The 139,452-nt window shown below is 48.5% G+C and overlaps 2 protein-coding genes across 10 annotated transcripts; both read left to right on the forward strand.

The window, feature by feature from the left end:
• Nucleotides 1-28,097: 28,097 nt before the first annotated feature.
• jagn1a (jagunal homolog 1a) lies at nucleotides 28,098-36,050 on the forward strand. The gene is made up of 3 exons (XM_072513544.1): nucleotides 28,098-28,212; nucleotides 31,194-31,304; nucleotides 33,987-36,050. The coding sequence occupies exons 2-3, from the start codon at nucleotides 31,216-31,218 to the stop codon at nucleotides 34,447-34,449; spliced, it is 552 nt and encodes a 183-aa protein (XP_072369645.1). The 5' UTR covers nucleotides 28,098-28,212; nucleotides 31,194-31,215; the 3' UTR covers nucleotides 34,450-36,050.
• Nucleotides 36,051-41,690: 5,640 nt separating this feature from the next.
• Nucleotides 41,691-110,967, forward strand: adgrg7.1 (adhesion G protein-coupled receptor G7, tandem duplicate 1). 9 transcript variants are annotated; one of them, XR_011948640.1, is made up of 17 exons: nucleotides 41,691-41,822; nucleotides 56,303-56,422; nucleotides 56,649-56,765; nucleotides 57,313-57,422; nucleotides 59,811-59,975; nucleotides 64,959-65,056; nucleotides 80,215-80,351; nucleotides 80,567-80,674; nucleotides 82,592-82,752; nucleotides 87,400-87,555; nucleotides 94,158-94,270; nucleotides 100,364-100,701; nucleotides 101,916-101,997; nucleotides 103,879-104,040; nucleotides 105,023-105,179; nucleotides 109,225-109,293; nucleotides 110,391-110,525. XR_011948640.1 is itself a non-coding variant. In XM_072513545.1 (16 exons), the coding sequence occupies exons 1-16, from the start codon at nucleotides 41,711-41,713 to the stop codon at nucleotides 110,607-110,609; spliced, it is 2,355 nt and encodes a 784-aa protein (XP_072369646.1). In that variant the 5' UTR covers nucleotides 41,691-41,710; the 3' UTR covers nucleotides 110,610-110,967. The 9 variants fall into 9 exon arrangements, 3 of the variants coding, with proteins under 3 accessions (XP_072369646.1, XP_072369649.1, XP_072369647.1); XR_011948644.1 differs by having other exon boundaries at nucleotides 103,998-104,040; XR_011948639.1 differs by having other exon boundaries at nucleotides 109,225-109,400; nucleotides 110,391-110,524.
• Nucleotides 110,968-139,452: the final 28,485 nt, after the last annotated feature.

The raw sequence follows: 139,452 nt of genomic DNA on the forward strand, positions 1-139,452 counted from the left end.
ATTGCAGAGGTTAAAGTTAGGGCTGGATTCACTTGGGGATATGGGGGAGGGGAATATGGGGGAGGAGGGATATGGGGGAGGGGGGATATGGGGGAGGGGGGGATATGGGGGAGGGGGGGATATGGGGGAGGGGGGATATGGGGGAGGCTCACCCTGCCTGCTCTGACGAGGTCGTTCACCTTCTTGTGGCACTGGGTGCCTGTCCGTGGTGTCAGGGCCACAGCGGTGACGGCCTCTGCCACTTCCCTCCACAGACGCCGGCTGTGGCGTGGGGCAACTCTGCGGCCGTGCCCGGGATACAGGGCGTCCCTCCTCTGCTCCACCGCGTCCAGGAGCGCCTCCACATCGCGTGACCCGAACCTCGGGGCTGAGCGACGGCCAGCCATCCAGTCGGGTGTTGCGGTCAGGTGTTGCGGTCGGGTGGGGGGGGAGCAGCGCGGCCTTATGAGCCGTCACGCCGTGCAGCGCGTATGACGCTGCACGGCGTGAACCACTGCGCAAGCACAGATCCCGTTACGTCGCTGCTAGCCCATTTCGGGCCGGAGACTATCGACCCATTTTTCCGACGTGACGTAAGTCGGATTTGCGCCGTTTTTTGCGCCGATCGGCGGACTTTCCGCCGATAACGGAGAATTTCGCCCCTGGTTCATGAAAAGACATGTTCCCTTGCTCTTCTGCCGAGCTCTTTTCCAGTGTCACTTTCCGGGGTGTCGTATCACCCACAAGGGGGTTTCTGCTGTTGTGGCTCTACTGTCCAGGGTTTGGGGGTGGGGGGGGGGGGGGGGGGGGGGCTGATGGGGCAAGAGAATGGTGGGTTGATTTGGTTGCTGGTATCTTTATTGTATTGTAATGTTCATTGTCTGCTGTTGCTATTTGTCAGTGTAACTTTCCAGGGTGTCATTGCGTCACCCCCAAGAGGCTTTGTGCTGCTGTGAGGCTGTGAGGGGAGAGAGAGAGCGGCGGGTTGCTTTGAATGCGGGTACCTTCATTATGCTGTTGTCTGTTCACTGGTTTATGTTATTAGACTGTAGTTTGGTTTGTCTCTTTGCAAAGGTGACATGTTGGTCACTTCATTGTGTTTTTACCTGTTTACTGTTTTGTATTATCATCCTGTCTTTGCTTTGTCTTTCTTGTTCAAAGGAATTGTCAATAAACTAAAATATACCCTCAGGGAAATCAATGATTGTTTCCCCATGGTCCTCAGGGGGGTTACACAGCTTCATTAGACTTGACTGTACCCAACCCCCTCCCGCCCACACCACGAACACAGACATATACATGGTTTAATATTGTCACTGTGCCAATTTGTATTGAGCTTATGAATACAAATGTTGGAGATTAATTTGAATTATTGAGGGCTTCAGCACTTAATGAGCCAAACCTTCCCCTCTCTGGATTATCAGAGATTGAACATAGGACTGAAGATATGGGTTTGGACCAACGGATGTCCAGACACATGGACTTATGTAGGAATTCTCTGAGAAGTTTCGACTTCTGATGGGCAATTCCGCTGCTCTCCGCAATCTTCAGCAAATGTCTCTGACTCTGAGTTAGATTCGGAGACTTTGGATAGATCCACGGGACTTACATGGGTGGTTATGGTAGCACAGTGGTTAGCACGATTGATTCACAGCTCCAGGGTCCCAGGTTCGATTCGCGGCTTGGGTCACTGTCTGTGCAGAGTTTGCTCTTTCTCCCCGTGTCTGTGTGGGTTTCCTCCGGGTGCTCCGGTTTCCTCCCACAGTCCAAAGATATGCAGGTTAGGTGGATTGGCCACCTAAATTGTCCTTAGTGTCCAAAATTGCCCTTAGTGCTGTGTGGGGTTACTGGGTTATGGGGATAGGGTGGAGGTGTGGGCTTGGGTAGGGTGCTCTTTCAAACAGCCGGTGCAGACTCGATGGGCCGAATGGCCTCCTTCTGCACTGTAAATTCTATGATTCTATGAAATGTTAGACAGGTTAAAACCTAGTCTAATCCTGGACAACTACACAACCGACTCCCAAATCTGGCTACTCTCCCACTATCTCTCCTACCCAACTCCACCATCTTACACATGGGCCACCAGAATATCCCAAAGACCATTCGACTATCCCACAACTAGAACTGACTACTCCCCTGACCACCCAACTATGCTCCCAACCAGACCTGCCTACTTCCCCCCCACTGATCTGACTACAACCCACCTGACTACCCCTCCCAATGACTCAATTACCCACCCAGCCAGACCTAGCTACTCCCTGACTGAACTGACAACCCCTGTCCCCAATAACATCCCCAACTCCACTCCGGCTTCACGGCATCTGTTAATTAAATCCTCATCCATGCCTTTGTTTCTTTAAATCCTTTCCCCTTTAAATACTTTCTCAACACATCCTCCCATATGGGGCACTGCTCTGATTTATCAACTACTGCAACCTCGGATTGCTGCTGTGGGTTCATCAACTTCTCGATCATCTGCGCTGCCATCTCTTCTCTACCTAAAATTTGGAACAGGGGGTAATAAGGAGTCGATCAAAAAACAGGTACGGCTCACGGCTATATTCCGGTTCACAATCCCTCTAGATTTGCATGCAAGTCTGACGAGTTTACCTTACCCTTCCCTGTTAGTTACGCATGCGGTTAGTGCACACTTCCGAAATTCGGTCATTTGGCCGATATGAAACTTACTCTTGTGGTTCATTCTCTTTCCCAATTTAATTCAAAGTTGTGGGATCCCTCGGAGTAACAAAGTCACTTCTAATCGAGATCCCATCAGAGTCACAAATAAATGTTTCCTTCTTTACTTTGGGATGAACCACAAGCTGCGTCTTATATCGACCAAATGACCACACAACCAATATGTTAGCTCAAAAACACAGCTTATTAATAACACAAGACTTGTATCTCTATGCAATAACACACGAGGCTCCGTACTAAACTACACCCAACGACTAAGATGACCTTTATATAACTTCGAGCGACTGGCACTGTGCGGGATAAGGCCTTTATCCAGGTCCACGTGGTCGGTTTGGAAGTTGTTGGGTTCGTCTCAGCTGGGCTCATCCTTCAGGAACAGTCGCGGGTCCTTGAACTTGGTTGTTCTACTGCAGTTGGTCGCACACAGGCCGGCTCCAAAAGAGACAGATCCCTAGTGCACAGGGCTTTTTATCCTTCATCTCTTTCGCGCCCTTTTGGGCGGTCCTTACTCCGGGTCCAATGGATCGCTAGGGTTTTCAATTACCCTCATCGATCTCAGCAATTAGGGGGCGGATACCACGGTAGCTGGGTGGATCCCAGCTATCATTGTCCCAGGCACGTAGGCCTTTCCAAATAAGGGGGGGTGGCGCCGGTTAGTCTGCTACTGTTGTAACTCCTTGATTAAAACTCTATTGTCCTGGGGGAAATGGTGATCAACTCTTAATGGATACAAGTTTCAGCCACGTCCGGTTTCTTTGCACAATACACAGGCTGTGTACCTGTCTGTGTCCCAAATTGACCACAATTCCCATGGTCCTTTGCAGGTGGCCATTTTACATCGCTACACTAAACAATAAATGCCAGATGTGGCCAAGACAGAGTCCATGAATTTTGCCACACCACACATTACAGGACTGTGCGTGAACCAAGCTCACTGAAACATTGGGCGCGATTCTCCCAAAGGGAGACAAAGTCCCGACGCCGGAGTGAAAACCAGAGTGTTTCACTCTGGCGTCGAAGCCCGCTCCCAGCCCCCAATTCTCCCAGACCCCATCGGAGGCCCCCCCCCCTTCCACAGGCTGCCCCCCCCCCCCCCCAGCATTCACGCACAGTTCCCGCCGGCAGCGATCAGGTGTGGACGGCGCTGGCGGGAACCTGTCGTGTCGGAGCGGCCGCCAGGCCCATCCGGGCCGGAGAATAGCGGGGCTACCGGAGAATCGCCGTTGAGAGTGTCTCGGGCGATTCTCCGGCTGGCGTGGCGCAGAACACGACGGGGCCGTTCTCGCCGGTTGGGAGTATGGCGGGACGGTGTCGGACCGGCGTCGCGCGATATAATGGCACGGCCGGCGATTCTCCCAACCGGCACGGCCTCGGAGAATCGCGCCCATTGTGTCTCTCATGAGGGATTCCAGTCTTCACCTTTCCAGACCTCATTTTATAATTATGCTCCTCACGGTCCACTTCCTGTTTGAAGCCCGTTTCTCTGCCTTTTAAAAAACTGAACTGGGACCTTTTCAAATCCCTGTCCTCTCTTTGGACTCTTCTTTTGGGACTTCTCCCTGTCACCCCTTCCTTTTGGACCTATTTCTGCCCCCTCTTCCTGTCCCCTGTCTAGGAAAGTTGCTTTCTATGGTGCTCTGATCCTGGTCACCTGCCCTGGGTTTTCGTGCTGTTTTTACTTTTTGCACAGGTACACTGGGCCCCAAAAAAATAAAAATGAAGAAGTGAACATGTGCAGCCTACACCTAGTCCTATGCACCAAATCTTCAAGGTCCATTGGTAGTTGAAGTTCCCAACCTTCGCCCTCAACAACAAGGTAAGTTTAATTTTCATTACAAAGTTTGGAGGAGTACATTTGAATAGTCAAGACTGGAAGGAAGTATTTAAAGGGGAAAGGATGGCCTCTTTGGTCGAATTTTTGTGTAAACACCGAGACAAGTCCAGGAAAGATAGCACAGAATTGGCGGGAGAATCTTTGTGAGATATATAAGAAAAACAAAGCAAAGTTTAGAAAGCGAATGGCAATAGTGTGCTGCTTGGCACAGTTGCGAGACCCCGAGGAGATCGGCGAGACGCTCTGCAGACAGTTAGCAGAGAAGGAAGAAGAGAATGAGGGAAACAGTAAAGAAAGTGAGAACATTATTGAGGAACTCCAGAAGTTAGCCGCTAAAGACAGGGAAATCGCCGATGTTAAATGTGCTCACCAGTCTTGCATAGTACATCTTAGCAGCTTCCAGACCCAGTACGACAAGGCCTATCATGACACACAGCGTGCAGTCTTGACAAGACAGGAGACTAAACACCAGGTCACCCGGTGTGGTAGTATGCATTAGGGGTCATGTGGGACCGTGAAGCCGTGATGTCATTGTCTACAGATCCCGGGTCCTGGTTGGCTGTTGACCTCTAGCTCCGCCCTGAAGGCGGAGTATAAGAACCAGGAGTTCTCCCCCGCAGGCCAGTCTGCTACTGAACTGCGGGGAACAAGTCACGCTTAATAAAGCCTCATCGACTTCATCTCTATTCGTCTCTCGTGCGTCTTTGTGCGCTACACCCGGCTAACAAAGAAATGCACCGATTTCCAGGCAGCTTTAAGAGCGCTCCACCAGTCCACTAAAGAACAAAGACAGAGCACCGTTGACCACGTTAAATGCCAGCGGAACATAGGTAAGCTCCAGTCATTACTTCCAGTTCAGAATGGTTTTATGCGTACCTTCGGGACAGATGAGACAGATGAGGAAGAGATGGCAGACTGGGAAGAGTTAACTGAAATCGCGCAAATGTACGTTTAAGGAACGGAACGTCAAAAGCAGCCGCCACACATCTCAAAAAGAAAGGCATCGGCAGCACCGCCTGCACAGGTCACACCAACCCCCACCGCTGCCCCAACACCCATGAATCCGGTCACCACAGAAAGAAGGACAGCTCGGTAGCATTGTGGATAGCACAATTGCTTCACAGCTCCAGGGTCCCAGGTTCAATTCCGGCTTGAGTCACTGTCTGTGTGGAGTCTGCACATCCTCCCCGTGTGTGCGTGGGTTTCCTCTGGGTGCTCCGGTTTCCTCCCACAGTCCAAAGATGTGAAGGTTAGGTGGATTGGCCAGGATAAATTGCCCTTAGTGTTGGGTGGGGTTACTGGGTTATGGGGATAGGGTGGAGGTGTTGACCTTGGGTAGGGTGCTCTTTCCAAGAGCCAGTGCAGACTCGATGGGCCGAATGGCCTCCTTCTGCACTGTAAATTCTATAAAGGAGAAGGGATCAGGCAGGTCCAGACATCACCTACACCACCCCACTTTCGGTAACTCAGTTGAGGGACGCTTGCAGTAAAATTACTCCATTTCAGCCCACCGCAGACCCGCATCACTTCTTTGAGGAGGTGCACCAACAAAAGGTTATGTACGGATTAGATGAGAGGGAGGAAGGTAAATTGATAGTAATAAGCCTCAGCCAGTCGGTAAGGTCAGCTTTGTCAGACCCCCAAAACGTAGGAGGAGGAACCCTAGAGGAAATGAAGGCCGCAATATTAGTTGCTGTCGGATACAACAAAGGGGAACCGGTAGAGGGTTTGAACAGATGCAGGCAAAAGAAAGGGGACCATCCGACCGCCTCTGGATACATTTCACGGCAGTATACGGAAACTTAGACCGTGCTCACCTCGATGAGGAAGACACTACTAAATAGTCCCGTACCTTAGTTTCACATGCCACGGAACCAGGAAAAAGGGCTTGCGCGAATTATGACCCAGCAGATACCACACATAATGAGATTTGGGTACTTAGATGCCTATCCAGGGCATGGGAACAGTCACTTCAGGATCAGATGGACCAGAACGCAGTAGAAGCCACAATGTACCCAGTCAGAACTAGCCAGGAACCCACATGGATAAATGAGGGCAGAAGAGAGGAACATTTCCCCCGAGAACAGTACCCCAGAGCACAAGCCCCAGCCTACGCACCACGAGGTCCATGTTACACTTGTCGACAAGGAGGACATTTAGCCTGCGATTGCAGACAAAACCCCCTACACCACCAACAACCCAACAGCCCAACCCCCCACCCAGAAACAATAGGCCAGACCACAATCGCCAGCCGCGACAGCTAGAAGGCAACGCTCGCCCCATGCATAATGTAAACGCCCGTTCAGACAACCTCACTTATAACTTCTCAGATTGACGGTGTCCAGAGTCTCCAACATGGGTCTGTGACACACGCTGAGATAACATAGGAAGACCGGTAGTCACAGGCACAGTCCGGGGACAAGCAGTTGATTTTCTTTGGGACACAGGAGGATCCCGAACCACACTCCACTCCACAAACCTATTCCAAAAAACACCCTGGCCGAATCACACTCAGTGGATTCACAGACCACATGCAAGAGGGATACATCACAGCCCCTATATCTGTCCAAATAGGAAACGTAACCACTCCCCACCCCGTTGTTCTGATAGACCTACCCCCGACTGTCGAACACATCCTAGGCATAGACTTTATGAACTCACATAACCTCTCCTTCGACCCCTCGAGCCCCCGCCACGCTCTCAGTGGGAGATTACGAAAACAGGATTTGCTCAGTAGGGGACTATTGGTTTAACCCTTCGGCAATTAGCACAGACGACACCATTAGACGGGTATTAGCCACACAGAAAGGTGCGTTTGCCCAACACAAGCACGACTGCGGGCACATTCCAGGTACGATTATGATCTCAGGTCCTGACCCCAAACCACAGAAACAGTATGGATTTCCACAGCAAGCTGAGGGAGAAATTTTAAAGGTAATTAACAGTCTATTAAAACAAGAAGTGATTCGGCCCATAGCTTCTACTAATAATGCCCCGATTTGGCCCGTAAAGAAACCAGATGGTTCATGGCGACTCACCATTGACTACTGCGAACTAAACAAATTTACCCCTTTAACAGCACCCACAATTGCTACGAGTCCCACGACCATGCTTAAGCAGGGCGTGCCAGCAAAGTATTTCACCGTGCTGGATATCAGCAATGGTTTTTGGTCCATTCCCCTAGATCGAGCTTGTCAGTACAAATTCGCATTCACTTTTCAAGGACAACGGTACACGTGGACGTGTCTCCCCCAAGGCTTCCATAATTCCCCCTCCATTTTCCACAGACAGCTAGCTGCTGGTCTTTCCAAATTCTCCCGCCCCAAATGCCTAATTCAGTATGTAGACGACCTGCTCCTGCAAACCGACACCAGGGAAGAGCACGTGGCTCTATTGGCCGAATTACTAACCCTGCTCCAGTCCATCGGATGGAAGGTAAACCCCAAAAAGGTTCTAAGGCACAGATATTGAGGGAAAAGGTACTTTATTTAGGCACCACTATTACACACGGCAAACGTGAAATTGAACAAAAACGAATTGACTCCATTGTGAACTTGCCCTTACCCCATAATGTAAATGCACTCCGCTCATTTTTTGGTTTAGTGGGATACTGCAGAAATTATATACACGGTTTTGCCACAAAGGCCGCCCCGCTCTCAGAGCTTCTGAAAAAGAACACCCCATGGAATTGGCTTGCCCTCGGTACAGCTCCCGCTTTACAAGTCCCCGACTCCGGCTTTCCCCACGCCAGCAGGAACGCCACGACCGATTAAGACTGGTAGCCTATGCCCACTAAAGTTTTAGACCCCGTAGAACAAGGATTTTCTGCCTGTGAACGACACTTGCTTGCAGTCTTTTGGGCAGTTCAGTACTTTGCCTACATTACAGGCCTCAACCCAGTCACGATATTAACCAAGCACACCCCCACCCAACTGTTGTTAGACGGCAAATTAAAGGATGGTTCAGTTAGCCAGATCAGAGCAACTCGCTGACATTCTTATGACAAGGCAGGGATATTTCTGTGAAACGCACCAAGACCCACACGTTCTTAGTAGACAACTTACAATATGCAGGGACCCCACACAAATGCCAGATAATTGCAGCCACACACCCCACAGGACCCTTTGTTCCCAAATCGCTACAACCACGTGTAAACGGTGAGACACAAAGTTCCCAAGACACAGGGGACACAGTAAAGATCTATGTAGATGGCTCCTCCACTGTTGAGGATGGAGTAAGAATCACAGGATGCGGGATTTACAGTGAGGACTCACAGGGACGCCCACAAGAAGAGGTATCTTTAAAATTACCCGGCCACTTGGGTTTGCAGGCAGCCTAACTGGCAGCCATAGCTTATGTAATTGATCACCCAGACTCCTTTCCAATGCCTGCGGACATACACTCCGACGGCTTGTAAGTTTGCAACAGTCTCACAGAATTCCTTCCCCTATGGGTATCTCGGGTTTTGTATCCGCTGACGGAAAACCCCTACCCTCCGCCCCTCTCCTGAAACATATTCTTAAGAAAGCCACCAGCCGCACCTACGGCATCATTAAAGTAAAGAGCCATCACCCCCCCTGACTGTAGTAGGAGATGTTAGGTAGGACCTGCACTACAGGTTCGCCAGTAGCTCCTGCCGGCTGGCTCCGCCCACGGAGAACTGTATAAATATGCATGACCTCCAGTGCCCTGCCATTTCGCCAGCTGCAGCAGGAGGCCTCGCATCTGACTGTAATAAAGCTACAGTTGTACCCAACTTTAGTCTTTGTGCAATTGATCGTGCATCAATTTATTACAGTCAGTATTTTCCACAGAATAGATATCCGAATTAAGCCCGATCGCCTGCAGCTGGATCCGCACTTGCCCGACGCCAGAAAAGGCTTTACTCACTGGCTAGCATGTTTCGAGGCCTACATCAAGGTTGCGGACCCCGCGCCAACGGAGGCTCAGAAGATAAACGTCCTGTACTCCAGACTGAGCTCCAGCGTGTTCCCGTTGATCCAAGATGCCACAAATTACACAAAAGCAATGGAACTCCTTAAGGAACACTATGCTCAGAAGACGAACACGCTCTTCGCCAGGCATGTACTCGCCACCCGCTCACAACTACCTGGTGAGTCCATCGAAGACTTCTGGAGGGCCCTAATTCCACTTGTCCGGGACTGTGACTGTCAGGCCGTTACGGCCGCCGAACAGGCAAATCTCCTCATGCGCGATGCCTTCATGACGGGGATTGCGTCAGACCGCATCCGAGAACGATTACTGGAAGGGGCCATGCTCGATCTGGCGGAGACGTAAACCTTGGCGCTCTCCATGACGGTCGCATCCCGTAACGTACAATCGTACCTCTCCCGCCGCGCTGCCCACCCTTTTACCCCTTCCTACCCCTCCTGGACCCCGCCGACGACTTCCTCAGCCGGGACCCTGCCTTCTAATATGCCTGCGCGCACGCCGATCCGCGCACCCCGGGGGTCCCCGCTGCTACTTCTGCGGTCAGCAGAAGCACCCCCGCCAACACTGCCCGGCCCGCAAGGCAGTTTGTAAAGCCTGCAGTAAAAAGGTCCACTTCGCGGCTGTGTGCCAGGCCCGCGCAGTCGCTGCGATCGTGCCCGCAATCGCCCCCTCCCCCACGCCAGACGCACAATGAGAGCCGCCATCATCTCCTCCCGGGTCCATGTGCGACCAATGGGCGCCGCCATCTTGTCCCCCTTCGGCCATGTGTGTCCCATGGGCGCTGCCATCTTGTCCCGACCCCGCAATGTGCGCACCATGGGTGCCGCCATCTTGTCCCCCACAGGGTCTCCGGGCAACCTGACATCGGAACCGCACTCGCTCGCCACCCGAAGCATCCGATGGCTACACGCAGCTCGCTTCGATGACGCTGGACCAATCTCGCCCGCACAATCTGGCCACCGCGTCGACGACGGTTAAAATCAACGGCCACACGACCTCGTGCCTGCTGGACTCCGGGAGCACCGAAAGCTTAGTTCACCCAGAAACGGTAAGGCGCTGCTCCCTCGCGGTCCACCCTGCCAATCAAATGATCTCCCGAGCATCCGGATCCCACTCCGTCCCGATCCGAGGTTTTTGTACAGTCACCCTCACGGTCCAGAGCGTAGAATTTAGTAACTTACGCCTCTACGTCCTTCCTAATCTCTGCGCTGCACTCCTGTTGGGCCTGGACTTCCAGTGCAACCTCCAGAGCCTCACCCTCAAATTGGGCGGGCCCTTACCCTCCCCTTACTGTGTGCGGCCTCGCGACCCTCAAGGTCGATCCCCACTCCCTTTTTGCCAATCTAATTGCGGATTGCAAGCCCGTTGCCACTAGGAGCAGACGGTACAGCACCCAGGACAAGACCTTCATCAGGTCCGAAGTACAGCGGCTGCTTAAGAAGGGTATAATCGAGGCCAGCAACAGCCCCGGAGAGCCCAAGTGGTTGTGGTTAAACTGGGGAGAAACGCAGGATGGTCGTGGACTACAGTCAGACCAGTACAATACAATCGGTACACGCAGCTCGACGCATACCCCCTCCCACGCATATCTGATATGGTCAATCAGATTGCGCAGTACCGGGTCTTCTCAACAATTGACCTGAAATACGCCTACCACCAGCTCCCCATCCGGATGTCAGACCAGCCATATACTGCCTTCGAGACGGACGGTCGCCTCTACCACTTCCTTAGGGTCCCTTTCGGTGTCACAAATGGGGTCTCGGTCTTCCAAAGAGAGATGGACCGAATGGTCGACCAGTACGGTTTGCGGGCCACCTTTCGGTACTTAGATAATGTCACCATCTGCGGCCATGACCAGCAGGACCACGATGCCAACCTCGATAAATTCCTCCGCACTGCCACTCTTCTCAACCTGACCTACAACAAAGAGAAGTGTGTGTTCAACACGACCTGGTTAGCCATTCTCGGCTATATCGTCCAAAACGGACTTCTCGGGCCCGACCCCGATCGCATGCGCCCCCTCATGGATCCTCCCCTCCCCCACTGCCCCAAGGCCCTCAAATGCTGCCTGGTGTTCTTTTCCTACTACGCTCAGTGGGTCCCAAACTATGCGGACAAGGCCTGCCCACTCATTCAGTCCACCCAATTCCCCCTCGCGGCCGAGGCACAACACGCTTTCGCCCGCATCAGAGCAGACATCGCCAAGGCCGGGATGCGCGCAGTGTATGAGTCACTGCCTTTCCAAGTAGAAAACGACGCTTCAGACGTCGCCCTTGCCGCCACTCTAAACCAAGCAGGCAGACCTGTCGGTAAGAGATTCACTCTCCTTACGGACCAACGGTCGGTAGCCTTCATGTTCAATAACACACAGCGGGGCAAGATCAAAAATGATAAAATCTTGCGGTGGAGAATCGAGCTCTCCACCTATAATTACGATATCTTGTATCGCCCCGGTAAACTCAACGAGCCCCCAGACGCCCTCTCCCGAGGTACATGTGCCAGCGCACAAGTGGACCAACTCCGGGCCCTACACGACAGCCTTTGTCACCTGGGGGTCACTCGATTGTACCATCTGGTCAAAGCTCGCAATCTGCCCTACTCCGTCGAGGAAATAAGGACAGTCACCAGGGACTGCCAGGTCTGTGCAGAGTACAAGCTGCACTTCTACCGGCCGGACCGTGCGTGCCTGGTGAAGGCATCCCACCCCTTTGAACGCCTCAGCGTGGATTTCAAAGGGCCGCTCCCCTCCACCGACCGTAACACGTACATTCTCAGTGTGGTCGATGAGTACTCCAGATTCCCCTTCGCCATCCCATGCCCCGATATGATGTCTGCCACCGTCATCAAGGCCCTCAGCACCACCTTCGCTCTGTTCGGTTTCCCCACCTACATCCACAGTGACAGGGGATCCTCATTCATGAGCGATGAGCTGCATCAGTTCCTGCTCAGCAGGGGTATAGCCTCCAGCAGGACGACCAGCTACAACCCCCGGGGAAACGGGCAAGTAGAACGTGAGAATGGGATGATTTGGAGGGCCGTCCAGCTGGCCCTATGGTCCAGGTACCTCCCAGCCTCTCGCTGGCAGGAGTAGGGCATGGGAGCAATAGGTCAGAAGATGAGAGCATTGAGGGAGTAGGAGGGAATAGGGACAGTATGGCTCTGAGGCAGAGCAGACAAGGTGAAGTTGCTGAACACAGCGGGTCTGGTGGCCTGAAGTGCATATGTTTTAATGCAAGAAGTATTCTGGGTAAGGCAGATGAACATAGAGCTGGGATTAGTACTTGGAACTATGTTGTTGCCATTACAGAGACCTGGTTGAGGGAAGGGCAGGATTGGCAGCTAAACGTTCCAGGATTTAGATGTTTCAGGCGGGATAGAGGGGGATGTAAAAGGGGTGGCGGAGTTGCGCTACTGGTTAGGGAGAATATCACAGCTGTACTACGGGAGGACACCTCAGAGGGCAGTGAGGATATTTGGGTAGAGATCAGGAATAAGAAGGGTGCAGTCACAATGTTTGGGGTTTACTACAGGCCTCCCAACAGCCAGCGGGAGATTGAGGAGCAGATAGGTAGACAGATTTTGGAAAAGAGTAAAAACAGGGTTGTTGTGATGGGAGACTTCAACTTCCCCAATATTGACTGGGACTCACTTAGTGCCAGGGGCTTAGACGGGGCAGAGTTTGTACGAGCATCCAGGCAGGCTTCTTAAAACAATATGTAGACAGGCCAACTAGGGAAGGGGCTGTACTGGACCTGGTATTGGGGAATGAGCCCGGCCAGGTGGTAGAAGTTTCAGTAGGGGAGCATTTCGGTAACAGTGACCACAATTCAGTAAGTTTTAAAGTGCTGGTGGACAAGGATAAGAGTGGTCCTGGGGTGAATGTGCTAAATTGGGGGAAGGCTAATTATAACAATATTAGGCGGGAACTGAAGAACCTAGATTGGGGGCGGATGTTTGAGGGTAAATCAACATCTGACATGTGGGAGGCTTTCAAGTGTCAGTTGAAAGGAATTCAGGACCGGCATGTTCCTGTGAGGAAGAAGGATAAATACGGCAATTTTCGGGAACCTTGGATAACAAGAGATATTGTAGGCCTCGTCAAAAAGAAAAAGGAGGCATTTGTCAGGGCTAAAAGGCTGGGAACAGACGCAGCCTGTGTGGAATGTAAGGATTGACTCGCCAACACTAAGGGCATTCAAATGGTCATTGGATAGACATATGGATGATAAGTTAATAGTGTAGATGGGCTTTAGATTGGTTTCACAGGTCGGCGCAACATCGAGGGCTGAAGCGCCTGTACTGCACTGTAATGTTCTATGTTCTATGAAAGTAGGAAGGAACTTAAGCAAGGAGTCAGGAGGGCTAGAAGGGGTCATGAAAAGTCATTGGCAAATAGGGTTAAGGAAAATCCCAAGGCTTTTTACACGTACATAAAAAGCAAGAGGGTAGCCAGGGAAAGGGTTGGCCCACTGAAGGATAGGCAAGGGAGTCTCTGTGTGGAGCGAGAGGAAATGTGCGAGGTACTAAATGAATACTTTGCATCAGTATTCACCAAAGAGAAGGGATTGGTAGATGTTGAGTCTGGAGAAGGGTGTGTAGATAGCCTGGGTCACATTGAGATCCAAAAAGACGAGGTTTTGGGCGTCTTGAAAAATATTAAGGTAGATAAGTCCCCAGGGCCTGATGGGAACTACGGATAGCGATGAGGACTGTCAGAGGATACAGCAGGATTTAGATTGTTTGGAGACTTGGGTGGAGAGATGGCAGACGGAGTTTAATCCGGACAAATGTGAGGTAATGCATTTTGATAGGTCTAATGCAGGTAGGGAATATACAGTGAATGGTAGAACCCTCAAGAGTATTGAAAGTCAGAGGGATCTAGGTGCACAGGTCCACAGGTCACTGAGAGGGGCAACACAGGTGGAGAAGATAGTCAAGAAGGCATACGGCATGCTTGCCTTCATTGGCCGGGGCATTGACTATAAGAATTGGCAAGTCATGTTGCAGCTGTATAGAACCTTAGTTAAGCCACACTGGAGCATAGTGTTCAATTCTGGTCGCCACACTACCAGAAGGATGTGGAGGCTTTAGAGAGGGTGCAGAAGAGATTTACCAGAATGTTGCCTGGTATGGAGGGCATTAGCTATGAGGAGCGGTTGAATAAACTCAGTTTGCTCTCACTGGAACGACGGAGGTTGAGGGGCGACCTGATAGAGGTCGACAAAATTATGAGGGGCATAGACAGAGTGGATAGTCAGAGGCTTTTCCCCAGGGTAGAGGGGTCAATTACAAGGGGGCATAGGTTTAAGGTGCGAGGGTCAAGGTATAGAGTAGATGTACGAGGCAAGTTTTTTACACAGCGGATAGTGGGTGCCTGGAACTCGCTACTGGACGAGGTGGTGGAAGCAGGGACGATAGTGACATTTAAGGGGCATCTTGACAAATACATGAATAGGATGGGAATAGTGGGATACGGACCCAGGATGTGTAGAAGATTGGAGTTTAGTCGGGCAGCATGGTCTGCACAGGCTTGGAGGGCCGAAGGGCCTGTTCCTGTGCTGTACTTTTCTTTGTTCTTTGTTCTTTGTCCTCCCTGATGCTCTGCACTCCATCCGGTCACTATTGTGCACCGCCACTAATAACACACCCCATGAACGTGTTTTTACCTTCCCCAGGAAGTCCACATCCGGGGTGTCGTTCCCGACTTGGCTCGCTGCTCCAGGACCGGTCCTTCTCCGTAGACACATCCGACTCCACAAGGCGGACCCCCTGGTGGACAGGGTTCACCTGCTCCACGCCAACCCTCAATATGCCTACGTTGAGTTCCCCGACGGCTGTCAAAAATCTGTCTCACTCAGGGACCTGGCACCATCAGGTTCCACCCCAACACACCCCCCCACCAATTCGCCCCCCCCACCTCCCACCGCGCCGCCAATATTGACCTCACCAGACCCCCCCCCCCACCCTTTTCCGCACAAGAGGACGAAGAGGACTTCTGCACGCTCCTGGAGTTCCCCGATGACTGGCCAGCATCAGCACTGCCACCACAGCCATCGGTGCCACCTCCACCACCGCCAGCACCGACTTCGCCACCACCGTTACGCCGCTCCCAACGAAGCACCAAAGCACCGGACCGGCTGAGCGTTTGACGGACTCCGGACTGTCAACATGGACTTTTCTTTCCCTACCACTGTACATAATTGCACTAATTGTATATAGTTTCACGTCATCCCCGCCGGACTCATTTTAACAGGGGTGAATGTGGTGAACCACTGTAATAGGAGATTTAAGGTAGGACCTGCACTACAGGTTCGCCGGTAGCTCCTGCTGGCTGGCTCCGCCCACGGAGAACTTTATAAATATGCATGACCTCCAGTGCCCTGCCATTTCGCCAGCTGCAGCAGGAGGCCACGCATCTGACTGTAATAAAACCACAGTTGTACCAACTGTTATAACCTGCCTGCTTACCATTGGCTGGGGACTAATGACAATCCCACAATCCTGTGGGAGTATGAGCTTCCCCAATGAGGGGGCGGAGAAACCATTAGTAAACTCCAAGTATAAATAAAGCTGGCCCATTTGGAACCAGCAGGAAGGAGTGTGCAGCAAGGGAAGTTGCTGCTGCTGTTTTATCTTTATATATATATATATATATATATGTTATTGTAAATAAATGTTATTACTTTGTATCCTTAAAACTCGTGCTGGATTCTTCGTGGCCCTCACAAAACTGGCGACGAGGGTTAAAGTGAATAGCTGTCTACACTGCTGAAGCCACCTCCCTGGATTTTTGTTGGATGCAGGTTGGAAGTTTTTTTCTATTATACCATGCCTCTGTACGGACGTTTGGATGTTTTCGATGCTGCGCTGGAAAGCTGGAACCAGTATGCGCAATGGATGCGTTACTATTTCCGGGCAAACAATATCACCGAAAACGAGCGCCAGGTGGTCATATTGCTCACCGCCTGCGGCCCGCATACGTTTCGGGTGATTAGGAGCCTTATGTACCCAGCTGCGCAGGACGCCAAAACGTTTGATGAACTTGTGAATATAGTGGGGCAACATTTTAACCCAACCCCATCCACGATAGTCCAGCGTTACCGGTTTAATACCACTGAGAGGACACCTGGAGAATCCCTTGCCAATTTTTTTATCCAGGCTACGTAGGATTGCGGAGTACTGTGACTATGGTGAGACCTTGTCAGAAATGTTACGTGACCGTTTGGTTTGCGGTATTAACAATGCGGCCACCCAGAGAAAGTTGTTACCTGAGCCAACATTGACTTTTCAACAGGCCATTCAAATAGTATTGTCCCGAAAGAGCGCAGAACGAGGATTGCAGGAGCTACAGGAAATGGAAGTGCATGCCTTGGGGCGCAACCCCTTCCGTCCGAAAACGTCCCCAAGCACTCCTGCGGTACCTTGGGCGAGGCGACGTCCGGACCGACGCCAGTGGCTGTCGGACATTCCTCCCCGAAGGGAGCCTTCTCCAGAACCAATGGATGAGGAGCCATGTCCGTGTCAGACTTGTAGGCGCCAACCCCGTCGCGGACGCCGGTCCTGGGGGCACCGTCGTTCCGAGCAAAACTGGGACCAGCCCAGGGGCTGTACCTTCCATGTGGATGAACCTGCGGCGACTACTCCTGAGGACGTGGAGACGGAGGACGACTGCCTGCAGCTGCATTGTGTGGCAGCTCCCCGTGTGGCCCCCATTAAGGTGACAGTACGGGTCAATGGTCACCTGCTTGAGATGGAGTTGGACACTGGCGCAGCGGTCTCCGGGATCGCCCAGAGGACATTCGACCGTATCAAGCAGGGTATACAGACCCTTACTTTAACCGACTCACAGGCCAGGTTGGCCACCTACACGGGGGAACCACTGGACATTGCAGGAACTACAATGACCCCTGTTGTTTATGGATGCCAGGAGGGGTGTTTCCCACTTATCGTGGTGCGCGGCCATGGGCCCAGCCTGTTGGGTCGGGACTGGTTGCGCCATTTGCGGTTGCAATGGCAGCACATCCTCCAAACAGTTTCTAAAGGGTTGACTGAGGTGCTAGGATGATACCCAGATGTATTCCAACCTGGTTTGGGTAAAATAAAAGGGGCCGTAGCCCGTATCCAAGTTGAACCAGGAGCCACGCTGCGCTATTTCCGGGCTTGCCCAGTGCCTTACGTCTTGCTCAAGAAGGTAGAAGGGGAGCTCACTCATTTGGAAACTTTGGGTATTATCAGACACGTCCGATTCGCTGACTGGGCAGCACCAATTGTACCTGTAATGAAGCCAGATGCCACAGTTCGCTTGTGCGGCGACGATAAACTTACAGTGAATACGGTTTCCCGACTTGACCGATATCCAATGCCTCGCATAGAGGATCTCTACGCGAAGCTTGCAGGTGGACTCTCATTCACAAAATTAGATATGAGTCACGCCTACCTACAGTTGGAGCTGGACCCTGCCTCTCGACCATATGTAACGATTAATACACACCGGGGCATGTATGAATATACACGTTTGCCCTTTGGAGTATCCTCTGCCTGCGCTATTTTTCAACGCGTTATGGAGGGCATTTTGAGAGGATTACCGCGTGTCGCTGTCTACTTAGATGACGTTTGATCACAGGGACGTCGGAGCAGGAACATTTGGAAAATCTGGAGGCTGTCCTTAGACGCTTTTCGGAGGCTGGAGTCCGTTTACGTCGCACAAAGTGCATCTTTCATGCAAAGGAAGTAGTCTACCTAGGTTATCGGGTGGACTGCAAAGGTTTTCACCCCGTCGCAGAGAAGGTGCGTGCAATTCAACAGGCCCCCGCACCGACTGACACTTCACATCTTCGTTCTTTTCTCGGCCTCGTAAACTTTTACGGGAAGTTCCTCCCCAATCTGGCAACTACGCTGGCCCCCATTGCATCTTCTGCTAAAGAAAAATCACATCTGGGTTTGGGGTCAGCCGCAAGAAACCGCTTTCCGGTGGGTAAAACGACAATTGTCGTCGTCTGGGTTACTAACCCACTATGATCCTGGAAAGCCTTTGCTCGTCACATGTGATGCATCTCCGTATGGTATTGGGGCCGTCCTGTCCCACAAGATGGAGAACGGGGCCGAGCGGCCGATAGCTTTCGCCTCCCGCACATTGACTGCAGCGGAAAAAAAGTACGCGCAGATCGAGAAGAACGGCCTGGCAGTGGTCTTTGCGGTGAAACGTTTCCACCAGTACGCGTATGGCCGCCACTTCACTATCGTGACTGATCATAAGCCTCTGCTGGGACTTTTCAGAGAGGATAAGCCAATACCGCCCATTGCTTCCGCACGGATCCAGCGCTGGGCTTTGTTGCTCGCTGCATATGAGTATTCTCTGGAGCACAAACCAGGAACCCAGATAGCGAATGCCGACGCACTGAGCCGATTGCCTTTATCGACCGGCCCCATGTCGACCCCCACGACCGGTGAGGTGGTTGCAACCCTAAATTTTATGGACACCTTGCCTGTCACGGCATCACAGATCCGTGAGTGGACCCAGACGGAGCCAGTCCTGTCAAAGGTTTGACACATAGTCCTGTATGGTGGGCAGCATAGACAGCTCCCAGGCGAGTTGCGGGCATTTTCCAAGCTGTCAGAATTCAGCGTGGAAGACGGCATCCTCTTGTGGGGACGCGTGTGATTGTCCCGGAAAAAGGACAGGAGCTGATACTAAGAGACTTGCACAATGGGCATCCAGGTGTGACCAAAATGAAAATGTTGGCCCCGGAATTATGTTTGGTGGCCAGGCCTCGACGCCGATATTGAGAAGGTGGCCCAAAACTGCTCCATTTGTCAGGAACATTAGAAGCTTCCGCCGGCCGCGCCCCTACATCACTGGGAATGGCCAGGGCGGCCTTGGGCGCGCTTGCATGCGGATTTCGCCGGCCCTTTTCAAGGATCCATGTTCCTTTTTGTTAATCGACGCCCAGTCTAAATGGCTAGAGGTGCATAAGATGCTAGGCACAATGTCCTGCGCAACAATTGAGAAGATGTGTTTGTCTTTTAGTACACATGGCCTCCCCGAGGTGCTGGTCACGGATAACGGCACTCCATTCACCAGTGAGGAGTTTGCGCCCGGTGACCCAGTGTTCGTTCGCAATTTTGCTGGTGGTGCCCAGTGGTTCCCTGGCGTAATCTTTCGCCAAACGGGCCCTTTATCTTACCAGGTGCAAGCCCAGGGTCGTCTCCAGCGCAAACATGTAGACCACGTTCGGTCCAGAAGACTATCCCTTCCAAAGATTCCCCGCCCCCGGAGCTCATTTCTACAGCCGCAGAGACCAGAGACAATAGAAAGTAGTCCTCACAATCTTCCTCTGGTGCCTCACTCGGAGCCTGCGCAGGTCGTTACAGAACCACGCGGAGATAGAGACCCCGAGATGACAGAGGCAGCAGACTCTGACACCGAGATGGAGACACAGGACGCAGTAGAGGGGGAATCCTCGGGCCCACGGGCCGTGGATGGATAACCGTTACACCGTTCATCATGGAAGCGCCGGTCTCCGTCTCGTTACACGTCGCCCGATCCAGCGCCTTGTGCAAATGGTGTCCAGCCTGCGGCAAAACGAGTCCGGCGCCCTCCTTCGCCAGGGTCTTCAGTGGATTCCTTGGACTTTGGGGGGGGAGGGATGTTATAACCTGCCTGCTTACCATTGGCTGGGGACTAATGACAATCCCACAATCCTGTGGGAGTATGAGCTTCCCCAATGAGGGGGGCGGAGAAATCATTAGCAGACTCCCTGTATAAATAAAGCTGGCCAGTTTGGAACCAGCAGGAAGGGGTAAGCAGCAAGCGAGGTTGCTGCTGTGTGTATATATGTTATTGTAAATAAATGTTATTTCTTTGTATCCTTGAAACTCGTGCTGGATTCTTCGTGGCCCTCACAAAACTGTTGCAAACTGGCTTTCTACTTTTAAACTGCTCTCAGCAAAACCAGCCAGGCACTTTTTAGCTGCTCTCAGCAAAACCAAACTGCAAAACTTGCAGCTCTCTGGAAACACACAGACACTGCTTTTAAAACTAACTGCAAAACCTGCAAGATGGCTGACCTAAAGCCCAGCCCCACCCACTCTCTGACATCACTATTTTCTTAAAGGTACATTGCTTACACATCCATTTCTTAAAGGCACTCTTGCATGACAATGGGGTAAACTCTAAGTTCTTCACCCTGCAGCGTGGGATGAGACAGGTGTGCTCATGCTCTCCTTTGATCTCTTTGCCTTTGCGATTGAGCCATTGACGATGGCTCTCCAGTCGTCCAGGGAATTAAGTGGTATTGGACGGGGGCAGCGATTGGAACGTGGCCTCCCTATATGCGGTCAACCTCCTGCTGTCTCTTTCAAACCCTCCACGAAGTGCCTCGGTAAGATACTGGAGATTCTAAAAGAGCTTGGCACCTTCTCTGGTTATAAGCTCAACTTGACAAAAAGTGAGGTATTCCCAATTAGTACCGGACGGCAGGAGGGTATTTTGAGTGAGCTTCCATTTCACTTGGTAAGGTTGAACTTCCAATATCTGGTGATACATGTGGCACGGGATTGAGCTTAGCTCCATAAGCTAAATTTGGCAATAGTTGTGGAGGGGATGAAAGAGGACTTCAAGAGATAGGAGGTGTTGCCACTGTCCCTGGGTCGCAGGTAGATGCAGGGAGGGTCGTGCAGTGGTCGGTTGAGGTGTTCTCAATCACGGGAAGAAGTCCCCGATGGACATTTCAGGGTGCGGGGCGGCGCGAGGCTGGGTTAGTGTCTGGTTCACCACATGCAGGGGGGTGGGGACTGGGGCTGGCGGTCGTCCACACGGGCACGCAATGCTAACAGTGGTGGCCCCAGCTTGGAGCTCCGTTCTGGTGCTTGACATTTGCGCGTTTCTCAGATTGTAGTCCGTCACTGATCGACAGTGTGCGACCTGCAGCTCCGTTGTCAATATAATGAAAACAAACGTTTGTGGGTAAATGTAAGGATGCACATGTTCAACTGAAATTGTTTTAATTATCAGTAGTAAACAGTCATAAACCTGGGAGAATCAGTGTGGTAGTCTGTGTAGCGGTATTACGGTACCTGGTAATGCTGGAACACCATTGGTAGATATTGTATGTTTCCTATTGGTCAAGCTGTATGGTAGCTCCACCCTGCAAGGTGGGGTATAAGAGCCCATGCCACCCCAGCAGCCTTCTTTCTGTACCTGAGCTGCCGGGGGAAACATCTAGCTTATTAAAGCCTTCAGTTGGACTACGACCTCGCTTTAGTGGTCATTGATCGTGCATCAATTTAATAAGTTAGATTTAAAAGGATGGAGCTCTGAATCAAGCCGGATTGCCTGCAACTCAGTCCTCACGCAGCAAACTCAGCGGCAACTGTCAAGCACTGGCTGGCGTGTTTTAAAGGATATCCCGAAACGGCCGAAAACACACCCACGGGAGAACAGAAATTGCAAGTCCTGCACTCGAGGGTGAGCCTGGAAATTTACACCCTCATCGAGGACGCGGACGACTTTGATGCAGCAATGGAGCTGCTAAAAAGGACATTTATTCGCCCGGTAAACCAGGTCTACGCCCGACATCTGCTAGCAATGAGGCGACAAATCCCTGCGGAATCGGCGGAAGAATTCTACCCTGCGCTCCTGGTGTTGGGGAGAAACTGCAGCTGCCCGCAAGTTTCGACGAGCGACCACACACAACTCTTGATCCGGGACGCTTTCGTGGCAGGTATGCTGTCCTCCCAAATCCGCCAGCAATTGCTGGAAAAAGACACCCTAGGCCTCAAGGAGGCACGGGTCCTTGCAGGCTCCCTGGATGTGGCCTCCAGAAATGCCCGTGCTTACGTTCCCGACTGCGCGGCAGCCCCCGGGCAGCGTGGAATCCCTCCGCAGCCTACCCCGAGACATCTCCCATCCCCCCACAAGCTTGTGCTGCAAGGCAGCTTGGCTACCCCGGGGGGCCCCGCTGCTACTTTTACGGGCAGGTCAAGCACCTCCGGTAGCGCTGCCCGGCCCGCGCATCCACCTGCAAGGGATGCGGTAAAAAGGGCCACTTTGTGGGGGTATACCAGGCCCGTGCGGTCGCCGCGGTCTCCGGCGGCGAATGTGGACCGCCACCACAAACCTCTCCACGGTTCTCGGGCGGCCAGTGGGTGCCACCATCTTCCTCCTCCAGGGCCACGTGCGGCCCCCGGGTGCTGCCATCTTGTCCCGCGGACGCCACGTTCAATGGATGGGTGCCGCCACTTTGTGCACCCCCCAGCCATGTGCGACCAATGGAAGCTGCCATCTTGGATGAACTCCCAGGACCCCTGCTCGGCTGACTGCACACCGCCCGAAGAGAACACTCAACTGCTGCGATTAGCCTCGGTGACCCTGGACCAGTCCCGGCCTTGAACACTCTCAACTGCTACAACAACAGTACTAATCAACGGGCACAAGACGTCCTGCTTAATCGACTCTGGGAGCACGGAGAGCTTCATACACCACGACACGGTAAGGCGCTGTTCTCTCCTCCGGGAGATTCCTCCGTTTATCTCTCTGGGATAAAGGGGTTTTGTGTATCAAAAAAACCTCACAGTCCAGGGAAGGGAGTTTAAAAATTACCGGCTCTACGTCCTTCCCCACCTCTGTGCGGGCACACTCCTAGGTTTAGACTTCCAGTGTAATCTCCAAAGTCTAACTTTCAAATTCGGCGGCCCTATACCCCCCCCTCACTGTCTGCGGCCTCGTGACCCTCAAGGTCGATCAGCCTTCCCTGTTTGCGAACCTCACCCCAGATTGCAAACCCGTCGCCACCAGGAGCAGATGCTACAGTGCCCAGGATCGGATCTTTATTAGGTCAGATGTCCAAAGGCTGAGGGAAGGAGTCATTGAAGCTAGCAACAGTCCCTGGAGAGCTCAAGTAGTGGTGGTAAAGACCGGGGAGAAGCATAGAATGGTCGACTACAGTCAGACCATCAACAGGTTTACGCAGCTGGATGCGTACCCTCTCCCCCGCATCTCCGACCTGGTAAACAGCATCGCGCATTACAAGGTCTTCTCCACGCTGGATCTTAAGTCCGCCTACCACAAGCTCCCCATCCGCACTAGTGACCGCAAATACACTGCCTTCGAGGCAGATAGGTGGCTCTATCACTTCTTAAGGGTTCCCTTCGGTGTCACCAACGGGGTCTCGGTCTTCCAGCACGAGATGGACCGAATGGTTGACCGGTACGGTTTACGGGCAACATTCCCGTCTCTTGATAATGTCACCATCTGAGGCCACGACCAGCAGGACCACGACACCAACCTCTGAAAATTCCTCCAGACCGCAAAGATCCTTAACCTTACATATAACAAGGATAAATGCGTGTTTAGCACCGACCGCCAAGCTATCCTCGGCTACGTAGTGCGAAATGGAGTTATCGGCCCTGACCTTGAACGCATGCGCCCCCGTATGGAGTTCCTCCTCCCTCACTGCTCCAAGGCCCTGAAGCGCTGCCTCGAGTTTTTCTCTTACTATGCCCAGTGGGTCCCCAACTATGCGGACAAGGGCCGTCCCCTGATCCAATCCACAGTTTTTCCCCTGTCGATAGAGGCCCGCCAGGCCTTCAGCCGCATCAAAGCAGACATTTCAGAGGCCACGATGCACGCCATTGACGGGTCCCTCCCCTTCCAGGTCGAGAGCGACGCGTCCGACGTAGCTCTGGCGGCCACCCTCAACCAAGCGGGCAGACCCGTGGCCTTCTTCTCACGTACCCTCCATGCTTCGGAAATCTGTCACTCAGTCGAAATGGAGGCCCAGGCCAAAGTAGAAGCTGTGCGACATTGGAGGCATTACCTGGCCAGCAGGAGATTCACTCTCCTCACTGACCAGCGGTCGGTTGCTTTCATGTTCGATAATGCACAGCGGGGCAAGATAAAAAACGATAAGATCTTGCGGTGGGGGATCAAACTCTCCGCCTACAACTACGAGATCTTGTATCGTCCCAGGAAGCTAAACGAGCCTCCTGATGCCCTGTCCCGCGGCACATGTGCCAACGCACAATGGACCACCTACGATCTCGCCACGAGTACCTCTGCCACCTGGGGGTCACTCGCTTTTTCCACTTTATCAAGACCCGCAACCTGCCCTACTCCATCGAGGAGGTCAGAACAGCCACCAGGGACTGCCAAATCTGCGCGGAGTGCAAACCGCACATCTACTGGCCAGAGGAAGCGCACCTGATAAAGGCTTCCCGTCCCTTTGAACGCATCAGCATGGACTTCAAAGGCCCCCTCCCCTCCACCGACCGCAACACGTACTTCCTGAACTTGATTGATGAGTACTCCCGATTCCCATTCGCCATCCCCTGCCCCGACATGATCGCAACCACCGTCATCAAGGCCCTCCATAGCATCTTTACAGTGTTTGGGTTCCCCGCTTACATACATTGATAGGGGGTCCTCCTTTATGAGCGACGAACTGCTTCAATTCCTGCTCAGCAAGGGCATCGCCTCGAGCAGGACGACCAGTTTAAACCCCCAGGGTAACGGACAGGTAGAGAGGGAGAACAGAACGGTCTGGAAGACCATCCTACTGGCCCTACGGTCCAGGAATCTCCCAGTCTCCCACTGGCAGGAAGTCCTCCCGGATGCCCTCCACTCCATCCGGTCACTGCTTTGTACCACGACCAACCAAACACGTCACGAACGTCTCCTTATCTTCCCCAGGAAGTCCTCCTCTGGGACCTCGCTCCCGACCTGGCTGGCAGCTCCCGGACCCATCCTGCTCCGAAAACACGTGCGGGCGCATCTTCTCCACGCTAACCCCCAGTACGCCTACATGGCGTACCCCGACGGCCGACAAGATACGGTCTCCCTACGAGACCTGGCGCCCGCCGGATCCCCACGCACACCCCAGCCACCAGTCCCACCCTCCCTCCCACCAGTGCACCTGACAGTTGGATCGGTCCTTCCGCCGGCCCCGTCTAGGCCCCCCCACCCACCGACGCACCCCGCAGACGCGTCCTTCCCAGGTCAACCGTTTTCCCCACCAGCGCCGTCTAGGGGTGTTGAAGCTGCCAGAGAAATCGAGGCCACGCTCCCAGAGTCACAGACACCCGAGCCTCCACCGAGTCGCCACTGAAGCTTCGACGATCACAGAGGACGACCAGGGCCCCCGATCAACTGATTGCTTCACTTTAAAGTGTATAGTTAATTATGAATCTGTAAATAGTTACAAAACACTGTACGGAGGTATTACATTACCTCCATAACTATAATTTCTACCACGTTACTATGTTGTAATATCAAGCCACCACCCCCGCCGGACTCTTTTTTAACAGGGGGTGAATGTGGTAGTCTGTGTAGAGGTATTATGGTACCTAGTAATGCTGGAGCACCATTGGTAGATAGTGTATGTTTCCTATTGGTCAAGCTGTATTGTAGCTCTGCCCTGCAAGGCGGGGTATAAAAGCCCGTGCCGCCCTAGCAGCCTTCATTCTGTATCTGAACTGCTGGGGGAAACATCTAGCTTATTAAAGCCTTCAGTTGGACTACAACCTCGCTTTAGTGGTCATTGATCGTGCATCAATCAGGTATTGGAAATAAAGTCTCAAAGTAAAAAAAAGAATGCCAGCCACTACCGACCTTTAAATATGAACGATGGAGTCTTTCCGCCAGAGGCAGCAGAGAAGGTCACACACCTGTACGTCCATGCTCTGAACGTGAAATCATGGAGGAGAAATTCCTCCATTTTGTAGCTGCCAGCAAGCAATAGGACTGTGTAAAGAACTGAAGATGGATCATTTTGTAATAAGCAAGAGGGCCTAAGACACAAACAGGCCAGCATCTCACAATTGAATCTGTTGGAGAGAGCTCCTCAGGAAAGTCCACAGCAGTGCTGGTGCGAGCTGTGTCCAGAACTCCAGAGCCTCTGGTGAACAAACTGAAATCAGGAACAAAACAGTATAAAGCTGATTTCTTAATGTATGGCTTTATTAATTGTGCCAATGCAAATCAGGATGCAAAGCCCATGTGTGTTATATGCAGGGAAATACCAGCAAATGAAAGTTTTAAACCCTCAAAGCTTCAAAGGCATTTAAATCATCAGCTGAAGTTCTCAGCAGAAATGTAACAATGAATGATGAAGCAAGAGAGATCGTGAGGACCAAGCAGGCTCACCAGCTGCATTAAAGATAAGCAAGGTATCGCGAAGGTCAGCCAGCGTGCGTTGCAAATGTTGGCCAGCGTGGGTCACTAAAGTCCGCCATTGGTAAAAGTGGGTCCTGGGAAAACACTGAAAAATTGTTATCTTTTATTTGGGGTCTGGGGAGGGTTGAGGGTTATTTTGGTTAAAAAGCTCTCTGGGGGAGTGGCAGACGGGATTGTATATATGGTTGTTTTTTACCTTGTTGTTATTATAGTTGATGTGATAATACCACAATAGTGTTATACAATATGTTGCTGTATCACGGCTTGTTTGTTGTCGCTCTTTGATTGTTTTTGTTTCTGTACATTTTGGATATAACTTCGGTAAACTATCTTTACAAAAAAAGTTATGCCTCAGTGTTAAAATGATCAAACTGGCTTATAAAGGGACTTCCAAAGGTTAGAGTCTTGGCAGCTGAAGATACGGCTAATAGTGAAATAATTAATGACAGGGTTACTCAAGACGTTAGAATTAGAGGAGGTCAGATATCAAAGAGGGTTGTGGATCTGGAAGAAATTACAATGACAGAGGGTTAAAATCAAGATATTGCAGAATTGGGAACCACTGTAGGTCAGCGAATATAAGTGATAGTTGAAGAGGATTTGGTGTGAGTTAGGACATCAGAGTTTTAGATTATTTTATGTTTATGGAGGATGGAAGATAGGAGACAGCCAGGTGTGCATTGGAATAATCAACTCTGGAAGTAACAAAGGTAGTTTCAGTAATGAGCTGAGGCAAGGGTGGGTTCAGACAATATTATGGAGGTGAAATTAGGCTGTTGAGTGATGGTGCAGATGTGCAGTTAGAAGCTCATCTCAGGGTCAAAAATACCAAGGTTCAAACGATGGGCATCCGCCTCAGATAATGGTACGGCATGGGAGCTAGTTTATCGCTCGCGACTGGTATATCGTCTTTCCAATAGGGATGGCATTGGTCTTTACAATATTCATTTGGAGATTTCTGTGCATTCAGTACTGGTTTAACAGTGAATAAATGCTGAAAGAAGGCAACTCAACAGTTGTAAAAGTTCATTTCCAGTGGCAATAATTAAGGGGTATCATGTCATTCAAAAATTTAGGTACACTGGACGAGATCATTTTTGATGAGTATGTAACACAGGAACAGAGCAACCCCATACTTGTATATAACTGAAATGAAAACAGAATCTTGTGGAAATACTCAGCAGGTTTGGCAGCGAAGCTACTGGTGGTTCGGGACAATTCAGCCACTGTACGGCACAGTGGGTGCTGAAAGTTTCAGTTTGTTTGACACTGCACTAGCAGTGAGGACATCAATAACCCCCATGATCAGCGCGGAGGGTCAAAGAACACATCCGACACCACCTGTGCAGCTCAGAATGATACTCAGGAGGACAGGGATTGGCCCGCTGCACAAGGGGCACGCGCCAATCAGTGCAGCGGACCAGAAGCACGCGGGTGGCGGTGTGGCGCGGTGCAAGGTGGGAAGGGCCGCGGTGCAAGGTGGGAAGGGTGGCTTGCGCTGAGTCAGTTAGTGAGAGCGGGGCGCGGAGGGAGCGTGATTGTGGTCAGTCTGCAACTCGGAGAGTCGCCTCGCTACCCGGTAATAGCTGCTTCCGTCAACAGTCCCGGGGGGGAATTGCACCGGCTGCAGCTCTTGGACAGGAGTTCATTTGAACCCCGGAGGTGGGAGTGGGGCTGCGGGGAGTGGGGCTGAGGGGGCGGGGAGGGAGTGGGGCTGAGGGGGCGGGGAAGGGAGTGGGGCTGAGGGGGCGGGGAAGGGAGTGGGGCTGAGGGGGCGGGGAAGGGAGTGGGGCTGAGGGTGGGGAAGGGGGGGGGTGGGGAAGGGGGGGGGCGCTGAGGGTGGGGAAGGGGGGGGGGCGCTGAGGGTGGGGAAGGGGGGGGGGGCGCTGAGGGTGGGGAAGGGGGGGGGGCGCTGAGGGTGGGGAAGGGGGGGGGGGGGCGCTGAGGGTGGGGAAGGGGGGGGGGGCGCTGAGGGTGGGGAAGGGGGGGGGGCGCTGAGGGTGGGGAAGGGGGGGGGGCGCTGAGGGTGGGGAAGGGGGGGGGGCGCTGAGGGTGGGGAAGGGGGGGGGGCGCTGAGGGTGGGGAAGGGGGGGGGGCGCTGAGGGTGGGGAAGGGGGGGGGGCGCTGAGGGTGGGGAAGGGGGGGGGGCGCTGAGGGTGGGGAAGGGGGGGGGGCGCTGAGGGTGGGGAAGGGGGGGGGGGCGCTGAGGGTGGGGAAGGGGGGGGGGCGCTGAGGGTGGGGAAGGGGGGGGGGCGCTGAGGGTGGGGAAGGGGGGGGGGCGCTGAGGGTGGGGAAGGGGGGGGGGCGCTGAGGGTGGGGAAGGGGGGGGGGCGCTGAGGGTGGGGAAGGGGGGGGGGCGCTGAGGGTGGGGAAGGGGGGGGGGCGCTGAGGGTGGGGAAGGGGGGGGGGCGCTGAGGGTGGGGAAGGGGGGGGGGCGCTGAGGGTGGGGAAGGGGGGGGGGCGCTGAGGGTGGGGAAGGGGGGGGGGCGCTGAGGGTGGGGAAGGGGGGGGGGCGCTGAGGGTGGGGAAGGGGGGGGGGCGCTGAGGGTGGGGAAGGGGGGGGGGCGCTGAGGGTGGGGAAGGGGGGGGGGCGCTGAGGGTGGGGAAGGGGGGGGGGCGCTGAGGGTGGGGAAGGGGGGGGGCGCTGAGGGTGGGGGGAAGGGGGGGCGCTGAGGGTGGGGGGAAGGGGGGCGCGCTGAGGGTGGGGGGAAGGGGGGGGCCCTGAGGGTGGGGGGAAGGGGGGGGGGCTGAGGGGGTGGGGAAGGGGAAGGGAGTGGGGCTGAGGGTGGGGAAGGGGGGGGCTGAGGGTGGGGAAGGGGGGGGGCTGAGGGGGTGGGGAAGGGGCGGGGCTGAGGGTGGGGAAGGGGCTGAGGGTGGGGCGGGGCTGAGGTTGGGGAAGGGGCGGGGCTGAGGGTGGGGAAAGGGGGGGCTGAGGGTGGGGAAAGGGGGGGCTGAGGGTGGGGGAGGGGCTGAGGGGAAGGGCGGGGGGCTGAGGGGGTGGGGAAGGGCGGGGGGCTGAGGGGGTGGGGAAGGGTGGGGGGCTGAGGGGGTGGGGAAGGGTGGGGGGCTGAGGGGGTGGGGAGGGGAGTGGGGCTGAGGGGGTAGGGAGGGGAGTGGGGCTGAGGGGGTAGGGAGGGGAGTGGGGCTGAGGGGGCAGGGAGGGGAGTGGGGCTGGGGGAGGGTGTAAGGGAGGGGGGGTGGAAGGGAGTGGGGCTGGGGGAGGGTGGAAGGGAGTGGGGCTGGGAGGGTGGGTGGAAGGGAGTGGGGCTGAGGGGGGTGGAAGGGAGTGGGGCTGAGGGGGGAAGGGAGTCGGGTTGAGGGGGGGGAAGGGAGTGGGACTGAGGCGGGGTGGTGGAGGGGGGAGTGAGGGGAGGTGGAGAAGGAGTGAGTGGGGCTGAGGGGAGGTGGAGAAGGGGAGATGGAGAAGGAGTGAGTGGGGCTGAGGGGAGGTGGAGAAGGAGTGAGTGGGGCTGAGGGGAGGTGGAGAAGGAGTGAGTGGGGCTGAGGGGAGGTGGAGAAGGAGTGAGTGGGGCTGAGGGGAGGTGGAGAAGGGGAGATGGAGAAGGAGTGAGTGGGGCTGAGGGGAGGTGGAGAAGGAGTGAGTGGGGCTGAGGGGAGGTGGAGAAGGAGTGAGTGGGGCTGAGGGGAGGTGGAGAAGGAGTGAGTGGGGCTGAGGGGAGGTGGAGAAGGAGTGAGTGGGGCTGAGGGGAGGTGGAGAAGGAGTGAGTGGGGCTGAGGGGAGGTGGAGAAGGAGTGAGTGGGGCTGAGGGGAGGTGGAGAAGGAGTGAGTGGGGCTGAGGGGAGGTGGAGAGGGAGTGGGGCAGAGTGAAAGAGGAGGAGGGAAGTGGGAGATATTGTGGCCATTGAGTTAGGAGAGTGGAGGTAATTTGTGTGGGATGGGGAGTGAGGCTGTAGGGGGTAGGTGGTGAGAGTGGAGGGGAATGGGACTGCAGATGGAGGGAATGGAAGGTGAGAAAGGGACTGGATGGGGAGAATTGGGGCTGCGGCGGATGGCGAGAGTAGGAGAGCTGGGAGGGGCTTAGGGCCGCTGAGTGGAAGAGACGATGAGTCGGGGGGATTGGGTCAGCAGGAAAAGAGAGGGATGGGATTGGGGCCATGGGTGGACGTGAGAGGGATAGACGACGGAGAGAGGTGGTGATTCCACTGGGGAAGGAAGAGGGCGATTGGAGGGGACTGTGGCCCTGGGGTGAGTGGGTATTGGGATTGCGAGGTGAGGAGAGAGATGGTGGAGGAAAGGGGGGGGGGGAGATGGCCGCTGCTGTGGGAAGAGGGCAAGTGGAAGAGATTGGAACAGTGAGGGAGAGGAGGGGGCTGGGGTTTGGTCTGAGGGGTGGGTTTTCTTAATAAATATTTTTGATTTTGAACATTTTTACTCAATCTCCTTACCACCTTAATGTGCAGAGGATAATGAGTGAAATTTAGAGGAAATGGGAATTAGATTACCAGAAAAGAACTGGAATATTGAGGAGGTGAAGCTCAAACCATCCAAATTGACATCCGCCTACTCGGTCACTTATTTAATGTTCTAATTCCCCATAGGCCTAGAAGTTGCTTGTTCACCATGGCATCTCGTGCAGGTCCACGTGCAGCAGGAACAGATGGCAGTGACTTCCACCATAGAGAGAAAGTAGCTTCACACTATCAGATGAGGTATTTTTTTTTTACGGGATTATTTGAATCATTTGTACAGGACAGCAAAAGATTGTTGCTGTAGACTTAAAATCAAAATATTATTAATGCTGGGGATCTGCAAGCAATGTTTATGAAGAGAGAAGCAGCTTAACATTTCAGGTCAAAGACCTTTCATCAGAAATGGGAATAGTTTGAGATTTACAGTCTGTAAGCAAGAAAAAATCTGGGAAAGGAAAGAAGAAAAATGAAGCTCGTGACGTGCTGGGAAAAGGGGTGTTTTGAGGAACTAAATAATCTTTTATTATTGTCACATGTAGACTTACATTAACACTGCAGTGAAGTTACTGTGAAAATATCCTAGTTGCCACACTCCGGCGCCTGTTCGGGTACACCAGGAGAATTCAGAATGTCCAATTCACCGAACAAGCAAGTCTTTCAGGACACAAAGCAGTCATTCGGCAATGCCTGTATTTAAATACCCATCAAAGTTGCCTCTGCGAGACTGCTGTGTGCATTCAATCATGCTGTAATTCCTGTGATACTTTATACTTTTTTAGGCTAGGGCGGAGAAACCCAAGATTAACCATTGATCAAAGACACATTTTTAAATTAACTAAATAACTTTGCAACTCTTCAAGACCACGTCCATAAGAACTAGGAGCAGGAGTAGGCCATCTGGCCCCTCGAGCCTGCTTCACCATTCAATGAGATCATGGCTGTTCTTTTGTGGACTCAGCTCCACTTTCCGGCCCGAACACCATAACCCTTAATCCCTTTATTCTTCAAAAAACTATCTATCTTTATCTTAAAAACATTTAATGAAGGAGCCTCTACTGCTTCACTGGGCAAGGAATTCCATAGATTCACAACCCTTTGGGTGAAGAAGTTTCTCCTAAACTCAGTCCTAAATCTACTTCCCCTTATTTTGAGGCTATGCCCCCTAGTTCTGCTTTCACCCGCCAGTGGAAACAACCTGCCCGCATCTATCCTGTCTATTCCTTTCATAATCTTATGTTTCTATAAGATCCCCCCTCATCCTTCTAAATTCCAACGAGTACAGTCCCAGTCTACTCAACCGCCTCGTAATCCATGTTCTGTACACATGTAGGAAGAAGAGTGTTTTACTGGATAAGGTTGGAAAAACTCGCATTGTAGCTGGTTACTGCCATATTATTTTTTAGCCAGTACAATCGTAAGGTGTGAGGAACATAAGCTTGTACCTTAATTTGGAAGATCTTTGGATCTTCAAGCTCTGCTGCCGCTTGGAGTCCTCAACAAAATCATTTGTAAGATTTAATGACTGGGGTGCTGCAGTAAATTACAGGCTCTCTACTTGCCTTGAGTTACCTGATATACAATGTTTCAACTGAAGTTTTAGGGTTACACTAAATAGTCTATTCTAACTATAGAATTAGTAAGGTCTACAGATACTCGAGATAATGTAAGCTGTGCTGTCTTAGTCACTTTTATGCTGGTGTTTTAGGTTGGAATGTGGGAAGCCAGCATCCATGACCCAGCCCCAGAATTGTAGAATTGGGACGAGCTGAATTTAATGATGAAATGTTGGGAGCTAGTTTTCAGATGTTAAAATTGGAATCGGGTTTTTGAATAAGTTGCTAGAATCTTGAGGTCATGGTTTCTTGCCACCCTAAAATATGCACCTAAGACAGTTGTGCTCCTATCAGAATGTCCATTCAGCACCTCATTCGTTCAACTTGCGCAAAGTATATCAAAGTAGTAGAAAATCAGGAGTTGGGGTCATGCAAGGGCAACTGTGCAGAATAGGTTGAATTCCAGCACCAGAGTAAATGGATCTGAGTCGTCGTTTCATATCATTAGAGTTGGGAGTAAGCCATACGTGTGTGTGTGTGTGTGTGTGCGTGCGCCACCTGCGCGCGTGACCTGTGATTACTGATGTATGCCTGCAAATCCCTTTTGACTTGGTGCCTTTGACTGCTGTTGGGAAAATGTGGGAAATAATAACCTTTTGTCACAAGTAGGCTGACAACACTGCAATGAAGTTACTGTGAAAAGCCTCTAGTCACCACATTCCGGCGCATATTCGGGTACACCGGGAGAATTCAGAATGTCCAAATTACCTAACAGCACGTCTTTCGGGACTTGTGGGAGGAAACCGGACCACCCAGAGGAAACCTGTGCTACTGTGCCAAATGTCAAGTCCGCGTCATGGTGATCATTAAACCTTTGTGGACTGCTTTGAGGCCAGTGCAGTTGTTTTGCCACTGACCACAAAACCTGGACAATAAGATGAAAATTGAAACTCTTGATTTACATAAGTTACTGGACTTCAAAGTAACAAATTGTGTTTGTATTCAGATATTTCTGGATGTGGCCAGACTCTTCACAAATTTATCTTTTCATCTGATAATGCTTAACTTAAAACAAATACTTATTTTGATCATCTTTCCTGCAGAAATCCTGCATGTAAGTAACTTGGATAGTGACTCAGTCTCTATTTGGAAAGCGGTGGAACAAATCTACAAGCCTATATTTAACAATCCATACGAGCAATAATTGTGCTGTGAAAATGATTATACCCGTTAAACTAGAACAGTCCACTATATACTAATAGCTATATTTTATGCAGGAAAGATGTAAACAAATTTGTGTATCAGAATCTCAAATGCTTTTCTGGAAGGATCAAAATTAATTTAAATTTTATGTCTTTTTCAATTCCAGTGTAACTCTGAAGTCTGAGATCAAGAAGCTGATAATTGCTCACTTGGTAATATGGACACTGCTCACTCTTCAGGTTATTGTCAGTCACATGAAATTGGTGTCACATGACCTGATAGCTATGCCATACCAATGGGAATACCCATACCTCCTGAGCATCATACCATCTATCTTCGGTTTTATAGCTTTTCCTCATAACAACATCAGCTACCTTGTGCTTTCCATGATCAGTGCAGGTCTTTTCTCCATTGCCCCTCTCATTTATGGCACCATGGAGATGTTTCCCATGGCAGCGCAGCTGTACCGACATGGCAAGGCGTACCGGTTCATCTTTGGCTTTTCTGCAGTAGCAGTCATGTACTTGGTTTTGGTTATTGCAGTACAAGTGCATGGCTGGCAGATCTACTACAGCAAAAAGTTATTGGACTCTTGGTTTACCTCCACACAGGAAAAGAAGAAGAAATAGCCTGCAAAAAATACCCTTTGGATACAGAGAGCTGGTTTATGAGCAATGGTGAATATAATGGGACTGTATCAGTCCAGTAAAAATGAAAAGTCCAGAGCTTAAATGCTGCAGATTTATTTGTGTAAACTGTTTTTATTTTTATTGCAATCTTTCTACCCTAGTACATTTGCTTCCAATTAAAGTAATACTGGCAGTGGTAAGTTCTCCCCCAGGACATCTGATAATGTGACTCCACACTGTGAATGTCAGTTTGATGCTTGATATTCCTTTACAAAAGATTATGACAGTGTCACTAAGCTACTGGGAAATGCAAAATTAAAAAGTGTTTCCAAACACTGAACCTGATCTTATCCAAATCAAAGATTTGATTCTATTTCCTGTTGCTACACCATGATTGGCATAACTTGTGAATTTCAAGCAGGAAATCCGATTGTTTCATTGGTTTAATATATTGTGCAATGCTGCTGTAAGATTGAATATTTTTACACAATTTAGTCTTGCAAACGTAATTACACTGTGTGGCTGGTAGACCAAACTGTGACATAGCGCTGGGACTTCTGCTACTAAGCCTCATGCACACCATTTAAATACAATCACGATTGATGCGATATTTAATTTAAAATGCTTGTGCCAACAGTTAAAAGGAGTTAAGATAGTTGTGTCAACAATTTCTTTAAAGACCAAAATTTAATCTTTTTGGCAGTTCCTTGGGTTTGAAGTTGCATTACACAACTCTGCATTTTGGTTATAGCTCCTGTTCATTGTGCAGTCTGTTAATACTTTGCTATAATGCGTATAAAACCATCTGTATATTTTGGATCTAATGATCCTAAATATATAATACATACACTAGCCAGTGTTTTGTTTATTTTTTTATCAACATGTTAAGCTCCATATGCGGTTTTTCTTGTATTCGGCAATAGTATTGTTGAAATTGGTTGGTCATGTATATACATTATTTACCATAGAAAGGCAAATCTTAATATATGTAATACAAGTGTGGCATTCTTTGGCCTCTGATAACTGCAAAAGCTGCCAGCTCGCCTGCAATGATTTCATAACACCAAATATTTATGTAAGAGTGATAATGCTGCACAAAAGTGGGCTTAATCCCACTGGCATGTTGTAATCTGGGCCAGCTGGATTCTGCTCCATATTGAATCAGAAACTTTGGGAAGAACTTCCCTCTGTTTGTATATGGAGAAGGCAAGAATTTTAACAATACATAAACTGCTCTGATGGGGGGCTAGATAATTGTGGATAGCATGTGTTGGGTTTTAATCGCTGTAGATGTGGCCATTAGGCTAGGAGCTTTACATTGAGCTGTCGGAAAAATGAAAACCATGAGAATGTTGAACTTCGTTCATTCCAACTTCAGCAAAATGTTTTATTCCCAAATGGGAGTCAATGGATTCAATTTTGCTTCTGATTTTCACCATTTCATCTTGTTTGCTGCAATAACAATAAGTAGGTGCCACATTTCTTTCAATGTCCTGTACTGGTGTAACACAATTTCAGTGGGCTACTGGTGTAAATGGTGTAACTTGTCCCAGATCCATATGGTATGTGTTTTGTGCTTTGAATAAAATTGAGTCATCTTACCAGTCGTCTTTGCAGATATTATTTATCAGTTTGTCTTTACCATTTTGCAAATATTTTATTGGATGAAGGATTACTGTTGCAAAATGAATTAGTAATACTCTTTCAACTATTGTACAGTAAATAGTTACAACCTTCTGTAACAAATGTACCATCTTTAATTTGCTTCCACCAATTAAAACAAAATACAGATTTCAAAATATTTACTCCGAAGAAGGACTTTTCCATCCTCCGCTTTGTAATGGCATTTTACTATCCTTCAAATTCTGTGCCTTATCTTGCTGCATTATGGTTTCAAGTCTTAAATAGAGCAGATAATATTGACAAGTTAGTGGAAACTTTTAGTTTTGATTATTGCCATAATCTAAAATGCTGAGGTTTCTTGGCTGTTTAACCCTCCCTACAATATATAATATAAATTTCATTTCTTGAACTTTCTTCCCTTTCTTGTAAAGGTTTGTCTTCCTTGCAAAGGAATGTGTCATTATTCAGCAGCTTAAGAATTGGTAGAGAATTTTTGTTTTACAATTTTGTGATGCATTTTTCTAGGCATAACTGGTTTGGTCCTGGTTCCTTCCATAATAGCAGGTTTAGCAAGCGAAGGACATAATTTTTCAATGGCTTAGTTGGCAAAGATAATGGAGCACAATCTGTTTGTTTATGGGATACAATACTAAAAGCTCCCTATGAAAATATGTCCATGGAAAAGTGAATATGCTCAGATGAAGATAAACGAAGAATACTAGCAAAAATGTTTTTTTGTTATGGATTACTACTACTTAGACAATGCTAGACACTATGTTGCAAAAGTAATTTCTATTCCTAAAATAGAAACAAAACTGGAATCTCCTTTGTTTCAACATTGATGTTTAGAAATAGAAATAATTTAGAAAAATATTCTTGTCACATCTATTCAATTACAACTGCTGAGACAATTCAACTTAAGATAATTGTTTCCATATCAAAATAATGAATATTTAAATGAATTTTAAACTGTATGAAAGGTATCTGTTTTTCAGAATTTGTTTTAACAAAATTGTGGAAGAGAAAATATACGTTAAGGTAGCGGCTGCCTTTGTCTTTGGAAGAAATGCCTGGAGCGGCATGGGTAATATGTGCTTAATGATCGTGATCTATAAATGCAGCTCCAAGAGTGAGGATTTTCAGTTCTCTGCTGCCCTGGGCATAATGCCTCCATTAAATTTAAAAATGCACATAACTGCACAAAAATAGATGTGTAAAATATCTTCACAGTTCTAGGCTTTTCTGGTATAAATTTATTAATACCAGAATCCCTCCTGCACCTCATTCTTTGTGTGCCCCTGGATAGTTATTGTTGGCAAGCTAGTGGAATTTGATTTAGCATTGCAACCAAACGGTACCACATTTTCTTCTCGTTTTTGTTTTAGTTGGGTGGTTGGAGAAGGGGTGGATATGGAAGCAATAAAACGCATTTTCTAATAACTGTTACTGTGATATTTTCAATTGTCATTTCTTAGATTCATGGAATAGAAATTGAAAAATGTATTGCAAAAATTTTGTTTTAAATTAATAATTCAGACAGACTTTAATGATCCTTCAGTATAGCTGGTAATCCTTTAGAAACACCTTCCCCTAATGGTGCTAATTTCTAATGTCTGAATTACTACCATTTTCATAATTTGAAAATACGTATCAGAATTCTTGAACATTGCACTAGTAATGCTTCGCTTTGTTAGTTTACACTAAAAATGGTTGTGAACAGTTATCGGTGTTTGAGGGGCGACCTGATAGAGGTCTACAAAATTGAGGGGCATAGACAGAGTGGATAGTCAGAGGCTTTTTCCCAGGGTAGAGGGGTCAATTACTAGGGGACATAGGTTTAAGGTGCGTGGGGCAAGATTTAGACGAGATGTACGAGGCACGTTTTTCACAGGATAGTGGGTGCCTGGAACATGCTGCCAGAGGAGGTGGTGGAAGCAGGGACGATAGTGACATTTAAGGAGCATCTTGACAAATACATGAATAGGATGGGAATAGAGGGATACGGACCCAGGAAGTGTAGAAGATTTTCGTTTAGAAGGGCAGCATAATCGGTGCAGGCTTGGACGGCCGATGGGCCTGTTCCTGTGCTGTACTTTTCTTTGTCCATTGTCCTAATTTTATACTGCTGTTGGTATACAGGCATAATTTAGTTTCATTTGTTAAGCTGGAATGTATATATACTCTGCTTGTTATTTGATTATTTACGCATATATCATCAGGAATGTTCCACTTGTATTTGTTATAAACATGAAAAAAAATAAAGCTAATCAAACTGGGTTTATTGGACTAACACGTTAGGACGGAATAGTAGATTTGCTCCCCTCAAAGTGAGATTTAGATTTCAGTTTGGACTGCCGATATAGTCCTGGGTCCTGTTTACTGTTCAACAGAAAATTAGTTTGAGCACCAATGGTCAGATATGATTGTCCTCTAAAGTGAATAATCTTGAAAAAACATTAACGTGAATTGCATCAAGCAAATTTAGCCTTAAAAATGGTACTTTAATTGGTAATTGCTTATAAATATTAATGTCGCATGGTTACAAGGTTAAATTCTTGGAACTAGAATCACCATTACATGACCTGACTTGGCAAAATAATTTGTCCAGGAATTATGCCTTTTTTGAAATGAAAGCATGGGGGACACTAGCACCTTGGTGCATTCTCCATGACAACGCCACCTCCAATCAGCATCTGGAAAGAGAAACGAGAGTTAATGTTTTGGGTGGATGATCCTTCACCGCAACCGTAACGGTATAGTTAGAAATGTGAATTGTTTCTCTCTCCACAGATGCTGCCTGACCTGCTGATTGTTTCCAGCCTTTTCTGTTTGTAGTTCATATTTCCAGCTACTGCAGTATTTTTTTTCTTGTGTCCAATTATTCTAATGCTCTTCTGTTCACCTACCATAAACTGCAGCTCAAAAAACCACTGTCCTATCCTGCGCAAAGTTCAGCTCGTACATCATCCCAGTGCTCGCTGACTTACATTAACTTCCAATGCTTCAATTTTAAACTTTCATTCTTGTGGTTAAATCTCATGACTTTGCCTGTCTCGAGCTTTATACTTTCCAGTTCAATAACCACTCCTGAAATCTAATTTCTTCTGACTATGACCTCTTGTGCATCTATTCTCCTTTTCAAGCTATCATTAAGAGATGCGCCTTCAACTGCCAAAGCTCCATGCTGTTGAACTTTCTCTCTCCACCTCCTTTTACGTTCCACTTTGTTATTCTTGGCATCGTTTAGAATAATTCCTTGTATGTTCTTCCTAATTCAAGCAATTTGATCTTGTTCTTACTATTTTTCCTCAATTTCACAGATTAAATTTTCTTTTAAACTAATTTTTCTTTGGTCTGATTTCCAGTTCTGGCTCTCGGGTGGAACAGACTCGAGGGCTAAACAGTCTATTCCTTTTTCTTTTCCTCGGGCAGTCGCACAGAATTGAGGATGACGTACTTAGCTCTGGTTCGATGGCTTCTGAGCTGGATGATGCACGATCTACAGACTCCCACATTTGGAACAGGTAGTGCTTGAAGTGTTGGGAAGAAAGTTATTTGGAAGATAATGTTTGCAATCCCAACACCTCCTGATGAAGTCTCTCGATGTTTTGGTGCCTTCCCAAATGAACCTCCTCCATTTTAGTCACGTCGCAAGTTGGTGGATATGTTTGACCTTTCCAGAAATGTTTAGAAAGCATCTCGAAGCATCCCTTATCCTCCTTGGAGCCTCTGAGTAGAGTAATTGTTTACGGAATCTGGTGTCAGGCATACAAATGATGTATCCATTTCAAAAAAATTGAGTACTCAATTTTTCCCAATTTATGGGGCAATTCCACCTACCCTGTACATCTTTGGGTTGTGGGGGTGAAACCCACACCATCATGGGGAGAATGTGCAAACTCCATGTGATGTTGTACGAATTAAGTAATGGCATGATGGAAAAACTGTCAACTATTCGGTACAATGTAAGAAAAGCTGACCTAGCCATTTCAATGTACCAGACCGCTTTGTTAGAAATGCTGATCTAGTCATTCCAATATACCAGACCCCTGTAAGACCGATAAGGCTGACTCCGCATAACCTAAAGCATGAATAAGATCAGAAAAGGTCAAGCTATTCCAAAATGCCTGACCTCTAATTTCTGATAAGGCTAACTGTCATAACCCAGGGCGGTATGAATAAGACAAGATAAGAAATGGATGAGTCTCCTCCGACCTTTTAATGTTCTATCAAAGGACAAGATAATGGTATGAGGGATGAGACAAAGAGTCCTAGAAGATCAACAGGTCATGCCTGTTTGATGACATTGCTTCCGTTTCTACTTCCGATCGAATTCCTGACTAAGCTGTAGTCACGCAATCTTGCTGATAATGATAAATACTGAACTGATTTTCTGTAAAAGCGTGGACTTGAGGAGGAATGAGCAGTGGGTACCTACTACTCTCTCAACTTAAGTTTCAGCCAAAACTGCATGGCGGTCTTTTGTAAATAAAGCCTTGTTATTTTACCATAATCTATTGTGGAGTCTTCCTACCACAGTCAAAGAAGCAGGAAAATATTGACTTCTACACACTGGCCATGACCCCAGGACTGGGATCTCGGTGCCATGATGCAGCAGTGCTAACCACCGCCACTGCTGCCTACAAATGATGTATCCTGCCCAGCAGAGCTGCGTGATTAGCACATTAAGGCTGGCAAGTTGGCTTGGGAGAGGGCGTTGCTGCTACCACATTTGGAGAATCTTGCAATGACATCACTGGTGGTGCTTTCCTAGTGCTTTGCATGCATTTTTAAAATTCACTGGAACTTGCAAGGATTAATGCTGCCATTTTTTTTTTTTGGCTGCCATGCATCGTTCTAGTTCTTCCCACCAGAGTTGGATTGGGATTTGACTCCTATCGGTCAAGCAGAAATTGGGTTGCTGTGGCATTACATTATGACTTGAAAGGGTTGGAACCAAACTGTTCCACAGACATGAAGGTACCTGGCTGAATGATTTACAAATAATAGTAATAATTTGAAGCAACATATGAGTGAGCTACAAATGCATTACATCAACTTGTTCTATAGGCTGGATGAACAGTGGTAATAAAACCTACTTTGGAAAATATTTCCAGTTTCTATCATATACAGATTCTTAAAACACTGCAGCTAAAATTCTTACACGTACTGCTGCCACATATAAATAATTCTAATAAATTTAGGCTAACAGACACTGCTGAGTGAGATTATTTCTTTAGTACAGTGAATAGCAGATTCATAGAGAGAATGGTTGAAAAAGCTGCACTGCATTCAGGCATTATTTGTGGGTGGACCAAATACCAAGGTTAATATTTCACTACTGAAGAATTACTGCGCAGAGTCGATGTTTATGAAGCATGCTCCAATTTTCTCAATCGCACAAAAAGGATATTGATAGGTCTAATAATCATAAGGTACTTACTCCTGTGCATAATCTGGCACATGGTTATAACTCATTTAAATTTCTCTTTACATTTACATTAATTTAATCAGATGTAACTCGAGAATTGGAGGGGAAGTGAAGCAGTTAATGTGTAACAGGACTTGTGAGAATCAGCTTGCAGCTCCACTTAACTTGCTTATTAAAGACAGTTTCACAGTGGGCACAAGGATCAACATGCTTTGTACAAAGTGTGACCGCAAGGTGCTGATTGGAGTCATCTGTAGCCTTGTTACCACTGGAATTTTGAGTGCCTTCTTCTGGCAGCTGGCACGCAAATTTAAATCGGGTAAGACGTACAGGTGCTTGATTTTTCCCCTATCTGTGCCTCTTGAAATTGCTGACTCATGCTGGGGGGCAGTTGTATAAATAACGCTATCTTCCATCTGTACTTCAATTTGTTGTTGAGGAACTGTAGAAGACCTGAGTCACAGATGAGGTGAAGAGCTGCTTCTCATTTTTTCAGATACCCCTCTGGAGATCATAATGGAGGAAGTGAGAGTAAAGCTGAAACAGCTGCTCTTGTTGGGGTATGCTATAGTCCAAAATGAAGTAGGCCTGGACAGAGATGTCTGAAAAGGGCAGTAACCATCAGGACCTGGGTTCAATTCAATGATCCCACAAGAACAATTGCAACACCTGTGTTTATAAGAGGAGGGAGGCAGAAAATTATAGGCCAGTTAGCTTAACATCTGTCATTGGGAAAATACTGCAATCCATTATTAATGAAGTAGTAGCAGGACATTTAGAAAATCATAAGACAATTAATCATAGTCAGAGTTTTTATGAAGGGCAAATCATATTTGACAAATTTATTCGCCCCTTTGAAGATGTAACAAGCCTGGTGGATAAAAGGGAACCCAGTAGATGTAGTGTATTTGGATTTCCAAGACTTATTTATGCCTCCGAGATGACACACAAGCTTCAATACGTCAGGGGTTTTAATACAGTGTGTCTAAAATATCTGTTCCCGTTCTTCCAGCTTTGAGCTTTTGGTTACTTTATTTCTCTCAGTAACCCCACAACCGAACTTGACTGATCGCACACAATGAATATGTAACGGACACATCTAATCGAATGCCAAACAATCGACTACATCTTTATCCCCTGTGTAAAACTAAAAGACCGGCATACATCAAGTCATTTCTTGGGAGACCAGAGTGTCCATACAGAAGTAGTCTGTGAGAAACGAAGGTCTTTGATGATGCCACTGAGATCTGCAAAATTGAGGTTGTGGTTTGGCGTAACCAGCTCATTGAGGCAGATCAACATTGCAGTTGCTCATCAGAAAAGGAAATGTATCCTCATAATATTCATAACGTCCTCGAAATATCTGGCCTGCTTGCTATCAAGTGACTTGCATTCCACATTGTGCTGTCATCCAATGGTCCCTTTGTACCTGTTCACTGTCAAAGTACGTTTTTATTTGTTGCTTTGTGATTTCTCATAGGATAGTAAGAAGTTTTACAACAGGTTAAAGTCCAACAGGTTTGTTTCGATGTCACTAGCTTTCGGAGCGCTGCTCCTTCCTCAGGTGAATGAAGAGGTATTGTAGCCACGTAAAATGGCTGCGTTCCGATTAATCTGGCCAAAACCCAGTTTAAAATGGCTAACCCGAAAGACTGCTGGGAAAAGCAGCTAAGAAGACACAAGCAGGCAGCTGCAGACAGTATTGCATATTCGGCTCTGGGAAGTTAGCCCAGATCGATACTCAGGGCTATCAACAGCCCATCAACCCAGGTATTTGCAGTTACATTCAGGACTGTTTGCAGCCCGTCTATTCAGACATCCACAGTTAAATCGGCTATCCCCGGGAACAATTGCAACATATTAGCAATTGAATACCGGGCCAGACCAGTCGGCGCCTGCAGTGACCGAAACAAAGACAGGTGAGCGACCACCCCCCGATCGCGGAATCGCCTCACCATTGGACACATCGACCCCAGAGATTGGGGACAGATCCAATCACTTGGGACTCAGGGTCAAGGGCCGCCCCGGGAGGCGGGAAGCCCCTGGGCCCTATAAAAGTGAGGGGCCAAGTTCAGATCTCTCTCTCCCTGCTCGAGACCTTCGCAAGAACAGCAACCGGCAACTTTAAGTTTGAATCCAGTGATCGCTATCCGGTAGAGACACCTAGCCACTGACCTGTAGCAGCCTTTTGAATCCCGCGGGCCAGATCTGATTGGACAAGCCATTCGTTTCCCTGACCTGGTGGGCTCTTCCTAAGTTAAGTATTGGCCAGTAGTGATAGGTTTATTATATAGAAAGTAGTATTAGGGTATTAATATTGCTCGTTGTATATAATAAATGACCATTGTTTTAATCCTTACTAAGCGGTGTGCTGTATTATTAATCATATCCTGAACTTGAACCATGTGGCGGTATAAAGATACCTGGCGACTCATGAGCAAAGGTGACATAATCAGAGCCAATAAACTAAGGTTAAAAAGAGCAACAGTATGTTCCAGAAACATATATATATAGACAGATTCAAAGATGCCAGACAATGCTCGGAGTGCGAGCATTAGCAGGTGATTAAATCTTTACAGATCCAGAGATGGGGTAACCCCAGGTTAAAGAGGTGTGAATTGTCTCAAGCCAGGACAGTTGGTAGGATTTCACAGGCCAGATGGTGGGGGATGAACGTAATGCGACATGAATCCCAGGTCCCGGTTGAGGCCGCACTCATGTGTGCAGAACTTTGCTATAAGCTTCTGCTCGGCGATTCTGCATTGTCGCGCGTCCTGAAGGCCGCCTTGGAGAACGCTTACCCGGAGATCAGAGGCTGAATGCCCTTGACTGCTGAAGTGTCCCCCGACTGGAAGGGAACATTCCTGCCTGGTGATTGTTGCGCGATGTCCGTTCATTCGTTGTCGCAGCGTCTGCATGGTCTCGCCAATGTACCACGCTTCGGGACATCCTTTCCTGCAGCATATGAGGTAGATAACGTTGGCCGAGTCGCACGTGTATGTACCGCGTACCTGGTGGGTGGTGTTCTCACGTGTAATGGTGGTATCCATGTCGATGATCTGGCACGTCTTGCAGAGATTGCCATGGCAGGGTTGTGTGGTGTCGTGGTCACTGTTCTGAAGGCTGGGGAATTTGCTGCAAACAATGGTTTGTTTGAGGTTGCGCGGTTGTTTGAAGGCAAGTAGTGGGGGTGTGGGGATGACCTTGGCAAGATGTTCATCTTCATCGATGACGTGTTAAAGGCTGTGAAGAAGATGTCGTTTCTCCGCTCCGGGAAAGTACTGGACGATGAAGGGTATTCTGTTGGGTGTGTCCCATGTTTATCTTCTGAGGAGGTCGGTCCGGTTTTTCGCTGTGGCGCGTTGGAACTGTCGATCGATGAGTCGAGCGCCATATCCCGTTCGTACGAGGGCATCTTTCAATGTCTGTAGATGTCTGTTACGCTCCTCCTCGTCTGAGCAGATCCTGTGTATACGGAGAGCTTGTCCATAGGGGATGGCTTCTTTAACGTGTTTAGGGTGGAAGCTGGAGAAGTGGAGCATCGTGAGGTTATCCGTGTCACGGACGGTCACCTCAGCACTTCGCTTCACCGCAAACCCATGGATGACTTCACGATAGCCAAGTTCTGCACACATGAGTACGGCCTCAACCGGGACCTGGGATTCATGTCGCATTACGTTCACCCCCCACCATCTGGCCTGCAAAATCCTACCAACTGTCCTGGCTTGACACAATTCACACCTCTTTAACCTGGGGTTACCCCATCTCTGGATCTGTAAAGATTTAATCACCTGCTAATGCTCGCATTCCAAGGATTGTCTGGCATCTTTGAATCTGTCTATATATATATATATATATATATATATGTTTCTGGAACATACTTCTTCATTCACCTGAGGAAGGGAGCAGCGCTCCGAAAGCTAGTGACATTGAAACAAACCTGTTGGACTTTAACCTGGTGTTGTAAAACTTCTTACTGTGCTCACCCCAGTCCAACGCCGGCATCTCCACATCATGGTTCTCATAGGATGGTAGTGATGGCTTAAGAATGGCCAGTGACAGGCAAAATTATGATCTCATGTGTTTGACCAGTATCTTTCCAGTCAGTGTCTGTGGAATGGATCACTGTGGGCAAAAGGCTGAGAAAGGATTGTTTAAAACTAATCTTCTCTGACATGCTAGCTCACAGTCTTTATCACTCTATCAAATCGTTAAGCACCACCATTTGATTGCGTATTATCACAATGTCAGATGGTGAATTCCGTAGCTTGCCACAAACTCCGTGAACTGACCGGAAACCAACTACAGTCAATTGTCCATCGTGGTGGCTTCCAGTGAAGTCCATTTTACAAACAACTTGTCTAGAATGTTAAAATATAAAAGCAAATCTAGAATGTTGATGAATGAAGTGGTTGTTGTGGAATTTGTTGCAGCAATTTCAGGCCATTTGCTACATAGATCATGAACAGCAAGCAAAAAAGTTGCTTGCACTTCTCCAAAAATATTACTTGAAGTTGCCATAGTTCTGGCCATGGGGTCGATCGTAGAGGAGTGGGGTCCTGTTTAAGAAGCTACACCGTTTCTAATTAAGACTTCTATATGACGATCCATTATGTTGTTGGAGTGCTTTCACGAAAACCACTCGAGATCCCTGTGTGACACAGCTGTCATCGAGCAACGTGGGCTCAATTACAGTGAGGGATCGATTCTTCATTCCATGAGGCCATTTATTCATCAGGTACTGTCTTACTTTCTGAAGTATGCTTTCTGTCGCTGATTCTGCCTTCGACTCTTGTGCAACAAGATTCACAGTTCTGCGTGACATCATCGCAATCACAGTCTTCAATGCCACAGGTTGCTTCATTATCGCTAACACGGTGATAGTAGCACAGCTACGCACTTGCGCTACTTGGTTGCATGAACCTGTGCAATATTCTACTTTAAAAATTGTATTGATGAAGATGATCTGACCATTTGTATATGCAGAGAGGTTGATGGCCAGATCCTAACATGGTAGACAGTGTTTGGTGATTGATGCACACAATTACGACGAAACGTGTAGAGTGTAATCGAGGCTTTATTAAGTAGAGATGTGTAGCCTCCTGCAGCTGCTGCCGAAATGGCTGCAGTTTGGTGAGCACACACATTTATACTCTGCCTACTGGGCGGAGCCAGCAAGCAGGGATCTACCTGTAGTACAGGAGCCTTACTGTATTACATCTCGTATGTGATATATACAACAGTGGTGATTACCACATTCACCCCCTGTTGAAAAAGAGTCCAGCGGGGGCGGGGTGGAAAACTATTTACATGCATTTTAAGGTTAACATTTTGCGGAAAGTTCACAAATTCAGCCGATCGGGTGCCTTGATCCTCCGTTGTGAGCGCAGCAGTCCCGGTGGCGATGCAGGCGTCGGCTCGGTCGCTGGTGACTCCGGGAGCGTGTAGACCTCATCTTCATCCCCGGGTGGGTCCAAGGGGAGGACGAATCGTCCTGGCGTGGGGGCTGTGGTGAGGTGCGCGGGGGGGGGGGAGGAAGGGTGGTGGTGGTGGGGGGGGGGGCTGCCAGGTGCCAGGCCCCAGGTCCCAGGTCCCTGAGGGAGACTGTGTGTTGGCGGCCGTAGGGGTACGCTACGTAGGCGTACTGTGGGTTTGCATGGAGTAGCTGTACCCTCTCGTCCAACGGGTCTACCTTGTGGAGCCACACGTGCTTGTGGAGGAGAACGGGTCTTGGAGCTGCCAGTCACGTTGGGAGTAAAACCCCGGAGGTGAACTTCCTGGGGAAGGCGAGGAGACGTTCATTGGGGTGGGGGGGGGGGGGTTGCATTAGTCGCATTAGTCGCCGTGCAAAGTAGCGATCGGATGGAGTGAAGGGTGTCGGGGAGGACCTCCTGCCAGCGGGAGACCGGGAGATGTTTAGACCATAGGGCCAGCTGGACGGCCTTCTAGACCGTCCCATTCTCCCTCTCCACCTGCCCGTTTCCCTGGGTGTTGTAGCTGGTCGTCCTGCTCGAGGCGATGCCCTTGCTGAGCAGGTACTGACGCAGCTCATCACTCATAAAGGAGGATCCCCGGTCGCTGTTGATGTAGGGGAAACCGAACAGGGCGAAGATGGTGTTGAGGGCTTTGATGACGGTGACAGATCGGGGCATGGGACGGCGAAGGGGAATCTGGAGTATTCGTCGACCACGTTAAGGAAGTACATGTTTCGGTCGGTGGAGCCCTTTGAAATCCACGCTGAGGCGTTCAAAGGGGTGGGGGGGCCTTCACTAGATTTGTGCGGTCTGGCCGGTAGAAGTGCGGTTTGCACTCCGCGCAGACCTGGAAGTTGCTGACAATAGCCCTGATCTCCTCAGTGGAGTAGGGGAGATTGTGGGCCTTTATGAAGTGAAGGAACGTGGTGACCCCTGGGTGACAGAGAGCGTCGTGTAGGGTCCAGAGTCGGTCCACTTGTGCGCTGGCACATGTACCTCGGGATAGGGCATCGGGGGGGGCTCGTTAAGCTTACCGGGGCGATACAAAATCTCGTAATTGTAATTGTATGTGTAGAGCTCGATACTCTACCTCAAGATTTTATCGTTTTTGATCTTGCCCCACTGTGTGTTATTGAACGTGAAGGCAACCGACCGTTGGTCAGTGAGGAGAGTGAATCTCCTGCCGGCCAGGTAATGCCTCCAATGCCGCACAGCTTCTACGATGGTTTGGGCCTTCTTCTCAACGGAGGAGTGCCGAATTTCGGAGGCATGGAGGGGGCATGAAAAGAATCCCACGGGCCTGCCTGCCTGGTTGAGGGTGGCGGCCAGAGCGACGTCTGATGCATCGCTCTCGACTTGGAAGGGGAGCGTCTTGTCGACCGCGTGCATCGTGGCCTTGGCGATGTCGGCCTTGATACGGTTGAAGGCCTGGTGAGCCTTGGCCATCAGGGGGAAAATGGAGTGAATGAGTGGGCGGGCCTTGTCCGCATAGTTAGGGACCCCTGGGTGTAGTATGAGAAGATCCCCAGGCATTGTTTGAGGGCCTTGGGGCAGTGGGGGAGGGGGAGTACCGTGAGGGGGCGCATGCGATCAGGGTCGGGCCCTAAAACTCCATTTTGCACCACATAGCCGAGGATGGCTAAGCGGTTGGTGCTGAACACACTTCTTGTTGTATGTTAGGTTGAGGAGTTTGGCGGTGTGGAGGAATTTGGAACGGTTAGCGTCGTGGTCCTGCTGGTCGTGGCCGCAGATGGTGACGTTATCCAGGTATGGGAAGGTGGCCCGCAGCCCGTACCGGTCAACCATTTGGTCCATCTCCCATTGGAAGACCGAGACCCCATTAGTCATGCCAAAGGGAACCCTAAGGAAGTGGTAACAGCGGCCGTCAGCTTCATACGCAGTGTACGGGCGGTCCGCCTTGCGAATGGGGAGCTGGTGGTGGGCAGATTTCAGGTCCACTGTCGAGAAGACCCGGTACTGTGCAATCTGATTGACCATATCCGGCATGCGTGGGAGAGGGTACGCGTTGAGCTGCATGTACCGATTGATAGTCTGACTGTAGTCAACAACCATCCTGTTTTTCTCCCCAGTTTTCAAAACTACCACTTGGGCTCTCCTGGGGCTTTTGCTGGCCTCGATAATGCCTTCCCGCAGCAGCCGCTGGACCTCTGACCTGATGAAGGTCCTGTCCTGGGCACTGTACCGTCTGCTCCTGGTGGCGACGGGTTTGCAATCCGGGGTGAGGTTTGCAAACAGAGAAGGCGGGTCGACCTTGAGGGTCGTGAGGCCGCAAACAGTAAGGGGTGGTAGGGGCCCGCCGAATTTCAGGGTTAGACTTTGGAGGTTGCATTGGAAGTCCAGGCCGAGTAGTAAGGCAGCGCAGAGGTTGGGGAGGACGTAGAGCCGGAAGTCGCTGAACTCTCCGCCCTGGATGGTGAGGGTGGTGGTGCAGTACCCCCGGATCTCCACGGAGTGCGATCCGGAGGCCAGGGAGATTCTCTGGTTAATGGGGTGTACCGTGAGGGAGCAGCGCCTCACCGTATCGGGGTGGATGAAGCTCTCTGTGCTCCCGGAGTCAAGAAGGCAGGATATCTTGTGCCCATCGACCTTTACCGTCGTTGACGCGGTTGTGAGGTGCGGCCGGGACTGGTCGATTGTGATGGAGGCGAGCTGTAGCTAGTGTTGGAAGGCCCCTGGCTGGTCGGCAGGCGATGAGCGTCCCGATGAGTTGCCCAACGGGCAGGGGTCCTGAGGCGGGGAAGATGGCGGCACCCACGGGTTGCACGTGGCAGGCAGCGTTAAAGATGGCGGCGCCCACAGGCCGCATGAAGCCTGATGGGGGGAAGATGGCGGCGCCCACGGGTCTTGCGTGTCCTGAGGCAAGCAAGATGGCGGCGCCCACGGGCCACACGTGGTCTGAGGCGAGGAAGATGGCACCCGCGGGCCTCACGTTGGTTGCGGGGGCATAAATGGTGGCGCCCACGGGTCACAAATGGGGGGTGCAGGAACAATGGGCCTGGTTACAGCGGCGATCGAGCGGGCCTGGCACGCAGCAACGAAATGTCCTTTCTTCCCGCAGGCTTGGGGTTGGCTGAGGGCGGTCGCTGGTGGGGTCCACGATGTCCAGGAGGGGGGGCGCCGTGCGGTCGGGGGTGTACGCTTGTACATTACGGGAGGCGACCATTAGTGAGATTGTGAGTTTCTTGGTCGCCGCGAGGTCGAAGGTAGCCCCTGCTAAGAGGCGCTGGTGGATGTACGCCTACCCTATGCCCGTACCGAAAGCGTCCCTAATTAGGAGTTTGGAATGTTCAACGGCCTGGCAATCTCGGTCCCTCGCCAGGGCGTGCATATCACGCCAGAAATCTTCCACAGACTCACCAGGGAGTTGATGCCGCGTGGCCAGGAGGTGCCTGGCGTAGAGCTTATTGGTCTGCTGAGTGTAGTTCTCTTTCAGTAGCGCCATGGCCTCAGCATAGGTAGGCGCGTCCCGAATGAGGGGAAAGATAGCGGAGCTCAGCCGCGTATACAGGATCTGGGGTTCTGTGCCTCTGAGGGGGGTTCTGTCGCAGATCTGATGTAGGCTTCAAAGCAAGCTAGCCAATGTGCGAAGGCCAACTTGGCATTGTCTGCTTGAGGGTGCAGCTGCAGGCGATCCGGCTTGATGCGGAGGTCCATCGTTGTAAAATCTCTGCTTAATAAATTGATGCACTATCAATTACGACGAGAGTAGAGTGTAATCGAGGCTTTATTAAACAGAGATGTGTAGCCTCCTGCAGGTGCTGCCGAAATGGCTGCAGTTTGGTGAGCACACACATTTATACTCTGCCTACTGGGCGGAGCCAGCAGGCAGGGATCTACCCCCGTACCTGTCGTACAGGAGCCTTACCGTATTACATCTCGTATGTGATGTATATAACAGTGGTGACTACCACCGTGATCAGTGCGGAAACTTGAGAGATGAATGTGGCAATGTTCACAAGCGTAGATGCAGGCTAGTGTTTGCCATTCTGATAGTTTGCTTCCTTCAGTGCACTGAGACAACAGCCCTTATCATTCCCTGACCCACCAGTTGTGACATATGTTTCTTCAAGTGGGTTGAAATGCATGCTTACTGATGGAGTCACTATCTTTACCTTTAACCTGCTTAGTGTGCAATTGTCCATTTCATTGTGCATCTTTGCGCACTAGCTTTTAAAAAGGCTTTGCCATTTCTCTGTGCTTAGGGACAAATTTATGATAGAAGTTGGTAATATTGAGAAACCATCTCAAATGTTGTGAAACTGGCAGAATTGATGTGTCAATGCAAGGCACATGACAGTACCCCATGAACTCCCCAAATCCAATAAATAAGGCCGGATACTGTAGGGTGTAGATCTTGTTATCCATCATATTAATTTGTCCTCCACTGAGGTCATCAAATTTGAAGCCAAGCTTATCAAAAAGCTTTACCCCCATAAGGCTTTTAATCTTTAGCTGTATAGAATGTGAACGTGTCTGTGCTGACGTTTTTGTCACACACACAACTGTGATCATTCCCAATGCCAGGATAATTGAGTCACTGTAAGCGTCTGTTGGAGTGAAAGTAAGTTGCAGAAAATACCAATGGTAGAGTTTATCAACAGTATAGACACTTGTGTGCCAATATCGACGAGGAGTGACACACAAAATTTGAAATGGTTGCCATTTGCGATCTATGCTGAAGTATCACAGGAGCTGAAACAACTTGACGAGGTTGTATATGAGTGAATCCAAAAAGTCGGCATGGATATTAAACCTAGTCATTGCACACAATCTCAAGTGAGCATTCTTTAAAATGACCAGGAGCTTTACCATCCATGTTGGTTCATAGATTCATAGAATTTACAGTGCAGAAGGAGGCCATTCGGCCCATCGAGTCTGCACCGGCTCTTTGAAAGAGCGCCCTACCCAAGCCCACACCTCCACCCTACCCCCATAACCCAGTAACCCGACCCAACACCAAGGGCAATTTTGGACACTAAGGGCAATTCTAGCATGACCAATCCACCTAACCTGCACATCTTTGGACTGTGGGAGGAAACCGGAGCACCCGGAGGAAACCCACGCACACACGGGGAGAACGTGCAGACTCCGCACAGACAATGAACCAAGCCGGGAATCAAACCTGGGACCCTGGAGCTGTGAAGCAATTGTGCTAACCACCATGCTACCGTGCTGCCCATCATGTTGGTATACACACACTGTGCCTCATTCTTACGAGGGGACACCTCCATATACTGAACCAATTACACCTTTTTCAAGACCCGCACACCTATGCAAAGTGGTTCCACTTTGAGCATGAGTGGAACTTTTTTTTCTCGAGCTGGATGTGGTGTTGTGCATCATGTCTGAAGGTATTTTACTTGGGTGGGATCCCTGGCGGAAAGTATATCGTTCAATCACTACACTTTTCTTTGGCCAAAGTATTTTTCGAGAGTACTTATCAACGTATCAAATGTAAATATGTCTTCTGTGAGCTGCCTGAATATTCATTGGCCTTCTGCTCCGAGGCAAGAGAGAATGGACAAGTATTGCCTTCTTACTGAATGTTACAAATGATAAGTTAACACACTTGAGTGATTTAATGGCATAAATGAAACTCCAAAGGTTTGTTTTCGACGTTGAACCCAAGTGTCCCATTATACCTTTAAACTTTACGTTAGCTACTCACACAATTTTAAAATTACTAAAACGAAATGATGAAAGTATGAGAATAATAAGGAATCCTACAGACAAGTCGATAAGAAAAGGAAAATTAAGACGAGGATAGTTCCATTAATGCATGCGCAAGATAAACTCCGATAATGACAGGGAAACTGAATATTCGGCAGTTACTTTGTCTCAGTTTTTAAACCAGAGACATGACATTAAAATAATATATTTCAGGTGAAGGATTTAACTGATAAACTCGACAAATGCACTTAATATTTTTGGTATCTATTTCTGGAAGTAGCTCGTCATGTTGAATTTGCGTCTCGTCTCATGGGCTATGCATATTTTTATTACTGTTTTTTTTCTTATCTGCTAACTTCAATTTCCACATGCTACAAAAGGTTCACTTTGATGTTTGGCAATCTCCAAAACCTTTCCAGCCCTCCAACAACACCCTGTATCTGCATTCTCCCCCTTCTGGTCTCTTGTGATTTATTGCTTTTCATCACCCAACCATTGGCGACTCTGCTTTCCTCTCCACGCTTGAGATTCTTCCCTAAACCTCTCCAACTCTTTCTATCCCCTCAGGACATTTCTTAAAACTTGCCCTTTGACCAGGCTTTTGGCCACCTGTCCTAATATCTTTTAACGTGGCTGGGTATCAAATTGTGTTCAATAACATTCTTGTGAAGCTTCTTGGCCATTTGACCATGCTCAATGTGCTGTACAATGCAAGTTGTTATGATTACAAAGAAGGTAGAAATCACCTCATGCAAATTACATACTTCATCCTAAAAGCAATAAAATGGGGCTCGAGCGGTGTTTTTTAAACTTTTTTTCCCAGGACCCACTTTTGCCAACTAGTTAACCATCTGGACCCATGCCAGCTGACTTTCATGACCAATGCCGGTTGACCTTCACAACTTTGGCAACCCACACCGGCTGACCTTCGTGACCCACCATTATTTCTTGCCTTTTAATGCAACAGGTGAGCCTGCTTGGTCCTCACAATCTCACTTGCTTTGTCGTTCAATGTTACATTTCTGCGAAGGACTTCAGCTGACGATTTAAGTTCTTGCTGCATCCTTTGTTTTATAATCAAGAGGTTTGTCCTCAAACCATGCCTTTGAGGTTTTGACGGTTTTAAACTTTGGTTTACCTGTACCTCCCTGCATATAACACACATGGGCTTTGCATCCAGATTCTCTTTGGCACAATTAAGAAAGACACACCTCAAATTATTTCTAGACTGTTTTGTACCCAACTGTTTTTTTTCTTTGGGTGTTCATCAGAAGCCCTCGAGCTCTACATACAGCTCACACCAGCGCTGCTTTGTCCCTCTCTGGACTCTCCTGAAAAGCTCTCTTAAGCAGATTCAGTTGTGAGATCCTGGCCTGTTTGTGACTCTGGCCCTCTCTTCCTCAATACAAAATGACCCATCTTCAGTTCTTCACACAGTCCTCTCTTGTGCCTGCAGCTAAAAATGGAGGAATATCTCCTTCATGATTTTGCGTACAAATCACGGACGTACAGGGTGTGTGGCATTAATGTATATGTCGCGCTCGTGACTTGCTCTCTGCCACCGCTTCAGGTGGGAAGACTCCATGGTTTGTATTTAAAAGACGGTCATGGCCAGCATTCTTAAAAGCCGATCGTGGATGCTTCTCCCGCGATCGGGAATGCTGTGACTGATTGCCCTGCAGCCCTCCCATGGGTCACGACCCCGGGTTTGAAAAACCCTGGGCTAGAGAGCTTAGTAGCAATGCAAATATGGGTTCATTCATTTTAATAAAACTCTTTGCTGCCAGCTATTTGAACACTCTAATGCATTCAAGCACAAAGGACTCCCTTCCATTTCAACGCAAGACTCACTATTTGCACAGCACATGGCATCTCCTCCGTATGCAGTAGCGTATCAGCTACAATCTACCAGCGCAGCTCATAAGGTGGTTTGATTGCCTTAAGTACCGGCTCCTCTCCCACACCCCCCACTTTGGCGCAGTTCCTAATTTGTGTGAAGCCGTGGGTGATGCCCCATTTGGATTTATGGTACTGGCTGCGTACCACTTAACACAAGGAGCTTTTATGACAACGGCCCAGATCTTCCAGTCTCTGGATAGTAGGAGACCGGACATAACTCAGAAGGTGCACTATGGGACCCCTCAAAAATCTCAGAGCAATGACTCTGTGGGAATTGCCCGGGAGGCTTGAAATTCTAATGGACAATTTTCCTGCTGCCCGGAACCCTTTGGAAAAAGTCTTGAACACTCAGTTAGAGTTGGAGAGTTCCAATTTACTTACCTGGATAGTTACCCAGGGAATATTAGACAGATTAAAACCTCGTTTCACACCTGGGTAACGCCAAAATTGACCACCACCAATCACTCACAGTGACACTCTCTTTAATGAAGCAGAGAAGGCTGACCGTAAACATAATCTAGATTTCTTTATTGTGGTCTGCGTAATGCAACATCTCGCTCCCAGTGCAATCCTAGCTGTGAGGACCTGTCTCACCAGGCCCTGGTCTGGGTCTGCTTTTAGCCTTATGAGCCCTGGGTAGTAGGTCTCTGCCCCCTGTGGAGTTCCTGCTCCACGAGTCCCACGAGGAGATCAATGAAGGAGCTTTGGGACATTTTACTCACCAGAATACAGCAGCTAGTGCTGTAAAAGGGTGGTGCGGCTCCGGCACATGTTCTCTCTGATCCTCCTGAGGTTTCCTGCACTGAGTTCTGCAGGATCTTCCATTGGACGATTGGCCTGAAAAACCAGAGGAAGTTAAGGTTTTTGACTGGAGTCACAAATAGGGGTTCTGACCTTGAACAGAGGACCTGGGCCAGGATCACTATTATAGATTTTGAATATTTTGCTTTTCATCCTTTCTCAGCTTCCTGAAGGCTATTTCTCAGAATTTTAATGTCTATTTTGGGAGCTTCGTTTATTTTTATTGTATAGCAGTGAAATATGTGGCCCTAAATGCAAGGAATATCAAAGGTATTACTTTCAAATACCAGGTCAATTTACACCGGAATTAAGGCTTTTAAAAAAAAAAAAAAAAAAAATTTAGAGTACCCAATTATTTTTTTTCAATTAAGGGGCAATTTAGTGTGGCCAATTGACCTACACTGTGCATCCTTTTGAGTTATGGGGGTGAGATCTACGCAAACACACGGAGAATGTGCAAACTCCACACTGACAGTGATCCGGGGCTGGGATCGAATCCGGGTCCTCAGCGCTGTGAGGCAGCAGTGCTAACAACTGTCCCAGAATTAATAATAGTTATCATTTTCACAAGTAGGCTTACATTAACACTGCAGTGAAGTTACTGTGAAAAGCCCCTAGCCGCCACACTCCGGCGCCTGTTCGGGTACACAGAGGGAGAATTCAGAATATCCATTTCACCTAACAAGCACGTCTTTTGGAACTTGTCAGAGGAAACCCACGCAGACACTGAGAGAATGTGCAGACTCCGCACAGCGAACTTGTCAGAGGAAACCCAAGCTGGGAATCGGACCTGGGACCCTGGCGCTGTGAAGCAACAGTTCTAACCACTGCTACCGTGCATCCCAAAAGGTTTTAAACATTTAGCTATTAAATTCAATAGCTAAAGTCTTAAAATCATTTTTGCTTTTAAATGCTGCATTTTGTTATTTTTTAGATTCTTGCATAAAACCACCATCTGCCAACCCACAGTATTGTTACTGCCAAAACAATGGGACCTGTGAGAATGAAATCTGTGTTTGTCCAGATGAATGGAAAGGAGTTCATTGCGAAATTGGTCTGTATATCTGATCTTTTCTATGCGACAAGTTGCCGAAGGTGGTAAATTGTAGTCAATTACTCATAGTTTATTATATTATAATATTGAACTAGCCATTGGAGCAGTTAGCGATTGTACAAGAACAAATGTAATTTGAAGACATGGCAACTAAAAAAATATATAAGTCCGTGACTCATTTTGCCTCTCTACTAACTTAAGAAAATTTCATTTGATTTCCTTGCAGCCAATTTCTGTGGAAGAAGTGTGTACAATTCTTCTTGGGGACTGTTTACATTCAGCGAAATTTTAGTGGGACAATATGGCTATTCTAAAGAGGAATGTGAGCCATACACTTTAAATGGTATGTTGATCTCTTGCTTGTGGTATTAACACACAACTTTGGCCAATATCTTAAATCAGCAAAAACTTTAGATATAAGTTTCTTTATCACTTATAAAGAAAAACCCCGTAATTTGAACTGCATTACATCAGAATATTAGATTCTCACCCTGTCACTTGTCAAATGCAGAAATACACCTCTGTTTTTCATGAGAATACTTCGTTACCCAAGTAGTTGACCCTATTTGACTTGCAGTGACTAGTGACTGTGACACTTGTATATATTAACTCCAGGACCAAATAGAATTTAAATCTCAAAATATTTGTCAGAATTTTAGTGAAAATTACATTATGGTAGTGCTGAATGGCTTGCAATATGAAAACAAACATGCACACACGATCTAATGTCAAAACTACTTCAGACATTCCAAAACAAGGCAAAGATGCACTTTTTCACTTTGTCTTCGATGCTCATGTTTTGTTCCCCTGACGGACTGTACCTCAGTTATAAAAATTGCAAGTTGGTGTTGAATTCTGAACTTGTTCAAATTCCACTTGTATTTCAACAGCAAACATTCCAAAAGCATCACGCCTGTGCGTTGAGAAGAATGGAACCATCAGTCTACAAAATGAGTCATTAACAGACTGCAATGAAAATTTAAAGAACCTCAGAGACAAGGTATTATCTTGTCTGAGTCTCCAGTCATTAGCCAGCTGAGCAAGGGACTAACGGAATCGTAAAAGGAGAGAAAAATGACAAGTACAAAGAAATGATGGGAGTACAGCCTTCAAGAAGGTGGCTCACTAATACTTTCCCCAGGGCAATTAGGGGTGGGCAATAAATGTTGTCCTAGCCAGCCGCACACATCCCTTGAACAAAGAAACAGTGACAGTTAATTAACACACAAAATTGAAAGGGCATTATCCTTACTTAACTAGAGGATAGTTCAACTTATTGCTAAGTACACAGAGTTGCTGATTTGATCATCAAGATACTTTTAATTACCAATCCAGTTCAGAAAAAGGTAGGTGCGTGGGTGCGTGCGTCCGTCCAAGTCCAAGCCACCCCCTAGGTACCCTCTGGCCCCAGCCGAACCGTCAGCCGTATGGAAGTGCTCCAGTGCCACCTTCTTGTCTGGGATGAGTGTGTGTAGGGAGTGAAGTGTGTATATGCGGCTGGAGCTTGTCAGCCTCCTGAGTGTTGATGGCGAATCCTGCACCGTTTCGTATTGGAATTGATTGTGTTCCACGTGGTGCCGGTGCTAGCCCCTTAGTATAGCAGAATCCAACACGTTAGTTTCAAATGTAGGTATCACTGCTATGAATAGGCAGAAACAGCATTTAATTCTGCACATAATTGCATAGTGCCTTGGGAATAATTACAGTGAACTGAACAGACAGAAGCAGTCCTTTCCAGATTGAATAAACTGGAATTGTTCTCCCTAGAGAGACGGAGGCTGATGGGCGATCTGATAGAAGTTTATAAAATTATTAGGGGTATAGATAGGGTGAACAGTTGGAGGCTTTTTCCCAGGGCAGAAACGACAAATACAAGGGGGCACAAGTTCAAGGTGAGGGGGGAAAGGTTCAGCAGAGATGTGCGGGGAAGTTTTTTTTGCAGAGGGTGGTGGTGGCCTGGAATGCATTGCCAAGTGAGGTGGTTGAGGCAGATACGTTAGCGACCTTTAAGACTTATCTGGATAGGCACATGAACAGACGGGCTATAGAAGGATACAGGTGGTTGGTCTAGATAGGACACGTGATTGGTGCAGGCTTGGAGGGCCGAAGGGCCTGTTCCTGTGCTGTTCTTTGTTCTTTCTGAAAGACAAGGGGTGCGATCTACCCTTGTTGAGTGCGTTTAGCCGGATGTTTCCCGGGACTCACAGTGACGGAAAAGGCCACACTTTGGGTGGGGGGAGAGAGAGAGAGACCCACAAAGGACGCACTTAGTCTCCCGTTTCCTGCACTGAGGAGCTCCGTTCGTCAGAACGCCTCAGTGCAGGAGCAGATCGGGATTTTAATGGCGCCACAAACTCTTGACCCCTGGGCCCAATCCCCGGCACAATGCCAGCCTGGCCATGCCCCTGCCAGCCTGACGGGCACCTTGGTACTGCCACCTGGGTGACGGCCTGGCACTGCCAAGGTGCCAGTACTAAGGTCCCTGGTACTACTTGTTCCATCCTGATCAGAGGTCAACCACCTGGGAGTCTCCAAACCCCTGCAAGACCCCGCTCCTCCCAAGTGCTGTTCCGCCCGGTCCTGATTGTGGGGAACTGTACTGAACGGCGCTCGCCTAAGGTCTCCGATATCCCAAAGCCTCGAGGCGTGGTGAGCCAGGTTGATCCCAGAAGAAGCCTCTTCTGGCTGCGTCACAATGCATAACCCGGCCGGTAGATCAAGCCCAATGCGTCTAGCAACACCAGTTTTCATAGATCATAGAATCTTCATTGTAGAAGGAGGCCATTTGGCCCATTGAGTCTGTACTGGCCCTTGGAAAGAGCAACCTACTTAAGCTCAAGCCGCCACCCTATCCCCATAACCCAGTGACCCCACCTAACTATTGGACACTATGGGGCAATTTAGCATGGCCAATCCATCTAACCTGCACATTTTTGGACTGTGGGAGGAAACAGGGGCACCCGGAGGAAACCCTTGCAGACACGGGGAGAAAGTGCAAACTCCACACAGTGACCTGAGGCCGGAATTGAACCCGGGTCCCTGGTGCTGTGAAGCAGCAGTGCTAACCACTGTGCCATCGTGCCACCCTCCCAACACTGCAGTGCAATGCTTTTTATCAGCCTGGATTATCTAAAGTGAAGTCCGAACTCTCAATTTGGAGATGAGGATACTATCACTGAGCCAAGCTAAGAAATCAAACCTACCTTCAAAAAAGACTCAATTAGACACCAGTAAAACTAAACGAATCTCATAAAGAGATATGAATCTATGCAATGCTCATTAACATCTGTTATTTTATTTTTTCTGTGTTTAACTTATTCAATTATTGAGCTCATATATATATCTATAATAAATATATGGATTAATATCAGTTTATGTCCATCACCAGATAATGAAACATACTGGTATTACAGAACAAGAATTGGTGAAGATTGCAACTGCTGCTCAGATCCTGACTTCAGAACCACATGAACTAATTTCAGAGAACATCAGCATTGCTGCTGAAATAGTACAGCATGTTTTGAATCTGTCGGATATATTGGACTCATTTGAGGTGAGAAGTGCCCACCATTCTGGAATGCTACACAGCAGCCTACACTTTTAGATTAATTGAAACTGAACTGGACCCACCATATTAATAACTTGCCTACAAGAGCAGGTGAGAGACTGGGAGTTCCGAGGTGGGTGACTCACTTCCTGACTCCACAAAGCCTGTTCACTACAGGCACAAGTCAGGAGCTTGATGGAATGCTCGTCACTTGCCTGGATGAGTCCAGCTCAAACCACACTCGAAATTTCGATACCATCCAAGAGGCAGCAGCCCACTTTATTGGCATCCCATCAGCCCATTTCTTTAACAATAGCTTCTAACAGTTTCCCGCCGACAGATATTGTGCTAACTGGCCTGTAGATTCCCATTTTCTGTCATCCTCCTTTTTTGAATAATGTAGTTACATCTCACTTAAAATATTCACTCCCTTCACCATCACACAGTGGTAGCAATGTGCACTGCATACAAGATGCACTGCAGCAACTCACCAAGCCGCCTTTTGACAACACCTTTAAAACCCGTGATCTCTACCACAGAGAAGGACAAGGGCAGCAGATGCATGGGAACACTGCCTCTGTATTGCTGGGGTTATTTTTAATTCATTTTTTACAGGATGTGGGCGTCGCTGGTTAGGCCAGCATTTATTTCCCATCCCTAGTTGCCCTTCAGAAGATGGTGGGGAGCTGCCATCTTGAACCGCTGCAATCTTTGAGGTGTAGGTACACCCACTCTGCTGTTAGGGGGGGGGAGTTCCAGCATGTTGCCTCAGCAACAGTGAAGGAGCGGCGATATATTTCCAAGTTCCTTCACTGTCACTGGATCAAAATCCTGGGATTCCCTTCCTAACAGCACCGTGGGTGCACCTGCACCAGATGGACTTCGGTGGTTCAAGGTGGTGACTCACCACCACGTCCTTGAGGGCAGTTGGGGATGGGCAACAAATGCTGGCCTAGCCAGTGATGCTCACGTCCCACAAAGAGAATAGTCGAATAAAGGTAAACTTTGATCTAATCAAAATCTCATACCAGCTTACGAGCAAGGAGCAGGGGGGTCGTTTAGCCCCTTGAGCCTACTCCACCATTTAATAAGATAAGTGAATTAATAGTAACTTCAAACCTGCATCCCAGCCTATCACCCCCCTCAAGTTATCAAGAATCTATCTACTTTTGCCTTATAAATGTTCAAAGTCTCTGCTCCCATAACCTTCACAGAAAGAGAGTTCCAAAGGCCCGTGACCGTGTGTGAGAAAAAAAATATCACCTCACCTTCGTTTTAAATGAGCTACTTCTTACTTTTAAACAGTGACTCCTAGCTCTAGATTCTCCCACAAGAGGAAACATCCTCTCCACATCCACCCTGTAAAGTAACCCTCAGGATTTTGTATATTTAAATCAAGTTGCCTTTTACACTTCTAAACTCCAGCAGATTCAAGCCCGGCCTGTTCAACCTCTCCTCAGTAGACAACCCGTCCATTCCAGGTATCAGTCTGGCAAACCTTCGCTGAACTGCTGACAACGCATTTACATCCTTCCTAAAATAAGGTGCCCAATACTGTACACGATACTGCCCCGTACAACTGAAGTATAACCTCCTTTCTTTTCTGTTCAGTTCCCCTCACAATAAATTATAACATTCTACATTCTTTCCTAATTACTTGTAACACTGTACCTGCATGCAAAACCTTTTTTTGATTCATGCACATGGAGACTGACCCTGGTTCCTTCATTTGCAGGAAGTGTGTCCAGCTGCACTTACTGTTACACTTCTTGACGGCTCTGGAGCTGCGGATGGACTCGCTTTGGAGCATCCGCGATGCTTAGGACTTCGTGGATAGCACATTTAACGAGTTGGTCACACCGCAGGTGAAAATTACTGAGCAAGATAGAAGATGGGTGACCAAAAGACAGAGCAAGAGTAGGAAGACAGTGCACGTGTCCCCTGCGGTCATCTCCCTGGAAAACAGGGATACCGTTTTGGATATGTTGAGGGAGATGGCTCACCAGGGAAGGCACCAGCCGCCAGGTTCATGGCACCGTGGCTGGCTCTGCTGCGCAGGAGGGCAGGAAGAAGAATGGCAGGGCTACAGTGATAGGGGACTCAATCGTAAGGGGAATAGACAGGCAGTTCTACGGAAGCAATCGAGGCTCCAGGATGGTCCGTTGCCTCCCTGGTGCAAGGGTCAAGGATGTCTCTGAGCGGCGCAGGGCATTCGAGAGGGGGGTGGTGAACTGCCAACGGCCGTGGTGCACGTAGGTACCAACGATATAGGTAAAAAACAGGATGCGGTCCTACAAGCTGAATTGATGGAGTTAGGAGTTAAACTAAAAAGTAGGACCTCAAAGGTAGTAATCTCAGGATTGCTACCAGTGCCACGAGCTAGTCAGAGTAGGAATGTCAGGATAGATAGGAAGGGTCAGTGAGCAGAGGAGCGAAGGGTCAGTGATCAGAGGAGTGACGGGTCAGTGAGCAGGGGAGTGACGGGTCAGTGAGCAGGGGAGTGACGGGTCAGTGAGCAGGGGAGTGACGGGTCAGTGAGCAGGGGAGTGACGGGTCAGTGAGCAGGGGAGTGACGGGTCAGTGAGCAGGGGAGTGACGGGTCAGTGAGCAGGGGAGTGACGGGTCAGTGAGCAGGGGAGTGACGGGTCAGTGAGCAGGGGAGTGACGGGTCAGTGAGCAGGGGAGTGACGGGTCAGTGAGCAGGGGAGTGACGGGTCAGTGAGCAGGGGAGTGACGGGTCAGTGAGCAGGGGAGTGACGGGTCAGTGAGCAGGGGAGTGACGGGTCAGTGAGCAGGGGAGTGACGGGTCAGTGAGCAGGGGAGTGACGGGTCAGTGAGCAGGGGAGTGACGGGTCAGTGAGCAGGGGAGTGACGGGTCAGTGAGCAGGGGAGTGACGGGTCAGTGAGCAGGGGAGTGACGGGTCAGTGAGCAGGGGAGTGACGGGTCAGTGAGCAGGGGAGTGACGGGTCAGTGAGCAGGGGAGTGACGGGTCAGTGAGCAGGGGAGTGACGGGTCAGTGAGCAGGGGAGTGACGGGTCAGTGAGCAGGGGAGTGACGGGTCAGTGAGCAGGGGAGTGACGGGTCAGTGAGCAGGGGAGTGACGGGTCAGTGAGCAGGGGAGTGACGGGTCAGTGAGCAGGGGAGTGACGGGTCAGTGAGCAGGGGAGTGACGGGTCAGTGAGCAGGGGAGTGACGGGTCAGTGAGCAGGGGAGTGACGGGTCAGTGAGCAGTGATGGGTCAGTGAGCAGGGGAGTGACGGGTCAGTGAGCAGTGATGGGTCAGTGAGCAGGGGAGTGACGGGTCAGTGAGCAGGGGAGTGACGGGTCAGTGAGCAGGGGAGTGACGGGTCAGTGAGCAGGGGAGTGACGGGTCAGTGAGCAGGGGAGTGACGGGTCAGTGAGCAGGGGAGTGATGGGTCAGTGAGCAGGGGAGTGACGGGTCAGTGAGCAGTGATGGGTCAGTGAGCAGGGGAGTGACGGGTCAGTGAGCAGTGATGGGTCAGTGAGCAGGGGAGTGACGGGTCAGTGAGCAGGGGAGTGATGGGTCAGTGAGCAGGGGAGTGACGGGTCAGTGAGCAGTGATGGGTCAGTGAGCAGGGGAGTGACGGGTCAGTGAGCAGTGATGGGTCAGTGAGCAGGGGAGTGACGGGTCAGTGAGCAGGGGAGTGATGGGTCAGTGAGCAGTGATGGGTCAGTGAGCAGGGGAGTGATGGGTCAGTGAGCAGTGATGGGTCAGTGAGCAGGGGAGTGACGGGTCAGTGAGCAGTGATGGGTCAGTGAGCAGGGGAGTGTTGGGTTAGTGAGCAGTGATGGGTCAATGAGCAGGGGAGTGTTGGGTTAGTGAGCAGGGGAGTGACGGGTCAGTGAGCAGTGATGGGTCAGTGAGCAGGGGAGTGTTGGGTTAGTGAGCAGTGATGGGTCAATGAGCAGGGGAGTGTTGGGTTAGTGAGCAGGGGAGTGACGGGTCAGTGAGCAGTGATGGGTCAGTGAGCAGGGGAGTGTTGGGTTAGTGAGCAGGGAGTGATGGGTGAGCAGGACTGGTGGCGGGTAGATTGCAGGAAACAATATGGGTGGAGGATCGGGGACTGGTCAGGAGGTAATTGGAATAATCGAATCATGAGATGACAATGTCATGGATGAAGGTTTTGGCAGCAGATGAGACGGGGCAGGTTTGGAACTGGGTCATATTATGGGGGTGGAAGTACGTCGTCATAACGACAGAGAGGATACACTGTTGAAAGCCCAACCCGAGTCAGATTGGATACCAAAGGTTGTGAGCAGTTTGGTTCAACCCAAAGCAGTGACCATCTTATGGTTTGCTACAGTCCTTGTGATTATATTGCCCTCTCAAAAGTTTGAGGTATGGAATTCCACAATATTCACACAACTAAGATGCAGGAATGACAACTGTCTGAGCAAGGATAATACATGACCTGGAGGCTGTCATGATATTCAAACACACACATCATGATAGACAGACCAACAGACCATTTAGCACACATAACACGACAGCCAATCACAGACAAGGACAGAGACAGTATTAGACAAGAAACACGACACCTGGTGGTCAGTCCATCTAGAGACCAGGACAAGGACAGGACCTGATTGACAACACACTCAGAGAGTCACCACGTGCAGAGTAACAAGACAGATGTGTAAATAGCAAGTTGGAATGAAACAGCGTTGTACCAATTGCAACCGTGTTGGTTCATCTGTACCTCAGAGCACCCAACACCACAGAGGCAATGAAGTTATTCTCACTTATGGTAAAGTTTCCAGCGGAGAATGGTGTTGTCGAAGTAACTTTGCTGTCGTCCATCCTGCAGGTTGTACATACAGCTACCACAGGGTGTCGGTATTGAGTGTAGTAGTAGGGGCAGTGATCAAACTGTTCTGTTCTGGATTATGTTGAACTTCTTATCAATCAATTTGCTTTAAAATGGTTATTAGAAGCTACACAACTGTACTTTTTGCTTTATGATTTGCAGGCTGCTTCCTTGGCAATTGCTACAATCAGCCAACTTCTCAATGTTTATGAAACAGCATTTGATCCCATAAATACAGAGATCTTTAACATTACACAGAGGTGAGATAATGTTTGTATTCTTAAGTAATATGCATCAAATTCAATGCACAAAGTGGGGGGGGGGGGAACAACACCAGGGTAGGAGGAAGGAGGGGGGGAAATCAGGAGGGGTGGAGGCTGGGAGGACCTGACATGGGGGTGTGAGGGTAGACCAACTCGGGGGAAAATAGAGGGTAGAATGCTGGATGCAACAGGGCGCACATGGCGACGATGGGAACAAAGAAATCGACGGTGGCCGTCCTGGTTCGCCCCTAAACAAAGAGAAAACCTGGAGTGCAGGGGCAAATCCACGAGGTAAGTATGGCTGATCCTGCAGGGGGGGGATCAGAATAGTCACCTGGAACGTCTGGGAACTCAATGGCCCAGTGTAAATATCTAGAGTTTTCGTCCATCTGCAGTGTGTACAGGACCCAAATTGGACAGATCCAACCCCAAAGTAGGGAAGCAATTGGCCATGACGAGAGAACTGAGCGCCATCATGGAACAGATGGGGTCAATAGGCCCATGGATGTTCACACACCCACGGGAGAAGGAATTCTCCTTATCCCGAGTCCACAGGATTTACACCAGGATGAATTGTTTTTGTAGTGAGGAAATCGGGGCTTCCAGGGACGGTAGGAGTGGAATACTCAGTGATAGTAATCACCGACCACGCACCACACTAAATCAGTGTTTAGCATGCATATGCATTAACGAACAATCTTAAAGCCCAAGTTTTCATCGCGAATTTCACCGGGTGGGCTCTGTTGCAAGGTTGGCCAAGCACAGCCTGCCGCGTTGTAGCCAAAGGAGGGTCAAGGCGGGGAGGGGGTCAGGGCATTGATGAGATGCCCCTCTGTCACTGCCAGACTGCAGAAGAGAGGGTCCACCATGTTTCCTGGGGATGGTCCCCCGCTTAACCATCCCACCAGCATCGGTCACCTCCCCCCTCGCGCCCCCCCCTTCCCCCCCCCCCCCCCCCCACCATTGGTTGCACCCCCTACCATCGGTTCCCCCTCCGCCCACCATCGGTTCCCCCTCCGCCCACCATCGGTCACCCCCCTCTCCGCCCACCATCGGTTACCCCGCCTGCCCACCATCGGTCACCCCCCGCCCACCATCGGTCACCCCCCTCCCCGCCCACCATCGGTCAACCCCCTCCCCGAGGGGCTGGTTTAGCACACTGGGCTAAATCGCTGGCTTTTAAAGCAGGCCAGCAGCACGGTTCAATTCCCGTACCAGCCTCCCCGAACAGGTGCCAGAATGTGGCGACTAGGGGCTTTTCACAGCAACTTAATTGAAGCCTACTTGTGACAATAAGCGATTTTCATTTTCAACCATCGGTCACCTGACTCATCATTCATCCCTGCCTGAAAACTGAAGAGCCATCCAGGCAATACGATGCGAGATCACTGCATTTTTGCTTACCCTTTCCTAACATCATCTGCATCAGCCAAAAGTCTTTAAAACAACAGCTGTTACAAATGTTAGAGGCTTCCTGGAAAGCCCAGGAGGTGACAGGGAAACGGGCCAAGTGGCCGGTGTGACCCCCCCCACGGGACTGGGGCGGTGTCCAGTCACGAGCTGCCATTGCCATCTGCACACCACACTGACCGTGTCCCCTGGTTCTGCAGAGTGGGACCTGCCGGATTGGTGCCGCCACGCCGGCCACCTCGCACCTCATACCTTGCCTCCAGTCACCAGCGGGGCATCGCATGGCCCACACAAGGGCAATGCCCACTTAGCCCCTATGGGGGCGCCGAGCAGGGGCTGCAGAGCGTACCACTGGCAAAAACAACGCCATCTGATGCTATCCCTGGCATCAGGGACGGGCGCCAGGGCCAGAGTCCGCATAGTACCAGGCACCGGGGCCAGGTGTGCAGGGATGGGGGAGGAGGGGTCCTGCAGGGGCAGAGCCTACAGTGCCAACTGGGACCACCATGTAGCCCATTGGACCTGGTTGGGCACAGGAGTACGCACCATGCTAACAGGTTAGCCTTTCATCCCCTGCAGACAATGGATATTGGAATTCAATCAGCAATGGTGTCCTTCCTGCTAGTTGCCACAGCCCTGGGGGATGCCCTGCTGCTGTACGAGCTGGAGCTGCTCGAGGCGGAGGAGGAAGCTGCTGCAGAGGGACAGGTGGCAGCCGCATGGGACCTCGTGCGTACCGGCAGCGCCTGTCATTCGAGGACCTGCCAGACCGGGCATGCCGTCGAAGACTCTGGCTGAACAGGGAGATGGTGCAACATATCTGTCAGATCATGGCACACCTGGCACCTCGGGGGTATGGGGGAAGGACACCCGCTCCCTGTGGCCGTCAAGGAGATGGTCGCCCTAAACATTTACGCAATTGGGTCCTTCCAGGCGCCGAGTGGTCCCTGTCCGGATCTTTCAGACCTTGGTGCACAGGTGCATCCGCGCTGTTATGGAAGCCTTATATGCCCAGGTGGCACAATACATCCACTTTAATGTAGACTGAGTCTACCAGGATGCCCGAGCAGCAGGATTCGCCAATCTTCCCCGGGTCCAGGGGGTGATCGAAGGGATGCATGTCCCCTACAAGCACCTGCAGATGACAGGCCACTCCACACAAACCAAAAGGGGTTCCACTCAATGAACGTGCAACTCATATGTGACCATCAGCTGCGCATCATATATGTCTGCGGCCGATACTCAGGCAGTGTTAACGATGCCTTTATCCTGGCACACCCGACGATTCCTGACGTTCGTGATGCCCACCTGGCTGGGGGGCGGGGGGCGCTGACACCAGGGCAACAAGGTTATCCAATGCGGTCGTGACTGGTGATGCCTCTCCGGAGTCCACAGATCAAAGCTGAGACCTGTCACAACGATGCCCATGCAGCAACTAGGTCCATGATGAAGCGGTGCTTTGGCCTCCTGAAGATGCAGTTCAGGTGCCTGGACCGCTCTGGAGGGGCCTTCGTATGATGCTGAGATGTTCACCCACATCGTGGCCGCCTGCTGCATCCTCCATAACATCGCACGCATAGTGGTGTGGGTGGAGTTGTTGGGGAGTGTTGATACATGTGTCACTTGGAACCACAACTCAACAGGGTTTCACTTCCTCGGCGCGACCAAACTCCACCCTGGCCACCTCCATTTCCTCCGGGCCGCTGACCACGTGCAGAACCCGCTGCCCTGCCACAGTTAGAGGCTGCAGGTCTGGCAGTCCCCCTCCAGTTTTCTCCCACCCCCAGCGGTTGTGAGTTACCTTCTCCTGGGGGTGGAGTTGGAAAACAGAAAATGACAGTGTTAGACAGTCCAACGCATGCAGCCCAAGGAGTGGGTAGCTGGTGGCCACAGTAGCCAGGTCACCCAGCCATGGCAGCTGGTATGGGTGCTGGCATGTGGTGCAAGGTGGGGGTTTGGCTGCCCTCTGGGTTGCGGTGGGGGGGAAGGGTAACGGGTGTGTGGGAAGGGGATTAGTGCCAGGGGACAGTGCTGCCTGCTCCCCCTGGCTGCCCTGAGGCGGTTGTGCAATTTTCTTTACGGCACTGCTGGCCAGTCCGGACGATGATGCTGGTGGCGCCCACCGCCTCTGCCACCTGCGCCCAGGCAAGGTGGATGGCAGAAGCTGGCAGCATCGTACCCGGGCAGGGATACAGGGTCAGCATCCTCCACCATGTCCAGGAGGATCTCTAGCTTGGCGTTGATGAATCTTGGGGCTGCTCTCCTCGCTGACATCTTGTTGGCTGGGATGGTGTGTGTGGGGAGTGAAGTGTGTATGTGCGGCTGGGATGGTGTGTGTGGGGAGTGAAGTGTGTATATGTGGCTGCAGCTTGTCAGCCTCCTGAGTGTCAATCTCGGATCCAGCAAATCCGGCACCGTTTTGAATCGATTGTGTTCCACGTGGCACCAGTGCTAGCCCCTTGATATTAGCTGAATTGGTCCAGGTGAGGCGCCAGTTCTGCTGTCGTGGAACTCCACGAATCCTGCACCGGCGTCGACGCCTAGTCTCAGGAATGAAGAATCCCGCTGTTAATCTCCAGAACGGAGATTTCAGGCCTGTGGTTCTATGATTTTCCAGGTGAATTATTGTTGTTGAGTAACAATACATTTTAATCAAATGGTTAGTGTGTATATTAAGGAATTGTTTCACTTTGAATTTTTCACAAAGTAGATACTTTTAATGTAGAGGAAAAATTAATAACTTATATTTTTGTGGACTTAACTTTATGTACATTATTTTGCCTCTCAAATCTTAGATCATTGTTAGTGGTGAGATCTTCCAAACCAAATCTATGTCAATGTTTCTTGTTGCCTTGAAGTCAAGCTAACCTTTCAGTACCACGCTCAGATAAACAGCAAGTCATATTTGGTACTCAGTTCTGCGATGCCTTCATAAGGTCCCTCCTCCAGGTTTCAAAAGTGCCTGTGCACTGCCGGGTCTGCCTAAGGGGCAGGCACGTGGGTGACATTCTCTTCTTTTTGTAAACAGCACACGGCGCCCCATGAGTTTTATTTGTGAAGACTAATAACTTATAATACACCATTATAGTGACACAATTGCAGAGGTTTCAAACATTCACACAGATTTCACATGCTGGCCCTTAAATTCCATTTGCCTTGCCCGAGAGGAAAAACAAACATGATTGTTTTTCTGTGATTATTACTGGTGCCTTCTTCTTGGATCTCAGTTTAAAGAATAAACAACTTGCTGCAATCCCAGTGTATATAGCTGCCACAATTCCTCCTCCCTGTGATGATATGCATAAAGCAATTTGGTATATAATTTTACACACCACCTCCAACCACCCAGGTGGCAGTGTAAACCTACCATGTGACTCTGTGCTTTGAGGAGTTGGGAGTAAGTCGTGTTGGTGGACAGACGTATTTTGCAGTAGCACTCTAATAGTTAGTGTTAGTAGTTTGTTATTTATTTAATCCAGTTATCTCTACCACTAAGTTGTTTCAGAAAAATTATTTAAACTCGATGTTCTGTAGTACATCATTCATATCGGCCCGTCTACAAATCATGACATGGTACCAGGATGGATGATCGACTAGAAACAAGAAGATTCTGCACAGATGTGAATAATTAAATATAACTTCGAAGAAGAAGAAAGAAAACAATTATAAGCTACTGGCAACTGATGCTCGAGGCACGGTAAAACCGCAAAGTCCAGGTTGGAAGGTATAAAGGAACCTCAACAGCTTCAGATGACTGGTAACATGGACGACAATTGGAGGGTGTTTAAGCAACAGTTCAAACTATATGTTGCAGCCTTGGTCTGCAGGCACAGCCTGAGGAGAGGCGTATCACGTTGCTGCTCACTATCGCAAGTCCCCAAGCAAATAATTTTCAACACGTTTGTCTTCGAAAGCAAGGCAGATAGCAAGAATTTTGATGAAGTTCTCAAGCAATTTGATTGGCATTGCTCTCCTTAAAAAAATGAAACCTTCGAATGCTATATATTTTGCACGCACGCCCAGAACACAGGCGAGGCATTTGATAGTTTTCTCATCAACTTGCGAATGAAGGCGCAGTCAATGATCCGGAATCAGATCATTTTCGGCCCCCAACGAAAAGTTACACGAGAGGCTTCTAAGGGAAACAGAGCTTCAACTCGAAAATGCTATCCAAATATGTCATGCTAGCGAACTTGCAGCAAAACAGATCAGCGCATTGAATCTGCGGCATTTTGGCACAAAGGCAGAAGAGGCGGCAGATACCATTAGTGTGGTGACGCACTCGAATAAAACACATGCTCTCAGTGCAGTTGGCCATTTTGAGTGGCTGACCTGATCCTCCATTTTATGCCTGCGATGTGGCAAACGCCATTTGCCATGACAATGTCCAGCGTTTGGAAAGACATGTTCCAACTGTAATGGCAGAAATCATTTTGCGACACAATGTTTTCCCAGGAAAAGACCTGAACGAACAAAAGTTAGCAACACAGTTGATGAAGTGTGCATCGAGGACACATTTTTTGTCGACATGATTTCCAGTGAAGACGAGGATACTCAAGTCATGCCAAATGACAATGCGTTCTTAACAATTTGCAGCAATAGTGAATTAAAGGCAAATAATCAAAGCAATAAATGGACAGTGCCATTAATGGTAAATGACACATCAATAACATTCAAATTCGACACAGGTGTGAGGGTCAACCTCATCAATTTGACCAATGTCAAAAACCTGCATATTAAACCGTAGTAAAAGTAGTAAATAAAACAGTATTGTTAAGACATTACAATGGTAATCAAATTATTACTTTTGGAGCATGCGAGCTCAATGTCAATATAAAAAACAGAATTCACAAATTGAAATTTTACATTTTGGCGGCGGAATGTAAATCTTTGATAGGAGTAGAAGCTAGCTAAACAAGTCTACAGTGAAGACAGCTCTGCAACAAGCCCACAGGCCTCGGGAGACTCCATACTAAATGAATTTCCTGAGACTTTCCAAGGCTTTGGCACTCTACCATACAGGTACAAAATACAAATAAAGGAGAACGAGAAGCCAATAATTCATGCACCGAGACGTGTACCAGCTCCATGGAGAGACAAATTGAAGGCTGAGCTAGAAAGAATGACAGCTTTAGGTGTAATTAAGCGCATAGAAGAACCTACAAACAGGGTATGTGGTTGATATGGTTTGTGTCAAGAAGCGTAATGGAGATCTACGAATCTCTATGGACTCTAAAGATCTGAACCTCAATATTAAAAGGGAACATTACCCTGTACCAAAAACGGAGGTAATAACATGCGAGATGGCAGGCGCAACTTGCTTCAGTAAGTTAGACGTGTCACAAGGCTTCTGGCAACTTAAATTAGATAAAGAAAGCACTGAATCATGTACGTTCAGCACACCCTTTGGAAGATATTGCTTCTTAAGAATGCCATTTGGCATAATTTACACTTCAGAAATTTTTCATCCTGCCATGGAGCACCTAGTTGAAAGGATTCCAGGAGTCCGGGTTTATGTGGGTGGCATAATCATTTGGGGATCAACACGGGAAGAACATGACAAAAGGCTTCTCAGGGTCCTGAAGAGCATTGAGAAGAACGACCTGAAGTTGAACAGGGTGAAATGTCAAATCGGTGTGCACCGCATCACCTTCCTGGGAGATGAGCTCTCCACACAAAGCGTTCAGCCTGATCAAGATAAAAGAAGGGCAATCCTGCAGGCCACAACCCACTGATTTAAAAAAGGCATATTAATAATGTTAGGGATGATAAATTTTGTGGGCAAATTCGTTCCCAACTTGGCAGCTAAAACTGCACACTTTGGGGAAACTATAAAGAAAGGTGCAACGTTCCAGTCATCCACCAGCCATGAACAAGAATGGCAGGCAGTGCAAGTTTCATGAACAGCGCCAGTCTTGCCATTTTTCGACCCAGTAAAAAATACAAAAATCTCGATGAACGCATCAAAGGATGGTCTGGGAGTGACCCTGCTCCGACGAGATCTGGAAGGAAATGGTCTTCCAGTAGCATATGCATCCAGATCAATGTCTGATACGGAACGCCAGTGTACGCAAATTGTAAAGGAATGCCTCGGGCTGATTAATGGACTGACGAAATTCCATGATTATGTTTATGGTCTTCCAGCGTTTGTAGTGGAAACAGACCACAGACCACTGGTCGCTATCATTAAGAAAAATCTGAGCGAGATGTCTCCGAGGATTCAGCGAATGATCATGAAGTTGCAACGGTATGACTTTGAGCTGATTTATACACCAGGCAATCATCTCATTGTTACTGATACACTATCTGGAGCCACAGTCATAGAAGAAACACTCCAGTTGGATGAGGACATGCAGGTCCATGTAAACCTTGTTACTGAGTCTCTGCCAGTATCAGATCATTCAAAACTAATCAAAGGAGAAACCACGAAGGATACAGTCCTGCAGAAAGTATGAAAATATCTCCACGAAGGAGATCCAAAGGTTCCTGCTCAAGGTTTTACAATGTACGAGCAGAGTTATGTGATGCAAATCAGTTTTTGCTGCAGAACCAACGAGTTGTGATTCCACAGACATTAAGCTCAATGATCCTAATGAAACTCCATGAAGGGCACTTGGGGGATGGAAAAGTGCAAGCGTAGATCCAGGGAGGGAGTTTATTGGCCAAGGATAAACCACAACATTGAAATAATGGTGGATAACTGCGAAACCTGCCAAAGGTTTCAACACAAACAAAGCAAGGAGCCAATGCAGATGGGTGAGATAGTCACCCTCCGTGGCAGAAGGTTGGCATGGATCACTTCTTCTTGAATGGAAAGGAATACCTTCTGGTCATAGACTACTTTTCTAACTATCCGGAGATAGCACAGTTATTGAATTCCATGGCCAGATGTGTCATTAAGAATGTTAAAGGGATTTTTGCATGCCACGGGATACCGAATGTGGTCATGAGTGACAATGGTCCCTGTTTTGATAGTTATAATTTGCACAACAGTATGATTTCCATGATGTCATCTCGAGTCCTCTCTACCCTTAGTCGGACGGTAAGACTGAGAAGGACATTCATATCGTTGTACAGCTCCTGAAAAAAGCATTAGGTAGCCGAGATGACACCCACCTCGTGCTCCTAAGGTATCATTCTGCACCACTAATCAGTGGGCTTTCGCCAGCTCAGTTGCTGATGAATATGTAACTGAGAATGACCTTGCCCTATATTCCTCAAGAACCAGTGAACCCTACATTAGAGAGGCAACTGATCTCTCAAAAAAGGAGGCAAAAGGGATTCTATGATGGATCCATGAAAAGACTCCAACCATTGCAGCCAGAAGACACGAGCAGACTGGAAGATTCCAAAGGGAACGGATGGTCTAAGCATGTGAAGAAGGTACCGCGAGAAGCAGGTCCAAACTCGTATCTCATCATCACGGATGAAGGTGTTGTCTTTTTGTTTAATTTAGAGGGCCCAATTATTTATTTCCAGTTAAGGGGCAATTTTAGCATGGCCAATCCACCTGACCTGCACATCTTTGGGTTGTGGGATTGAGACCCACGCAGACAATGAAATGAAAAATGACACTGGGAGAATGTGCAAACTCCACACAGACAGTGACCCGGGTCCTCAGCGCGTAGGCAGCAGTGCTAATCACTGCACCATCCGGATGAAGGTATTGTCTTAAGAAGGAACAGAAGAGCTCTGCTGAAAGTTCAGCCACCTTTTGTAATGCAACCATCAGAAGAAGTAGGTAACAGCCCTAAGACAGCTGAAGAAGATGCAATGCAGCACCTGGAGCCACAAAAATAAGGTAAAGACACCATGAAACAAAAAGAACAACAAGCGACATCCACAGCTACAAAGGAAGATGAAGTAACTTCACAAGTTCAGCAGCCACTCAGAAGATCAACAAGGCTAAGACGTAAACCTGAGAGACTGAGTTTGTGACAGACTGTAAATACTTTAAAACTGTAAATAGTTTTACATATCATATTGAATTGTAAAAATTATTTAATGAATGTAAATAATTACATTTTCCAAAGGAAAGGGGATGTGATAAAGCAATTCTGTATCTAATATTAGACATGACCTCTGACCACCAGGTGGCATTGTAAACCTACCACGTGACTCTGTCTCGAGGAGTTGGGAGTAAGTCATGTTGGTGGATAGATGTATTTTGCAGTAGCTCTATAATAGTTAGTTAGTGTTAGTAGTTTGTTATTTATTTATTCCAGTTATCTTTACCACACAGTTGTTCCATAATAAATTATTTAAACTAGATGTTCTGTAGTACATCATTCATATCGGTCAATCTACAGAACATGACAGTGTGGGCATTGAAATACTTGTGGAAGCCAGTGAACTGGTGCTGACTGCAAGCATCGTGACCCGCCATTCTCGCCCCGCACACAAGCCTCACTCGGCCGCTCCTCCTTCACAGGCCCCGAGCTCCCAACAGTCCCATTGCTGGTAGTACTGCCTCCTCCTATTGGTCAGCGGAACAATGGGGCACTGGATGTGACATTTGGATAATCTGGGTGCCAATCTGATGGAGCAAGGCAAAATGCTGCGGCTGCTGGCAGTTGCGCCCGGCATTCTCAACCTAAAAGCTTGTCACAGCATTTGGGCATTTCTTCCACGACCGATCGCTCCGCGACTCTCCCGACACCCACCCGCAGTTTGCGACCCTGAGTTTGAAAAACCCTGCATATGGAGCGTTTTTTCTCTTCCTTTAAACTCCCAACAATTCCTGAGGACCAACCGTCGATCCTAAATGCTCCATTTCTAAGGGGGAAGTGGTATTTGCCTTGAGGGATCCTCAGTCTGGTAAGGCTCCGGGCCCTGAAGGATTTGGGTGTGAATTTCATAAGGAATTCAAAGACATGTTAATAGATCCTCTGAGTGGTATTTATAATCATTTGTTCAGAGCAGGTCTGCTGCCTCAGTCGCTTTGAGAAGTGAATACATAATTTTTACGGCAGGGAATAATCCTGAGCAATATGTATCCTAAAGGTAACTTCACTCTTGAATGTAGACTTGAACTTGCAAAATACATCTATCCACCAACACGACTTACTCCCAACTCCTCGAGACAGAATCACGTGATAGGTTTACAATGCCTCCTGGTGGTCGGAGGTCATGTCTAATATTAGATACAGAATTGCTTTATCGCATCCCCATTCCTTTGGAAAATGTAATTATTTACATAATTTTTTACAATTCAATATATGTACAACTATTTACAGCTTTAAAGTATTTACAGTCTGTCACAAATACTCCAAAATACTGGCCTTCCGTCAAAAAACAATCCTCCCTCTAATTATTTGGGACGATCAGGCTGGGCTCATAAAGGTCCAAAATTCATATAACAATGTTAGGAGATTATGAAATATTATTCAGGTCTTCCAAAATCAGGCACTAGATCAGCTTAGTGATCTCATTAGAAGCAGAGAAAGCTTTTGACTGGGTGGAGTGGAATTATTTATTCTGCATGCAGAACTTCGGGCAGGGAGGGGAGTTTGTTGAGTGGATACAAGTGCTTTATAAAAATCCTCTGGCAATAGTTCTTACAGCTATAGATCTAATAATTTTAGTCTTCAGTGGGGGACTAGACAGGGTTGCTCATTATCTCTGTTATTGTTTTCTAACGGAGGCAATGAGACCGAATCCTTCAGTGTTTGACTTGTCTAGTGGTGGGAAGCAACATAGGATCACGTTAACACGGATGATGTGTTCCTATTCGGGTCTAAGTCTCTGACGTTTATGTTCATGCAATTATTGATATTGTAGATAGGTATGGTTCCTTGGGCTATAAAATTAACAATTGAAATCCGAGGCTACGCCTCTGGGAAGGCCCCTTCCCTCTCGTTCCTGCCCCTTCAGATGGTCCCTCTCGGAGTTTACTTATCTGGGTATTTCTGTTACTCATTTTTGTAGCTATGTAAGGTAAACCTACCCTCCCCCCTTTCATTTGGCAACCCCCCCCCCCCCCCCCTTTACTCACGCCTATAAAGTAGGACCTACTTCATTGTTCCTCCTTGCCGATATTGTGATATTGTGGCTGGGTAGGGTAGCACTGGTTAAGATGAATGTGTTGCTTAGGTTGTTATATTCTTTACAGATGCTACCAATTTTGCATTCTGCAACGGTCTTAAAGGAAATTAATGGGTTATTTAGCCCCTTTATATGAAGTAAAAAGAGACCTCTCCTAAAGTTGGCCAAATAGCAGCTCCCTAGTTTAAAGAGAGGTCTTGGAGTGCCTAATATTAAGATGTATCAATTAGCCTCGTATCTCAGATTTATACAAGAATGACTAAGAGGGGACCACACCTCCATTTGGCTTAATATTGAAGCTGTCTGAATACCCCATACAAACTCTGTTGTTTCTTGGGGATTTTAGGACTGTGCCAAACAAGTGTGAGAATCTAATAATCATCAACACTCTGACAGGGTGGCGGATGGTTCGTGAGTCGGAAGGTAGACTTAATTTGAATTTCGCTCTCTCTCCCATTCAGGGTAACCCAGATTTCCCACCAGGTTTTATAGACCATGGGCAGGATTCTCCGTTGGCCGACGCCGAAATCGGGGCGTGCAATCGGGCAGAGAATAGCTCCCGATGCTGAAATTGCAGCAAGCGCCGGTTTGATACCAAATTGTAATGCTCCACCTCCCAAAAATGGCGTTAATGCGACGCACGTCATGCGTAGTGGCAACACCGTCATTCGCATATCATCATTGGGCCCACCCATGATTCTCCGCCTCCAATGGGCCAATTTCCCGACTGCACGGTCCACATGTGCTCTCACAAATCATGAACCTGGCATGGTGGCTACTGAGAGAGAGAGAGAGACGGCGTGTCCAACATCGCCATACTTCACCGACAGTCATGCCGCTGGCCGGGGGGCTTTTGCCAGGGCTGGGGCGAGTAGTGGGGGGTGGCCAGGAGGTGGGCTGTGGGGTTGGGGCGGACGGGTACGCAATACCATTACTGCAGCCAGCAAGACAGCCATGCGGGGCGGCGCATGCCGCTGACTGGTCGCTTTAAACCTGGTGTCCTGGGTTGTATAGGTGACCCCACCCCCTCCTGTCCCCAGCCGACCCATAAGCTGTATGAGCGGTCCAGCACAACCTGTCCCATCTTTTCGTCCGCGATCAGTGTGTGTGGGGGGTATATTGTTTGAGTGCGGCTGCAGCTTGTCAACCCTGTGAGTGTCCATCACGGACCCGGCGATTCCCACATCATTTTTCGTGGGTTTTGTTGGTGTTTCACGCGCCGCCAGTGCTAGCCCCTCACCTGTAGCAGAATCGGTGCAGGTATGGCGCAGATTTTTCTGACGTGAAACGCCACGGATTCTCCGTTGGCATCAGCACTTCGACTCATGGATTTGATAATTGGAAGGGTAGGGGACTTATTAGGCTAGGGGACATATTTAGGCGTTGTCCTTGTCATCTTTTGAGCAATTGTGTCAACAATATGATGTCCCATGATAGTCGTTTTTCAGATGCCTACAACTTAGAGGTTTTATTCTTAGTAAGACTTCTCTGCAACACGATGCTGGTGGAAAGAAATTCTGTTATTTATGGAACCAAAGCAATTAAATAGCAAGTTTTATGACGCACAATGCTAGAAACTCTGTGGTTTTGGGGAAAAGCTCTTGCAGTGAATGGTGAATAGCAAATGCCAGTAGAACCTCAGTCTGTAATAGAACAAAGGAAATCCAACTTAAAATATTTCACCGTCTGAATGTTACACCAAGCTTAAGACACAGGATAGACCCCACTATATCCTCACTGTGCCAAAAATGCAAACAAGTGAGAGGAGACTATACAAAATTAAATCCTACTGGTTGGGCATACTTAAAGAGCTTGAGATGATATGTGATACAGCCTTGGAGTTTGGTTCTTGGTTCTGGGGCTCCCTGACGAAAAACATAATTGACACCAATAAAAAATGACTGTACAATTTCCTAACATTTGCAGAAGGGAAGAATATCCTTTGTTCCTGGATTAGTGATGAGCCTCCTTCTGTTCAGAATTGGGATAAAATTATTATGAATTTGCATCCCAATGAAATTTCTTACCTGTATAAGCCAATCCAAATCGGATGTATTCCAAAAAGTATGGATCCCTATCTCAAATATTCAATCTCCCTAGCACCTGACTTATTCCTACAAGGCATTCCCTAGGCTATGTAACACTTTGCACCACTTTGCCATGTTTTCATGGCTTTAACTTTCTCTCTCCCCACCGACTTCCCCCCCACCCTATTTGGATTACTTTTTCTATATGTGGAAGCGCTGGGTTTACTGAACTAACTGTGGTGGTTTCCTCCTGGCTTTGATCACGCTGTACTGTACGGTTCAAATTCAATTAATAGATCTGGAATACAAAATGGTGACCATTGAAACTATCATTGATTGTTGTAAAGCATCTGGTTCACTCGTTACCTTTGGTGGGGTGTGGCAGGGGGGGGAATGTACTGTACGGTTCTTAGGGTGTGTTGTATTGTTTGTAAAAATGGAAAAACTCTAATAAATATATTTCAAAAAAAATAAATTGGAAGGCTTCCTCAATTCTAGACATACTGGAACTGATACGAACGATGGCTGAATGAGTTGAAACTTACATTTTCAGACTTAAAATGATCTGTGCTCCAATGATTTATGGTGATTTTCACCTATTTTAAGTTGAGGCATTTTACAATGAACCAACATGGCACAAAATACTTCGCAGTATTGGTAGTAAATGTGGAGAGAGGAACGGAGTTAATGGACTGGATTTTAGAGGCCAGCCAGGAGTGGGAAAGAGGTGTAAAATAGTGTGCCATGCCATTGATGGTGGGCTCGCCACTTTCCTGCCCAACCCCACTCCCACCATGATTTTATGAGTGATGGGGATATGGGTGGGCCACCTGCCTACAGCTCAATTAAGGCCCTCAGTAGGTAAGTAATGCTCACTTAAGGAAATCATTGTATTGTATCACCGCTCAGATGTAATGAGCTACAGGACAGTCCTGACCCAACGTGTAATCTGGCATGTTGAATCATGCCAGTGAAAGAAGAAAGGATGCCTTCTCTACTGTCACCCAATGCCAATCTGACTCCCCCCACACCCCTCTGCCAGAGCCTATTGTTAATTTGTTTTTCAAAAGGGCAGGTGGGCTTCCAATTTCAACACCCGCTCGCCTTCCATATTATTGGAGACCAATGGGATTACAAGATATTTTCCTTGAATCTTTCATAGGGTGTGGGCATCTCGGATGAGGCCAACATTTGTTCACCATCCATAATTGCCCTCAAATTCTGTTTCTGAGCTATTACAGAGGCCTTTTAAGAGTCAACCATATTCCTGTGGGTCTGGAGTCACATGTAGGCCAGACCGGATAAGAACGGTAAATTCCCCCCTGCCATGCCCTGCCCCACCCCACCCCACCAAAGGTAACGAGTGAACCAGATGCATTTTTACAACAATCAATGATAGTTTCAATGGTCACCATTTTGCATTCCAAATCTATTGATTGAATTTAAATTCCATCAACTCCCAGAATGGGATTTGAACCCATGTCTCCAAGGCATCGGACAGGGCTAATCCAGTGGCATTACCACTATGCCATCATCTCCCCATATTTTCAGTAAGCACAGGGTGGGGGACGTGGCCTGCCTGATTTGCAGCCTTGAAATCCAGCCCTATTGTATTTGTACATGTAGGTTTATATGTGCATGCAAGCAAGACTCTTACTTTGCATTTTGTTTTAGTGTGACAGAAATATTGGGAGAGGTCCTCACAGATTTAGAAATTAATTTCGGTCAGGTGGTCCAGCCCAACCTTGCAGCTTCATCCATTATGTTAGAGAATGGCATGACTCATGGAATTATGCTTTCTGCATTAAAAGGTACACATTTCTTTAATCTTATTTTTTACCTGTCTTCATGTTAACATAAGAACACAGTGAAATACTGTTCCACAAGGGTAACTCCCATTTATGTCGCAAAATGAAAATTGAAAATAAGCCAACATCATCGAGTAGTTTTACTGTATATTCCAATAAAGATGAGTGTATTTTAAATCACTGACAACGTCTGAAGTGATGAATTGTGTCTATTGCAGGATGTGATGACACCTTAGTCTCAAAACGAATTGAACTGAACACGAACGCTGCAATGTTCTTACCAAATACAAATGCAGAAGTGCAGATGTTTGTCAATGTTTCCACAAGTAAGTATGTAGGACTTCGGGGGGTTTTCTTAATTGAGAAGCCATTTTAACAAACCGGTTTAGAAAGCCAAGACCGAGAATTGTTTGAGCATTCCAGAACTTGGAGGTTTCCAAATTACAATTAGCGAAGACTCCGAATAATGGTCATGTGATGTGGAAATGATATCAGGGGCGAAATTCTCCCCCAACGGCGCGATGTCCGCCGTCTGGCGCCAAAAACAGCGCCAATCAGACGGGCATCGCGCCGGCCCAAAGGTGCGGAATGCTCCGCATCTTTGGGGGCCGAGCCCCAACATTGAGGGGCTAGGTCGGCGCCGGAGGGATTTCCGCCCCGCCAGCTGGCGGAAATGGCGTTTGGTGCCCCGCCAGCTGGCGCGGAAATGCGGCGCGGGAGGGTCAGCGGCCGCCGACAGTTTCCCGCGCATGCGCAGTAGGGAGAGTCTCTTCCGCCTCCGCCATGGTGGAGGCCGTGGCGGAGGTGGAAGGGAAAGAGTGCCCCCACGGCACAGGCCCGCCCGCGGATCGGTGGGCCCCGATCGCGGGCCAGGCCACCGTGGGGGCACCCCCCGGTGTCAGATCGCCCCGAGCCCCCCCCCCAGGACCCCGGAGCCCGCCCACGCCGCCTGGTCCCGCCGGTAAATACCAGCTTTGATTTACGCCGGCGGGACAGGCAATTTCTGAGCGGGACTTCGGCCCATCCGGGCCGGAGAATTGAGCGGGGGGTCCCGCCAACCGGCCCGGCCCGATTCCCACCCCCGCCCAATCTCCGGTACCGGAGACTTCGGCGGGGGCGGGATTCATGGCGGCCAACGGCCATTCTCCGACCCGCTGGGGGGTCGGAGAATGACGCCCCAGATCTTTCACAATGGCTAGTAAAATCTCAAAATCAGTCAGGTGAAGACATTTGTCCTCTACAATTCCAAACGCTAACAGTCTGTGTGAAGGTGTGATCTATACACAGCCTGTGTTGGGATTAATGGCCCCTCATGGCTTTACAGGACAGCATTGGGGTGTAGTTTTGAGTGTCAAACCCCTTTTCAGCATTCCACCATTGTTGCCAAGGAGAAACTAAAAAAGGAAATGATGAAGTTGGGGGTAGGAGCGGAATTAGAGTGGGAGTCAGGACAGCTGGCAAGAAGATAAGAAATTACTACCCCTCTGCTTCCCAAAAAGTCAAAAGCGTTTGCTCAAAGCTGCTTCCAAATTTCAGTGTAAATTATTTCAAGGGCATCTCCTTGTTTTAATAGAAGCTCAGCTCATTCTTGATACTAAGCAAGTGCCCTACTGCAGCACCACAGAGCTTTCTTCCCTGGCAGCAGTGAGCTGCTTCTCCCGAGCACAGGTACCACTGAGATCTTGCCTTGCCAATGTGCCATTGACTTTGAACCAGGAAAATGAGTTTGTCTAAGCAAGCAGAAATAATTAGAAATACATAAAAGTCATACATGGGAATAGCCTTGTTAGACCATCCAGTCCATGTCATAGTTTACCCTCCATGAGAGCAAATAATTCGAAGCAAATTTACCTGCCCTTTCTCATATTGTTGCAACTTTTTCCTTCACCCACCTATCCAATCTAATCTTGAATATTGATATGGTTTCTGCATCAACCATTAACTGTGGAAGTGAATTCCAGTTTCACAGCCCTCTTGTGTCAATTGTTCTTCCATCAAAAAAGCAAAGCCTTTCTTCATATTTACATTTCTTTCTATCGGGCAGCATCCAGGCGAATCTGTACTGTACTCTCTCTAAAGCTTCAATACCCTTCCGATGGAACAAAGCTGAATACTGCAAACGGTACTCTGACTGAAATTCTGCTCCAAAGCAATATTGCCGCAGACAAAATTCCAAGGCAAGGTCTCAACAAGTTAAGGTTCTGTTTCAAGATGTTCTTGCTAAGGGTGTTTACTTTATGCAGATAGCACTCAAGATGGAAAATTGGGGATTATCCTGTATCAAAATGACAAGTTCTTTCCGTCCAAAATCCACCATAGTATAAACAACCAGAGTCGTCGAGTCATTTGTGGAAATATTGCGGATGGAGTTCTGAACAGTGTCGAACTACTTTTTAACCCAAAGGTAAGACTACCGTTTTGTTTTGAAACAATATGCCAACATTATAACAGTACTTGCTGTATAACAGAAAGGCACAGCCAACAATGGAATTAATTTTAATAGCCACCTGAAGTTACAATAAACTAAGGTGCATTTCATAGAATCATAGAATCCCTATAGTGCAGAACATAGAAGGAGGCCATTTGACCCATCGAGTCTGCACTAACCCTCTGAAAGAGTACCCCATCTAGGCCCCCTCCCCATCCCAGTAACCCGACCTAACCTTTAGACATTAAGGGGCAATTTAGCAGGGCAATCCACCTAACCTGTACACCTTTGGACTGTGGGAGGAAACCGGAGCACCCGGAGGAAATCCACGTAGACACGGAGATTGTACAAGCTCCACACAGTCAGTGACCCAAAACTAGAATTGAATCCGGGTCCTTGGCACGGAGGGGCTGCTCTACCTCCTGCTTACTTCAGTGACTGGTGTATGAGGTCACCCAGGTCTCGTTGCACTATCCCCTCCTAATTTATGGCCATTCAGATAATAGTCTGCCTTCTCATTTTTGCTACCAAAGCAGATAACCTTGCGTTTATCCAAATTATACTTCATCTGCCATTCATTTTCCCACTCACTCAACTTGTCCATATCACACTGAAGGACCTCTGCATCCTCCTCACAGCTCACCCTCCCACCCAACTTGGTGTCATTTGGAAATTTTACATTTTATTTCCTCATCTAAATCATTAATATATATTGTGATTAGCTGGGATCCTAGCACGATCCCTGTGGTACTCCACTAGTCACTGCCTCCCAATTTGAAAATGACCCATTAATTCCTACTTGTTTGATGTCTGCCAACCAGTTTTCTATCCATCTCAATACACTGTCCTTAATGCCATGCACTTTAATTTTACACGCTAATCTCTAATGCCGGGACTGAAAGTCCAAATAAACCATATCCATTGGCATCCTCTCATCAACTCTCCTAGTAACAACCTCAAAGAATTCCAGTAGATTTGTCAAGCATGATTTCCCCTTCATAAATCCACGCCGTCTGTGTCCAATCCTGCCACTGTTTTGTAAGTGCTCTGCTAGAAAATCTTTGGTAATGGATTCTAGAATTTTCCCCACTACTGATGTCAGGCTTACTGCTCTATGATTCCCTGTTTTCTCCCTGCCTCTCTTTTGAAATAGTGGACTTACATTAGCTATCCTCCAATCTGCAGAGTCTATAGAATCCTGGAAGATGACCATCAATGCATCCACTATTTCTCCAGCTACTTCCTTAAGTACTCTGGGATTTATATTATCAGGCCCTGGGGATGGATTTATCAGCCTTCAATCCCATCAATTTCCCCAACACCATTTCTCTACTAATATTGATCTCCTTCAGTTCCTCCCACTCACTAAACCTTGCGTGAAGGAGTGTATTATAGTCAAACCTTACATGTTTAATAAATGTTTTTTCTGTTCTAATCTAATTGGCAGCCCTAAGACTCTGGTCATCGATGTTTTCCAAAAATAAGTAACAGTAAAAATAAGACCCTTTGAGCCAGGGTCCCATTCTGGGATGTTCCCGTGCATTAGCAACCTCATCCAAGGTCATAATACAGGACAAATCCTAACCAGCCAATTACTTCTCCAGGAGCCTACTGCCAGTCATCGCAAGTGATGGAAGAAGTCGTCTTCAGCCTTACTATCAAGCAGTAATTAGTCACCTATAATCTGTTCATTGATGCTTAGTTTGGGATCTATCAGAATCACTTGGTTCCTTGTTAAAGTCTTTTTCCAACATGGACACAAAATTTAAAATCTCAGGCGAGAGTGATTTTCCTTGCTTTCAAGGCAGCAATCAACCCAATATGGTATCAAGGAGCCCCTAAACAAAATTGAAGTCAATGAATATCAAAGAGAAATTTCTTGTGGTTGCACTCAAAGCTTGCACAAAGGGAAAATAGTTGTGGTGATTCATCCGAATCCTAGGACACTGCCGCAGGAGTTCCTCAGGGTAGTATTCTTGGCCCAGCAGACTTCAGGTGCTTTATCAATCAGTTTCCCTTGATCGTAAGGTCAGAAGTGAAGTTATCTGTTAAGAATTATGTAATGTTCAGCTCTATTCATAAATCCTCAGATAGTGAAGCAGTTGATTTCTTCATGCAGCAATACCTGGATTTAATACTTGGGTCAATGAATGGGTAATAAAAGCTGAAGCTCCTTAACAAAGCTCAATCTTTGGTAGTCCAGGCCTGAATTTTCATGTAACCATCCCTTAGTCAGCGAAGTTACGCCATGAAGCATTCTTCCAACAAACGTACGTCAGATACCAGAGGGAGAAATCAGCATGTCCAATTCATCTAACAAGCACGTCTTTTGGGACTGGTGGGAGGAAACAGGAGCACCTAGAGGAAACCCACGCAGACACTGGGGGAATGGGCAGATTCCGCACAGACGGTGACCCAAGTGGGAATCGAACCCAGGACTCTGGAAGCAACAGTGCTCACCACTGTGCTACCGTGCCGCCGATATTCCGAACCCAAGCACCAATTTTCCAGAAACCCGGTGTAATAGTAGCACAGTCTTCGCTCTCCCCTACAGGCCTAAATTTTCAGCTCTCGCAGGTCCTGGCCAAGGTTCCAGAAGTAAACTTCTGCTGAAGTTTCAATGGGAATATGTTGTAATGGCTGCAGATATCTTCTCCTTCCTGGTTTCACACTCCTGTTCGTTTAAAATCTTTTCATTACCTCACTGAAATGGTCTTCATGCATCCTCCACAAGTTCTTATCTAACTCCAGCTTTTTAATTATATCTGTTTAGACATACCAGCCATTAAGGCTCTATACATTTTCTCTGCCCATTCATTTTCTCCAGTTCCATTAAATAGTTCATTTATTTTCCAATTTTCAGTTTTAACAAACGGCCTACAGCTAAAATATTAATGTGCTTTTTACAAATACTGATTGACTGGCCATGCAAATCCAGTATTTTCTGTGATTTTTTAAAATAGATACTTAGCCTTTCAATAAAACCTTTCTGGCATATGACATATGGTTTCAATTTATTGCTTAAATATGGCAAAGTAGTGAAGAATAATCCTGGTAGCAATGTTAATATCAGTATTGGCATAGAATAAGACACATTACGGGTGGAATATACTGGGAGTGCAATCACTGCAAGGATTGCAGCAGTTCATGAAAGCCTCCTACCGCATCCTCAGGACATCTAGAGGTGGGCGATGAATGCAACTTTTCCAATATTGTCTGAAGAAATAAAAATTAAAGCTCAGGCATAGTAATGTTAAATTGATATTTTCATAAGTTTACATTATCATATAAGAGAATGACAAATGGTTAGTTTGATGCATTTTCTCTGTAAAAATTGTTATAACTGGTCCCCTGGCATGGTCCCTCAATTTGCTATGAATCCAGACAAATTGTTACACTCGCAGGTGAGGAGTGATGAACTGGCTCCCCTTCTTTATTCAACCCCATTGGCTGGTCACAACAAGGTTAAGTTAAAGAGGATCCTTTCCCTCATGGGTACCCAGTCAAAATGTATTTATGTTCTAAAAGGAGACAATTTAACCAGGTTTTCTTGAGTTAAAGAAAGGTTGAGCTTATTAGTTACTAAAACGAGAAGAAAGTAGAAAAAATGCAATCCACACAGATTCAAAATGAAAAAAGAGTCCAAAAATAAAAGTTAAAAAAGATATATGATTCAGCCTTTGGCTTGGCTGTGAGCAGTACATGATGAAATATTGCAGCCATAAAGTTGGGTGATTCCAATAGGAGACTGGCAGTTGAGTAGTTGGTTTGGACATTCTTGGTTCTGCAGATTAACAGGTTGTCCTGTTTCCTATAGAACTGTGGCTTTGCTGACTTAGATCTTTCAGCAATCAGAGAGAAAGATTTTGTGTACCTGCAAGCACAGGGATGGCGAGTGGATATTCTTCAGCTGTGACCTTCAAAACTAGCACAGTCGAACTATAACATCAGATTGGCACGCACAGAGCAGGATGGCAGTTGTTTATTTAACCCCATTTCTTGCATATATCTGGAAGGGAAAAGAACACATGTTTTTTGCCCAGAATCTATTTTTTTTTCAACTTGCATCATGCCCACAGTCTTTTTTTTAATATAAATTTAGAGTACCCAATTATCTTTTTTCCCAATTAAGGGGCAATCCGGGGTGAAACCCACGCAGACATGGGGAGAATGTGCAAACTCCACACGGACAGTGACCCAGGGCCGGGATTCGAACCTGTGTCCTCAGCGTCGCAGTCCCAGTGCTAACCACTGCGCCACATGCCGCCCCATCATGCCCACAGTCAAGGATATAACTCACTGGAGATGGCTTCTGCTGAGATGGTATTCCGCCTCCATTATCTCCGCAGCCACAGGAGATGGCAGTTCAATTTTTACATTGTATCTCTTTCTTTAAAATGTCTGTTGTCTGCAAAAAGGGTGCAATGTTCTGTTCTCTCTGGTCAAATGTTATCAACAATGGGATTTTCCAGCAAGTGGTTACATTGCAGTCTCAGACAGTTTTTCCTTGTATGTCTATTTTTAAAAACACATTACTTACTTAAAAGTTCAATATGTTTGTAAGTAATTTGGGGCTATGATCTGTTGTCATGACAAAATCAATTCATTTATATTTTTATTCAGTACAATTCTACAGAGTATTTCATTCATGATCATGCCTGTGTGTTTTGGGACTACACTGTGGATGATTGGAATACAGCAGGCTGCTCAAAGAGCACAGATGGGTTTGGGAATTTGAGATGCCAGTGTAATCATGCCACTAATTTTGCAGTGCTGATGGTAAGACAGTTCTATTATAATCAAGTTTAATATTGCATTTATGCCGCCTTTTCAGCAGTTTTTCCACTCCGGGGATTTCATTTTTGTGTAAACTCATTCAGCAGTGATGGACAGATTTTTGGGGTCTCAGGTTATCAGGAATATGAGGGGTGGGCTGGAAAGTGGAGTTGCGGCAGAAGATCAGCTATGATTGTAACAAAATGGTGGAGCATACTTGAGGGGCCGGTTGTTATTTAAGCCTGCCTGTGCTCTAAAATAATCAGCAGTTTCCAAGGGGATTGGACTACAATATCAAGATTTCCTAACTTAGTTTGAGAAGTTTTTGCCTCGCAATGGACAACATTTTAAATTGGTAAACTTCACATTGCTGCCAGGTCAAAGAGTCCTGGGCTTCCACTCTGGCAGAGTTTTTGCAACAACAGGCCAGTGTCCCTCCTGGGAATTGTGTGGAAATGCATTTCAACACCTCTCCCACTGACAAATTGGTTTGAGGGCAATATGGTTTTGGTTGACCTGCGACACTCAAATTCACGACCCAGAAATGTAGAGTGAGATTGTCAGACCCCCTCCCCCCCATGTTTTGTGGCAGTGGAGGTGGCCCGCCATTGGGTGGCTGCAGGATCTTCCAGTCTCGCCGCTGGAAATTACCATATGGACAGCATCGGTTCAAGAAGGCAGTTCACCACCACCTTCCCAAGGGCAATTAAGGTTGGGCAATGAATGCTGGCCTAGCCAGCGACAGCAACACCCCATTAAAAAAAAAAAAGTTTTGTTGTTGTTGTTTGTGCCCTCCATGGCCGGGGGGTGGGGGGGGGCATAGGCAGGACTAAAGAATCCCGCTGGTGGAAACAGCTGAAAAATCCCGCCCGCGGTGATTTTCAAAGTGTACAGATTAGTTACAATAATAACCTTTGATATTTCTGTAAAATTCAGCAGTATACATCTTCCCAGCTTCATTAAGAAGTCAGTATATGTAGTGAGCCACTGAAAGAAATATACAACTGTCTCAAAATGCATAGATTGGATGGCAGACTTCCATCTTTAAAAAAAATCACATTCAAACAGAAATTTGTCAAGGTAACGGTAATTGGCTCCACTATTTCTGATCTTCACCAGTACCATGATGAATGTCATCTGAAGTGACATTACTCTTCTTGGATAATGCCATGGGTAGAATTTCAATCTGATGGTTGTTGGCCAAACACTGGGACCATTAGTGAATTGGGAACCTGTTGGACTCTGCAACGAGCTTTGTGTGGCTCTTTAGCTGAATCGCAGCATTAACAACCCTCTTCCGGGTTTCCAGAACAGTCAAGGGCAGGCGGCATGGCACTTTAGATATGTCAAAGGATAGATTTCTCATCAAAGGAATCCAATCGTGGGTTACAATATCTCAATTGGACATGGGTTGTTGAGGCTGTAGCAACCACAGGAATGGAGATGAAACTGCTCTGGGGACTGCTGCTCCCTGGGTATCTGTTCCTACTTGGTGATCCTGCTGTGGGGTCTGAGGGACCGAGTGAGACGAGCGAGCTTCCCCAAGGGCAGAAGTGACAACCTCTCCAACCATGCAGCAGTGAATGGAAGTGAATGGGAAAGTCAACTACAAACATGTGGCCCCTCCAACCTGGGGCCATTGCACCATGAAGATCTCAGAAAAGTGGGAAAAAGTGAGTGGCATGACAATATGATAAAGCAAATTACTGGGAATGTTGGAATCTGAAGCAAAAACATAGTAACTTCATAACAACTTCAACTGCCAAGCCCCACATTCTAACTTTTCAAGCATTTTCCTGCACAGCACTCTCCAGGTTAACACATCTTGCAGCTACATTCATTCCTCTCTCTCTCTCTCTCTCTCTCTCTCGAGGCACCTCCTCACAGCACCATCTGAACAGAAAATACTGACACTCACCCTCATCTGATTGCCCTCATACCCATGCCTCAAGTCACTCTCCTTACACAAGCCATTACTAACACTCCTAACTCTCTAAAGCTTCACCTTGCAGCAGAGAGCACACAACGGTGAAGAGAAGCATGGACCCGGAGAGCGGGGGGGTTGTAATGGCCCTGCAGTTACAAGCACTGTGATGGCCAATGGAAATGTATGCCGATCTGCCCCACTGGGAAGGAGGTCTTGTTCTCACAGGCTGCGGTTGGCAGAAATGACCTGCCATGGAAACCTGAACCTCCTGAGGCACTTGCGTTCAGACATGTTGAGGGGGCTGATCCTCTGCCTGTAGACCCTGTATTGGAGCTCTCACTCTTTGAGCACATTCCTGTGTCTGACCTCTCTTCCTTGTGAAATGGCATGTGACCAAGGAGGAGGCAGATGATGTTGGTGCAGAGGTCGCTCCTGCTGCTACTGATGCTTTTGGTGTTGATATTGCTCCTGCTCATTGCGGTATTCGAGGTATTACGGTACCCGATAGGCTGGAGCACCATTGGTGGAAACTGTATGCTTTCTATTGGTTAGGATGTATGGTAGCTCTGCCCTGCTAGGCGGGGTATAAGAGCCCATGCCGCCCCAGCAGCCTTCATTCTGTACCTGAGCTGTTGGGGGAAACATCTAGCTTATTAAAGCCTTCAGTTGCACTGCAACCTCACTTTAGTGGTCATTGATCGTGCATCACTCATGCTTTTGTCAGAGGTGCAAGGTGGATCTGCATCAGCTGCTCCCATGGTGCAGTGAAGGCTGGAAAGAGTTTAATCGAGTGTACTTTCATTCCTGCATATGGTGGACTAATGGACTGATACACTGTTTCTCAGCACATGGCTACAATACAGCAGTAAACGGTGACATTCCAGGTTATTTTTTATTAATTTAGAGGATGTGGGCATCGCTGGCTAGGCCAACATTTATTGCCCATCCTAGTTGCCCTTCAGGAGGTGGTGGTGAGCTGCCTTCTTGAACTGTTGCAGTCTGTGTGGTACAGGTACACCCACAGTGCTGTTAGGGAGGGAGTTCCAGATTTTTGACCCAGTGACAGTGAAGGAACGGCGATATATTTCCAAATCAGGGTGCTAAGTGACTTGGAGGGGAAACTTCAAATGGTGGAGTTCCAAGGTATCTGTTGCTCTTGCCCTTCTAAGTGGTAGTGGGCTTGGGTTTGTAAGGTGCTGTCTAAGGAACCTTGGTGAGTTCCTGCAGTGCATCTTGTAGATGGTACACACGGCTGCCACTGTTTGTCAGTGGTGAAGGTTTGCATGTTTGTGGAAGTGGGGATCAATCAAGCGGGTTGCCTTGCCCTGGATGGTGTTGAGATTCTTGAGTGCTGTTGGAGCTGCACTCCTCTAGACAAGTGGAGAGTATTCCATTACATGACTTGTGCCTGGTAGGTGATGGACAAGCTTTGGTGGATCAGGAGGTGAGTTACTCGTTGCAGAATTGCTAGCCTTTGACCTGCTTTGGTAGCTATAGTATTTATATGGCTAGTCCAGTTCAGTTTCTGGTCAATGGTAACTCCCAGAATGTTGATGGTGAGGATTCAGTGGTGGTAATGCCATTGAATGTCACGGGCGATTATTCAATCCTCTCCTGTTGGAAGTGGCACGAATGTTACTTGCCACTTGTCAATATCTGAGGAGTCATGAATGGTACTGAACATTGTGCAATGATCAGCGAACATACCCACTTCTGACATTATGATGGATGAAAGATCATTGATCAGGCAGCTGCAGATGGGTGTGCTAGGACACTACCCTGAGAAACTTGTGCACTGATGTCCTGCAGCTCAGATGATTGACCTCCAACCACCACAACCATCTTCCTTTGTGCCAGGTATGATTCCAACCAGCGCAGGGTTTTCCCCAATTCCCACCGACTCCAGTTTAGCTGGGGCTCCACGATGTCACACTTGGTCAAATGCAATTGTGAAGTCAAGGGTAGTCACTTCCACCTCCTCTCTGACATTCAGCTCTTTTGTCCATGTTTGAACCAAGGTTGCAATAAGATCAGGACCCTGGCAGAACCCAAACTGAGCATCCGTGAGCATGTTATTGCTGAGTAAGTGTTACTTGATAGCACTTTTCCTGGTGAGTGTGTGTAGACTGATGGGGCAGCAATTGGCCTGGTTGGATTTGTCCTGTTTCTTGTATACAGAAATTTTGTGAGGGCCACGAAGAATCCAGCACGAGTTGAAGGATAGAAAGAAATAACATTTATTTACAATAACATATATATACAACAGCAGCAACTTCCCTTGCTGCTCACTCTCCTCTAGCCGGTCCCAAACTGGCCAACTTTATTTATGCATGGAATCTGTTAATGATTTCTCTGCCCCCTCATTGGGGAAGCTCATACTCCCAAAATATTGTGGGATTGCCATTAGTCCCCAGCTAGTGGTAAGCAGGCAGGTTATAACAAGAACATACCCTGGTATGCCAATGTTGTAGCTGTACTGGTGCACCTTGGCTAGGGGTGTGGCATGTTCTGGAGCACAAGTCTTCAGTACTATTGCTGGAATATTGTTAGGCCCGTAGCCTTTGCCATATCCAGTGCCTTCAGCCTTTCTTGATATCACTTGGGGTGAATCAAATTGACTAAATACTTACATCTGTGATGCTGGGGACCTCTGGAGAAGACCGAGATGGATCATCCACTTGGCATTTCTGGCTGAAGATTGTCACAAATGCACCAACATTATCTTTTGCACATATCTGCTGAGCTCCTCCATCATTGAGGATGGGGATATTTGTGACGTCTCCTCCTCCAGTGAGATGTTTAATAATCCACCTCCATTCACGGCTGGATGTGGCAGGACTGCAGAGCTTAGATCTGATGAGTTCATTGTGGAATCGCTTAGCTCTGTCTATCACCTGCTGCCTTTTGCTGTTTGGCACACAAGTAGCCCTGTGTTGTCGTTTCATTTTTAGGAATGCCTGATGTTGCTCCTGGCATGCTCTCCTGAACTCTTCATTGAACCAGGGTTGATCCCCTGGTTGGTGGTAATGGTAGAGTGGGGGATATGCCGGTCCATGAGGTTGCAGGTTGTGGTTGTGTACAATTGTGCTGCTGCTGATGGCCCACAGCGCCTCATGGATGCCCAGTCTTGAGTTGCTAGATCTGTTGAAAGTCTATCCCATTTAGCACGGTGGTAGTGACACACAACACGATGGAGTGTATCCTCAATGTGAAGACGGGACTTTTTCTCTACAACGACTGTGTGGTGGTCACTCCTACCGATACTGTCACAGACAGATGCACCTGCAGCAGGCAGATTGATGAGGATGAGGTCAAGTATGTCTTTCACTCTTGTTCGTTCCCTCACCACCTGCTGCAGTCCCAGTCTAGCAGCCATGTCCTTTAGGACTCGGCCAGCTCGGTCTGTGGTGGTACTACTGAGCAACTCTTGGTGATGGACATAGAATGTTCTCGGGGTGGGGAATTCAATGTCCTTGCCACTCTCAGTGGTGTTCAACATGGAAGAGCATTGATTCATCAGCTGAGGTGGTGGGGGGGGGGGGGGGGGGGGGGACAGTACATGGCAATCAGTATGAGGTTTCCTTGCCCATGTTTGACCTGGTGCCATGAGACTTCATGGAGTCCAGAGTCGATGGTGAGGACTCCCAAGGCAACTCCCTCCCGACACTATACCACTGTGCTGCTGCCACTTCTGCTGGATCTGTCCTGCTAGTGGGACAAGACATACTCAGGAATGATGATGGTGGTGTCAGGGACATTATCTGTCAGGTATGATTCTGTGAGTATGGTTCTGTGAGTCAGGCTGTTGCTTGACTCATCTGTGAGACAGCTCTCCCAATTTTGGCACAAGCCCCCAGTAAGGAGGACTTTGCAGGGCCTGGATTTGCCTTTATTCTTTCCAGTGCCTAGGTCGATGCCGTGTGGTCCATACGGTTTCATTCCTTTTGGCATACATTCACATAATTTACAAATATTTTGAGTTATTAATCTAGCTCTTTATGGATAGTATAACAATTTAACAAGCAGTCTCTCATCTAGCCATGACTACAGTTTTCAGTTTCATTAATAAACATTTTCCCAGCCTGTCAATTTCACTGAAGGAGCACTTCCGTTGTATAGTCACCTGGTTGACTTTGGAGAGTTGCTGACAGCTTAGGGAATAAGCTCACTGGCTGTTAAAGTCAGAATCATTAGTTGAAACACCGTTTAATAGCTTAATTGGATATTTAACCATTAAATAATAGTACAAGGGCATTCCCAGCTTGCCTCCGAATCCATCTGGTTGAAACCTGAGGAGGGCAGGATGATGTCAGGATCCTGATCCAACCTCACTTTTGGAGGATTGAACCTCCTACATGCAGCAGATCTTCTTCTCCTTGCCTTAATAATTCTATCCATTGCCACAAAGCCAAGAGGTGATCAGATATCTATGAAAACTACTGTACTGATTCACAGAATCACAGAATTGTTCCAGGGCAGAAGGAGGCCATTTGGCCCATCAATTAAAGTTGATCTAGATGGAGCAAACTCAGTGAGTAATGCCCTGGGATTGGCTAGTCCAAAATGAGAATGTTGCAAAAGTTGAAGTTTTGATGTTTCAAATAGACAGACATTTGTTCGAAAACAACATAATTTCCAAAGCGCAATTGTGACCAATTCTTTATTTTTGTTATGATAGAGCTTCAGACGGAATTACACCTACACTGAACCATTAAACATTGTGTCCTATATTGGATCTGGGTTTTCAATAGCTGGGTTAACCATCACCATTGCATTTCAAATTGTCACCAGGTAAGAACTTGAAACAATGTTAACAGTGGCAATGTTAACAGTGGCAAATATATTAGTACAGTTATAATTTCAAGCTGCTTTATAATGCATCAGTGTCATTTTTTTACGTCCTGGACCTAAAAACAGATGCCAGACCTCTGGTACTCTGGGACTTGTTAATTGGATGCAAAGAGTTTTTTCATTGCAATGCTTCAATGGATCCAACCAAATTCTAAATGCGCCCTAGAGTGCGCCAAGATTTTACTTGGTTTCAGATAAACACATTTCGCACACTGCCCAAATTTTATCAAAATGCCCTACAACCTGCTTTCTGAGCTCCTCCAATTGTGGCCTTTTGTTCATCCCAGATATTTATCACTCTGCCATTGGCAGCAGTGACTTCAAGTGCTTAGGTCCTAAGTTCTGGAGGTCTCTCCTGCTTTGGTCAAACGTCCGGGTTCCCTGCCGTGGCATTTAAGTGATACTCCTATGATACACTGGGAATCCCTCTGGGAAGTTCCCACATAAGGGTTTACCCAGCAATTGCCCAGAAGTGCTAACTTTCCTCTGCGTTAGGAACCATTCGACAGAAGAGAATCCAATCGCTAATTTCGGATAGTTCAGCCAGTTTTGCCCTGATAGTTACTCTGAAAGAGTTAGAAGGAAAAAAATACTTCTAGCTCCAGAATAACTATTTTTTTTAATAAATATTTTATTGAAAATTTTTGGTCAACCAACACAGTACATTGTGCATCCTTTACACAATATTCTAACAACACAAATAACAATGACCTATTTTATAAACAAAAAAAAAATGAATAAATAATAAATAACAAAAATGAAAACTAACCCTAATTGGCAACTGCCTTATCACAAGTAACACTCTCCAAAATATAATTTAACAGTCCAATATATAATTATCTGTAGCAACGACCTATACATATTATACAGTATATATTAACAACCCTGAGAGTCCTTCTGGTTCCTCCTCCCCCCCCCCCCCCCCCCCCCCGATCCTGGGCTGCTGCTGCTGCCTTCTTTTTTTCCATTCCATCTATCTTTCTGCGAGGTATTCGACGAACGGTTGCCACCGCCTGGTGAACCCTTGAGCCGACCCCCTTAGAACGAACTTAATCCGCTCTAGCTTTATAAACCCTGCCATGTCATTTATCCAGGTCTCCACCCCCGGGGGCTTGGCTTCTTTCCACATTAACAATATCCTGTGCCGGGCTACTAGGGACGCAAAGGCCAAAACATCGGCCTCTCTCACCTCCTGCACTCCCGGCTCTTCTGCAACCCCAAATATAGCCAACCCCCAGCTTGGTTCGACCCGGATCCCCACTACTTTTGAAAGCATCTTTGTCACCCCCATCCAAAACCCCTGTAGTGCCGGGCATGACCAAAACATATGGGTATGATTCGCTGGGCTTCTTGAGCACCTCGCACACCTATCCTCCACCCCAAAAAATTTACTGAGCCGTGCTCCAGTCATATGCGCCCTGTGTAATACCTTAAACTGAATCAGGCTTAGCCTGGCACACGAGGACGACGCGTTTACCCTGCTTAGGGCATCTGCCCACCGCCCCTCCTCGATCTCCTCCCCCAGCTCTTCTTCCCATTTCCCTTTTAGTTCATCTACCATAGTCTCCCCTTCGTCCCTCATTTCCCTATATATATCTGACACCTTACTATCCCCCACCCATGTCTTTGAGATCACTCTGTCCTGCACCTCTTGTGTCGGGAGCTGCGGGAATTCCCTCACCTGTTGCCTCGCAAAAGCCCTCAGTTGCATATACCTGAATGCATTCCCTTGGGGCAACCCATATTTCTCGGTCAGCGCTCCCAGACTCGCGAACTTCCCATCCACAAACAGATCTTTCAGTTGCGTTATTCCTGCTCTTTGCCACATTCCATATCCCCCATCCATTCCCCCCAGGGCAAACCTATGGTTGTTTCTTATCGGGGACCCCCCCAAGGCTCCAGTCTTTCCCCTATGCCGTCTCCACTGTCCCCAAATCTTCAGTGTAGCCACCACCACCGGGCTTGTGGTGTAGTTCCTCGGTGAGAACGGCAATGGGGCTGTCACCATAGCCTGTAGGCTAGTCCCCCTACAGGACGCCCTCTCTAATCTCTTCCACGCCGCTCCCTCCTCCTCTCCCATCCACTTACTCACCATTGAAATATTAGCGGCCCAATAATACTCACTTAGGCTCGGTAGTGCCAGCCCCCCCCCTATCCCTGCTACGCTGTAAGAATCCCTTCCTCACTCTCGGGGTCTTCCCGGCCCACACAAAACCCATGATGCTCTTTTCAATCCTTTTTTAAAAAAGCCTTCGTGATCACCACCGGGAGGCACTGAAACACAAAGCGGAATCTTCATATAATTTTTTTATAAAATGTCTTGAACACTCCATTCACTCTCTCCGCTCCCCGCTCCATCTCTCCTTCCTCATCCCTCACTACCCCTATTTCCCTCGCTGCTCCCTTTTTCCTCAATTGGTGTGCCAGCAACCTGCTCGCCTTCTCCCCATATTCGTACTGTACACCATGTGCCTTCCTCCATTGTGCCTCTGCAGTGCCCGTAGTCAGCAAGTCAAATTCTACATGTAGCCTTTGCCTTTCCCTGTACAGTCCCTCCTCCGGTGCTTCCGCATATTGTCTGTCCACCCTCAAAAGTTCTTGCAGCAACCGCTCCCGTTCCTTACTCTCCTGCTTCCCTTTATGTGCCCTTATTGATATCAGCTCCCCTCTAACCATCGCCTTCAACGCCTCCCAGACCACTCCCACCTGGACCTCCCCATTATCATTGAGTTCCAAGTACTTTTCAATGCACCCCCTCACCCTTAGACACACACCCTCATCTGCCATTAGTCCCATGTCCATTCTCCAGGGTGGGCGCCCTCCTGTTTCCTCCCCTATCTCCAAGTCTACCCAGTGTGGAGCGTGATCCGAAATGGCTATAGCCGTATACTCCGTTCCCCTCACCTTCGGGATCAACGCCCTTCCCAGCACAAAAAAGTCTATTCGCGAGTAGACTTTATGGACATAGGAGAAAAACGAGAACTCCTTACTCCTAGGTCTGCTAAATCTCCACGGGTCTACACCTCCCATCTGCTCCATAAAATCTTTAAGTACCTTGGCTGCTGCCGGCCTCCTTCCAGTCCTGGACTTCGACCTATCCAGCCCTGGTTCCAACACCGTATTAAAATCTCCCCCCATTATCAGCTTTCCCATCTCTAGGTCCGGAATGCGTCCTAGCATCCGCCTCATAAAATTGGCATCATCCCAGTTCGGGGCATATACGTTTACCAAAACCACCGTCTCCCCTGTAGTTTGCCACTCACCATCACGTATCTGCCCCCGTTATCCGCCACTATAGTCTTTGCCTCGAACATTACCCGCTTCCCCACTAATATAGCCACACCCCTGTTTTTCGCATCTAGCCCCGAATGGAACACCTGCCCCACCCATCCTTTGCGTAGCCTAACCTGGTCTATCAGTTTCAGGTGCGTTTCCTGTAACATAACCACATCTGCCTTAAGTTTCTTAAGGTGTGCGAGTACCCGTGCCCTCTTTATCGGCCCGTTCAGCCCTCTCACGTTCCACGTGATCAGCCGGGTTGGGGGGCTTCCTACCCCCCCCCCTTGTCGATTAGCCATCCCCTTTTTCCAGCTCCTCACCCGGTTCCCACGCAGCTGTATCTCCCCCAGGCGGTGCCCCCCCGCCCATCCCCTCCCATACCAGCACCCCCCTCTCCCCAGCAGCAGCAACCCAGTAATTCCCCCCTCCCACCCCCCGCGCTGGATCCCCCGCTAGCGTAATTACTCCCCCCATGTTGCTCCCAGAAGTCAGCAAACTCTGGCCGACCTCGGCTTCCCCCCCGTGACCTCGGCTCGCACCGTGCGACGCCCCCTCCTTCCTGCTTCTCTATTCCCGCCATGATTATCATAGCGCGGGAACCAAGCCCGCGCTTCTCCCTTGGCCCCGCCCCCAATGGCCAACGCCCCATCTCCTCCACCTCCCCTCCTCCCCCATCACCACCTGTGGAAGAGAGAAAAGTTACCACATCGCAGGATTAGTACATAAAACTCCTCTTTCCCCCCTTTTTAGCCCCCCACATTCGCCCCACCACTTTGTTCAAACGTTCTTTTTAATAACACGCTCATTCCAGTTTTTCTTCCACAATAAAAGTCCACGCTTCATCCGCCGTCTCAAAGTAGTGGTGCCTCCCTCGATATGTGACCCACAGTCTTGCCGGTTGCAGCATTCCAAATTTTATCTTCTTTTTATGAAGCACCGCCTTGACCCGATTAAAGCTCGCCCTCCTTCTCGCCACCTCCGCACTCCAGTCTTGATAAACGCGGATCACCGCGTTCTCCCATTTACTGCTCCGAGTTTTCTTTGCCCATCTAAGGACCATTTCTCTATCCTTAAAACGGAGGAATCTCACCACTATGGCTCTGGGAATTTCTCCTGCTCTTGGTCCTCGCGCCATCACTCGGTATGCTCCCTCCACCTCCAACGGACCCATCGGGGCCTCCGCTCCCATTAACGAGTGCAGCATCGTGCTCACATGTGCCCCGACGTCCGCTCCCTCCGCACCTTCAGGAAGGCCAAGAATCCTCAGGTTGTTCCTCCTTGCGTTGTTCTCCAGTGCCTCCAACCTTTCCACACATGGTTTCTGATGTGCCTCATGCGCCTCCGTCTTCACCACCAGGCCCTGTATGTCGTCCTCATTCTCGGCTGCCTTTGCCTTCATGACCCGAAGCTCCCGCTCCTGGGTCTTTTGTTCCTCCTTTAGCCCTTCGATCGCCTGTAGTATCGGGGCCAACAGCTCTTTCTTCAGTTCCTTTTTGATCTCTTCCACACAGCATTTCATGAACTCTTGTTGTTCAGGGCCCCATGTTAAACTGCCACCTTCCGACGCCATCTTGGTTTTTACTTGCCTTCCTTGCCGCTGTTCTAAAGGATCCACTGCAATCCGGCCGCTTTCTCCTCCTTTTTTCATCCGTATCCAGGGAGGATTCCCTTCTGGTTTACCGCACAGTGTTTTTAGCTGTCAAAATTGCCGTTGGGGCTCCTATCAAGAGCCCAAAAGTCCGTTTCACCGGGAGCTGCCGAAACGTGCGACTCAGCTGGTCATCGCCGCACCCGGAAGTCCCAGAATAACTATTTAAACACCCAGACCCCCAGCCTCCCACGATACACCCACACAAACACGGCCCCTCCCAGGGGACCCCCACACTACCCCCATTCCCACCCCAGGCCTGACCCGAACACCTCCCGGACAAACCAACCCCCCCCCCCCCCCCCACCCAATCGACCTTTTTCCAACTCCTCTTGGTGTGACCTGCCCCAACACCCCCATTCCCTCAACTTTAAAACTTAACTGCTCCCTGTAAATCGTCCCTTTAAACCTCCCCTTGCTTTTAAAAAAAGGTGGGCGAATGACTTGCCTCTCTGCGCCCCAGTTGCTCCATGACGACGCTGCTGGGGGTGTGCTTCGCTGCTCCTGTTTCACCCAGCCTGAGTAAGGACGTTTGGGGAGACAGGGTCTTTGGTATCCCAGGGCAGGTAAGTTTGGCGAGAGTGGCAATCTGCTGGAGATTGCCACTCTGCTGAAGTTATGGGCCAATGGCTCTGCCTCTATACCTCTCTCTCCTCTTTAAGTACATCCATATATCCCAACTTTTGGTCATCTGTCATGATTAAACCTTTGTATCTTGGTGTTAGACTTTGCCTGATAAAGCTCCTGTGAGGCACCTTGCAACTTTTTTGTAACTTAAAGGAACTGAAAGCAAGTCATTGTTTATGCAGGAGAAAGAAGTTGGATCTAATTAGCAGGTCAGAAGATGGCACCATAATAGTGCTGGGCTACCTTAGGTGGACTTAGAAACTGCTTTTAAAGGAATTTTGTCACAAAGTTTGCTGTTAAGGAATTTTGTCACAAGAAAATAAGGAACAGCTCTTGATCTACCCTTTTTGAGATAGAATATGCTGTTGTTAGATGTGTCCTCCAAACTGATATGCTGAAAAGCTGTATTTACTATGCATGTCCTAATCTGTTGTTTAAAATGGAAGCAAAACTCTCTGTAATGAGGAATTTCTCTTCAGGCAAGCACGCAAGACCTCACTTACATGGGTGACTGTAAGTCTTTGCGCATCGATGTTCATGGTTAATTTGACCTTCATTTTTGGAATATACAACCCCAATGCTCGGAATGAAAAAAGAAGTGGTGCAAACAATACAGAAAACATCGTCCTATCTTCCGACCGATCCAATCCACCAGAGGTTTACTCCTGCACTGCTGCTGCTGCCATGCTTCATTATTTTCTAATGGCGACGTTCACTTGGTCAGCATTGTATGGCGCACAGATGTATGTGCTTCTGGTTCGCGTGTTCAAACCACTACCACGACATTTCTTAATATGGATTTCAGCGGTTGGATGGGGTAAGAGATCAGTTAACCTTAAGCAATTATTCCTTTATAATATTTTGCACGACTCCAATACAAAGTGAATCTCTCTTTTTTACCATGAATGGGATGGTAAATGTTTTGGCCAGTATTGCTTCATGTGTAGGTGCAAACATGGGATACAAGTGCTTTTAGTCTTAGCCAATCAGCGCTATTCCTTTCTCATTTTTACTAATAACACAAACAATATATGGATGTTCTATTTGTTGCACTTGTTAATAGAAAGGAAGTAAAATGTACCAGAGAAAGAATAATACGCAGATTAATGAAGTATGATTTAAAGAATTTCCATAAAATGACTCTTGAAGTGCATATCTAATCTACATATGCATATACAGAATAGTTACATATGTACCCAATTCACATCCATGGCATAATAAAGTATTGTATATTAAATTCAATATCCAGAATAAACAAGTAATAAAGCAGATTGTCCATATACAACTGGAAAAAGTATAAAACTTAATACATAAGTTTTAAAAGCATAATACAAAGGCAAAATGTCAATTTTTAAAAAATCTCTTTTCAGGGCAGTGGATAATAGGATTTTGTAAGGGTTAATGGGTATGTTCATAAGACAGTGATTTAAAAAATATATATATTTTCCAATTAGGGGACAATTTAACGTGTACCTCGGCCCACTCCCCCATGCTATCCCATAACCCCACCTAACCTGCACATCTTTGGACTGTAGGAGGAAAGTGGAGCACCCGGAGGAAACCCAAGCAGACATGGGGAGAATGTGCAAACCCCACACAGACAGTCACCCAAGGCCAGAATCGAACTCGGGTCCCTGGCGCTGTGAGGCAGCAGTGCTAACCACTGTGCCACCCCCCTTTTTTTTCTCAATTTTCTTAGTTGGAATGTAAACAGGTAAGTTCCACAATGGGTGAAGATGAAAACTTTCCCCGGTATTTTTGTTCTGGAAGAGCTCTGTGTAATTCACTGCATTTGCTGTTCATTTTGACGTATTAATTCTGAACGGTAAATGTTGGTAAAAATATTGTTAACATACAACTTTACAGTATTAAATGGAAATTCAAAATATTCCAATATTTGGGGCTTTGATGATTTTGGTTGTAATAAATTGACAAATTCTGAATTGTATTAGGGAGAGTTATATTTAGAGAAAAATAGTATTTCTATCTAATAAGTGAAACATCATTTGGTTTCAATAATGTATTCCTCAGGTCTTCCAGCAGTTATTGTTATAATAACTTTAGCAGCTGCCTACAAGACAGATAACGCACTGAATTATCGGCAAGAGGAGTTGTGAGTATTGTATGATCATTTTATATTTCAAATCATGAAAATTATAATAAATTAGTCAACTTTTCTGATGATGCTCCATGGATAGTCTGGGACAGAGACTGAGGTTCAATGTATAACCATATTGTATAGTTGAAAATTAGTGTTCAAAAAGCATAATATGGATGGCAGCAGGCAGGGATCGAGAGATTTGGAGATCCTTTTATTGATGAGGGCTTCCTAAGCTTCGAGGAGTTGGAGCAGGAGTTTGAGTTGCCAGGGGGGGAATGGGTTCTGGTATCTGCAAGTGAGGGATTTTGTGCGGAGGCAGGTTTCGACCTTCCTGCACCTGCCGCACCAGGGGCTATAGGATAAGGTAGTGTCAAGAACAGGAGTAGGAGAGGGGAAGGTTTCAGAGATCTACAAGGAACTGATGGAGTGGGAGCGAGTCCTGATAGGGGAGGTGAAGAGAAAGTGGGAAGAAGAGCTGGGTGGGAAGAGGCCCTGAGACAAGTCAATGCATCCTCGTCGTGTGCCAGGCTCAGCCTGATACTGTTTAAGGTGGTCCACAGGGCGCACATGACTGTGGCCCAGATGAGCGGTTCTTTGAGGGGGTGGAGGATAGGTGTGGGCGCTGTGCAAAGGGTCCTGCTAAGCATATCCATATGTTTTGGGCATGTGCGAGGCTGAGCAGTTTATGGCAGGGGTTTGCTGACGTCATGTCAGACGTTTTAAAGACTCGGGTGGTGCCGAGTTCAGAGGTGGCGATCTTTGGTGTGTCAGAAGATCCGGGAGCCCAGGGGGTGAGAGAGGCCGATGTCCTGGCCTTTGCCAACCTGGTGGCCCAGAGACAGATCTTACTGGATGGAGGGACTCGGAGCCCCCGAAGTCGGGGGTATGGGGTAGTGACATTGCGGGGTTTCTCAGACTTGGGAACATTGAATTTGCCTCGAGGGGTTGGTAAAATTATAAATGCCTCAATAAAATATTTTCTTAAAAAAAAGCATAATATGATGTCGTTCCTCAGGTGGCACGGTGGTAAAGTGGTCAGCACTCCTGCCTCACAGAGTCAGAGACCCGGGTTCAATTCTGGCCTTGGTGACTGTGTGACGTTTGCACTTTCTCCCTGCGTCTGCGTGGGTTTCCTCCAGGTGCGCTGACTTAGATTTAGATTTATTGTCACATGTACCGAAGTACAGTGAAAAGCATTGTTCTGTGTACAGACCAGGCAGATCATTCCATGCATGAGAAAAACATAGGACATAATATAAATACACAATATAAAAACATAGACACTGGGTGTAGTATACAGAGTATAGTGCTACAATAGTAAAGAAGATGCGTAGAAAGATCAGTTCAGTCCATAAGAGGGTCATTCAGGAGTCTGGTAAGAGAGGGGAAGAAGCTGTTTTTGAATCTGTTGGTGCGTGTTCTCAGACTTTTGTATCTTCTACCCAATGGTTGAATAGCTTATTGTGATCTGCGTGATCTGATACTCCTGTCCTTAAAGCAAAGTGTCCTCTGAAAGTAAACAACAGCGATTTCACGGGAAGCTATTTTACCCAGTGAATGGTGAGAATGGTCATAACCCATGATGACCACAAGGTGTTGTTGAGGCGAGTGGCATAGATGCATTTCATGGGAAAGCTAGATAAACAGGATACGTTGATGGAGTTAGAAGAGTGGGAGGAGGCTCACGAGGAACATAAACACCAAAACAACCTCTTTTCTGCGCTGTTACCCTTGTGCTCTATGTCATGCTATGTAAGCAAAACATTTTTGACAGGAGGATTTTCATACTCCAAAGTGTTTTTTGTATGGATTTTAAAATGAGTGAATGAATCTCCTTTTGTTGCATGTTCAGTAACTTTATAATCAGACTCTGGCTGTAATCTCTGTTTTCAGCTGTTGGCTTTCTGGTTTTGACCTACACGGGAACCTGGATCTGTCAAAGCCACTGCTGTGGGGATTTCTTATTCCAGTCGGGATATTACTGCTATTTAATTTTGTCATGTTTGCTTTAGTGACAATGTTGGTGCTGTTCAACAAAGACCATGGCACTTGCAGGTATGACAACGTATTATTTATTAATTTCCTTCGCACTGAGATAAATTTCAATTTTGAGCCACCCAACTTGGCCCCTCTTATTCAAATAATCCTTTGTGGCCGGAAAGAGTGGATTGTATTAATTCACTATGATGTATGCATTTTTGATTTAGCAACTAGGAGATTCTGTGGTGATATAGGTGTATTCCTGCAGCGGAAATTTCTTTTTAGTATCTTCTCTTTTGCCCATGCACTTTACAATTCATCTAATTGTCAACTCATTCTCTGGGATTTGGATCTTTTAGTCAGTGGCACAAGGCATAAACGTATGCCACCCTAATCCTTTCCATTTCCTTTTGTTTGTCTAGTTATGGTAAATTATTACATATAGGTTGTGTGCACCCTTTGTCATGCATATACAGACCCCACCTCATCGGATGTCAAATTTTAAAAAAAGTTAGAGTACCCAATTAATTATTTCCAATTAAGGGGCAATTTAGCGTGGCCAATCGCCTACGTTGCACATCTTTTGGTTGTGGGAGCGAAATCCATGCAAACATGGGGAGGATGTGCAAATTCCACACGGACAGTGCCCCAGAGCCAGGATCGAACCTGGGACCTCAATGCTGTGAGGCAGCAGTGCTAACCACTGCGACACCCTGCTGCCTTTTCAATAACCTGTCATTAGGAATAGCCCATCCACAAATGCCATTTCAAAGCTCAGGTCAGTTATTTTCACGTAGAAATGAAAATCCTAATAACTCCCCCCAGGAAGTTGCTGTATGCAACTTCCTGTTTTGTAGCAGGGCTGTAAAGTCTAAAGCCATTTAATAAGGCATATAGCCAAGTGAGAAACAATTCATTTATTCTTGTAATACGTGAACCAGACTGTAAAGACCACTTTAATATTTTATTGAGAAATAGTAGAAGGTATTGTGTATAATTTTATCAAAATCAGTAAACAGCTTTGATTTTGACAAACACTTCTTTATGCTTTCTTTAGTGCCAAACAAGCGACCTCAGCCAAGAAGTTGATGGGATCGTTATCGGTAGCCATTGTGTTGTGTTTAACCTGGAGTCTAGGTTATTTGATGCTTATACAGCGTGATGAAACACAAGCTGTCTTTAGCTGTATCTTCTGCGCTCTTAATGCTACTCAGGTTTGTGAAACATTCTTCCAGAAACATTAGGAGCACTTTGTTGTTGCTGTTTATAATATTGGGCAAAGGTAGAAAACGCTGCATTGGATAGAATTCAGATAAAAGCATGGCAGACTGTAAATCTTAAGACTGTAGGTCATGGATAGAACCTTAACAAAAACGTACTTTCAATGAGAAAAAGTAAATTGCGGGAATACATCTTTTTTGGGTATTGTCATGATTTTCTTCTCCTCACAGGTTGCTTGCCCTGAACTCCACTGGGCAAACCATTTCAATTTTCTGCCTTTTGTCTGGTTTCCACTTCTCAAGCAACCTAGGTCACAGCCATTCCCAAAAACCCAAAGTCTTAGTTTCTCTTTTGGTTAAGAACAGTTTTAATGGGACTGCGGTGCTGAGGACCCAGGTTCGAATCCCGGCCCTGGGTCACTATCCCTGTGGTTTGCATATTCTCCCCCTATCTGCCACAACCCAAAGGTGTGCAAGTTAGGTGGATTTGCCACGCTAAATTGCCCCTTAATTGGAAAAAAAATAATTGGGTACCCTAAATTTATATTTAAAAAAAGAGCTGCTTTAAAAGAAAACAAGCTTTGTGACCAAAGAGAGTGCACCCACCAATCATTTGCCAAGCCATCGTGCAGATTTACCAGAATGTTGCCTGGTATGGAGGGCATTAGCTATGAGGAGCGGTTGAATAAACTCGGTTTGTTCTCACTGGAACGAAGGAGGTTGAGGGGAGACCTGATGGAGGTCTACAAAATGATGAGGGGCATAGACAGAGTGGATAGTCAGAGGCTTTTCCCCAGGGTAGAGGGGTCAATTACTAGGGGGCATAGGTTTAAGGTGAGAGGGGCAAGGTTTAGAGTAGATGTACGAGGCAAGTTTTTTACGCAGAGGGTAGTGGGTGCCTGGAACTCGCTACCGGAGGTGGTGGTGGAAGCAGGGACGATAGTGACATTTAAGGGGCATCTTGACAAATACATGAATAGGATGGGAATAGAGGAATACGGACCCAGGAAGTGTAGAAGATTGTAGTTTAGTCGGGCAGCATGGTCGGCACGGGCTTGGAGGGCCGAAGGGCCTGTTCCTGTGCTGTACATTTCTTTGTCCTTTGTTCTTTGTAACTTGCATACCCTCCCCCACTGGTCCTGCAAATCATGGATTTCATCACAGTAAGTAGATTACTTACGGTCAACTGTGATTGCAGAGTCAGAGGACAATTTAAAACATTAAAATGCCTATCTTAAAATTAAAGATGAAAAGATCAAACTTCCATCAATGACACTGAATGTTTTTTAAAGTAATGGTTAGAAACTGTCTGGTTATAACAGGAATTGTAAATTATTAGAATACCTAACGCCATAGAAAACCAAAACGTAACATTCATTTTTAAAAAAAAAAAAAATATTTTTATTCTCCTCATTTTCCATTTTTTCATCAAATAAACAACCAACAAAAGATAAGCAACAATAACAAATACAATAGCAATCCCCCAACCAGCATCCTCTTCAACATACAAACCCAAGCATCACCCCTACATCCCAAATACAAAACAAGAAATACCAAAAGAAAATCCATGGTTCCCACATATAGTAAAAAATAAACAGTATACTCAACTTCCCCCCCCCCCCCCCCCACTATAGCCCCCCTCCCCCATAATGTTCGATGACATCCAATTCTTGAAAGTGCAAGTAAACAATGCCCATGGATTGTAGAACCCTTCCATCCTCCCCCTCAACTCAAACTTCACCTTCTCGAGCGTCAAAAATTCCAGGAGGTCCCCCTGCCAAGCCGAGGCACAGGGCGGAGAAGCTGACCTCCACCCCAACAGGACCCGCCTTCAGGCAATCAGCGAGGTGAAGGCTATGACACCTGCCCCCGCACCCGCCTGCAGCCCGGGCTGGTCCGACACCCCGAAAATGGCTTCTAAGGGCCCTGGTTCGAATCTCACATGCACCACCTCTGAGATAACCTTAAAAACCTCCCTCCAATACCCCTCCAGTTTCGGGCAGGATCAAAACATGTGAACATGGTTTGCGGGGCTCCTCCCATAGCGCTCACATGCATCCACCACCCTTCAAAGAGTCAGCTCATCCTCGCCCTCGTGAGGTGTGCCCTATAAGAACATAAGAACTAGGAGCAGGAGTAGGCCATCTGGCCCCTCGAGCCTGCTCCACCATTCAATGAGATCATGGCTGATCTTTTGTGGACTCAGCTCCACTTTCCGGCCCGAACACCATAACCCTTAATCCCTTTATTCTTAAAAAAAAATCTATCTTTATCTTAAAAACATTTAATGAAGGAGCCTCTACTGCTTCACTGGGCAAGGAATTCCATAGATTCACAACCCTTTGGGTGAAGAAGTTCCTCCTAAACTCAGTCCTAAATCTACTTCCCCTTATTTTGAGGCTATGCCCCCTAGTTCTGCTTTCACCCGCCAGTGGAAACAACCTGCCCGCATCTATCCTATCTATTCCCTTCATAATCTTATATGTTTCTATAAGATCCCCCCTCATCCTTCTAAATTCCAACGAGTACAGTCCCAGTCTACTCGACCTCTCCTCGTAATCCAACCCCTTCAGCTCTGGGATTAACCTAGTGAATCTCCTCTGCACACCCTCCAGTGCCCTATATACCAACATCAACTGTGTCAGCCCCTACCACGCACACTAGGTTGAGGCATTTATGCTCCAGAGTACTTCACACCACAGGCCGTCTTCCATAACCTTCCGCAACTCTTCCTCCCACTTAGCTTTAATCCCCTCCAATAATACCTTGTCCTCCCCCAGAATCTTCCCATAAATCATCGACACCACTCCTTCTCCATTCCCCCTGTCGTCAATACCTCTTCCAACAATGTGGAGGTCGGCGCTATTGGGAAGCTCTGATCCTCCTTTTCTGGCAAAATCCCGGATCTGCAGATATCTAAATACCTCCCCTGCCCCAGTCCATATTTCTCCCCCACTCCTCCAGCCTCGCAAAATGATCTCCCAGAAACAAGTCCTTTAATACCCTAACTCCCCTCTCCTACCATCTTCGAAACCTCCCATCCCACTTCCCTGGCTCAAATCTACGGTTCCCCCTAATCGGCATCTCTCTGGACCCTTCGTCCAAATCTTCAGCATTGCCACCACCACTGGACTCCCAGAATATTTCCCCAGGGTCATCAGGAGCGGCGCTGTTGCCGACACCCTCAGTCCCGAACCCCTGCACAGACTCTCCTCCATTCTAACCTACAGGGACTCCTCTCCCCTCCTTCCCTGGCCTTTCTGACCCAACTCCTCACCTTTTCAGCATTCATCGCCCAGTAATAACACAATACATTCGGGAGGCCCAGCCCCCCCTGCCCGCTGTCCTCTCCGCAGAAGTACCTTCCTGATCCTAGCAACCCCCCACCCGACCTGCCAGCAACAGTGGAAGACCATCCCACCTCGCCAAGTCTGCCTTCACCCTCCCCACCAAGCTAAATGTAACAGTTCATAAGTTGCTGGGACATAGGTACTCTGACTGTTCTAACTTTGAAAGGGCAGTATCAGCAGTCGAAGGGAAACTATGTAAGGATAGTTGGAAAAGTGTTTCTTAGTGTCCAGCAGCGGAATGCTTCTGGTAAGTCAACAAATACAGAAAACAACAAAAAAAGTGACAATCTCGTGGACCCTGCAGGAATTGTTAGTAGGCATGCTCAAAGGGAAAGCTGCAAATTTGAGCTTTAAACTTTCTCAAAGTGTAGCTCTACCTGCTTGTGTGATGTTTCTAGTTTCCAAACACCTTGATAGGGTGCCATAGGGAAGCCAGAAGTTCCAGTTATGAGGAGGAAGCAACTTATGTAGATCTATAAGTGGCAATCTAAGAAAATTATAACTTGGACCATCCTATCCTCACAGTCTCAGTAAGAATATCTGTTGAGATAAATGTGGTAGAAAGTTCAGTTTGGAGTATATGATGGTATACAGTAATGGGGTTTATTTGTAATATGTGTAAGGATTTTTATTATTTGTTCCCCAGATGGGGCAGTACTAATAAGGCTGTATTTATTGTCCATCTCTAGTTGCCTTTCAATTGAACCATTGAAGTCCTTGTGATAATAAGAACCGAAAATGCTGGAAATACTCAGCAGGTCAGACAGCATCTGTGGTGAGAAACACAGTTAGCATTTTAGATCATGATGACCCTGCACCAGAACTGCGGAAAGTTGCGGAGGTGGTCCACCTATGATGATGTTAGGTAGGGAATTCCTGGATTCTGACCTCATGAGATCGAAGATAAATGCCCAAGGCAGGATGGTGTTTGATTTGGAGGAAAATGTGTCGGTGATGGTGTGCTCAAAATAGTGCTACCCTTGTCATTCAATGTGACAGGAACTGCATGGCTTGGAGGTGCTCCTGAAGGAAGCCTCGTGATTTGTTGCGGTATATTACACAACGTATTTGGCGATAGAGAAGTGGCTATTGACGTTAACGGCTGAGGTTCTGGTCAATAGGACACTTCTGTCCTGGATAGTGTTGAGCTTCTTGAGTACCATTACAACTGCATCCATCCAAGTGAGTGCTGGTCATTTTATCTCAGTCCTGAATTGAGCCGTGCAGACGGTGACTAGTCTTTTAGGGAATAGGGAGGCGGGTGAGTCGCTCAACATATGGTTGGTACCCGATCCAATCCCTGTCTTGTGCTTGAAACTAAGATGTTTACATGTCTGGTCCATGACGCTGATATTAAGGGACTCCGTAATGAGGGTGTGGTTGATGGTCATGGTGAGGTAGCTGGACTTTTTCTTGTTGAAGGTTGTCATTGCCTGTCACTTAAGTGCTGTGAATGTCAGCCCAAGCCTGGATGTTAACCAGGCCCTGCTATTGGCTGACACGGCCTGCTTCATTATCAGAGGGGTTGTGAATGGGACCACCTATCAATGGAAAGCCCACTCTTACACATAAATAGGAGGAAAGGTGTCTGATGACGCAATTGAATAAAGTTGGGCAGAGGACACTACCCTGAGAGGGGGGGGGGGGGCAAATGCAGGGCTGACAGTGGATGCCATGATTTTGCAGAGGAGGGTAATGAGGTCTAAACTGAATCTCCTAGTTTTTTTGGTAATTAGTCAAATTTGACATTACAGGCCATAATTTTATAGGCCAAATTGCTTTTGTTCAATAATTTTTACAGCATTGTTTTCTGATGATGTTGATTTCCTGAAACATTGCTTTTTCTGATTAATAGGGTCTACAGATTTTCATTCTCTTCACTGCTCGCCGGAAAGCATTTCAAAAGATCTGTGCTGCCTGGTATTCCAGATTTGCTATGAACATGGGTATAGTCCGTTCTAAAAGATTCTCAGTTCAAAGTTTAAGCACTCCAGAGACTAGAGAACGGTACATACAGCATAATACACTGAACTTCTCGGATACCTCAAGTTTTATACCCTCCATTCTATATTAGAGCACAGGGCCGTGCGTTTTGAGATCAGATACATGTTTCACCAGGTTTTCATTGTTATTCCTTTCTAAAGTGCTGCTCATACCTTCCTGATGCTTTTATTATCCAGGATGCTGGCTATGATCATGGTAAAATGTGTGATGTGTTCCTGGCAAAATTCAACAATAATATCCCGTCAGTACGAAGCAAACCTGTTGTGGGAGGAAATGTATCTGTTAACTGCCAATTCGTTTCAAGCCGAAACATTGCATTACTGTCGGCCAGCATTCTATTTGGTATTCTTAGCATAATAACTGCATGTACGATTGTTAAATTTGAAGCTCATGTAACGTTGGAATTAGAATAAAGTACCTGGATGTGCCTCCATTGTCCCCATTTTTGCACTGAAGACTCTGAATCAATTCAGTAAATCATGTGTATTTTGTTTATTGTTGGTGTTAAATTAGGAGGATAAATAGAACTGAGATACCAAGCAGACATGATCTGATTGATGTGGAGATGCCGGCGTTGGACTGGGGTGAGCACAGTAAGAAGTCTTACAACACCAGGTTAAAGTCCAACAGGTTTGTTTCAAATCACTAGCTTTCGGAGCACTGCTCCTAGGAAGGATGCTCCTGATGTAGTAAGACTTCTTATTATGATTTGATTGAATGGCAGAGCAGGGTCGAGGAGCCCCATGGCCTATTCCAGTTACTATGGTTGGAATTCTATACCCCCGTGGGAGCAGACTGACAGGTGGGGGCGTTAACACATTGTAAATACACAGTTGTTTTGCTGATTTCCATGCCAAGTTCATTTAGACGGTACTGTTATGGGTCAGGGTTTAGAGAATCCCAAAGTGTATCATGGAGTTCACCTGACCCACAACTTTTAATAGATTGTGGTATGGGGAGCACACGGCCCACTCTACAGGTGTGGTACTTCAGAAATTGACAAGTATTTTTAAAAACAAAACAAGGTTTATTCTATGAACGCAAGTTAACCTTTTTTAAAACAAACAGTGAACATCTAAGCAACCATTAATTCAAATACGACCCCAAAGACTACAACCCTAAGTAACCCTGTAAGCTGTCCTTTTAACATCCAAAAGACTTAACAAACTTTCAAACAGGAGCACATTAGGTTTTACATTCAATACTGAGAGCTTTTACAATTCTGAGTTCACCAAATGATCCATAGATAGTCTTTGGATGGCAGAGATCAACAGTACATCTCTTTGTTTAAACTTCAGATGCAGCTCACTGAAAAACACAGACACACCCCAGCTTTTTCTCAAACTGAAACTAAAAAGCAGAAGTAGAGCTCAGCTCCACCCACACTCTGACATCACTCCAGTAACATGAGCAGCTCCATTTCTTAAAGGTACATTTCTTAAACACCCATTTCTTAAAGGTACTCTCACATGACAGTACCTAGAATTTCAATGAAACGTGGATAGGGGTGCACCTTTGAAAAGGGTGCAAAAGCAAACAGGAAAGATATCTGTGCCAGCAAAATTAGATTCATCACCATGATGCTTTAAGATTTCCAATTTTTATGTACCAGTTAATATGGTATGTGGTTTTCATTCACTATTGAATTGGAAATTGTGTTAGATTCAGCACTCGGGTACCTGTCTTGCTATTAAAGCTTTGACTTTTCGTTGAACACATTTAAGGTGCTGCACGCTGTAGTTTCAGTCGCTGGATTAGGTGTCGCAGTGCAAATACATTGATAGCGAGGGGAATGCTACTGAATGGCAAGATTGACTCTTGTTGCAAAATGTTACTTGCTACTTGTCAGCCCAAGCCTTATTTTTTCTATTCATTCATGGGATGTGAGTGTCGCTTGATATGCCATTTCATAAAGAGTCAACCACATTGCTGCCGATCTGGAATTACATGTAGGCCAGACCAGGTAAGAATTGAAGATTTCCTTCCCTAAAACACATAAGCGAACCAGATGTGTTTTTATGACCTTCGACAATGGTTTCATGGTCATCGTTAGACATTGAATTCCAGACTTTATATTCAATTCGAATTTCACCATCTGCCATGATGGGTCTTTGGATTACTAGTCCAGTGGCAATACCACTATGCCACCGCCTCCCTGTGGATATTGTCCAGATCTTGATGCATTTGGACACATACTGCTTTATCTGAGGAGTCGCGAATGGTGCTGAACATTGTGCAATTATCAGTAAACATTCCTGCTTCTGGCCTTGTGATGTAAGGGAGGTCATTAATGAAGCAGCTGAAGATGGCTGGGCCTCAGGCACAACCCTGAGGAACACCTGCAGTGATGTCCTGGAACTGAGATGATTGACCTCCAACAACCATCTTCCTTTGAGCCAGGTATGACCCCAACCAGCGGAGATTTTTCTCCCTGATTCCAATTGACTCCAGTTTTGCTAGACTTGTTGGTGCCATTCTTGATCAAATGCTGCATTGATGCCAAGAGCAGACACTCTCAGCTCACCTCTGGATTTCAGCTCTTTTGTCCGTGTTTGAACCAAAGTGTAATGACGCCAGGAGCAGAGTGACCCTAGCGGAATACAAACTGAGCATCAGTGAGCAGGTTTATGGCTAAGCTAGTGCAGTTGATGACCCCTTCCATCATTTTACTGATGATCTAGAGTCGACTGATGGGGCGATAATTGGCCGGTTTGAATTTGTCCTGTTTCAAATTCCACCATCTTCCATGTGGGATTCAAACCCAGGTCTCCAGAGCGTTATACTGGATTACTATTCCAGTGACAGTACTACTGTGCCACTACTTCCCCCAACAGGAGTGTTGTAAATATTGAGATGACCAAAGCTAATTGGCTGGATTCTCCGCTTCATGATGCTGGAATTGTGAAATGCAATCAAGCGGAGAATCGGAAGTTAGCCGAAAATAGAGGTTGGCACCAGGCACTGAACCAGCCTCCGTGCTCTGATGCCTCACTGGCAGCTTCAATGCGCTCCATGCCCTGGCCGTCGTCAGCATGTAAAACGTGCATTTGCGTGCGTTAACATATCATTGCGGGGTTTGGCCTGGTATACTCTGAGCCTCTGCGATGCTCCACCATCGCCAGGCAGGAGCGACGCCTGCGTGATTCACTTGTGGTATTTAAAAATGGGGGCCGGGCACCATGGCTGCCGAGGGAGAGAGTGGGGGTAAAAATAGTTCCCCAAAATCGCAATGGTGGGCTGACAGTTGTGTCGCTGGGTTGGGAGGGGAGCGGTCTGCCAGGGCCGGGAAGTGGCAGAGACTGACTCGGAAACGGGCCATGAGTTTGGGGTGTGTACTGTGGGATCAGGGTGGCCGGGCATGGACCGCCATTGCCACGGCCTGCAAGGCTGCCATCTGGTTGCGCACTGTGCCCCGTAAACATGCGGAACGCTACTGGTCGTACAGGTGCCCCCAGACCTGTGGGACCGCTCCGATCCCAGCTGACCCACCAATGCGATGGGTGTGGCCATGCGTACCCAGTAGCCCATCAGGTACTGCTACCCCTTGGATCATTCATCGGAAGCGCAGCCGCACTGCACGGGAAGAAGGGGATGAACAGAATGCACCCCGAACAGCGGACGCATGCACCGTAGCCGTTGGCACCTTCCTTGGCACACTGGCCCTCTAAGGGCAGAGGGCCCACCCGTGACACTGACTCCGCAGGACCACTGCTGTCTGCAAGCCCTGCCTGCCTTCTCCGTCCCTGCTCCCCTCCATCCAGCCCCCAGACAGGTTGCCATAGATTGCGTGCCACACACAGGACCCACAGCACACTACAGCTACGGTCCCAATAGGTACCCCCACCATCGCCCAGCCCCATCAGTTGGCCTTTCCTGCAAGTGTGGCACAAAGCATGGAGGCAGTCAGTGGCACACAGTAACCCCCCACCCAGTGTACCAGTGTCACCCTACTGATGGTGTAGCACACGGCCCACCCAAGGAGGACACCCACATTGAACCCCACAAAGTGGCGTAAGACAGGGGCTGCAGAGCATAACACTGGCATGGGTAGAACAAGCCACCGGTACCCCTGCCAACAGAGGAGGGTGGTGTGGTCAGAGGCGCCTCTGTACCAGGCATCGATGGGTCAGGAGGTCAGTGTGGAAGGCAAAGTATCGGTGCAAACTGCCGACAGGTGAGGGGGTGGTATTGGGGGGGATGCATGCGGAACTGGGGCAGCGGTGCTACCCAACTCCGCCATGTAGCCTGTTGGACACAGATGAGCACAGGAGTGCTCACCATGCTAACATGTCCTTTTTTACCCACAGAGAATGGACTTCGGTATTCAGCCAGTAATGGTTGCCTTCTGCCTGCTGCAGTAGCCCTTGCAGATGCACTGAGGCTGCACGAACAGTAGCTGCTTGGGGAGTTCCCTGCACATCAGGAGCCTGCCCTAGAGGAATAGGAGCTAGTCGGTGAGGCTGGGGAGCCCGCCGTCCAAAAGGCCAAGGAGGAGGTGCGAAGTGGCGACACATCAGGCCATGTGTATACAGTCGCCGGTGTCCTTCGAGGACCCTGCCGGACCGCACATGTCTTTGACCCTACAAGGAAGACATGAATCTCGACTGATGCGTCAAAAGATGGGTTCGGAGTAGTACTATTTCAGCAAGACAGTGATGAAAACTGGAAGCCAATTGCTTATGATTCTAGGTCAAATGACTGACACAGAGTGTAGATACACTCAACTAGAGAAAGAATGTTCAGGTCTGATCAATGACTTAGAAAAATTTCACAATTATGTATATGGCCTACCAACATTCTTGGTTGAAACAGATGATAGACCACTAATAGCAATCGTAACGAAAAACTTGAATGAGATGTCACCGCAAATACAAAGAATGATGATGATAACTCCAGAGGTACGACTTTAATCTTATTTATACTCCAGGAAAACATATCGTAGTCGCTGATATCTGTACACTCTCACGAGCTACAGATATGATGGAAGAACGATGCAGGGATGAGGACGTCCAAGTGTACGTAAATCTTGTTTCAGAGACACTACCAGTGTCCAATGCAAAATCATAGTTGATCAAAGAAGAAACCAAGAAAGATGAAGTGCGACAAAGGATCATAAAATATCTCAGTGAGGGATGGCCAAATGGATCCTGTTCCAAATATTGCAACATTCGAGCGGAGCTAAGTGCCCCCAATGGGTTTTTGTTCAGACCAAACAGGATTGTCCTGCCACAATCTCTAAGATCTATGATTCTACAGAAGATTCATGAGGATCACAGAGCTAGAAACATGGTACACTGGCCTGGCATCAATCAATTCATTCAGATGATGGTAAAAAAACTGTGCAACTTGTCAGAAATTTCAATACAAGTAACAAAAATTACCAATGCAAATAGGCGAAATAATGATTCCATGGCGGAAAGTGAGAATAGATCTTTTCTGTCTCGCAGGAAAAGAATACCTATTAGTAATTTACTATTTCTCTAACATTTTGGAAGTGGTACAACTATCCAGCTCATCAACCAGGTGTGTCATCAAACATACCAAGGATATTTTTGCTCATCATGGCATACCACAAGTTGTCATGAGCAACAATGGCCCATGTTTTAGCAGCCATTAATGGATAGAGTTCGCACAGAGCTATGATTTTTGGCACAGCACATCTAGTCCTCTTTATTCCCAATTGATACATCTCTGTGTCTATTCGGAACCGTGGATATCCATTATCCCTTCTTAGTTCCCAAATAACAGAGATCAAGTCTGTGCTTGTTGGCAAAGCTCAGTTGAACTTTATTTGTCAGCTTGTGCCACTTGAAAACTTGATTTGTCAATCCAAAATGAGGTCAGATTGTTTGTCTTTAGCGAATACAGTGGTTGAGTTTAAAATACAAATCGTGGTAATTCTTCAAATCATAATACACAGTATAAAAAGACTGAGTGATTTAAACAAAAGAAAGATGGCGATTTAGCAAAAGCAAGCCATGAAAATAGATTTCAGAAAGAGATAGATTGATTCTGGAATGGATCTCTTCCATCCCGACAAGTGATTCTTAAGGAGGTTATTATTGTAAAGTATCACCTTCTTTACAACTGTGATTGGCTTTAACTAATTTATGATTCACCCAATTCGGTTAAACTGTCTGTCCGTCAATTTAAGAGAGATATGTATTTAAATACATTGGTACAAACTTTCCCATACCATCGCTTGCCAGTTTTCCAAATTATCGACACCTGCTTCTCAACATTAATTAGAAAACAACACAGCCTTCAGGGCATTATGACCTTAGACTGTGTATTACCATGGAGATAGGACTGTCCAGGCTGGGAAAGCAGTAACATACAATAGGGTCTTTTTGCTCGTTGGCATCACTGACCTTGCTTGTCTCAAGCAATTTACAAATGTTAAAGTTTAGTTTTAATGAAAGAAAACTGGGTGAACCCTCAATGTGTCTCCAGCTTTTGTTGCACTCAAATAATGCTTAATATGCCTTTTACCTTTATCATCTATAGATAACTAGAAAACCAGTTTCTATAGCCAGTCCAATGGGAAAGCTGAATAAGGTGTTCCCATTGTGAAGCACCTACTCAAAAAAGCAATGGACAGCTGGAAGATCCATATCTCGCGTTACTTAGCACCATTGTTTAATGGGTTATCATCATCACATTAGTTTTTTTTTTAAATTTAGTGTACCCAATTCATTTTTTCCAATTAAGGGGCAATTTAGCTTGGCCAATCCACCTAGCCTGCACATTTTTTGGGTTGTGGGGGCGAAACCCACACAAACACGGGGAGAATGTGCAAAACTCCACACGGACAGTGACCCAGTGCCGGGATCGAACCTGGGACCTCGGCGCCGTGAGGCAGCAGGGCTAATCCACTGCGCCACCGTGCTGTCCTTCATCTTCACAATAGTTAACGAATCGACAACTCAGAACCTTACCGTGTATTTCAAAGCAGCGAACCAATCTGAAACTCGTGAAGAAGCTCAAATTTCAAAAAAGGAGGCAGAAGAAATATTGTGATATCGTGATGTCTGCAACCATTAGCAAAGAATGACACAGTCAGGATAGAAGATCCTGATGGATGGTTGAAGTGTGCAAAGGTAATACAACCATCAGGTCTGAAGTCATACATCATCATCACGGATCAAGGGCAAGTTCTACGAACAAACAGGAGCGATTTGCTGAAGGTTCAGTTACCCATTGTTTCAGAACCACTGGATGATATCGAGAGCAATCTCGGGACACCTGAACAAATGCTACCTCAGCACACTGAAACAGAACAAGCTGAAGATGTGCAAAGCACAGAAACACAGCAAGAATCATTTTCAGAAACATCTGAATGCCAGTCAAATTCACAAGTTTAACCAGTGCTTAGAAGGTCGACAAGACACAGAAGAAAGCCAGAATTTGTGATGGACATTGAATATGTAAATAATTAAAGAATTATGCCTGTCATATATATTATGTATTGATTTTAGATAATGCATATAAATATTGTTCATTTCCAAAGGAAAGGTGATGTGATGATATGCATAAGCAGTTATGTAACTATTAACAGATAAGACCTCCAACCAGCAGGTGGCAGTAAAGAACAACCTAGTGGCACTGCAGCCTCGGGGAGTCTGGAGATAGTTGTCAGAGTGGGTAATCACATTTGTAATAGCGCTTGGATAATTTTATAATTGTAATTTAATGGTTAGTGGTTTTAGTAGTTTTCACATTGTTATCTGACCCACGTTATTATTAATCAGTAAACATTAAACTAGTCATGAACTAGCCGTTCTCTAGTGCACTAATTACATCCAGCCAAGCACCAGAATGTAACACCACGGCCCCAACATCAGTGTGTATATATCGCGAAGGGTTTGCATGCATAAAAAGTATAGGTGTGAATGACTGCGTGCATATGAGTTAGAGTGCACGTGCATGAGGGCGAGCAACACAGACCACTGGAAAAGGTCACGCTGACACTGGGCATAGCAGAAGAAGGAGAGAGAACACCCCACCCCTTCTCCAGCACTGGTAATTTGCCAGGGTCCAGGTCACAGAAGCGATAGGGGTTGCAGCAGACACCTACAGTCCCTACAGTGGACCTGCATCAGTGGAAAGCCACTTGTTAAGCCAACCACTGGAAGGTCTCACCGACCTGGAGCATAGTGGAGGATGAGAGAAAGCAAAAAGCATCCCCTCTCCAGCACTGCAAGGGTCTTCCAGTGACTCCCGGGCTACAGAGACAGGAGGGGTTGCAACTGGCAAAAAGATAATTCGCAGTTACCATAGTATCCCCCACCCCCCCAACAAACATAGACCAAACACAGTGCAAAAAGAAACCAAGGAACACTAGCGACCAACGCAGCTCCCATAACAGAAGCAGCAGATGGCTACTGAACATACTGAACTGGTAGTCCACGGAAGTGTCCCAGTGCAACCTCCGGGCTGTGCAGTCGATCCAGGCCATCGGCCTTCCTCACCTGCAGTATTGCTGTCTGATCATCCATCACCATCCTGTCCGAGGACAGGGCCACAGGGGACATTAACAGGTAACCCACAGGTCCAGAACAGTCAACACACAAAACAGGCCTTTAAAAATATTGACAGACTGCTCGAGCAAGCCCTCCTGCATCCTCAGCCCGGTAGTAGTTCCGCCAAAATCCTTGCCTTGCCGCACTCCAGCGAAAAGAGAACAAAAGGTATCTACCTTCTTTCTTCCTTCCCTCCATCCAGAAAGCAGCAGTAAATCCAAGAGGCAGCAGGCTGGCAGAAAAAGCAGAAAACAAACTCTCACGACAGCAGCCTCCAGGAATTTGTAAGTCACCAACAGGAACAGGCAGCAAACGCAGCCTGCAGCTGGGAAGTGCTCTCGCAACTAACAAGGCCAATTCCTAATTAGCAATTGCTTTCAGCTCTAATGCTAGTGTCTTCTCACAGTCAAAGGGAGTTAAAGGGTCCTTCAGCATTGAACCAAGAACCGGGGTCTGTCCTGGAAGTGTTCGGTAGGACAGACAGGCAACAGATGCGGTTGCCAAGTTATGGGTATCCACAATTTTTAAAGATGGCTTGAAGGCCTCACAGTCGAGAAGCCCCTCGAGCCGAGCCGAGCCCCCCCCCCCCCCCCCCCCGCACCCCACGTGGTCAAATCTGACCTGGAACGCTTCATTTCCCCCGGCCGGACCAAACCAAACCCCGTCCACCAGCACTGGGGCAGTTGCTCCAACACCCTTTTTAAAAAATATATATATTTTATTGAAATTTTTTTTCCCTGAGCAACATTTTTCCCGCTTACAAAACAAGCGAAACGATAACAGTAACAAAACAGAAATTTTTAAACTTTTTAACAATAATAATAATAATAATAATAATAATAATAATAATAATAATATACAAGTAACAAAACCTCGTACTCTATTGACCTATACTCAACTGCCTCCCGCCCCCCCCCCTCCCCCCTGGGTTGCTGCTGCTGGTCATCCGTCTTCCCTCTAACGTTCCCCTAGGTAGTCGAGAAATGGCTGCCACCGCCTGGTGAACCCTTGAGCCGATCCTCTCAGGGCAAACTTTATCTGCTCCAGTTTAATAAACCCCGCCATATCGTTTACCCAGGCCTCCAGTCCAGGGGGTTTCGCCTCCTTCCACATGAGTAGGATCCTGCGCCGGGCTACGAGGGATGCAAAGGTCACGACATCGGCCTCTTTCGCCTCCTGCACTCCCGGCTCTTCCACAACTCCAAATAGGGCTAACCCCCAGCTTGGTTTGACCCGGGCCTTCACCACCTGCGAAATCACTCCCGTCACTCCCTTCCAATACCCTTCCAGTGCCGGGCACGCCCAAAATATATGTGCGTGGTTTGCCGGGCTCCCGCCACACCTCCCACATTTGTCCTCCACTCCAAAGAACCTGCTCAATCTTGCCCCCGTTATGTGTGCTCTATGTAGCACCTTAAATTGAATCAGGCTAAGCCTGGCGCATGAGGAAGAGGAATTTACCCTGCTTAGGGCATCAGCCCACATACCCTCCTCTATCTCCTCCCCTAATTCTTCTTCCCACTTTCTTTTTAGTTCGCCCACCGACTCCTCCCCCTCTTCCCTCATCTCTCTATAAATCTCTGACACCTTGCCCTCTCCGACCCACACCCCTGAAAGCACCCTGTCCTGTATCCCCTGTGTCGGGAGCCGCGGAAATTCCCTCACCTGTTGTCTAGTAAACGCCCTCACCTGCATATATCTCAAGAAATTCCCCCGGGGTAACTTATACTTTTCCTCCAGTGCTCCCAAGCTCGCAAAAGTCCCCTCTATGAATAAATCTCCCACCTTCCTAATTCCTAACTGGTACCAGCTCTGAAATCCTCCATCCATTCTTCCTGGGGCGAACCTATGGTTGTTCCTGATAGGGGGCCCCACCAGGGCTCCCCGCACCCCTCTCTGTCGCCTCCACTGTCCCCATATGTTCAGTGTTGCCGCCACCACCGGGTTCGTGGTGTACGTTTTCGGTGAGATCGGTAGCGGCGCCGTCACCAGCGCCTCTAGACCCGTCCCTTTACAGGACCTTCTCTCCAGCCTTTTCCACGCCGCTCCCTCACCCTCCATCATCCATCTACGTATCATTGCCACATTGGCGGCCCAATAATAATCTCCCAAGTTCGGTAGTGCCAGTCCTCCTCTGTCCCTACTGCGCTGAAGGAACCCCCTCCTTACTCTCGGAACTTTCCCTGCCCACACAAAGCTCGTAATGCTCCGATCTATTTTATTAAAAAAGGTCCTGGTGATTAAAATAGGGAGACATTGAAATACAAATAAGAACCTCGGGAGGACCATCATCTTAATTGCTTGCACCCTGCCCGCCAGCGATAAAGGCTGCATGTCCCACCTCTTAAAGTCCTCCTCCATTTGTTCTACCAGCCGTGTCAGATTAAGTCTGTGCAAGGTTCCCTAGCTCCTAGCGATCTGAATCCCTAAGTATCGGAAGTTTCTTTCCACTTTCCTTAGCGGTAAGCCTTCTATCTCTCTACTCTGGTCCCCTGGATGTATCACATATAATTCACTCTTCCCCATGTTTAACCTATACCCCGAAAATTCCCCGAACCTCCTCAAGATTCGCATAACCTCTATCATCCCCCCCGCTGGGTCCGACACGTATAGCAATAGGTCATCCGCGTATAACGAAACTCGGTGTTCTTCTCCCCCTCTAGTCACCCCTCTCCATTTCCTAGAGTCTCTCAGCGCCATGGCCAGAGGTTCAATTGCCAGCGCAAACAACAATGGAGACAGCGGGCATCCCTGTCTTGTTCCCCTATATAATCGGAAATACTCCGATCTATGTCGACCTGTAACTACGCTTGCCGTCGGTGCCCCATAAAGTAGTCTAACCCAGCGAATAAATCCGTTCCCAAACCCAAACCTCCTTAACACTTCCCATAAATACTCCCACTCCACCCTATCAAATGCCTTCTCTGCGTCCATTGCCGCCACTATCTCTGCCTCCCCCTCCACTGAGGGCATCATTATCACCCCTAATAGCCGTCGCACGTTAACATTCAATTGTCTCCCTTTTACGAACCCTGTCTGGTCTTCGTGCACCACCCCTGGGACACAGTCCTCTATCCTCGATGCCAGCACCTTTGCTAGCAGTTTGGCATCCACGTTCAATAGTGAAACAGGTCTATAGGACCCACACTGCATCGGATCTTTGTCCCTCTTCAAACTTAGCGATATCGTCGCCTCCGACATTGTCGGGGGTAGTGTCCCCCCTTCCCTGGCCTCATTGAACGTCCTCGCCAACAACGGGGCCAACAAGTCCACATATTTTCTGTAGAATTCGACCGGGAACCCGTCTGGCCCTGGGGCCTTCCCTGCTTGCATGCTTCCCAGTCCCTTAATAACCTCGTCCACCTCAATTGGCGCCCCCAGGCCTGCCACCTCCTGCTCCTCCACTTTCGGGAACCTCAACTGGTCCAGGAACTGCCGCATCCCCTCCTCTCCCTCTGGGGGCTGAGACCTATACAGTTCTTCATAAAAGGTCTTAAACACCTCATTTATCTTTCCTGCCCTTCGCACGGTGTCTCCCCTTTCATCCCTAATTCCTCCTATCTCCCTCGCTGCTGCCCTCTTTCGCAATTGGTGCGCCAACAGGCGACTAGCCTTTTCCCCATATTCATACCTCCTCCCCTGTGCCTTCCTCCACAGTACCTCCGCCTTTCTGGTGGTCAGAAGGTCAAACTCGGTCTGGAGTCGTCTCCTCTCCCTGTACAGCTCCTCCTCCTGGGTCTCTGCAAATTCCCTGTCCACCCTTAAAATCTCCCCCATTAATCTATCCCTTTCCTTGGCCTCTGTTTTCCTTTTGTGGGCCCCAATAGAAATCAGCTCTCCTCTGACCACCGCTTTTAGTGCTTCCCAGACCACTCCCACAGGGACCTCGCCGTCGTCATTGACCTCCAGGTATCTCTCGATACACCCCCTCACTCTTGCACACAGTCCCTCATCCGCCATCAGTCCCACTTGCTCCAACACCCTTGAGCTACATGCCGGAAAATGGAAATGGTTGCTCACCTCCTCAGATCCCCTCAGCGGTCACACTGCCAGCTTCAAATTTAAAAAAAGGAAAACTGAACGACGCCCGTGTGATTCCTTGCTGGGGAGCAGTTAATTCCCAGAGGCTGTTACATTTGACTTCAATCAGGCTAATGAGATGGAAATTGGTGCGAATTGGGGTCAAAGATATGCTTGCCGATTTTGGGTGTGATCCGGATTTCTCCATCGGGAGCAGGCCGGTTGGATGTCAAACTGATTCCCGCCTGCCTTGAATCTCGATTTTGACCTTTCCCTCTATTTAACTGAGACACCGGGATCCGCACTGGGCACAGCACAGTGGTTAAATCATGCTTCTGTTTATGAAGCTCATCAAAAGTTCAGGGGCTGGATTCTCCGTCCCACCGTGTCAGATTTCTGGTTCACCACGCCGGTGGGATGCTCCGTTTCACCGGCTGGTCAATGGGGTTTCCCATTGTGAGGCAGCCCTACGCCGATGGGAATCCCCAGGTTTCAGTATGATATATGTTACAACTACGGCTTTGTCAGACAATTACATACAATTTGGTTGTTCACATTATGCAGGTAGCTCCACTTCTTTGAACCACACCCCAATGGAATAGCCAGACAGCAACAACGAAAAGACTTAAACCTACAAGCACTGCCGACAACAATCCCATGTAAAAATGAGATCACCTTGAACTCACAGTGAAGTATCCAATTGGTACATGACTCCTGGTTTTGAATGGCAAAACCTTCCAGTAAATTAGCACCAACCAATTCTTTTTTGAAATAAATTTAGAACACCCAATTCTTTTTTTTTCCAATTAAGGGGCAATTTTGCATGGTTGTGGGGGTCAGACACTGGGAGAATGTGCAAACTCCACACGGACAGTGACGCGGGGCTGGGATTGAGCCCGGGACCTCAACGCCATGAAGCAGCAGTGCTAACCACTGCTCCAACGTGCCACCCCCAGTGTGGTAAACCACTACTGTTGCACCTATATTAGGTGATGTAAGGTAGGACCTGTACTACAGGTTCACCGGTAGTCCCTGCCTGCTGGCTCCGCCCAATATGCGGAGTATAAATATGTGTGTCCTCCATTCAGCAGCCATTTTGCCAGCTGCTGTGGGAGGCCACACATCTTCGAGCAATAAAGCCTCAGTTGTATCCAACTCTAGTCTTTGTTCAATTGATCGTGCATCAATTAATTACTCAAAGATTTTCTAAAAGATGGACCTCCATATCAAGCCCGATCGCCTGCAGCTGGATCCGCAATCAAGCGACGCCAAAAGGGATTTTAATCACTGGCTAGCTTGCTTCGAGGCATATATCAACTCAGCGACCACCCCTGTTCCGGAGGCTCTGAAGATACAGATCCTGGACTCAAGGTTGAGCTCCAACGTGTTTCCGCTGATCCAGGACGCCCCGAACTATGCCAACGCCATGGCGCTTCTCAAAGAAAACTACGCACAGAAGACGAACACGCTCTTCGCCAGGCACGTACTCGCCACTCGCTCTCAACTCCCTGGTGAGTCCATAGAAGACTTCTGGCGAGCCCTAATCCCACTCGTCTGGGACTGTGATTGTCAGGCCGTTAGGGCCACTGAACATTCAAACCTCCTTATGCGGGACACGTTCGTTACGGGGATTGGGTCGGACCTCATACGCCAAAGACTGTTAGAAGGGGCTACGCTCGATCTAGCTGAGACAAAGAAGCTAGCGCTCTCTATGACGGTTGCCTCACGCAACAGTCAGACCTATCTCCCCACCCGTGCGGCCCACCCCTCCTACGCATCGGGGACCCCACAGATGGCCGCCCCAGCGGGGGCCTTACCTAGCCAGTACGTCTGCGCCAAGCGCCAGACGTGCACCCTGGGGGTCCCCTTCTGTGGCCAGCAGTAACACCCTTGTCAATGTTGCCCGGCCCGCGAGGCCCTTTACAAGGCTTGTGGCAAAAAGGGGCACTTCACCGCAGTGTGTCAGGCCCGCGTAGTCGCCGCTATCGCCCCCCACCCCCCTAGTCTACACACAATGGGCACCACCATCTTCATCTCCCCGGACCACGCGCGGCCAGTGGGAGCCGCCATCTTCTCCCACTCAGTCAACATGCGGCCCAAGGGCGCCGCCATCTTGTCCAACCCCCGCAACGTGCGGCCCATGGGTGCCGCCATTTTGTCCTTTGCAGGATCTTCAGGCGCTGCCATCTTGTCACCCCCACGGGGCATGGACACCGACAGCATTCCAGGACCTGGGCTCCCTATCATCCAACGGTCGCGACGACTGACCACGACTCGCCTCAGTGACGATCAGTCTCGCCCGCACAACCTGGCCACCGCATCGACCAGCGTGAAAATCAACAGCAATGTAACCTCTTGCCTGCTGGACTCCGGGAGCACCAAAAGCTTCATACACCCGGATACGGTAAGGCGCTGCTCCCTCACGGTACACCCCGCCAACCAAAGAATCTCCCTGGCCTCAGGATCCCATTCCGCCGCAATCCGGAGGTACTGTACGGTCACACTCACGGTCCAGGGCGTAGAATTCAGCGGCTTCTGCCTCTATGTCCTCCCTAACCTCTGTGCTGCCTTGCTACTCAGCCTGGACTTCCAGTGCAATCTCCAGAGCCTCACCCTCAAATTCGGCGGGCCCCTACCACCCCTCACTGTGTGCGGCCTCTCGACCCTGAAGGTCGATCCGCTTTCTCTCTTCGCAAATCTAACCCCGGATTGCAAACCTGTTGCCACCAGGAGCAGACGGTACAGCACCCAGGACAGGACCTTCATCAGGTCCGAGGTCCAGCGGCTGTTTCGGGAAGGCATCATCGAGGCCAGGAACAGCCCCTGGAGAGCCCAAGTGGTAGTAGTTAAAACTGGGGAGAAACACAGGATGGTCGTGGGCTACAGCCAGACCATCAATCGGTACACGCAGCTCGATGCGTACCCCCTCCCACGCATATCTGATATGGTCAATCAGATTGCACAGTACCGGGTATTCTCAACGGTAGACCTCAAATCCGCCTACCACCAGCTCCCCATTCGTAAATCGGACCACCATACACTGCTTTCGAGGCGGACGGTCGTCTCTATAACTTCCTCAGGGTTCCCTTTGGCGTCACTAACGGGGTCTCGGTCTTCCAAAGGGAGATGGACCGAATGGTCGACCGGTCCAGTTTGCGGTTCACCTTCCCGTACCTAGACAACATCACCATCTGCGGCCATGAGAACCTTGCCAAATTTCTCCACACCGCCACTCTCCTCAACCTCACCTACAACAAGGAGAAGTGCATGTTTAGCACAACCCACTTAGTCATACTTGGCTATGTGGTCCAGAACGGAGTTCTGGGGCCCGATCCCGACCGCATGCGCCCCCTCATAGAGCTCCCCCTTCCCCACTGCCCCAAGGCCCTCAAACGCTGCCTGGGGTTCATCTCATACTACGCCCAGTGGGTACCAAACTATGCAGACAAGGCCCGCCCACTCATACAGTCCACACACTTTCCCCTGGCGGCTGAGGCACAACAGGCCTTCGCCCGTATCAGAGCCGATATCGCGAAGGCTGGGATGCACGCAGTCGACGAGACACGGCCCTTTCAAGTAGAGAGCGACGCATCGGGCGTCGCCCGAGCCGCCACCCTCAATCAGGCAGGCAGACCCGTGGCAATCTTCTCCCACACACCTCATGCCTCCGAAATGCGGCACTCCTCCGTCGAAAAAGAGGCCCAAGCTAATGTTGAGGCTGTGCGGCATTGGAGGCATTACCTGGCCGGCAGGAGATTCACCCTCCTCACTGTCCAACGGTCCGTAGCCTTCATGTTCAATAACACATAGCGGGGCAAGATCAAGAATGAAAAGGTCTTGCGGTGGAGGATCGTGCTCTCCACCTATAATTACGAGATTTTGTATCGTCCCGGCAAACTCAACGAGCTCCCAGACTCCCTATCCCGAGGTACATGTGCCAGCGCACAAGTAGACCGACTCCGGGCCCTGCATGACAGCCATTGTCACCCGGGAGTCACATGGTTGTACCATTTTGTCAAGGCTCGCAATCTGCCCTACTCTGTCGAGGAAGTATGGACAATCACCAGGGACTGCCAGGTCTGTGCGGAGTGCAAGCCGCACTTCTACGGGCTGGACGTGCGCGCCTGGTGAAGGCCTCCCGCCCCTTTGAATACCCCAGCGTGGATTTCAAAGGGCCCCTCCCCTCCACCCACCGAAACACGTATATTCTCAGTGTGGTCAATGTGCACTCCAGATTCCCCTTCGCCATCCCATGCCCCGATATGACATCTGCCACCGTCATCAAAGCCCTGAACACTATCTTCGCTCTGTTCGGTTTTGCCGCCTACATCCACAGTGACAGGGCATCCTCATTCATGAGCGATGAGCTGCGTCAGTTCCTGCTCAGCAAGGGTATCGCCTCCAGCAGGACGACCAGCTACAGCCCCCGGGGAAACGGGCAGGTAGAGAGAGAGAACAGGACAGTATGGAGGGCCATCCAACTGACCCTACGGTCCAGGAACCTCCCAGCCTCTTGCTGGCAGGAGGTCCTCGCTGATGCACTCCACTCCATTCGGTCACTGCTGTGCACCGCCACTAGCAACACACCCAATGAACGTCTTTTTTGCCTTCCCCAGGAAGTCCACATCCGGGGTGTCGCTCCCGACTTGTCTCGCGGCTCCAGGACCAGTCCTGCTCCGTAGGCACATGCGACTCCACAAGGCGGACCCGTTGGTGGACAAGGTGTAATTGCTCCATGCAAACCCCCAGTATGCCTATGTGGCATACCCCGTCGGCCGCCAGGATACTGTCTCCCTCAGGGACCTGGCACCAGCAGATTCCACACACACACACCCCTCCGGCCCGGTGCCACGCTCCCCTCCCCCAGTGCTCCCAACATTAACCCTATCAGGACCATCCGTCCTTCCCCTGCCCATGCCCGATGAGGAAGAGGATTTCGGCACGCTCCCGGAGTCACCGAACATCGGGCCAGCATCGACATCGCCGCCACCACTACGTCGCTCCCAACGGAACATCAAGGCACCGGACCGGTTAAACCTCTAACTGGTCCGCCGTATTTCAAAAGACATTTTTCTTCTGCTCAAATACTGTAAATATAGATTCATTGCTGTGTATGGTTCTCCACCACCCCCGCCGGACTCAATTTTAACAGGGGGTGAATATAGTAAACCACTGTTGCACCTATAGTAGGTGATGTAAGGTAGGACCTGTACGACAGGTTCACCGGTAGTCCCTGCCTGCTGGCTCCGCCCAGTAGGCGGAGTATAAATATGCGTGTCCTCCATTCAGCAGCCATTTTGCCAGCTGCTGTGGGAGGCCACACATCTTAGAGCAATAAAGCCTCAGTTGTATCCAACTCTAGTCTTTGTTCAATTGATCGTGCATCACCCAGCACACACCAATTCACCTGCAACAACATGCTATTTCTATCCACACAAGTTGGTTTTGTGAACAGAAACATTACACTTTCCATTGAGTGGTAGACATTTTCTCATTTAAAATTGAAACTAACCAGTTTTAGTAGCCCAGCATGGAACATATAATAGGAGAGCAAAGTACTGCAGATGTTGTAAATCTGAAATAAAAAGAGAAAATGCTGGAATACTTAGCAGGCCAGGCAGCATCTGTGAAGAGAGAAACAGTCAATTTTTCAATCTGCAATCTGCACTAGTTCTGACACTAGTTCGACGGATGAGTGCCAAATTCCTGAGGCATGAAGGGTGCGGGAAAAGAATGCCACGGGCCTGCCTGCCTGATTGAGGGTGGTGGCTAGGGGGATGTCTGATGCGTCGCTCTCCACTTGAAAGGGCAGCGTCTCGTCGACTGAGTGCATCGCGGCCTTGGCGATATCGGCTCTGATTCGGGCGAAGGCCTGTTGAGCCTCGGTCGTCAGGGGAAAATGGGTGGACTTTATGAGTGGATGGGCCTTGTCCGCATAGTTTGGGACCCACTGGGCGTAGTATGAAAAGAACCCCAGGCGGTGCTTAAGGGCCTGGGGCAGTGGGGGAGGGGGCGCTTCATGAGAGGGCACATGTGGTCGGGATCGGGCCCCAGAACTCCGTTCTGGACCACATAGCCGAGGATGGCTAAGCGGTTGGTGCTGAACATGCACTTCCCCTTGTTGTGGGTGAGGTTTAGGAGAGTAGCGGAGAAATTTGGCAATGTTGGCATCGTGGTCCTGCTGATCATGGCCGCAGATGGTGACGTTGTCTAGGTACGGGAAGGTGGCCTGGCCCGCAAACCATTCGGTCCATCTCCCTTTGGAAGATCGAGTCCCCGTTGGTGACGCCGAATAGAACCCTGAGGAAGTGATAGAGACGACCGTCTGCCTCGAAGGCAGTGTATGGACGGTCCGCCGTATGGATGGGGAGCTGGTGGGAGGCAGATTTGAGGTCTACCGTTGAGAAGACCCGGTACTGTGCAATCTGATTGACCATATCAGATGTGCGTGGGAGGGGGTACGCGTCGAGCTGCATGTACCGATTGATGGTCTGGCCACGACCATTCGGTGTTTCTCCCCAGTTTTAACTACTACCACTTGGGCTCTCCAGGGGCTGTTGCTGGCCTCGATTGTGCCTTCCCGAAGCAGCATGTAGACAACATGCACAGCCACTCCCTCATCAATCATTTTTGTCACCTCTTGAAAAAATCTCAATTAAATTAGTGAGACATGACCTCCCTCATACAAAACCATACTGTCTGTCGCGAATAAGACCATTCACTTCCATATGCCATAGATCAGGGTTAGATTCTCCGTCCCGCCGCACCCACATTTCTGTTTCACCCCGCCGGCGGGATGCTCTGTTACACCGGCTGATCAATGGGGTTTCCCATTGTGGTACAACCCCACGCCGTCAGGAAACCCCCAGGCTGCCAGCAAAATGGAGCATCCCGCCGGCGGAGAATCCAGCCCCTATCTCTTTCCAACAATTTCACTATCACTAACGTTAAGCTCGCTGGCCTATAATTACCCGGGTTATCCTTGCTACCCTTCTTAAATAACGGGACAACATTGGCTATTCTCCAATCCTCTGGAATCTTACCTGTGGCCAACGAGGAAACAAAGATTTCTGTTAGAGGCCCAGCGATTTCATCTCTTGTCTCCCTCAGTAATCTGGGATAGATGCCACCTGGCACTGGGGATTTCTCTACCTTAATGCTTTTTAACACACCTAACACTTCCTCCCTCGTAATAACGACCTGTTCTAAAGTGTTTACAAATCCCTCTGAGACACCACAAATCAACATGTGAATACCGATGCAAAATACTCATTAAGGATTACGCCTACTTCCTTTGGTTCTATGCATAATTTCTCTCCTTTGTCCTTGAGGAGGAGAGAGCAGAAAGGGACAGGGCCAGAGCTATACCAACGAGGGAGGAGGTTGAGAAGGTTCTTCTGGGGATAAACTAAACATAGAGGTGAGGCACCAGTTGCTTTACCTCACCTTGCGCTCCAACAGCCTCCAACCAAGTCTAAGTAGAGTGAAGAAAGCACCTGACAACACCCATTGGTAACAGAGCACCCCATGAGGTAAGCAAGAAAGGAGTGACTGTGGAATTTGGCATGTCCTACTCGGCAAATGATTTCTGTTGTTCTGAAATAAAGCGATGATTGGCTGAATAGCCTGTCAATGAGGATGTTCAGTGCGCCAGATAGGTTGCTTTGGATACTGCCAGCAGTGTCCAAAGCAGCTACTCTGCCATGTTGACCATCGCAATTGACAGGCAACTCGGCCAATAAGCCTAGGTCGCAGACCCTTGGGTTTTGTGCCTTGTGCATCCCCCCCTTCCTGCCTAAAAGGATAAGGGGCAGCAGGCGCATGGAAATGCCACCTCCTCCAAGCCATGGGCCATCCTGATGTGGAAAAATATTGCTTTTTTTTTGTCATCCCCGGTTCAAATTCCTCGAACTTCCTACCTAACAGCACTGTGGTGTACCTTCACCACACAGGCCGCAGTTGTTCAATGAGATGGCTCACCATTACCTTCGCAAGGAACGTTAGGGTGGGCAATAAATGCTGTCCTTGCAGTAACATCCACATCCTACAAATAGATTTTTAAAAAGTGCTGCAGAAGTAGTGGAGACATGATAATGAACAATTCGAAACAGAACTGGAGTACGGAAATATACCAAAAGAAGTTAATCAAATAAACTAGCCAAGCAAGTTCAGTGAATAAATACAGAATTTGAAAACCAAATACAATCTTTAAATAAGCTTAAACTATGGAGCTTATTTTACTAAAAGTATTTAACAGGGTGTAGGTGCCACTGGCAAGGTCAGCATTCATCGTCCATCCCTAATTGCGCTCAAATAATGTGGCATGCCAGGCCATTGCAGGGGGAAGTTAAGTGTCAACCATATTGCTATGGATCTGGAGTCATATGTAGGCCAGACCACATTAAGGCTGGCAGCTTTCCTTCCATAAAGGACATTAGTGAACCAAATAGGTTTTTACAAAAATTAATGAGGGTTTCAAGGTCACCATTATTGAGACTACCATTCAATTCCAGGTTTTATCAATTGAATTTGAATTCTATCAGCTGAAATGATGTAATTTATAGCCCAGAGGATCAGGCTAGGTCTCTGGTCTCGTAAAATAACCACGACAGCATTACACCCTGATGCACGATCAATTGCACACAACTGAGGCTTTATTACACTAAGTTGTGTGGCCTCCTACAGCAGCTGGCGAAATGGCTGCTGTATGGGGAGCACACATATTTATACTCCGCCTACTGGGCGGAGCCAGCAGGCAAGGACTACCCCCGTACCTGTAGTACAGTGCCTTACCACACATCTCCTAATATATACAACAGTGGTGATTACCACATTCACCCCCTGTTAAAATTGAGTCCGGCAAGGGTGGCGGAAAACTATATACAGAACAAGTTTTAATTTACAGAGGCAAAACATTTTTGGGAGTCCAGTACATGGTGCGTTAACCGTCCCAAACCAATTACAGGTTTAGCTGGTCCGGGGCCTTGATCTGATGTTGGGAGCGACGCAGTGCTGGCGGTGATTCCGGTGCCGGTCTGGTCCTCGGTGACTCCGGGAGCGTGCCGAAATCCTCCTCATCCTCGGGCGTGGGCAGGGGGAGGACTGATGGTCCCGAGGGCGTTGCTGCTGGGAGCGCTGGGCCGGAGGGGTGTGTGTGTGGGGAACCTGCTGGTGCCAGGTCCCTGAGGGAGACTGTATCCTGGCGGCCATCAGGGTACGCTACGTAGGCATACTGGGGGTTGGCGTGGAGTAACTGCACCCTTTCAACTTACGGGTCCGCCTTGTGGAGTCGTACGTGCTTACGGAGGAGTACGGGTCCTGGAGCTGCGAGCCAAGTCGGGAGCGACACCCCAGATGTGGACTTCCTGGGGAAGGCGAAGAGACTTTCATGGGGTGTGTCGTTAGTCGCAGTGCATAGGAGCGACCGAATGGAGTGCAGTGCATCGGGGAGGACCTCCTGCCAGCGGGAGGCCAGGAGATTTCTGGACCATAGGGCCAGCTGGACGGCCCTCCAGACCATCCCGTTCTCCCTCTCCACCTGCCCGTTTCCCCGGGGGTTATAGCTGGTCGTCCTGCTGGAGGCGATACCCCTGCTGAGCAGGAACTGACGCAGCTCATCACTCGTGAATGAGGATCCCCTGTCGCTGTGGATGTAGGCGGGGAAGCCGAAAGAGCGAAGGTGGTGTTGAGGGCTTTGATGACGGTGGCAGACGTCATGTAGGGGCATGGGATGGCAAAGGGAAATCTGGAGTACTCATCGACCACACTGAGGAAATACGTGTTACGGTCGGTGGAGGGGAGGGGCTCTTTGAAATCCACACTGAGGCATTCAAAGGGGCGGGAGGCCTTCACCAGGTGCACGCCGTATGGCTGGTACAAGTGCGGCTTGCACTCCGCAGAGATCTGGCAGTCTCTGGTGATTGCCTGTGCTTCCTCGACGGAGTAGGGCAAATTGTGGGCCTTGATGAAGTGGTACAACCGTGTGACTCCCGGGTGACAAAGGTTGTCGTGCAGAGTCCGGAGACGGTCCACCTGTGCGCTGGCACATGTACCTCGGGATAGGGCATCAGGGGGCTCGTTGAGCTTACCGGGGGCGATACAAAATCTCTCAGTTGTAGGTGGAGAGTTTGATCCTCCACCGCAAGATTTTATCCGTTTTTGATCTTGCCCCGCTGTGTGTTGCTAAACATGAAAGCTACCGACCGTTGGTCAGTGAGGAGAGTGAATCTCCTGCCGGCCAGGTAATGCCTCCAATGCCGCACAGCTTCAACGATAGCTTGGGCCTCTTTATCAATGGAGGAGTGTCGAATTTCGGAGGCATGAAGGGTTCATGAAAAGAATGCCACGGCCTGCCTGCCTGGTTGAGGGTGACGGCTAGAGCGACGTCTGATGCGTCGCTCTCCACTTGAAAGGGTAACGTCTTGTCGACTGCGTGCATCGCGGCCTTGGCGATGTCGGCCCTAATACGGTTGAAGGCCTGTTGAGCCTCGGCCGCAGGGGGAAAAGAGTGGACTGGATGAGTGGGCGGGCCTTGTCCTCATAGTTTGGGACCCACTGGACGTAGTAAGAAAAGAACCCCAGGCAGCGTTTGAGGGCTTTGGGGCAGTGGGGAAGGGGGAGCTCCATGAGGGGGCGCATGCGGTCGGGGTCGGGCTCCAGAACTTTGTTCTGGACCACATAGCCGAGGATGGCTAAGCGGTTCGTGCTGAATACGCACTTCTCCTTGTTATAGGTGAGGTTTAAGAGAGTGGCGGTGTGGAGAAATTTGGCAAGGTTGGCATCATGGTCCTTGTGGTAATACCAGGTATTGCGGTACCAGAGAGAGGAATAACCATTGGCTAGACCGCGGGGTCTACCATTGGGCAATGTACATAGCCCCGCCCTGAGAGGCGGGGTATAAGAACCAGTGCCGTCCCCAGCAGCCTTCACTTCTGTAACTTCGCTGCTGGGTACAGTTCTATCTGATTAAAGCTGAATCGATATGACTCCACGTGGACTCAAGTGTATTGATTGCGTATCAATTTAATCAGATAAGTACTTCTGAAGGATGGATCTCCGCATCAAGCCGACGTGCCTTCAGCTCAGCCCGCACGCAGAAAATTCGACCGAGAATTTTAAGCATTGGCTGGCGTGCTTCCAGAGCTACCTCAAGACGACTGCCGACACCCCCACGGAAAGGCAGAAAATGCACCTCCTACGCTCGCGGGTCGACCCGGCGATCTACCCCCTGATCGAAGGGGCGGCGAACTATGATAAAGCCATGGAACTGCTGGAAGGACACTACATTCGTCCACTTAATCAGGTCTACGCCCGTCACCTGCTGGCAACGAGACGGCAGAGCCCAGATGAGACGCGAGAAGATTTCTACAAGGCACTGATCGTGCTGGGCCAAAACTGCGGCTGCCCAGCGGTGACGGCGAACGAGCACTCCGAACTTTTAATTCGAGGCGCTTTTGTGGCAGGTATGATCTCCCCCGACATTCGCCGAAGGCTGCTCGAAATGGAGACACTGGGCCTCACCCGGGCCCTGGCAGGGTCCATGGACGTGGCATACAAAAACGCCCTTGCGTACGCCCCCGCACGCACCGTGCCCCCCTGGGCTGCATGGCACCCCGCCGCGGCAGCCCCCCAGACTTACCCGCCTAACCCCCAGACTTACCCGCTAACTCCGCAGGCCTGCGCGGCAAGGCGCCCCGCTACCGCCGCCGGCCAACGCTGCTTCTTCTGCGGCCAGGCGAATCACCTGCGCGCGCGCTGCCCGGCCCGTCACCTGCAAAGGGTGCGGAAAGAAAGGCCACTATGCCGCGGTCTGCCTCGCCCACGCGGTGAACGCGGTATCCAACGACTACCCTCAGCCATTCCTTCAGCCGCACGCTGCGCAACCACAGCCGTTCTTCCACGTCCCGACCGTCCCAGGCCCACCGCCGCACTCCCTTTTCCCAGCCCCGCCGGCCCAACGCGCACCACAGCCTTTGCCCCGCCAGCCAGCGCGCAGCCGCAGCCATTCTTTCCCCCTCCGTCAACCATGCTGGAGGAGTACGCACAGCCATTCTGTCCCTCGCCGGTCCAATCGTTGGGGTCTCCGTCCCCGAACTCCATGAGCGATCCCTGGCCGGCGACAACTTGGATGGGGCCTCAAGCCCCCAGCGCGGCTGGCTACGCGCTGTCCGATCAAACCCTTTGTTGCAGCTGGCCTCCGCCACGCTGGAGCAGCGCGAGCCGCCAGGTTGCTCCTCCCCGCCGCCATCTTCCGAGTCCCCGGACTCCACGTGTGATCCATGGCCGGCGCCACCTTGGATGGGGCCCCAGGCCCACAGCGCGGCTGGCTACACGCCGCCCGACCAAAACTCTTTGTTGCAGCTGGCCTCCCGCCATTTTGTTTCTCCCCGCCGCCTTCCTCGGAGTCCCCAGAATTCGGCAACCGGCGGGGGCGGGATTCACGGCAGCCCCCGGCGATTCTCCGACCCGGCGGGGGGTTGGAGAATCTCGCCCCTGATTCTAAAACTTTTAATTGATTCTTGGTCGAAGATCTGGAGGCAGTTTAGGCAGCATTTTAGGTTCGGAGCTGGGTCAGGGGGGATGCCGATCAGAGGGAATCATAGGTTCAAGCTGGGGAGAATGGATGCAAGATTTCGGGTTTCAGAAGCGAGGGGGATTACGGAAATTAAGGATTTGTTTCTGGGAGGGCGATTTGTGAACTTGGAGGAGTTGGGCGAGAAGTTTGGGCTGGCACGGGAGCGAAATGCTTGGGTATATGCAGGAGCGAGACTTTGCGGTGTTCAGAGCCATTTCGGAGATTTTATATGTGGATTTGGGGCCCTGTCCCCTGGAAGCCATATTTGGGGTGCGGTTCAGCCGGAGCTGCAGGCGAGTGGGGGGGGCAGATGTTTTAGCATTCACCTCGCTGATTGCTCATAGGTGGGTCTTCTGGGGTGAAGGTCATCTTCTCCACCCTGTGCCTCGGCATGTCGGAGGAACCTGTTGGGAGTTTCTGTCCCTAGAAAAGGTGAAGTTTACTCTGACAGGGGCGAATGATGGGTTCTACAATTGTTGGGGTTTGTTCATCATGCATGTTCACGAGTTGGTTCCCATTTACTGTTGAGGGGGGGGGGTTTGGGTGGACTGTTTTGTATTTTAAACAGTTGAAAATTTGTTGAATAAGAATACTTTTTTAAAAAATGGTTATTGGTCAAACAGAGAACATGTTTATTTCTGCAGCCTGACCCAAAAATACATTAGCATTTTAACTCGTTGACCCACTTCAAAGGGGTGCTGTGGCAATAACAGAGGCACCTAATTTACAGTGTTTCCTCCATTTTGAACATGTATTTAACAGTAAGCAAAAATAAGAGAAACCATGGACAAAGAATTTTGGGCACGATTCAGCGGCCTCATCAGCCCACCTTGGTGTCAGGATGAGGCCATTGAATCTCACGAGAGGCCTCTTGCATGATTCCCGACACTCAAAATGTATAGTGAGATTCCGCTGAATCTCGCGAAGCGCCACGATCTGGATCTCGCTCTTGCTGGGCGAGAACCAGGCATATATATTTAAACGAGTCATTAGTGAATAGTGAATGTGACTTCTTTATCAAGGAAGGGGGGGGAGACAGAAAGCAGGAAACTACAGTTCAGTTAGCTTAACATCTGTCAGAGGAAAATTCAGAGGAAAACGTTATTAAGGACGTTATTGAAAAATCTTAAATGCAATCAGGCAGAGTCAACATGGTATTGCGAAAGGGAAATAAGGATAAAGTCAGTCATGATAAACAACAACATCTCCTCCACGATAGTCCTCAATACCAGGGCCTCGCAAGACTGCTTATTGTGGTAATACCAGGTATTGCAGTACCTGAGAGGTGGATGACCATTGGCTAGACCTAGGAGTCTACCATTGGCTGATGTGCATAGCTCCGCCCTGAGAGGCGGAGTATAAGAACCAATGCCATCCCAGCAGCCTTCACTTTCTGTATCGAAGCTGCTGGGGAACAGTTCTAGCAGATTAAAGCCTATTAGTTATGACTCACCTTGTCTCGAGAATAATTGATTGCGCATCACTTAGTCCCCTACATGACTGTGTGGCAAGATTTGGCCCCAACTCCATCTACACGTTTGCTGATGACACAACATAGTGGGTCGGATCTCGAATAAAAGTGAGTCAGAGTACAGGAGGGAGATAGAGAACCTAGTGGAGTGGTGTAATCACAACAATCCCTCTTCAACCTCAGCAAAACTAAAGAGCTGGTCATTGTCAGCAGGAAGCAAAGTATTGTACACACCCCTGTCTGCATCAACGGGGCCGAGGTGGAGATGGTTGACAGCTTCAAATATCGAGGTGTGCACATCACCAACAACCTGCCTGGTCGACCACCACGTCGACGCTACGACAAAGAAAGCACAACAGTGCCTATACTTCCTCAGGAAACTAAGGAAATTCGGCATGTCCACATTGACACTTACTAATTTTTACCGATGCACCATAGAAAGCATCCTATCTGGCTGCCTGGTATGGCAACTAATCGGCCCAAGACCGTAAGAAACAACAGAGTCGTGAACACAGCCCAGTCCATAACGCGAACCCGCCTCCCATCCATTGACTCTGTCTACACCTCCAACTGCCTTGGGAATGCGGGCAGCATACTCAAAGACACCTCCCACCTGGTTATTTTTTCTTCCAACTTCTTCCATCAGGAGATACAAAAGTCTGAGAACGCGCACAAACAGATTCGAAAACAGCTTCTTCCCCACTGTTACCAGGCTTCGAAACGACCCTCTTATGGACTGAGCTGATCTCTTCACACATCTTCTCTACTGAGCACATTCCATAGGCTCACCCGATGCCTGTGCCTATGGTGTATTGTGTATTTATGTATGTCCTATGTTTTCATGTATGGCACGATCTGTCCGGACTGTACGCAGAACAATACTTTTCACTGTACCTCGGTACACGTGACAATAAATCAAATCATGTTTGACTAATTTATTGGAGTTCTTTGTGGAATTAACAAGCAATATGGTAAAAGGGTAACCAGAGGTATGGTTGTCCTGGTACGTGAAGTTATTATGCAGGTTCAGCAAGTGGTTAAGAAGGTAAATGGAATGTTGTTGCTCCTTGCAAAAGGGATGGAATATAAAAGTAGGGATGTTTTGGTACAGTTGTGCAGGAGATCACATTAGTGAGGCCACACCTGGAATACTGTGCACAGAGTTGGTTTCCTTTTTTAAGAAAGAATATAAATGCATAAGAAATAGCTCAGAGAAGGTTCACTTGATTGATACCTGGTATTGGGGGGTTATCTTACAGAGTAAGGTTGGACAGGCCGGGTATGTACCCATTAGAATTTAGAAGATTGAGACGTGATCTCGTAGAAACATGTAAGATCCTGAAGAGACTTGACGGGGTGGATGCTGAAAGGGTGTTTCCCCTCGTGGGAGAGACTAGAACTAGAGGACACAGTTTAAAAAGAAGGGCTCTACCATTTAAGGTGGAAATTAAAAGTTTTTTTTCTCTCAGAGGGTTGTGAATGTTTGGAACTATTTTCCTCCCAAGAGCAGTGGAGGAAGTCTTTTCACATGTTTACGGTAGTGGTAGATAAATTCTTGGCTAACAAGGGAGTCAAAGGTTATCAGGGGTAGGAGGGAAGGTGGAGTTGCGGCACAATCAGATCAGCCGTGATGTTATAGAATGGCGGAGCAGGCTCGTGGGCCGAATGGCCTATTCCTGCTTCAAATTTGTATGTTTGTACATTCGAATTAGATACCTAGGGCAGGATACTTTGTTTCTGAGACTAAGTGTTGACGCCAACGCAGAATTCGTGGACTTTCACGACAGAAAGACTGGCACCGCACCTGATCTGATTTCACTACTACTGAGGGGCTAGCACTGATGCCGCGTGGAACACAATCGATTCCAATGATAAACGGTGCGGTATTTGGCGGGTCCGTGATTTACACTCGGGAGGCTGACAAGCTGCAGCTGGATATACACATTACACTCCCCACACACACTTATACCAGCCAACAAGGTGGCACTGGTTGTGCTGGAGTGCGCCTATACAGCTGATGTATCGGCTGGTGTCAGAGGGCACTTAGGGGGTAGCCTGCTATACGACTCATGGCACCAAGTTCAAAGTGAACTGTTAGTGGTGTGCGCAGCAGCATGGCTGTCTTGCCGGTTGTGGCAATGGTGTTCTGTGTCCATCCACCCCGACCCCCCAGCCCATGTCCTGGCCACCCCCACTACTCCCCCCGGCCCTGTCAGAAGCCCCCCTGGCCAGCGACACACCTGTCAGCACACTATGGTGATGTTGGACACCTTCCGTGCCCCCTCTCTCTCAGCAACCGCCACGCCGGTTTCACGATTTTTAAAAG

Source organism: Scyliorhinus torazame, chromosome 8, assembly GCF_047496885.1.
Source record: "Scyliorhinus torazame isolate Kashiwa2021f chromosome 8, sScyTor2.1, whole genome shotgun sequence".
NCBI lineage: Eukaryota > Metazoa > Chordata > Chondrichthyes > Carcharhiniformes > Scyliorhinidae > Scyliorhinus > Scyliorhinus torazame.

Excerpts from the sequence above, each read along its gene's own strand:
- jagn1a (XM_072513544.1), top strand. The coding sequence starts at position 31,216 with ATGGCATCTCGTGCAGGTCCACGTGCAGCAGGAACAGATGGCAGTGAC. Across the intron at positions 31,305-33,986 it reads GCTTCACACTATCAGATGAG|TGTAACTCTGAAGTCTGAGA; the intron begins GTATTTTTTTTT and ends TTTCAATTCCAG.
- adgrg7.1 (XM_072513545.1), top strand. The coding sequence starts at position 41,711 with ATGCTTTGTACAAAGTGTGACCGCAAGGTGCTGATTGGAGTCATCTGT. Across the intron at positions 41,823-56,302 it reads GGCACGCAAATTTAAATCGG|ATTCTTGCATAAAACCACCA; the intron begins GTAAGACGTACA and ends GTTATTTTTTAG. Across the intron at positions 101,998-103,878 it reads AATTATCGGCAAGAGGAGTT|CTGTTGGCTTTCTGGTTTTG; the intron begins GTGAGTATTGTA and ends CTCTGTTTTCAG.